The following is a 144,179-nucleotide window of genomic DNA, read 5'->3' on the forward strand; positions in this document are numbered from 1 at the left end:
AGCAATTTTACATAATAAATAATTGTTGAATGAATCCGTATATGGGTAATAATAGTGTCTTGGGGTACCGCTTAAAGTTTTTGACAATTAATTTCCATTGGTAGGGACACTTCATTACACATGTCATGTATTATGCTGTATTCGTAAGTAACATTTCAGTATTTGTAGGTAAGAATTAGACTTTTGGTGGATATCGCAATCAAAACTTCATTTTATAAAGCACTTTGAATGTATTATTTTTTTATGTGCGTTTATTGATACTTAAGACCCTATCATGTATTAATAATGTCGGTTCACAGCGGTTGAAAGAGGATTGAAGTAAGAAACAAAGGCACTAAAGTGACTTTAATTTGATTAATTGCACACAAATCGCTTTAAACCGTTATTGCAGACTTGTGAAGTCCATCTTGGAGTCAGTTACGTCTTGTGGCCTTTCGTTTGAGGGCAACTACAATTTGCTTTATACCAGGGTCCATCACTGTGTTGTCTAGATCATGAGACAATGAGAACAGTCGTTTTTTCCATGGTATTCGTAGGTAACCTTAGCGAAAACGTCAAAAGTTACCTTCGAATAAATGAATTTGGACACAAATTACTCAGAAACCAGAAGGTCGGTAAACATTTAAAATGAAGAACACATGACAGTTGACAAATCCAAGTATTTATCCCCTTCTAATCTTCTTTGAATCTGATTTTTCTTTCAAATGAGCAGACCGTCGTCTATTTCAGTACATATTTTTCAACAATTAAGCCGTATTCAGTTTTGCATGGTGGGCATGTATGTGAATTCGCAACTTTCATTGACATATGATTTGATAGCAAACATACAGTCCTTCGTTATGTACCAATATGGGCATTGGCGTGAATGGCGGTGTTTCACAATACTGTCATGATGTCAAATTGTATTCGTAGGTAACATTCGGTTACCGAAATTTACCTACGAATACTTGCCTTTATTGTTGACATCTCAGAGATAGTTAAACGCAGGCTATTGAAACTTGGTAGAAATAAAGAGTGTATTACCCTGCACCTATTGCTTAACTATTCTTTACTATTCTCTCACTTTGTGGAAATGACACAGCTTTTAACATGTATTCGGAGGTAATGCATATTTTTTACCAAATCTACCTTTGTGCCATTTAGAATTTCTGGCAGCTAAAAACAATAATAAAGATGTCCGAATGCAATGCATTTCAGTATTGGACATATCAAAGCTTGTATCAATTGCGCATTTATTAGTGATTTCCATTTTTTAAAGATATATCTAGTGCTACAAAAATTGTATTCGTAGGTAATGTAAAAAATACCACTCAAAAAATTATCATAAAAAATTCATAATTATGTACAAATATGTGAAAAATTGAACAGGCAATCTTTGAATACACACCTTTCAGGAAATCAATTTAGATTCAATCCAATGACTTCTTTTCATAACTGATTTAAATGTTTTTAAAAACACCTTAAGAAATATTTTTTTTAAATGGGTAAAAATAGCATGTTTTGGGGTCTCTGTGTCTAAATTTTTCAAAGAAGGGGGGCTTTTTATATATGGCGCGAAGCGTATGATCAAGGCGAATAAACACAATATAAAAACGAATGCCAATTGATTAATATTTTTAAGTTATGGCCCTGAACATGCCGTGTACACTTTTCGTTGGATTCGACCATATACCTCCTGAACTGCATGTGGCAAATAGCAAAACCAGTCATTTTTGTAATCCTTGCAGCCCAACGAGTAATTTGATATGAAAAAAGATGATCAAAATTCATGATTCAATATTTCCTTTCAACTGCTACTAATACGCGATGTACACCGTGAAATTCTTTATAAAAATTGAGGATTTGTTCCAAGTCTATACATTTTACAATGAACAATGAACTTTTTAGACTGCGACAAGTTTAAAACGTCTGCTGACAGAGTGGATAACAGAATCCTCTTATTTTGTGGCAAGGGCAGTGCTTTGATCAAGAATGTGATTGTGGTTTAGAATCGAATCATTAGCGCCAATCCGGCTTAAAATGTGTGTGTGTGTGTGGGGGTGTGTAGGGGGGGGGGGGAGGACAATTAAAAAATAGGACTCAATTGTCAAAAAGTGGCTGAAAAGAACAAAAAATGAGTAATTTTACCGAATGTGGGGGACACGTGTCACCCCTTGTGAGTTGACGCCCATGTTTAGTACTTCTTAAAGTCGATAAGTACACATTGTTTTAAGCTAAATCAATCCAATCAATTTTTACTTTTGTGCATAGACAGAATTTTACAAGGCCACGCCCACGTTATGGCATCATAGCGACATTATGTTGGGGATGTTATTACTTATTTTGGTATCACTGGATAGATCGTACTCATATAACATTAGAATATTTTATATATGACGTTTTATAATGGAAAATTAGAAGGGGTTACAACACCCTCTCCTAACTTCGTTGTCCGCGATACAAAATATGGCTCAGTAGAACTATTATAAGCAACGAAGTAGATAGTGGGTAAAGCCTAATCCCAGAGACGATTTTAAATTGTTTCTTGTAATCCTCAATTGATTCGCAGTATTTGCACTATAAATTCACCAAGTGATTTGCTTCATATTTCAAGTTGGGATGCTTGAGATTTCGACGTGGACATCACAGATGATAACAGGAGAAAAGGGGACAACAATATATATATAACATCAGGCAAAATGAAATGAAAAAGTCAAAGAATAATGATTTATTTAATTTCATGAACCAACCGAAGCAAATACAGTAGTGAACAAATAATTATAAGTATCTTTCTTTATTGTCTTCCATAGGATTTCAACTGGAAATGGCTGGATGAGTAGATATAATAACGACTGCATTGAGATACGCACAAATACTACAACCGACAACATATAGCATCTGAGGACATATGGAATCAAGAAAAAATACCAAATATGTACTGAAGGAAAGGCCTGATAATGATATAGAATGATAGCCAAAGAAAGGCAATTTAGATAATGCCAATTGGAGAGTTCAACACTTCTACTATAATATACCTTATTACTAAGTAAAGTGTTGGGAAGAATTGTGATTAATACTGTCAAGCTACGACCTGAACCCGATTTCGAGAGGGAAAAGGCACAACAGAACATATTTTCATTTTGATAAAATATCATTGAACAAAAGGCAATCATCATTGTACACTGTTAAAACATAGCTAATTAGGCGGGTGAACTGAACAGCCAGTTGCTTTAAATATTGTTTAAGAATTTTAAACAAGTTGCTTAACTATTTTTAAGCAACTGTCTGAGCCGTTGAGTTGAGCCGTTAATCAGCGCTGATTAAACTTTTAAAAGGCGTTTTAACAGTGTACGTAAATTTTATTGCCTTCCAAAAGGCATTTGATACGATTCACCGAGACAATTTGTTGGAGATAATGAGGCAATATGGAATACAAAGCAAACTCGATCAACATTGTATTATAAGTGATGTATAAAGACAGTATTAGTAATTGTGATGGTAGGTTACAGAAGTGTTTCAGGTAAAGACAAGAGTGGAACATGTATACTTTATGTCGTGATTTCTATTTTGTTTCTTGCAATGATTGAAGATGGTGGATTAATTTTGAGGACTTGTCCTCAAGTCATTCACAAATCGCCGCAGAGTACAATACTAAGGAAGGAAAGGTTTTATGTATTTCAACTTGTTTAAGTATTTATTGTGGGTTATTTTTGTTCCTTAATTTTCTTAAACTTAATAATAACACACTGGTAACAAAGGTTATGTATATTATAGGGGCAATGAATCCAGTTAACTACACTGGAATTTCAGTGACTCAAGACAAGCGGTACGGTATTTTAATATGATAAGAAAATAGGTACCGCTAGAATGTACCTCATGTCTTAACACATACAATGAACCACTTGTTTTGAATCGCTGAAATTTCAGTGAAGTAATTGGATTCCTTGCCCCTATAATATACATATTTTTTGTGACCAGTGTGTAGTTAATTTTTGAGAAAAATGCCAAATTAGTCACAGAATTTATCAGGGGTGTATTACCACCCTAAGTGATTAAAATTAATTAATTGCTCCATTTACCTACAGCTTAATAATTAATTTTAATTTTAAAACAACAGAAGAATAGGTGGTAAACATGGAATAAAGTCAGGGGTTGCGAACAAGATAGGCAAGATTGGAATCAAATCATGATGGCCTTAAGGGCTGGGGTATGAACGTTTGGACAGTATTTATTTTGGGACATTAGAGCACATCAGACATATCGAATTGCATTCTGAATACGAAGAATGTCATTCTGATATCAAATAATTTTGATTTTGGAAATTCGCAATTTAATACACATTTTATGGCAAATCATTAAAAATTGATATTTTTGATATTTAACAGTACTTGAAGTAAACTTTATAAATCTGATGATTTATACTTAAAGTGTATGTAGGTGGGATGAAAAGCCGACGATCAATTGAAAATTTTGACCTTTCGTATTGAAGATATGGATTTTTTTCCCAAAACACCAAAAAAAAATTAGGTGTTTTGGGAAAAATCCATATCTTCAATATGAAAGGTCAAAATTTTCAATTGACCGTCGGCTTTTTCCTTCCTGCTACATACACTTTAAGAATATATCATTAGATTTATATAATTTACTTCGAGGACTGTTATATATCAAAAATTTGAAAAATATCAAATTTTTATAATTTGTCATAAAATTTGTATCATATTGTAATTTTCAAAAATGAAAATTATTTGATATCAGAAAGACATGCTTCGTATTCAGAATGCAATTCGATAGGTCTGAGGTGCTCTCATGTCCCACAAAAATACTGTCGAAACGCAATAAACGCTCATTTTAGATCCCTTAAGTGCGCCAGGAGGCACAAAAAGGATATGTAAGGTAAGGAGGCTGGTTGTTTTGTCTTTTGGCGTTCAACATCTATAGTCAACGATATTGTTTATTCTGGACAATGTGAAGACACTCTGACGTGATTCTACGTGAAATGGGGTTTATAATGACATTTAGAAAAGATAATCTACTGGGATGCTGTACCACACAGGACAGAATAAAAAACATCTCGCGTTTATAGTATGTAACATTATATCGTTTGCCTGTTCTTGGCTGTGTGTTTATATACCAGTTGAAAAACACTAAAACCATGTGAATTGAATAATGTTAACTATTATTGTTTGTTGCTTCTTTAAGTTCTGGCTTCTTATCGGTAGCTTGTTTGGCACTTGCTGCGTCTTCGGTAGCTTCTTTGGCAGCAGTATTTGCATCTGATACGTCTAAAGCATTGGTTAACTCAGCTATATCTTCTTTGGCAGCAGTATTTGCATCTGATGCGTCTACAGCATTGGTTAACTTAGCTATAGCTTTGACAGCAGTATTTGCATCTGATGTGTCTACAGCATTGGCTAACTCAGCTAGGCCTTCTTTGGCAGCAGTATTTGCATCTGATGAGTCTACAGCATTGGTTAACCCAGCGATAGCTTCTTTGGCAGCAGTATTTCCATCTGGTGCGTCTTTACCTTTAGTCATCGCAGCAGTAGCTTCTTTTGCAGCGAGGTTTTTGGCACTTTGTTTACAATAATCCGATCCTAAATAGTCACTGTATGTTTCATTGTACTTACTCCATGCACGATTAAGACATAGAGCAATATCCCTATCGCATTCACACATGTCACCGGCACATGATCCTTTCTTGGTTTCTGAAACAAAACCCATAAAAACAATGAGAACGAGTAGCAGGAATATGTTTGGTTTAAAAAATTCATAATGGTTTCCACGAATGGCGTATATACGACAAGTCACAGCAGGCATTTATTTACCTACGCCAAGCCCTAACGTCATATTGGACCAAGGCAGTTACTGTGCGAGGACTTGAAACCCATACCTTCGGATAGCGAGTCCGATGCTACACAGACCGTCCCTGATAAACAGATCTCACGTCTGGTACTTATTGATGGGCGGTTGGGCGGTTAGGGTATTTAGCTTAACAACACACAACACACTCAATTTAATCAATACCCACCATACAAACAAGGGAATTAGAAGAATTAAAACCCTGTAGTCATGGTAGTGTAACCCTTCTTCCAACTACAGTGGAAATGTCAATTGAATCATAGATGAACACATCTAGACATAGCGTGACGACTTTTTGCGTGTACACTTCATGATGTACGCCAGTGTGTTCGACTGTGCGTGCATAACGCGGAAATTATAATACTCATACCATGCCAACGCACTCGTGATTGGATAATATTGTATCCAAGGTCGTGCGTTTGCGTTGTAGTTTGAAATACGCGAAATAATACGATCGCGGTCGGATCGAGTACAGCTGTTGAAAGCCGTGTTCATTCAATTGAAAATCCCAGTATAGTTGTACTTCTCGAGTTACAAAGTTTAAAAGACTTGTTTGCGTCTGATACGTCGCCATCTGTCAATCTCGGGCACGCGGTTTGATTGCAAGTGTTGTGATGATGAGTTGCTGAACGCGGCGGTAAATGGCGCCTTGGATATTTTTGCACCTTCAAATATACAAACCGTATCAAAGTTAGGTCTTCATTGTAGGAAACTTTCTTTCCTGAAGCTTGAAGGCACCATGTCAACAATGCCTAGAAAATGTCCTTTATACCTTGTAAAGGTAAATAATTTCTCGACATTTTCTGCGGTTCCTTTTCTCCGATGAGCGCCAGATAAATTGACCTTCCTTTTACTCGCTATTATCCCATCAATGGTCGTAGGGAGCTTGATTGGCCGTGATGTCAAACGCAAACTAGTCATTTCCATAAGGGGGCAGTAGACTAGACGGACTAGGAAATCAATGGTTTATGCAAAAGGTTTTAACTTTCGTTTAGATGCTAATACTTACTGCAGACAATCTGTACGTGATCTGTACCACACTCTTTTGACTCGTACCCATATAAAGAGAGATACGGTTGGAAAAATCCACAAACTCCATTTGTTTGATCTGTGTTGTAGCAATTGTCATGCTCCATACAGCATCTGCAGTGAAGACATTAGAAAATATAATTTAATGTTAATCTCTAGCAGCGGGACAATGATTAGCGGGTGTGTTGGGGTGTGTGTTTGCGTAATCGGGGAGGTTTTTATGAAACTTTAGACCGTCCCGGTTTAGCTGAAATTGACTCAACCCGAGTGCAAATCATTTTAATCTAAAACGTTGGTGGAATAGGACTGATTGTTTAAGGACACGGTAGCGTAGTGGTACGTACTTGTCTATTTCGTCCACAGGTTGCCCTTCTCCTCCTAACCCACAATAACATCCATAGGTCATGAGTTTATCGAACAAGCTTTTAAGTGACAACTCCTTTTTGCCGGTGGCTGTAGCACATTGGACCTGGAAGGCTAGTTTTAAAGCATTCCGTCGATCACGATTATGTAAACCATCTATGAAAGCGTGTGCTGACGGTATAAAATAAAGGAAAAGGTTAGTTTTCTACTATCATGACTATATACTACTAGTATAAGATACTAATCTTAAAGGTGCGAGTGATCAAGCCCCTTTGTGCTATTGACTGGTTAAAACAGACGAACGATTATACGAATACACATGTATATGACCAGTGATTTTGATTTTTTCACTTGTCTTTCTGCTACGATTCTGAAGGCACACCACGTTATGAGTATACTTATTCCAGGTATGTCACCAACGCACCCCCACACCGAACCCTACCACAATTACACACTCACTCCACACCCATATAGCCCTACTATCAATATAAATATTAAACATAAATTAATTACCTGGTATAAACAGCATCGACATTGAAGTTATCGTGATTAATAGGAGAACCCATAGACTACCAAATACCAGCATATTCATGATGTCCTCTTACACAATACTGTCCAGGTATTGAAAAGTAAGAGATATCAGCCGCTACATATTGCTGGACGTTGTTACCGCATGAACTCTCTTAATGTATCAACAGTATGTTGGTTTTTTCCATTTTATTACCAGTTTTGTGTTAAACAGAGAAATATGAACAATACACCGGATATAAAGATACCAGTTACCAATCATCTGACGTATTTCATATCATGATATTGATTGCTAGCAATGAAAACGATGAGCTATTAACAGATGTCGTTTTGTGATAAAAAAAAAATGATAATAATAATAATCATTAAACCAAACCACGATAGCTGCTCGGCATTTATATTCAATTAAGTTGCTGGTATACCAACAGGTTGACATACACCATGTGAAATTTCGGGATTTTCTTTCTCCGTTGGATAATAAGAATATAAGTAAAATTAAGAACTGAGATCCAATGATTGCTATCAGCTTCTAACTCGCTTAAAGGGAGCATTTTTTGATCCACAGCCTCACACCCCCCCCCCCCCCCCCCCACACACACACTTTTCTACCCGCATTGTGAGACTGTGAACGTGCTTCATGTGAGGGGACTACATAACGATTGACCATCTGACAAATTGTTTACGCGTATGTTGCCACCGTAAATTTAGTGACATTAGTGAAGTGGAAATGAAAGCTTTGTTAAGGCCCGGTGTTAAGGCACAGGTGACGTAATGTTATGGCCAAACCTATATCTGGGAACTCAAACTTATTCATTGCATTTCTACATGCATATTGAATTATACGGCCTAATACTGTTTGCTCGCCCTACAGTTTAAATATGGCAAATTTACCTTGAGACTCTGTTTTTCCCTCATAATCAATAATTTCTTCTTAGCTAGAATTTACGGTTTTGGTATACTTCGGGATGCCCACTCTTTATAACTATGCAATAAGCAAATCTTTTGACAATTCTAAACGTCTTCTTTCAACGAAAATATAATACTACATTGTTATGCCTCATTTCCGCAGTATAAAATGGTTTCCGCTTTGAGATAATGACACAAAGCTTTTTGGTGTAAATCAAAAAGGTTTATTTATTTAGTAATAAGTTTGTGATGTCAATTACGAAATAATGTTTGAAATATTTACGAATATGAACAGGAAAGCTCGTCCTTTGATTGATTTCAATCCATCTTCATTGCATAAGACAGGGCTTGGCGTAAGACTATCCCATATTATAGCAGCTCACGCTTGGGTAGTTCTGACTTTGGGCGGAAAGGCTGCATAGTGAACTAAAACTGCGCAATGTGTCCCAAACAATAAGTTTCTTATGCAAATCTGCACTGGTGGTGACATCAAACAAATTACAAAAATTATGGTTTCATAGTTGCGATAGTTTTGGACAAGCGACAGGGAATGGAGAGAGGTTTTCCCATATGAAAACTTGGCATTGCTAACAGTTGTAATCACTAAAAAATGAAGAGGTACTTTTAATTTTAAGGTAAATAAGGGTATTATGCTACAAAAACATCTTTGAAGTGATTCGTGTTGTTACGTTAGGGTATATATTGAAGCAACCCAGAAAACGCTTTGGGTGTGGACGAGAACTAAAAAAATAATTTCATGTGGCCTAAGCTAAACGAACAATGCACATACATGCATAGTCGACATACGGGAGCTATCGCAAGCTCTTTAGCTACATCTGTCTCCCACACATGTCAACGTTTTATTGTAATGACAATCATTCTATTGTCTCAGTGTGAATACCACTATTGTGTGAATATTATGTACATGTTAAGTTGCCTTAATTATTATGACGATTGAAATGAAATATTTAATTGTTATTGATCAGGTAATAATCTAACAGTCATCGCCAGTCAGACTGTTAAATTTGTGGGTGGGTGTGAAAGTGATTTACGTGCATCAGATTTTTTATGGTGACATAAATGGTTACGTGCCTCCAAATTATTACATAATATTCATATAAAAGTTATGTATTTTATCATTAAACATTAATTTTTGTTTTGATATTTATCTCCATTGGTTTGTACATGGAATGTTCTGGAAATTCTAGAAAATGCTAGTAAACAATCATACATGTAAACTACTAGAATGATCATGTTTGCACTGTACTGTGGTAGACCAGGGGTTTCCCTTGATGGGTAGACAGGATCTTGGACATTGCCGGATCTTGGGTCAAGAACTTAGACCATCAAAGGAATATCATCAGAAAGTCAGCCACACATCCCCAGTGATTTTATCATTTTGAAATAACTGCTGATTCATGTCAAAATTTTATTATTTTGTACTGAATTATGGTTGCATGAGTGACTGATGGATCAGAGGCATAAACGTGAAGAAAACTCATGTACTGTAAATCTCCAGATAAATCCGTGGTTCAAATTTCTAGATATTTTGCAACCAATTGTCATAACTAACCAAAACAAACTGTTTGTAACAACCTAAGAAAGAGCATATATGAAACAAAAATAGGGAAATAGTGACAGTATATATTTAATTATCACATTTTTACAATTTATACACATATGATCACACGGTACTTAATATGTCGTATACTAGTAGTAGATAATAGTTAATACACTGTAAACGTTATGGTATTATTACATACGCATTTGACGTGCCTTAATGTTAATCTCGAAGTTATTCCATAATTTCCTATTTAAAACTCGAGCACGGTTCTGTTGATGCTATAATCGAGAGAGGAGAGAGTCGCTATTTTTTAAGTTCTTTAAAATTGACTAACCCTAACCGAACCCTCAATTCATATGCCTATTTCGGAAGTCCTTTCACTCTTTTGAATTGCCTACAGTGATCACTCGACTCTAGTGAAGTAAAATTTCACTCTTTTGAGCATGTTGAGAGTAAATATAGTACTTCTTGTTCACTCTTTCCAGAGGGGTGACCGTGATTTTCACACTTTCTAGAATGACATTGACTCGATTTACACTCAATTTCAGTCCATAGAGTGATCAAACTGGCAATCGTTTTATAGATTTTTGGTCGTCGGGGACAGATCTCTGAAACGCCCTTAGTCATGCTAGTTAAGTGTTAATAATATCTATAGTTTATTGTCAATGCTTTTTATACCACGTGACCAAAAACCAACACCTCAAGTGTTATTTTTTCTATCGTTTATTGTTATTGCTATTTAATACTATAATTACAAAAAGAGCCTGTAGCTATTTAATATTATAGTTACAAAAAAAGGCTAGTGTTAACATTTTAAAACGCCAAGCTGTTTAAATGCTTTAAAAGTCTGTACCATTAATAGATTTTTTTGTCCTGTAAACGCCCAAAATGGTTTTAGATTGTGTCAACTGTTTGATCATACAGCTTTTTTGTTACGATTATGTTATGAATTGACTATTCCAGTTGAACTCCATACACCCACTGTGTAAGGCATGATCTTAATCTCCCACACAGGGATGTAGATTTCAAATGGAGTCACCCATTCAGGAAGATTTAAAGGTTGTGTCCTCCATAGGGAGTGATGGAGTTCAACTGGAATAGCGCAGTGGAAGACAACCATAGAAGCATGCTGCAAATTAAACCGATATGCGCGATATATCGACTTTGCTTTATATTCAGGGCTCTGGTATGAGCATTTGGACAGTATTTTTTGTGGGACATGAGATCACATCAGACATATCGAATTGCATTCTTAATACGAAGAATGTCTATTTTTTGAAATTCGCGATATAATACAAATTTTATGACAAATTATTAAAATTTCATATTGTTTTTAAATTTCAGTCCTCGAAGTAAACTTTATAAAGCTAATGATATGTACTTAATGTTAAAGTGTATGTAGCTGGGATGAAAAGCCGATGATCAATTGAAAAATTTGACCTTTCATATTGAAGATATTCATTTTATTTCCCAAAAGACCTAATTTTTGTTGGTATGTTTTGGGGGGAAATCCATATCCTCAATACGAAAGTCAAACTTTTTAAGTTGATCGTCGGCTTTTCATCCCAGCTACATACACTTTAAGTCATTAAATCCAAGTAAGGTAAATCATCCACAGTAAAGTGCTCGACCAAGACTGGAATATATTTATAAAGTTTACTTCGAGGACTGTTAAATATCAAACATATCGATTTTTAATCATTTGCCATAAAACGTGTATGATAGGGCCTATCACGAATTTCAACAAAACAAAATCAAAAGTATTTGGTAACATAAGGACATTCTTCGTATTCAGAATGCAATTCGATGTCTGATGTGCTCTCATGCCCCACAAAAAATACTGCCTAAACGCTCATACCAGTGCCCTTAAGCTGAAAATCTATAACAATCGGTTGACCAGTTGCGTGAGTTTATTCCTCGTCATAATTAGTATAAGCTATATTACCTTTTTAGTTCTCCTAAATTACCAGAATTGTTCACAAAATAAAACGCATAATGACAATACGCCTTTCTCGCTAAAAAAAAGTAAATTTACAACTAAATAATGATATTTACAACACACGCATTATGTCGTTAAAAGTGCTAAAAAATAATATAAAACTTTCAAATCAAAATAACAAATAGTAATACAGAGGTCAAAACCAAAAATGTTGTATTTTCCTTTCGCGCCTATCGACCCGCGTAAACTGTTTCTCGTGTGAAAAGAATCGGATCACGCAATGATCACTCGTCGAATGAGGTGCTGATGTTTCATGTCGAGATTTGTCCATTATCCAATCAGGTACGGAGGTCCGACGCAGCCCCCCCAATTTGGAAAAGTATAAAAAAGTCCAAAAATTTCAGAATTTGCGAAACCAGCGAGCAAAAAATATCATTTTTACGCTTTTTTTGTCCACTTTTCATAAAAAAAAGTCCACTTTTTCAAAATCAGCACCCCCTCCCCCAATGAAATCCTGCGTACGGGCTTGGGACCCAATATCGTATTAAGAACCTGCAGACTTTTTAGTGGATGCAGAATATTCGATGTAACAGATATTCAATGTAATATATGCCTATTATCGATTTTACATCATCAAACATTGGTTAGAACTATATATTCGTTAGAACTAGATGAAATGACGTAGGCCTATTATATCTTTACATCAAATATTCTATGTCGAATACTTGGAGTCTGTAGCGGCCTTAACGCAGTATGCATACACGTGTGCTACATAGCCAATAGTGTGAAAGAATTTGGCAACGGGTGTACATGCAATATCGATAAGCATTATTGATTTCGGGATTGTTTTAATGATCAATGATGTGTGTTTTTTCCCCAAAACCATAAGCATAATCAGGGAACAAATCCAAATTTGATGATGTCCTAATAAACGAAAGTGCTTTAAAATAGGAGGCTGACCCTCCCAGCCAACACACTGCGTTTTCACGACGTTCGCTGACCGGCGTTGTACTTCAAGTTCTATTAAAGATAACATCGCACAGTGACGTATTTACAACGTTATTTTAACGTACTTGGACATGATTTTAAAACATTCGGTAATGACGTGGTATTACGGGTATATGTTAACTTTCTATAATTCATACGACGTTGTTACAACGTTCAACCTGACCCGATTTGTTTTATTTGCAAAATAATACACCGATGCAATGAAAATTCAAATCAAATTAAAAAACAACATAAAAAAACGTCAGTAACTTCAAATCTAGTGGTGACACAGTTTATCCCTGTTGTAATTATGATACTTCTTGTTATAATGATGCTTGTTGGCGGACATACACTCTGCTACAGCTTGGTCACATTCACACACGGCTTCTGCACAAGTACCTGGTTTGGAAGCTGTGGAAGAGATTAAATAAAACTTTTTTTATTTGAATTGAAAATAATCGCACGTGTGGTTTCTTAACATACGATGTATTTTTAAGTAAATCGGCTATATAATATTTATTTATTTTTCAACTGAGGAGCCTCAGGGCGAAACAGACTATACGCATTTTCTTGTTTTCATGGGTTTTTTTTTGTGATCCTATATTTATTTTTCTGTATATATTCTGTCTTACTAACTAAGTTTAGTAACATGTGTGATTAGAATGTTATGTAATACGGCTATAAGCAGTCCATTTGCTAATAGAATAATCATTTTAGGACGAGCTATACAGTAAACACAATAAAAAAGGTACCCGTTTTTTAATATATAACCCCACAGACAAATTATGTGAGGTTAGATCTTTAAAAACAAGGTAATCATAATGAGCACATGGATGTTCTTTTTAACGTGATTTCTAATATATCACCTTGATGTTACTTGGATTTCCGTTAACATACATATTTTGCCATGTTGGCTCAATGCTGGGTCAGGCTCAAAAACGGGTACCTTATTTATTGTGCATACTGTATTACCGTACTATTATCTAATGGGCTATACGCTATTCCAGTCAAAATCCATAAACCCCCTATGGAAGACATGACTTAAAAAATCCCACACTGGGGATGTAGATTTCAAATTGATGCACCCAACAATCAAGTAACCCATTCATACTCGATCCCTGTATGGTAAATTATAGTTAGTGTCTTCCACAGGGGGAGAATGGATTTCAATTGGAATACCCCAATGTAAGATTATATTTTTACTTTTCTGGTAAAGTCTGATGATGATAAGTATTCAAAATATTCTTGGCGAGCCATCGTTATTTCGAAAACAATACTCGTATATTAATGACATACAGCACTAAGAACAAGTTGACGATATTATGCATACTCTCTCTTCCTCTCCCTCTCTCTCGCTTTCTATCTCATCAATTGCCCACCTAATATAGTTTCATACTGTCGCTTGCCGCTGAGCGGCGCGGCGCGGCGCACGCGCATTGCAGACAAATGGGCACAATCAAAGCTTGCCATTGGCTGGTACGTCATGTCAGCGGCAAGCGCATTGGAAGTAAATGACAGAGGCGTTAAGACAATTATCAAGAGGCAAGAAAGGACTTACAACTTACGCTACGGATCCTGTCGCTACGGATCCTGTACGAAGCTACATGTTGTAAGTTTTAAGCAAGTCTTTTAAGACTTAAAATTTAAAAAAATTTAGGTTTATACAGAGAAATTCTTTTACGGTCTGTCTCTGGATATATAGTTTCAAAATTTCGTGAAGAAAATGAATCCCGAGAAAATAATGCATTTCATGTTAATTTTTAAGAGGAAGTTGTGTGAGAAGAGGGTCAGTGTGATGATAATACAAGCTACTCAGCAAACACAAAAATAATTTTTAAGTGATACAACCGTGTTTTGCGTGTTTTGGTTTAGTCAGAGATCAAACATACGAGGGTTGGTCAATAATATCCCGCAACCATTATTTATCTCCGCTCATGCATGACTTAGATGACTGTTACTTACGATCAATAAAGTTTGCACCTTTGTCTTTCAAAACGCACAATAATTAGTTTCAGAGTACCTGTAATTACGTAATCTCATTTGCATAAAGTCATTGCTATATGTACACTGACAATTGTCAACATTGGCGGGAAATTTGAATGGACGTTGAGGAACGTGTAATAAAAAGAAGCAGAAGTAAGGACCAAAGCATTTTACAAGCCTTATTTTTGGTATGAGGTAATCTGAGTATATTCAATTGATCATTGTGAAAGAAGAAATGTATCCGTCAGCAGATGAGGAAAGGGACCGTCTTTGAACTTTACCAAAAATAGGCCTATAACAACAAGCAAAAATGGTGTGAAAATTGCGAAAAAGAGCCCACACGACAGAAGAAAGAATCCAAATTATCTCCAAAATAAAACAAAACCAAATATGGTTATTGGTATGGTATTAGAGATCATAGTCAGGACAATAGAACTTGTTGCAACAAAAATGGAAATATGCGCATGCGTTGATGGTATGCATGATTGAATGTATCAAAAATGTATGAAAAACGTAAAATTTCATCAAAAAACGCTAAAAATATGACTAATACAAGGTTTGCGGAACAGTAGCTTTGTGAGTGAATCGCTATACCAAGTCTTATGCTAAAATTAGACACACCTTTCGAAATTCAAATTTCTTATTCAATCCAGAGTCTCTCTATGGTGTGCTACTTTAATTACAAAAACAAGACCTTTTGAAAACAAGGGTTCATTAAGAAAGAAATGTTAATGATTTCACCACTGGGACCTCCCTTTTTAATAATCAGTAGATCCCCAATCAAACCAGGTACCATTGGTTAAATTTTGTCATCGATTAATCTTTCTATCTCTTATTATGTAAAGAACAATGGGTGATAAAGCCTACTCAAAATTGGAGATATTCAACACGATTTCTTTTCTTTAATAAAAATGGTATATGTCTAAAAAGAGTCCACCATCATGCCTATGTTATCGGTCTATAAAGCTGCAAAAACCGAGCCAGATTCCATACTTTTATTCTTAAGATATTTGGAATTATGTAACAATACTTCAATTTGGCGCGAGATTTTCTTGACTACTTTTCACCATAAATCAGGCAGTGCCCATACGCTAGTGTGTTTATGCTAATGTCATTACGTAATCAAGCATTCAGCATCGCTAATACATATTCGTTTTGAAAGACAAAAGTGCAAACTTGAATTTAGCGTAAGTAACAATCATCCAAGTCATGCATGAGCGGAGATAAACCTTAGTTGCGGGAACTTATTGACCAGCCCTCGTAGGTTTAGTAGGCCTAGTCAAAACCTTCACCAACATCATAAAAATGTCGGGTCGGATAATATAAGTCCATGGAAACGTTTGGATGAAAACTTACCTGAACAACATTTCTAAAATGTTAAATACGTGTAATGTGAAATATGTTTTGGAACATTTCTGCAAAATATTTTGTCGACATTTTACCCTACAACTTTGAGGGGGGTACCCCTAAGGTTTTTCATCCGTCATAAACAAAAATGCGCGTCTTTACGCCCAAACAACTTAAGATAATCATAGATCCATCCTTTGCGCTCATTTTAATGATAGGCCTACATACAATTTATACCCCAGCACCTTACCCGGGGGTAGGATCGACCATCAAAGAGACAAAGATGACCATTTGTAGAGGGGGTTGGTGACCCCACAATAGGTTATACTGTAAGGGGCTATCATTTTCTTCGGGAGGGGGTCCCCAAATTTACAAAAAGTAGGCGTCAATAAAATTGCGGCCCCCCTATTTCGGCAACAAAAATTTGGCGCATATCCGGTGTGCACCCGGCCAAGTAGACTTCTCCGTAGTCCACTTGCCCATTTTGCATACTCTGGCTATTACATTTAAGCATAAAACTCTTGATTTATATTGATTTGTGTGTAACTGGTAGATTTTCACATCTGTATCTGATCTTTTCAGTCACCGCACTCCCTCTGTTTGTTAGCTTCCCAAGTGGACTACTGACTTTGCCTTGTGGTTACGATTTTTAACACGGGACTCTATGGAGAGTTAGGCCAATTTCTGGCCTAACCAAATTGGCCATGATGTAATGCATCTTTAAATGGATCTGCCTTGTGATTGGTCGCCCATATCTCGCTATGGTTAAAATCTTCCGGGCCCGCGCCATTACCATTAACTACACCGTACACAACTATCTGTGGTATTTGCGGCGCTTTTGTGTTGACGCGAATGTTAATCTCTCATCAAACATCTAGCGCGTCTTGTACTGTACCATGCTTTACTTGTGGTTAATGGACTGATAAACAAGTATGCTTGACAGTGTGTTTTTAGAGAGCAAAGTCCCGGGGTAAAGTTCTGCTTAAAATTCAAAGTACATAGTCGGATTTTCGGGGTTCGCTATCAATAAACTGGTAGATTCCAAAATCAGAATTGTTCAGTATTAAAGTGAGCCATTATAATTATGCAAGATAATGTTGCATTCAATTACTTTTATTGTCACTAATCATCTGATAGTTTTAAGTCTTTATGACCATTTTACTAATGAACACTTTAATTTTAATAAACATCAGTATAATTTTGAGTTCAACGAAATGGGTTCATCATGATTAATAATAACATATTTTTAATAAAATTCGACTATGGCATAGTCTACCGGCCAAGTGATTGAAGTTCATACATTTAGCCATGGGTCCTGTGAGCCAACCCTACGCGTTTTATTATTATTATTATTATTATTATTATTATTATTATTATTATTATTATTATTATTATTATTGTTAGTGTTATTATTATTATTATTATTATTTTCATTACTACTACTATTATTATTTACCCCAAATCGCGATCTTTACATTCGAAAACAAAAACCCGTGTCTTTCTGGCAGTATTATGTACGTATTACAACGTGCTTGAAAATGCATATGCCCCCAATGAGATAGAAACCACTAGACTTTAAAGTGTTCTCGACACGTTTTCTGTCAGTAACATTAAAGATATGGGACCAACAAAATAAAGCAATACATTAGTAATATGGCACGTGTGGGGGATATATGCTTTCCCAGTCGGGTTGTGGCCAATAAACATAACAAATGCAGAAATATTTGTAATTCTAGATTTTGAAATAATAATTATGTACATTAGAAAATATTTTCGAATATTATTGTTTATAAAATCACAGGAATATTTATACTTTTGAACGAATTCTATATTTTAGAATAATGGTCAATTTAAATAGATATTCTCGAATTTTATTTTCAAATGTTGCTGCATCATTTCTAAACAAAAACAAAAGACGTTGGGCGTACATGCGCGTGAATTGGTTAAATTATGTAAAGGATTGGCGTGTCATGGCGTATAAAGGCAAAGATACATAGCCGGCTTCCTATCAATATTAAATGATGAATTACATCAATTATGCATTGCATCATGAGCCACATTTCATATAAGCATAGCAATTTAAGGTGGTAAATATGAGGACATTTATAGAAATCATGAAGTGTTCTGAGCATGTTTTCAATAGATTTGATTGAGTAGGGTAAAGTACACTGATTAACATGAATAATATGTTTTTTGTTTGGAGCAAATTGGACATACGGATTTCATAATGCCGTATATCAATTTATATTTTCTTTGTATATCTCATTGTTTTAATCAATAATTAATGTAGTTAATGAGCTAAAATGACTGAAAAAGGCCCATTAATATGTATTTTTGCCAATAATGGTGCTAAAATCCATGCATAAAATTGGTTTTCCTGTCTAACCGCCCTATAATTTGCATAGTTAATAAGCTAGTTTGCATAAATGCTAATATGTTTAAAATATGCACTTCCAAAATGCCTCAAATGCCACCTTAAACTACAACATGTACAAGACAATGAAGCAAATGTTTGCACATCTAAAAATTGATAAATATAAATTATATAAATAAGATATGCGATGTACAATTATGTGGATGTTGTTAGAATGATATCTAAGCAGTATCTGCAGTGCCTTTCATGAAATTAGATTTGTGTGTACCACTTCGGCGATTAAAGAAAATCATGTGCGGACCCTTCAAAGAGCACATGTGCTGCATGTTGAATATGCAGTGGTGATATTGGATTTACTTGGGAAAAAAGCCGAGGTAGTACAAAAGGGCCGGAAAATAGTGCGAAATTGGCAAAAAACGGCCCAAAATACAAACCTAAAGCCGCTTTCCTTTGAGCTTTCACTATGTCGTGTATGTGTGAATTGTATATGTCTATGTACCCAGCAAACACCAAAACATTTGGTAGAAAACGTTTAAATGTCGAGTTACAAAGTAAAACGTTTTACATGTAATAACATTTAAAAAACATTTTTGAATACTTGCTGCAAAACATTCTAACGTAAGATTATTATTTAAGTGTTGTCAAATCCGACATTTCAATGTCATAAAATATTTTAACCAAAACATGTTTAATATAACACTAAATATGTGTTTGCTGGTGATTGATTGTGCTTCTCTTTCGCTCTCCCTCCCCCCCTCTCCTCCCTCTCTCTCACACACACCACGCTCTCTCTCTCCCTCTCTCTCTCTACTCCCCTCTCCCTCTCTCCCTCTCTCTTGTCCCTCTTTCACCTCTCTCCCTCTCCCTCCCTCCCCCTCCCTTCCTCTCTCTCCATCTGTACTTACAACATGAAGCTTTGCCTGCATTACACTTTTTCTTGTAGTTGACAGTGTATACTTGATCGGCACTGCACAACCCTTCGCCAATAACATCATCATAGCATCTATCATGGTCCTTGCAGCATCTGCGTAAGACAAACGGTTCATTAACAACGTCAGTTCGGATTAGTGTATATATATTCCCCCGTAGCTTATTTAAGGCGCACTTATGCTTCTGTCACACTACACCGAATAGGTCTTCCGTACAAGAAACGGATGGTATTTTAGTAAATCCGTTGTTGTTCGTCAATGATCGTTTTATGTTCTTTTTATGTCCTGCTATCATCCGCCAAATGCGTTTCGTGTTAGGTGATGTTCGTTAAGTCCATCGGCATGCACAAAACTTGAAACGGAGTGTACCAAATACACATGTTCGGTATTTATCCGATGTGTGTTCGTATGGTGCTGAATATTGCCGGAGTTTGTTCGCTCTCCTTTCGTTCATGTTCGTTCTTTGTTCGTTGCACTCGGCCCGTGTTCGTTGCAAATACGTTCCTGTGAGGCCTTCACCACCGGATAGCATATTTATGCATTCAGTACTTTAGTGACTGGCAAGTAGAAAAAAGGGGGAAAGGAGAGAAAAAAGAAAAGAAAGTGAGAAAAATTGAAGAGAGAAGAGAAGAGAAAAAGTTAAATTGCACGTAATTTAGTAGGCCTATGCATGTAAGTAGTATTGAGCATGTTGAGGGAGGGGCACTTTCTGAAGGGTAGAGGACGCAATATCAAATTCCTACCAGTTTTAGTGATTGACAAGAAAGAAAAAAGAAGAGAAGAAAATGTTAAATTGTATGTTATTGAGTAGGCCCAGGATAGTATATAGTAAGCCTAAGTATAGGCCTGTGATTATTATAGGCAGTGCTTTAAATGTCGTTCCTTGGCCCAAAAGCCTGTGAAAATTACTGCCGGCCCGTCGATATGTAGGGCCCGTGACATTTTGTACTCCCATTTTGTCACCAAAATCAGTATTTAAGACGGACTTAGGTCTATTACTGACTTTAACATATCAATCCATGCATGCTTGAAGTCTTATATCTTAAAGTGTCAGTGGATCAGTGTAACATTTTAAATTTTGCAAATGTAGTTCGGGCCTTCTTTGTTTTTTGTTTAAGGCAATAATAGTGTAAAAATGATGCACCAAAACAAGTGTCCAAATTTTCCATTTTTAAAACTAAATTTTTACACAATAGGCCCAGGCCTAATAGGCCCTACAGTCCCCATGCAAATGGCTTCAATTGGACCTTCATTTTGAAAAATGGACAAGTCTTCCTTTTGCTTCTGCTATGGACATCCACGTGTTATTTTTAAAACAATTGTTTATATTATACAATAATTGTGAAAACTTTTCAATGGCTTTAATTAGGCTTTCGTTTCACCAATTTGCGGCTGTTTCAAACTAAAATAGTACCCAATAATAGTGCTAAAATTGATCTAAAAATGACAAATGGCTTCAATTGGGCCTTCATTGTCCAAAGGTTTCTCACCTCTATTGCCCCCGGACTCTGGTTGCCCTGATATATCAGATTTGTAGCCCTTTTGTACTTATTAGCCAATATTTGACCATTTTCGTCAAAGTTTTCCCCTTAAAAGTTGTCTTTCCCCACTTTGTTCACCCTCTGAAAAAGTGCTTGCTACGTCACTGCCTCTAAGGGGTCAAAAACCCTCTCAAACACCCTCTCCTCCCCCACTTTTCTGATAGTGTGGACGTCCCTGTTGGTGCCACATGCCACGGATTCGCCGGTTATTTGTCGGACGTTGAACGATTGAATATAAAACGCCTGCAGGATTATTAGCGGCCACAACGCATAGAGAGACGAACGGGAATCGGATCCCAAAATCCGTACATTTGTCGGACGTTGACCCCCAAATCCGGTCATTTGTCGGACGTTGAACGATCGAATATAAGACGCCTGCCGGGGCCGCCTGCAGGATTATTAGCGGCCACAACGCATAGAGAAACGAACGGGAATCGGACCCCCAAATCCGGTCATTTGTCGGACGTTGAACGATTGGATATAAGACGCCTGCAGGATTATTAGCGGCCACAACGCATAGAGAGACGAACGGGAATCGGACCCAAAATCCCACCGAATCTTCTGCCGGACTGGTGATTTTTCCACCGAATAAAATATTTTTGTATTCGGTGATGTACGTTAATCCAGTCCGTCGTAGTGTGACAGACCTATTAGTGATCCACAGCCTTATCCCCACTTTTCTCAAAAAAGTTGACATTTTTTTTATTCCACTGAAAACCTCTACATAAAATTAATGTTTATGTACAAAAAAATGTCTTGTAGATTAATCCGTTGAGCAACAATATTGTAATATTTGTACGTTCTGCACGAAATTATACGAAATTTTGAAGTACGTTCTGCACGAAATTGCACGCAATTACAACAGTGTAATCACTGGTTATACACATAATCACGTATAACTTGTTAAATACAAAATTGGAATCAACTGAAATTTTGAGAATAAGCTTTTTTCGTTTTTATATAGGCCTACTGAAAAATGTCATAAAAACAGGATGCTAGGATCAATCTGGTTTTCATAATGTAAGCTTTTGCACACCATTCCATCATAAAAAGGAAGTGATGTGCACTGAATGCAGACATTGATCTTAGCTATCAGAGGCAATTAGAAGCACTATCAGGCATGCATGTGAGACGGCAGAGACGCTTCAACACTTACAAAAATGGCGTTAGAACATGTAAAAAATGTCTAGTTTCTTAAGGGTCTCTGTAACGTAGCGTGATATCAACTTACCCATCAAGAGCATCTTTAGGTGTTCCTTTTCCACCAAGCCCACACCAGCATCCGTATCCATTGTATGTCGATAAGACTTCCATTATACTCTGCTTCGTTGTACAGCTAATCATCTCTCCTAGTCTCAACACTGATCGCTTATCTCTACCATGTCCAACATCTGCACTGCTGAGACCTGGAAGAAGTGAAGTTAAAAAAGATTCAAGGAGGAGGTTCAGATTTTATCATCCAACTTTTCCCCGGAACTTTTCCCATGAAACGATCTGATCTAATCAGACCAAATAAAGAATGTTGCGTTCTCTCGTTAATGTATAGAAGGGCGATATTCTTATAATTATGTGGATTGGTGTATCCCAAAGGAGTTGAAAATAAGATAATATAATGAGTATTACGATCAATACTTTGTATGGAAGACAAATCCAAATTGGAGGCACGTATGTCCTAATTTAGGCTATACTAAATGTACGAGCTTGTGCTGTTCACTTTAAAAAAAACCCAACATGTTTCTTCCTTCATGCTTGCTAAAAATATAGGTCAAAGCATATACAAAATGTATATCGCATCTCGGCACAATGACAAGATTCATTAAAATTCAAATATATATTCAAGAAACTTGGGTTGCTCTGAACTCGACAAATAGACCTTACAATATAGCATCCTTCATCAAACTGTTTCCCCGGTTTCAATGAAATTATTACCCAAATAGTACAGAGATAGAGAAAAATAGAGAAAAATAGAATTTCGAATTGTTTCGGCAATTATTTGTTTTCTGTAAATGTTACAAGACATGTCATTGAAGTGTTCCGCAAATTAAAGCATTTACATCAAATAAAATGATTCTCCAAAATAATGTAAATGTACACGATGAACATGATGCTGAGGCCAGCCAATACAGCCATGACAGCCTAGCCCAGAGCAATGGTGTGTTATTGTGGGATTCTATTAGATACCACATCATACCAGCCAGATTTTTGGTCGATTCTTAAATCCTCCAGCAGTGTATCACATGTATATCTATTTGAGTACTGCTCTGCATATTGTAGTGACTGATTCCCACATGCAATAGCAAGAATTTTCTACTAAAGACACACACTACATCAAATTCAAAGCCAATCGCAGTACTGAATTCAGTTGTTTTCAATACTTGGACAGGACATTTTGTCTTTAAAAAATATTTGCTCTTGTTTCATTATGTTTTGTTTTGTTTTTCTCGAATTTTAAAATATACACCTTATCATTCTTGACATTCCCGGCGAGAAGCTTAATTGGGATAGTCTACACGGGGAAACCGATCCGGATTATTTCGCATCGATGCGGTACTAAATATAGTCATTACATTTTGCTGCAGGGGTTAATTTTAATTTATGACATTCAAAATTTTACAGTTTCAAATATTGGAACACTCGCGCTTTTACGTTTAATATTTGCGTACAATTTGCGCCATATGTAAACGGTTTCAAATCCGGACTCAAATCAAAAGTATATTACTTTGTTGCGGATTTCTATGTTCTGAGCCCGGGGTTCTGAGTATCCGTGATGTACATTATATTGCCTCAATGTATGTTTTACTTTTGCGAAGATTGGTGCCGACAAGACTGCCTAGGAGCATGTATTGTATTTGTGGCCTTTGAGATATTTGTGTAAACACACAAATTGATAAATATGTAAATATATAAATAAAGATACGCAAAATGAAATTTGTATTACATGTTAGTGGAAAAAAACAGTTTCATATTACAAGATCGTACACTACACAACGTATATGGCTTTAACAATTGCGACATTAGTGTTATCTTTCCAGTATTTGCGGCGACTATCATGAAGATCCTTGTTAGTTCACGTTTTATTTTTTTTGACTTTATGAGATTATGCTTGTCTTGGATGTGCACAGTCATTGTATTTATAGGGGTGTCGGGGTGTGTGTATGTGTAGGGAAAACAGAAATTAATTAATTAAATTCATTAATATTGAATGAAGATGAGGCTGACCTTTGGTAGCAATCAGTACAAAATGTGCATGCACCTGAATCCTTGTGTAATGTTGATATTGTGAATTATTAATTATCTGTACTCTTTAATTAACAAGCGCCAAATTAATATACTCGAGCAGGATCACGAACATTGTATTAATCATGTTGATTGTATTTTTTTATATAGGAGACAGTCCGCATTGAAGTTAAAAATAAAAGTCACTAATCATAATAAATTCACTATATACCGTAAAACCCCGTCTACAAGGATATACCTAAGAAACGCCCTCAATAAAATTGGTTGCTTGTTGTATTTGGAGTTTGAGCAAATATATACTGGCACTGGGTGGCTATGCATTCCATCTAAGTATGTTGTAACACCAATCAATTGTATTGACATAATAACGACTGTTTCGTATATCAGGATCGTATAGCTCAATTGATAGAGCGTCAGACTTTGGAACTGAAGACATGCTGAAGAGAGCATGGTCCGGGCACCGGTTCCGTTTTTTCATTCTCGTTTAATTTTAACTTTTTGACATGTTCTTTTATCTTTCTTCAAATCTACCTTTCTACTTTTAATTTTAGGTGCGTTTTTTTTTAATAGTTTTTTTATAGTTTTTTTTAGTAATTTTGTGGTTTTATAGAAACTAGTAAAAGCATTTATTCTAAATAATAGCGAAACCCACGGTTAGACAGATGTGTTGTAACTACTTGTCTGTCCTCGTCTTTGCAATAAAAACCTATGTTGCACCTTTGTGCCATCCCAATTCTTGAGGTAGGGTGCGTTTTTGGCTTAAGCACGATTTTGTTTCTACTTGAAATGAAATCAAAATAAATATTGTTCTGTTGCCACAATTGCAGTTTTTTCAATAAAAAAAATAGATGAGGAATAATAATTATTCCATATTTGAATCTATTGTCCCATCAAGAATAGAGTGTCTTCAAAACTTCAATCAATTCATCTGACAAAGGAAACTATTCTGGTCATTCAATTTTGTTTCGCTTGCACCTGTTATATCACAGGCGTTGGTAGAGAACGCACACTTCTCTTGTCTTCACCGAAGTAGTGATGTAAACACTAACATGATTAATTACCATAGCTAGCAATGGACATACACTATTTTTTGTTCCACTTGAACCCATACTATAGGCTATTCGCTGTCGATGTGACGTAATTAATCGGATTAACTACCATAGCAATTGATGAATACAATTTCGAATATATAGCCCTGCACTTCATCGTTCACGTGGCACCTATGCATTAAACCATAGTTGTCAAAGAAATGCTAATCACTCGCCATGTAAGATTAGTATTTATGAAAAGAGTGGTATTCAATCTATGTTTGGTGACATACGCGGGTGATTAGTGCAATCTGCTTGATGGTAGTTATTGCGATTATTACGTCACTTCGACAGCGAATTGTAGTATAGACGAATCCAACAAGCCAAGTGATGGTCAGAATTTATTCGGCCATTATACGCTGGTGAAGTTGCGTAATTAATCGGATTAATTACCATAGCAATAGGTGAAAACAATTTTGAACATATCGCGCTGCGCTACAAGCAGGTTACACTCATCACCTGTACTGTGTATGTCTGCAATCATAGATTGAATACAATACTGGTCTTTTCAAAGATCTTACAGGTGCAGCATGATATGGTTCAATGAAGAGGTGCCGCCTGAACGTATCAGTGTATAACGCGGTATATTCAAAATTGTTTTCACCTATTGCTATGGTAGTTAATCCGATTATTACGTAACTTCGCCAGCGTATTGAATAAAACAGGAGGATGTGAGTTCATAAGGGCAATGTCGGGGATAGGTCACAATCGATGTGGAGAGATGAGAGGTCCGACCAACAGCCATAGCGATTCAACTAATTCCAGCGGACGGTCTGTGGCTAGTAAGGAATCGTCTTTGACCACATGCGCAGATCTGTCTCGTCAGGAAGATATTTAATATCCCGAATTTATAATAGGCCTATGCCTACCAGTTCCATCGTATAACCGATCTGCTAGAGAATATTTGTTACCATGTTTAATAAATTCGTATTTATCGTATAATAAAATGTAGCCAAATGTATATTATGTGTCACACGGTTTTCTGCCGAACCACTAGCAGGCTATGTTACCACATCTATGACAATGACAAAATGGGTCTTTACAGTACGACGGCAACTTCGTGACCACTTTTGTTCGATAGAAAATTTTTACGGGTTGGTGAACACGGGTTACGTAACTAAATGTTGAAAATTTGGCCGGCAAACATGTTTTAGCGAAATAGCTCCAGAAATGGGAGACAAGGGTCGTTTTTTGCTTAAATTGTGCACCATGATCACGGATAAGATACCAAACATTTGTGCAAAGAACAAAAACGAGTAAAAGTTGAATAATTTTGAAAATAAAGAAGCTTGAACATGTCCAAAGTGGCCGGGAAAATGAGAAAAATTGCATGTCACGATCACCAAAATGGTTATATCTACAACTATGAGCAAACGCCGGTCTTATGCTTTTCTGTAATGATAGATATTAACTAACTTGAGCTTGTATTCAATTTTCAGCGAAAATGATTGGTGGAACAATCGAGTCGTATAGGTTGGAAAGTTACTCTCAAAACGGTTCGTGTCTCAATCGTGCGTGTCCCGTTAGTGACAAGTGTCACTAGCAAAATAGCAGCCGGCCTTGTCATTATATCGAATAATAATCGTCAGAATCGTCCAGTTGACTCCTGTGATATTTCTTTATTCAAGTAAAATACTGAAATAACAAAAAAAATATTGAAGCCAATATAAAAGTAATATCACCTCATTTGACTGAACTTAAAAGCAGTTTTAAAAGTATTATTGTTGATCGAGTCCCTGAATGAGAAATAAGATTGCAAAAGATACGAGTATGTCCAAGCAGGTTGTGATGGTCTAGTGGTTGACGCCGTGGTTTGAAGTGCGAGAGGTTGAAGGTTCGAATCCTACAGCATTTCGATTTTTTTTCTCACTTGTTCAGTTAGGCCTATGGTGTAGGCCCGTCAGTATTTTGATCAATTAAAAATATTTCTATGCAACACGTTTGCAATGTTTTACATATTAAAAAATAAGATAGCGTCAGCCATAATTTACGAATTTCAAACCTGATATTTTGGAATAATATTTTTAATATTTTTACACCGTTCTTACACCATACCCAGACATACACATAATTGGGATCAGCGTTTCGTTGTCTAGAGTAACTTTAATTATCTTCAATAGAACACCACAAGCGGTCAAGATAAAAAAAAATGATTTCTTTCATTTTACCTCATTATTTCTGCTTCAAATGATCAGAAACCCCCCGGGAGAAACCCTTCCTGAAAGTTGTTTACTAATATCATAAATATTTTCAACAAAAAAGAAAACCCGCTATGGTAGGGTTCGAACTTCCAACCTCACGCACTTCAGGCACCGACTTAGCCACTAGACCATCACAACCTGCTAACTTATTCTCGTACCTTTTGCAATGTTATTTCTAATTCAGTGTCTCGTTCAACAATAATCGTTTATAAACTGTTTGTAAGTTCAGTCAAATGGCTTGAAATTACGTTTTATATTGACTTCGATATTTTGTATGACAGGGCAGTATTTTGTATGAATAAATAAATATCACTGTAGTCAACTGGACGATCCTGACAATTATTAATCGATTATATGGACAAGGCCGGCTGTTAATTTTGCTGCTGACACTGGTCACTTATGGTCACGCACGATTGCGAGGGGAAGCCATTTTGAAAGCAACTTTCCAACCTACGACTCGATTGTTCCACCAATCATTTTCGCTGAAAATTTAATACAAGCTCAAGTTAGCTAATATCTATCATTACAGAAAAGCATACGACCGGCGTTGGCGCATAGTTGCAGATATAACCATTTTGGTGATCGTGACATGCATATTTTCTCATTTTTTAGGCTACTTCGCGCACAATAAACATTCATTTTCTCCACAATAATTGGACTTTTACACGTTACTGTTTGCCTTATACTCATGTTTCATATCTTATCTATGGGCTCAATATGGAAATGAAGGAGAAAACCACTCGTGTATTCCATTTTTTGATGTTTTCTGAAAAAGTGTATTTGCCACCTGAAAGGTCACGCCGGTAAAAATTACCGGAAGTGAGCTAAGTTGCTGTCGTACTGTTTAGTTCCCTCCTCTCCTTATCCTGCCAATATTATATGAATCAAAGAAAAATAAAGAAAAAATAAAATTAAACAAGAAAAAAAGACAAAGAAAAGAAACAATAAAAGAAAAACAATAGAATAAATTAAACTAAATATGAAAAAAAAATGATCACGAAAGGAGTCTTTAGAAAATGCAAGAAAATATAAATGAAAAGTTTGAACAATATTTTGTTTATAAAGGTTTGTGTGACCGTGATGAGGCTCGAACTCACCATCTTCCGATCTAAAGAACCAAAGTCTTATGCCTTGCCAAGTGAGCTATGCTCGTGAGATGCGAAATAAAGATAAAATAATACATTGTATACCTGCTTGTGTCGGTAAATGATTTGCTCAAATTCCATAATGATATAATATTGTGGAGGGCGCTAGCGTGAAATATGCTATCATCACAGTCGCTTCTATTCCTTATAGACGGGTTTCTACGGTATGTCGTTAAGGGGGTACTACACCCCTCGATAAATGTGTGTCTATTTGTGCATTTTTCTCAAAAACTAATAACACACTGGTAACAAAAGTTATGTATATTATATAGGGGCAAGGAATCCAATTACTACACGGGAATTTCAGTGACCCAAGACAAGCGGTTTGTTATTTATGATAAGAAATAAGGTACCGCTGGGATGTACCTCATTTCCTATCATCAGAGTTGTAACGAGTCACATCATTTCATGGTCGAGTCGAGTCATTTCTTGCAATATCTCGAGTCGAGTCGAGTCAAATGACTCGAGTCACTGTACAATCTCTATGGGGAAAATTTGAAAATCCGAGTCGAGTCATTTCATTTTTGAAAAGTCGAGTCTCGAGTCATGACTCGTTACAAGTCTGCCTATCATACAGTGTGGGCCAAAAACAACTTTACCCGATTTCAGAGGGTGGTTGCTCGAATTGTAGAAGAGCTATTCTTAATATTGTTACATATTCTAAATGTATATATTTCTAAAAGTATGTGATGAAGAAATGAAAGCAAAAGAAGGTAAAGTAACAAAATGGTGCTAGTTTAAAGCCCGAGGGCCAAAAATCACTTTGTCCACACGTAATGCAATGGTATGTGTCCGATTGCTAAGAGTATGGCATACATATGTGTTAGGCATATGTAATTGGTAAACATGTTTGGCTGGTCTTTGAAAAGTGATGATTGTTTGACATGCATGAAAGAAATACAATCGATTTTAACCCCCATTTACTTGTCATGTACTCGAACTTCACCCCTGTCATTGACCAAAAATTAGCATAAAAATAACACAATTACAAAGGTTTTATCTGGCGCAATTTTTGAATTTTAAATAGGCCTTCGTGCATTTTGTGACTGTGTGGCTTATTTCTAAATAGGTTTGCAAGGTGTCAAGATAAGGCAATTCACAACTCAAGAGATGACTTTTATGGCAGAGGTATACTTAATTAAGAACAGAAAGCTTTTTGGTAGTGCAGCATCAATTTCGGATTTGTTTCCCGAACCTAAGATCCCACCGAAACCTACCATAACTCTACATACGAACAACTTTCACAACCTCGGAAGTGTGATGAATAGATGCAAAGCACGGAGCGGACGTCCAAGAACTGGTCGTTCAGCTGCAAATATTGCAGCGGTTCAAAAGGAACTTACCCGGGGGAACTTACAGCTAACCCCAGAGTCAGTTGTCGACGCAACAATTTGCCGAACATACCACGAACGCAATAACTTCAATAACTTCAAACTTTCTTGTAGATAACATTTCGTAATGACAAACAAATCAGGTCTGAGGTTACAATTGCTTTGCGCATATTTGAAGAGAATTGTGTTTATCTTTGCAGCGTGAACGCTGCATATCATGACGAAATATCATAGCTTGACATTTAAATTGTTCATGTTTGATTTATTTGATTGTGTTATATAAAATTGCTGAACAAATTTGTGCGTATACTGAGTGGTTCTCATTTTTTATTGAACTAACCATTGCGACGCGACAGCTAGTAGGCCTTCGCGTGGACAAAGTTAATTTTGACTCTTTGATTTAAAACTAGTGTCACGTTTTTAATTTAATACATTTTTGGTTAGTTTTTTCACCAAATACTCTAAAGAAGATGTTCTTTACGAATATGTAAAAAACATTAGCAGCAGACTTTTTAATTTTGAGATATGAACCTTTTAAATTGGGTAAAGTTGTTTTTGGCCCACACTGTATATACTGAACTGCTTTGTCTTGAGTCACTGAAATTTCAGTGTAGTAACTGGATTCCTTTTTTGAGAAAAATGCAAAAATAGTCACAAATTTACCACAGGGGTGTAGTGCCCCCTTAATTCAAATTATATCCATTTCGAGCGCAATGTAAATGTATGCGAGGTTTATACTGAAAATACAATTAATAGTAATTTCTCTTTAAATGATGCAAGTGCCTCTATATACGCATCATGCTTTATAGCATCAACAGCTTACAAATGGACTAATCGTCAGACGAATTATCATGATATTAGATTAATTGCCACGATATTTAAGGGCTGGGGTATGAACGTTTGGACAGTATTTATTGTGGAACATTAGAGCACATCAGACATATCGAATTGCATTCTGAATACGAAGAATGTCCTTCTGATATCAAATAATTTTGATATTTTGAAATTCGCAATGTAATACACATTTTATGGGAAATCATTAAAAATTGATATTTTTGATATTTAACAGTACTTGAAGTAAACTTTATAAATCTGATGATGTATACTTAAAGTGTATGTAGGTGGGATGAAAAGCCGACGATCAATTGAAAATTTTGACCTTTCGTATTGAAGATATGGATTTTTTTCCCAAAACACCAAAAACAAATAGGTCTTTTTGGGGGAAAATCCATATCTTCAATATAAAAGGTCAAAATTTTCAATTGGTCGTCGGCTTTTCCTCCCAGCTACATACACTTTAAGAATATATCATTAGATTTATAAAATTTATTTCGAGGACTGTTATATATCAAAAATTTGAAAAATATCAAATTTTAATAATTTGTCATAAAATTTGTATTATATCGTGAATTTCAAAAATGAAAATTATTTGATATCAGAAAGACATGCTTCGTATTCAGAATGCAATTCGATACGTCTTAGGTGCTCTCATGTCCCACAAAAAATACTATCGAAACGCCATAAACGCTCATTCTAGATCCCTTAAGTGGTCAATTTTTGTCAAAGTTTAAAATCGCAATCGGCAGCTGATCGCTGGACAGCCTCCCATCAGCAATCACAAAAATGTGCATAAAATGTTTATAAACATGTAAAAAAACACGTTAGGGTTTATTAAAAACGTTTTCATAACATTCAAATGTCGGGCTATACCGGTATATAATATATAGGTCATGAAAACATTTTTTAATTTTAATTTTTTTAATGATCTATACGAAAAAAAAACCCACTTCAACAGGTTCAATAACATTTCAAATATGTTGTAAAATGTTCTTGAAAAATATTTTGGCAAACATTTCTTAAACTCTTAAATAACATTATGTAGAATGTTTTGCAGTTTCAAACATGTTTCCAGAACGTTATTACAACGTTTAATACCCTTATAACCCGACAATAAAACGTTTTCTGTAAAAGGGTTTGTGTTTGCTGGGATTGGGCTATTCCAGAAAATAGGTACACACCCCCTATAGAGGAGTAACTTTTCAATCGAAGAAATGTCCGGATTTCTAAGTCTGCTTTCTGAAAATGACTGGATTTCCAGTAGCCAATGTTACTAGAAAAAGCTTGGAAATCCAATCAAATGAAGGACAAATCACGGAAATCTCTCAAATTGCGGATTTCTGATTTTGAACTATTTTTCTGCCGGATTTATTTGCCTTTGAGCACTTTAAAAGTCTGGATTCCAACAGTCACGACTGGACAAAAAGTCCGGATATCCGAACTCCTCTATAGGGGTGTGCATCTATTTTCTGGAATAGCCCATTGTGGTTGTATGTAATTGTTTATGGTTGCTGTTTATGATTTTCCAAATGAGTAAATCGCTGAATATGAATTGAGATTTTGTGTTGATTGTTGACTACAATGTATATAGTATCTTGCTGCGTTTATGAAGCACACCAATGTAAATTTCAATACCACCAACGTGATATTTGAGTTTAGTAGTAAGAACAAAGGTATAATGTGATCCAAAAGATATTTATAAAAGATATTTATTTATAAAAGATATTTATACAAAGTTAAATATATTTTGTGTTATTCCTCCACTGGATGTGACACATTTGATCTTGTTTTTACTTAAATACTTAACTATAGTGTGACACAGATACTATCCTCTTGGTCCATCCTTTGGGTTCATATCTGCTGGTCAGATGGAACTGATTTTCGTCGTTTTTAGATTTGTGTTTTAGTTATTTTGATTCTTTTAACTTGCTTAATAACATAAATTATTAATAACACTATTGGTATGCTCATTTTATGAGTATAATTTTATGTTTAATATTTGGGATTTATTGGCATCATTTTTTAAACTATTGATTTGCAATTTTAGCATGTCACTTTTCAAAAATCAACATGTCATATCTAAGACAAAATGTGACATTTACATGTACATGAAATTGTAATATAGGTCTAATTATAATATATATTTGAATGGGGTTTCAACTTTGTCAATAAAGCTGTTTCTTCATTTTGTTTCAACTTTGTCAATAAAGCTGTTTCTTCATTTTTCATTGTAAAAATATCTATGAAAATATCTAATGACAATTGTAATATACAATATTTATAAACAATTTTAACTTTTGTACAATGTATACTGGAATGACTTAAATGGACCTTTAACAAAACTATTTAGCACGATTAGTCTATAAACATTAATGTACTATCCCTAATAGCTATCAGGCAGTGGGTAATACTTGTATAGCGTGTTATTTTACTATGTAAATAAGTCAATTCGATTTTGTTGCTAGCACTTATAAGCAAAAGCAATATATATCCTATACACATGACTTACCAATTACTGTTGCTATGAAGATGGCCAATGGCAGGAAAATAGAATTTAGATGTTTCATGATGAAAATGATATTATAACGTGCAGTTCTATACATTCAATATAGCAGTCCTCACTCAGTACGGCCTCTCACATATCAATCATTAGAGGGTTTAGTCAAATAATCCGTGTGAAGCGGTATACTAAAGCATCCCTGTCTTCGGTTTTTATAAATTCCAATTACGCAATGATGAAGCTTCAATGATGATACCTATTTTTGGAAAACAGGTTGTTATTTACAAAATTCTGCCCAAGTAGAATTTGGTGTGTATATATAAATATGTTATGAATACACGAGTTAAGACATGAACATAATAAGTGTTGATACGATAAGACGAGATGGATGAGAATTAAGCAGTAGCCGTGGCACTGTCTTGATCGTCCTCTCTATAACACCACAGTATTGCCAAATTATGCTCCCAAAACTGAGAGGTTTAACGATCAAAACGCGCCTAAAACGTATCTGTATAAATGAACGCTTTCATATGAACGTTTTGCATTAAACAAAAACACAGCTCTTAAATTTTTAACTTTTAAAATCTAAGCAACATATTTAATGTTTTTAAAAAAAATGATAAATCATCTTTTCTTTTCAAACAAAATAATAAAATTAGGGAATATAATTCGCAGTGAAGCCTCAGAGATTGGGTATTTTTTCACAATATCCCCAAAATCTGAAACTTAAATCTTAAATCTCAGGTCTAAACATTTTCCAAAACTGGGCAAATTTATACCATAATTTTGAAATTTGATATATTTAAGGATTGGTCACATCACCTCTGCACAGTATTTTTTGTGGTACCTGAGAGCACAGTAGACATATCGAATTGCATTCTGAATACGAAAAATATCCTTCTGATGACAAATAATTTTGATCATTCGTGATATAATATACGAATTTTATGGCAAATTATTGAAAATTGATATTTAACAGTCCTTGAAGTAAAATGAACGGTTTCAAATGAACCGTTCATTCTGTATAAATGAACGGTTTCAAATGAACGTTTTGCATTAAACAAAAACACAGCTCTCAAATTTTTAACTTTTAAAATCTAAGCAACATATTTAATGTTTTTAAAAAAATGATAAATCATCTATTCTTTTCAAACAAAATAATAAAATTAGGGAATAAATTCGCAGTGAAGCCTCAGAGATTGTGTATTTTTTCACAATATCCCCAAAATCTGAAACTTAAATCTTAAATCTCAGGTCTAAACATTTTCCAAAACTGGGCAAATTTATACCATAATTTTGAAATTTGATATATTTAAGGATTGGTCACATCATCTCTGCACAGTATTTTTTGTGGTACCTGAGAGCACAGTAGACATATCGAATTGCATTCTGAATACGAAAAATATCCTTCTGATGACAAATAATTTTGATCATTCGTGATATAATACGAATTTTATGGCAAATTATTGAAAATTGATATTTTTAAATAGTCCTTGAAGTAAAATTTATAAATCTACCGCCTACGATTACTTAACGTATAGGCCTATATGTAGCTGGGACCGGGAGGAAACGATCATTTCGTATTAAAGATAGGCCTAAGCCCCCTAAAAATTTAGGTCTTTGCGGGGAAAATAGGTACAAGCAGGTCAAAACTTTCAAATGATCGTCGACTTTTCCTCCCAGCTACATACACTTTTTAGATATCAGTAGATTTATAAATTTTACTTCGAGGACTGTTATTATGAATCTTACTATAAATAGGGGAATGTTGTATGTATCTATCTATCTATCTATCTATCTATCTATGTATGTATCGTGTATAAAGGCTCCGTCAGTTTCGATCTAAATGTCGCCAAATTCATACGGGAGATCGAGGAATATACCGAAACGGTTATGCGAAAATTTGGTTGAAAACGGTCAAGAACTGGCTGCAAAAACAGTGAAAATATGGGTAAAAACGGTGTTTTTGTTATGAAAATCGGTTATCAGCATACGCGTCACTGCAGCTGGCAGGCAGCGCGTCGACGCTGCGTGCGTAATGCGCACTACGCCAATGCGCGCGTAAACGGCGATGCAGATCCACGGGACTTGCGAGCCAGAGACCAGTGGACGGACTTGATAAAAGAAGGAAAAATAAAGGATAAAAAGGTACATGGACGGGTCCAGGGATTATGATAACGGGTAAACACGTCCGCAGACACGCTATAAGAGGACGTAATAAAAATACGAGAAAAAGATGTATCGTTTTTAAACAACATGAAGCGGTACTATAAAGAAAAATGAGATTAAAATGAGGACAAAAAAGGTACGAGTAATAGGCCAACGGGTTAAAGTAACTAAATGAAATGGGAACGAAACAAAGAAGGAAGGGAACTAATCAGGAAATGTAAGAAAAAAATAAGCTAAAATAATAAGAACAGAATTAAATAAAAAACATGAAAACGGGAAATAAAAAAAAAAAAGCTAAAAGGGAAATGTATAAGAAAGAACAGATTTAGAAAATAATGGGAACGGGGTTAAATAAATAAATAATATGGAAACGGGAAATCACAAGCTAAGCAGAAGAAACTAATAAAGAAAATGTAAGAAGAGACAGATTTAGATAAATAAAATGTACCTTTTCAATGATTCTACCTGTTCTGTAATTCTTCCTGTTATAGTGAACGCTCCCGTTTACTCATCTAGCGGGGACCCGCGCTTCGCGCGGGTATCCCGCTAGTAATAAAATAAAAACAATAACAATTTTAATAGTTTTCGAAATTGGCCATCCACAAAACCTACAAGTCGCGACCCCCGTGAGCATCATCATCATGTTATTGTTAATATAAGATAAAAGAAAAAAATTAAAGTTCATTTGGAATATGTTGGTACTTTTGCACTGAGCCATCTTCATTGGGCTGCAGCAAAGGGATATAATTGCAGCCCAAGTAAGCGCTTTAATGCAAGCTTGGCAACACCGATTTTACCTCCGCTATGTCATGTACCTGTCCGCCTCCTCCTCACTGCCTCTTCAACAATCAATACCATACATCGTTGCACATGTATTGAGATATTTTGGCAAAGCGTGAATATAATGTTGTGTAGGAGGTAGGGGTATGATGTCCTTTATTCTTATAAATAGAAAACCACAGTAAACACTTCGCGGAGAACTCAGCCAGCAAGGTTGTACTTATGCAAATGAAATGAATCGATGTTTGGAGCGTAACCCCTAGCAATGCAATGAAGCTTTTGTTACAACCAATATATTGCGTATAATTCGAATTGATATTACTATTATATTATAATTTATATTATTTATTTGTATTATAGTAATTTTGACATGTGTTTCAATATGTCTCAGTGTGTCCGGACTGTCTGTCGTGATGTCAGTCAGTCCCCGGTGTCTGTCACTCTATTGTTCTACATGTATCTCTCAGTCTATCATGCTATTTTTGCGTCTTCATCATGTTTATATGATAATATACCTACATCCTCTCGTGTGCTACAGGAGATAGCAAGCAAAGCAAAAAACATACAAAATAATAGTGTTAAAAAAAAAAGAGTTTTTTTTGTGAGGTTTCAGTACGCAAAATCCCGGGGCCGGTAAAACGGCTATAATTTGCCGCGCGCCTGGAAAAAAGTCGGCAAAATTAGGCTGAATGTAAAGGTAAGGAAAATGTTAAAATGCAGTGGCGTGCGCAAAGCTTAGGGGGCAGGGGGCACCCCCACTTTTGTTGGTCATTCGGGGGGAAATGCGGGGGAAATCAGTCATTCCGCTCGTTTATAATCAGCATAATGAATTATTCAGCATGATCAGACAGGCGGGGGAGCTGAACAACCTGGCCCCCACTTTCAATGTGCTGCGCACGCCACTGTTAAAATGAAGAAGCTGGCGAAAATTTAAAACATTAGAAACAAATCAAAAAAGCAAAAAAACAAAAAAAAAAAAAAAGGCAATGATGATTCAGTACGCAAAAAATTACTTTTTGTCTCATATAAACCCGCCGTGATTGTTATCTTCGGTAGAAAGAAAAACATAGAGGTATTAATTATTTTCTTTGAAGGCCCTAAATGCTATCTACAGAAGATAGCAAGCAAAGCAAAGAACATGCAAAATAATAATGTTCAAAAGAAAAAAAGCATTGCCTAACACTCGTTCTATAATAGATGATGATGATTCAGTACGCAAAATGTGAGGATTCAGTACGCAAAATCCCAGGCCGGTAAGTTGAACGGCTGTAATTTGCCGCGCGCCTGGAAAAAAAGTCGGCATTCGACCGAATGCAAAGCTATAAAGAAAATAATGTTAAAATGAAGAAGCTGGCGAAAATTTAAAACGGCACTCATATAGCAGAGATTATTGGGAACATGAAGGAAAGAAAATAAGAAACAAATCAAAAAAGCAAAACAAAACAAAAAATAATGATGATTCAGTCCGCAAAAAATTACTTTTTGTCTAATATAAACCAGCCGTGATTGCTATCTTCGGTAGACAGTCAAAATGATAATTATGAAAAAATCATTAAACATAAAGAAAAAATAGAGGTAAGAATTGTTTTCTTTGAAGGCCCTAAATGCGAGGATATTAGAAAATGTTATTTAATGAAGAAACTGGAAAATTTAAAACGGCACTTATATAGCAGAGATTATTGGGAACACGAAGGAAATAAAATGATTGCTAATTTGCTATCTTCGGTAGACAGTCAAAATGATAATCATTAAAAAAATCATTAAACATAAAGACAAAAATAGAGGTATGAATTATTTTCGTTGAAGGCCATTTCACTTCAATAATGATAGCTAATGATGTGATATACATATAGTGTATAGGCCTACTTATCATTTGGGTGTATCTAAAAAAAATTCAAATCTTAAATTTAAGGGCTCATTTTGACAATGCCGTGATTTTAATTAATTTAATTGCATTTCCAATCTTTTTCCAGCAACATTGGCAATTGGAATTTCAGTCGTTTTCAGAAAGCAAACTTCGAAATCCAGAAATTTCTTTTTTAACTGTTTATTGAAAACTTGCTCCTCTAAATGAGGTGGGCACAAATTTTCTGGAATAACCCATTTATACGATAGTCTGGTCAGTATAAAAAGCGCAGAGTGATTTTTAATTTATTTTCTAAAATAAAAGAACGGCTTTAAGTTGTGATAGTATTGATATGAGATACAAAACTATATAAACTAGACTTTGTTCTTCTATTGTCTCTACCCCGGGCTCTATACCCTTAGGGTATACGACGTGTTGTTGGGCGAAGCAGCCCAAAAAAGATCGATTTTCATTATTTAAATCAATATTATTGAAATATAACACTTTGATGTTTTCGAAAGTTCCTTCTATAAAACATATACTTTGAAAACGTGCTTGACTTATTGTTGTTAATGAGTTATGTACGTTTTACAAAAGTGTTGTTGTTTCAGCCCTCTTTACAACATAACTCAAGAACCATAGGACCTACAAAAGTAGGCCTATACGGTATCTGTGATATTTGAATTATTCTACACGCTCGTTAAAAATTTCAGTGAAGATCATCGGGTAAGTAAAGCGGTTATAATAATCATCTATAGTTCCAATATTTTTTCTTTGGATTGTAATACTTTTAGTTACATTAGAATATTATGGTACCACAAACTGTAGCTTTCATTAGGACAAGGCTGAATCGACTGAAGATAACACTTTGGTTTTTAGAAATTGTTCTACACAGCAAAACATATCTTAAATAACTCAGGTTGTTTAGTGTATCAAGTTTAACAACATAACAAAACTTCTGACCACTTAAAGGCCCATCCAGAAAAAGTAGGCCCTTTATAAAAAATTTAAATTGTTCATAAATTACTTAAAAGTGAAGGATAAGTCATTAAAATTGTCATTGAAATACGGTACCAACTTGACAAAAAAAAGGAGCAGAAGAGGACAGCAGTATTAAGTTCAAGCCTCATTCAATGTAGCTAATTTCTGTACTTTAGTAGAGAAATATACATTTTCATCATTATCATAGTCATCATCATCATCATCATCATCATCATCATCATGATCATCATCATCATCATCACCTATTTATTTATTTATTTATTTATTTATTTATTTATTTATTTATTTATTTATTTATTTATTTATTTATTTATTTATTTATTTATTTAATAATCTATTAATTAATTAATTTGATTATTATCTTTTATTATTTTATTGTTATTAATTATCATTATTATTAGGGTAGGTGCAGGTAATATGGGACAGCAGGTAATATGGGACACCTGTTTTCATTTTAACAAAACGTAGCTTAGAGAAGGTAAACACTTTAAGTTGATTTGTTAAGTATTTAGAGACATAAATTGTGCTTCTAGAAATGCAGTTTTGGAGTCTGTGTATCAAACTCTTGGAAATCAATGCCAAAAAGAGTGAAATTGCCCAAAAAATTATGTCGTTTTTTTGGCCTGATATAAAATCAATGACGTCACATTTTATGATTGTGTATCCAAAAACTCTGGTACTGAGGGGCATTTGTCATTTTTATGATCTTTAGGTGATGGGTTAAGCTTATCAGCAGGTAAAATTCCACTGACAAGTGGCACTTTCCTTTTATAAATGATTATTTTCTCTGATTTTCAACTGAATGGGTGCAGGTAATATGGGACACATATAGGAAATTGTGTGCATTGTCAATGCGAAAAGCAAAACTATTTAGAAAATTGAATTTTCTTGTAAAAATTTGCATTTAACATTCAAAATCATGTAACAAAAATGTTTTTAGAACAAAAGAGTGATTTTCTGAACTTTTTGATTTTCACCATAGAGATAACACAGTGTCCCATATTACCTGCACATGCAGGTAATATGGGACACTTGACGATGACGTCATTTTGACGTCATAGCGTCCAAACAAACATAAAAACAAGGTAACATTGCCTGTTTTATTAATCTTAAAGGACAGGTTGTTCATCATAACAATCTCTTGTGGGCATATCTTCTTTAGTTTTTATGCAAATAAGCTAAACGTCCTTAATGGTCCCATATTACCTGCAGGTACCCTATTATTAGTGTTATTATTATCATTATTAATGATTTTAGGCGATCAAACAAATGCGGTAATAGTAATACAATTGCAAAATGAAACGAGCGCGGCCTTCGGAACAAATTTATTATTATTATTATTAATTTTGCCAGCCCTAATTATTTTATTTGCCCCTTGTTTTATGCTCTTCTCCGGGTGCTTTTCTTTTCCTTTCGATATGAAAAAAGTTAAAACCCTTGAAAAAATCTTTCTGCGTGAGTCTCCAAAACCTGGAAAGACAACGTTGGTATCATTTATGTGATGTCAGCCCAATGGAAATTTGCGCTTGGACACTGTGTTTATGTCAGCCGTGAATCCCGTGATAAGTGATTGATTACCCAGAATGCACAGCGTAAATTCCAGTTCCTTGCCGACGAGACGCTGATTTTAATGTTTTTCGGTGAAGTTACACGAAGAAAAACAACGTTTTTATGCACTATCTGCATCCTGCTTTTTCATATTTAGGACGCTAAATGTAACTTAGATTGAAATCATGTAAGTATGCGGATTCTAACTTTGTGACAGAGCGTCTTAACCATAATTTCATGCTGATAAATCATCATTCATCAAACATGTCAAATGCTTCCGAATTCGACATGTTCGACAGATTTGTTCATAATTTTTTTTACAAGCGGTTGAAGACAGATTTGCGTCCTATTGTTATTGCATTGGATTATAGAAGATTACCTCACGACCACAACACTTCCTATCAAGCCTCTAAACAGGGTTGCCAAAAGATTTCAGCCCGAATCGCGGGTCAAATAATCGAAAAGTCGCCCAATTTTTTCTCTTTACCATTGGTTTCTATGGGACATGAAACTGGAATGGACGCGAAACAGGACACCTCGCCCACGCATAACCGCCTACACGGCATCTCGCCTCGTGCCATCTAGCCCCTATGCAATGCAATGCATTGCAATGCCAATGGCGGTTGTGGATGTATCATGACGATCGAGCTGGCCCCTACCGTCCCGTCCCGGTGTAGATTATGTTCGGTTTTTAACACACCGTGCTGATGTGATTATAACAATATTTTTTTAATATTTTAATATGTGTATGCATTTTTTCAACATGCATTTTTAATAATTTGATAACTTCGTGTTAAAGTGTGTTATACTTGAATTTTTATGAAGATAATTATAACGAAAAATATGGCAGTCTTAATTTTTTTAATACCATTGATTGTTAAAACTTTCAGCCTACTTTTAATAACTTGATAACGTGATAAAGTGTTTCAAATAAATTTTGGCCATTTTCAGCGAGCAGGGCCTGTGCTGTGCGTTTCGCCCCTTTTTACACCGCGGGTATTTGCTGCCGACGATTGCTTGACAAGTCCCCTGCGTGACTGCCAGCCAAACCACGGAATGGCCCGGGAATGGAATATACTGGATACGTTGCGTGCTGCGGTGACAGTGCCATTTTTACCCATGTCATACCCGGCGATTTCGCGGAAGTCTTTACTTGCCAGCGTGTTGGAGGACGGGTAGTGTGCGCAACAAAAAATTTGTAATTGCGGGCCGTGTTAAAACATGTTTTGTGCTTGTAAGTCCGTACCATGCACACGAAGACGAAGGAAAGCCATTGAATTATGATACAAAATCATAAGGGTAATGAAAGTTGATTCCAAGTTTCCCATCATCGTCATCACTTTTTTACATTATATTAGCTTATATTTTCACGAATAATAATTATAATATAATTTAATATGTCCGAAATTTAGCCCTTATAAATGTATTTTTTATGTTAAATACTAATATGTATTTTACTTTTACAGATATGTTTTCATGAACAAAAGAATCAATTAGGCCCTATTATATGTGTTATTTTATTTTACAAATTATTACTACATATTATATTACTTCATATAAGTTCATACTTTTTAGTGTTAAATTAATTATGGCCAGTATGGCCTAATAATTTATATAATATAGCCAAAAAAGCGCTTACGAGTTTTGTGTATTTTTATTTAATTAACCGAATCATTCATTTTACCGGCTCAAACTCACTTAAAATAAAGTTAGAGATGTTCAAAACTTTTAAAACTTGCAGTCCTATAAAAGATATTAAATCAGAGAAGATCTTCTTTGACATAGCCTAATGAAACAATTAAGGGAAAAATAAATTTTTCATAGACAAATTCGCACAACTAGCAACACAAACGCCAGCAGCATGCAGTATTGAGATATTTTGTGGGAGGCTGTGCAGTGACTTATGCCCCATTTTGCACAGCGTGTTAACGGCCGATATTCATTAGCTACCACTTACACGAAAAGCGCCGGTGTGATTATGTTCAATCAATGGTACCATGATCCAAGCACGCAAAAAATGCCAGAATACACCGATGTACCTTCCTTGACAAGGCCGGGCCCCGCGCGCGGCGGCATGGCATACACACAGCATACACACTGATGTACGAGCGATTGCTTGACAAGTCCCGGTCAAGTATGCTCTCAGTTTGATTAAGACCCGAGAATTATCACGGGCCATGTTTTGTGCTTATGACGTAGGCCTATCGGAGGCATGCTGAAGAAGAAGAAAAAGTTGCAAATGTTTGCAAAACTGGTTAATACTAAATACGATTTCGGTAAAATTTTAATTTGGGGTTATTCTTTGTCAAATATTATTAGTATAACGTGCTCCCTTATAGGCCTACACATCCAAAGACCCATCATTTTCTTATTGTTTTCACGCAAAAGACTTGCTCCCAAGGAATATTTCCTCCCAAGATCATCAAGTTTTAGAATATGGCCCAGAAAGAACTCTTTTCTTTTTTCTTTTTTTTTTTTTGGGGGGGGGGGGTCTTCTCTCGAAAGGCCTCATTTGTTAGCAACTGCCCTCGAAAGACCTCTTTTTGGATCCTACTCCTATTTATTGCACAATTTTCCCCGAAATACCTTATGAGCGAAAATGGAAAATGTTACTTTTAACGCGCATAAAAACTGAATCTGGAATCTGTGTTTTATTTTCTTTCTCCTATAATTCTATAATGACTATTATTTTGTTTTTTTGTTCTCTCTACGTCCACTCCCGCATACACACCCCACCTAACACTCCCGCTAACACTCCATACACACCCCTTCATGAACACAACTCGAAGAATCAAGCGCGGAAATTGAAAATGTTACTTTGCCCGCATAAATCCGAATTTGAAATTGTTGTTTTTGTTTGACGGTTGTGTTTGTTAGAAATCAGTAAAGAAATATGATGTGCATATGTATAATATACAAGAAGGTATACACATGATAAATGAAAGAAAGATAATAATTATAATAATAGAAACAAGGAAGGAATTATTTTAGACAAGTGTTAATTGTGTGTATGCCCAGCCTGATCATGCAAACGACATCCGAGTAATCCGAGCTTCCAAATCTGGGTGTTTGATAAGCCTAGATAGGGAAGACCCATTCAAGAGCAGTGCGCACATGAACAGGCAAAATTGGGCAAAATAATGATTTATATGAAGTTTAAAATGAAATCATGTATGGTATTTGATAGACCTAGAAGACGCGGTGCGGCGTGTTAATAGGATCTAGGAAAAATAACGAGTTATATGAAGTTTAAAACGAATCATACCTGTATATAAAGCCAAACAACCTACATCTTCCAAATCTGGGGAAAATAACGAGTTACGTGAAGTTTCAAATTAAATCACAGCTCAGTATATCAATAAACACATTTATTGCACAAAATGTTTCCATTTGTTTGAAATTTTTTCCCAGGGTAGCTCCGATGTCTTACAAACATAATGAATTTGATTCCAATGTATACTCAGTGGACATGTTAAAACATTACAATGCCAAAAAATCAGCATGATCAGGGTTGAAACGATTGAAGGCCTACACTATATGGTTTTATCTCTTGGCCCCGGCTCTTGACAGTTCAGTTTCGGCACACTAAATTAATACTAGGAGAAACTTAAGAAATAAGGGGAATGATTCGATTTTGAGCTTCTTGTCACCAAGAAATTTAAGAAAGAAGGACTCCGGGAAGGCCCGAATAGACTTTGATCATTGGTCATCAAAAGGCCCTTCCATCATGAGGCGACTATCTATATATACATGTTGCGTAGAGAAACGTAACACTTGCAGCTGTAAATGCGTAGGTCTTTTAGTTTTAGCTTTAGTCTTTCACATATCATTTCAATACACCCATTATAATCATTTTTTTTTTTTTTTTTCCAATTATGCTTGTTTTGTACTCCGTCGGTAATCAAATGGTTCAAACTATAAACGAATACCGTATTAGATTGTTAAACCCGGTTTCCTCCTTCAGGCATAAGGCCAAAGTCTTTCTTTCCTTATGTCCTTAATTTTTCTTTATTCAATCCTGTTCTTTCTTGAGGCCCTAGGCCTAATTCTTTTTTCCCCTTTGATACGTTATTGTATTGTCAATGGTCATGTCATATACATAAATAATTCAAACTTTCTGATTTTGGTTTGAGCTGAGACTAAAATACCTAAACCCTTACTTGCATTTGAATCAAATAAATATATTATATAGGATACAGTATGCTAAATACTTGAAGCCAAAGCAATTAAGTATAACGAGTCAGATCATGCTGACGGTGTTTATGCTACATCATATGCGCAGCGCAGGTGCTCCTTTGTTAAAAGGGAAATCCCTGATGAGGAACGGTCAAAGAGTAGTTCCCGCCAGTCAAGAAAGATAAACTGTGAAAGTCCACTAACCGCCCCACCCGAAAAGGAACTTTCACCAGTTCGTCTTCATGGTCTTTCTTACGCCATGTGAGATACTAGTAGTGATCATATATTCTGAGCTAAGCATAGTTTGGTAACTATAAAGAAAAAAGGTCCTACTCGTCCGACTGTCAAAAAGCTGAGACGGTTAAATAATAGCATTGCATGAGTACGACATAGAGTAGGCCTACTAGCTTAAACATATAAATCATCATTATCAGTTTATAAAGCAAAGTTTCAAATTATACGACATGCATGAATAAAGTACACATGACATAGGCCTCGTATCTTCCAAATCTAGGTTTATCAAACTCCCAGATTTGGAAGTTATATGAAGTGGTCCTTTTTATTATTATTCATTTTGCATTTATATTAAACAGGACAAAACACAAATAACTTGAGAAAAAAAGATAGAAAGAATAAAAAACAACATACACAACACAAATACAAAAGCATCTCTAACATTATAATATATGACTAGTACAATATTATGCATATTTTTAAATTTGTTTTATACTTTGTTTGTCCGTTGTCACATGATAAAGACAATAATTAATATGTTATATTTATATATCATTACTTTGTTGTTACATTATTTTCTTACACAAAACATTCCCATTTCATACTGAAGTGGTCCTTCAATAATGTGTGATTTGCATAAAAAATAGCTTCCTATTTAAATGCTAGTTTTCACTGATAGCTCTTATATATTAGCTCGTACTGATCGCATTATCCCCTTTTAATTTCGAGCCAAACAAATGAGGTAAATTTAAAACGAAGAAAATTGCTATTTCATTCCAGCGCCTACAATATGTGTATTAGCTCGCCGATCATATTATTATCGGGCGGGAGCTATAAAGGAAAATTATGGACCCAAATCATACCGATCAGATAGGGCCTACCGCGAGGCAGACACATATGCCAACAACAACCCACCAGGAACCACGGAAATCCATCCAAAAGTGGCAATATAATAAGAAGAAGTTAAGAACACATGCAGTAAAACATAAAATCAGACCAAATAAAAGAGGCGAATAAAAGTAAAACAAAATTGTGACTAAAAATTTTTTTTTTAAAGTAGAACCACATAACAAAACAATAACATAACACATAACAAAAAGTAGAAAAACAAACATAAAAATAGAACAAAAAGGCCTAAATCCAAAAGAAAGCAAGACCAAAGAAAAGCATACATAAAAAAAAAAAAAAAAAAAGAAAGAAAGACAGAAAACCATAAAACAAAAATAGGACAAAAAAGCCCAACCCCCAAACATGTCAGAAAACAATACCAAATAAACAAAATCAAAAGGAAACAGTACAAAATACAGACAGACATAATATTAATTGATACAGACAAAATAAAACAAACAAAAAAGCATAATATACAAAAAACAATACGATCGTACCAAATTAGTATGTAGTAGGCTACAAAACATTACAAAATAAAGAAAAGGATAACCAAACCAAAACGAGCCAAAATATAACTAGAAACGTAACAAAAAACAAGCAAAAAGCCATAGACCTATCCCAAACAAAGAAATTATTCACCAAACAAAGAAAAGCATAAACAATACACTAATTAAAGGAAAAAACTAAATTGAAAATATATAACCCAAAACCAACTCAGACAAAGCTCTAATAAATCCAAACGAAGAAAAACAAATAAACATTAAACAACATAACAAATTATAGCAAGAACCAAGAACAACAACAAAGCCAAACACTAAAAAAACATTACGAAATATGAAAGAAGAATATTACAAATTACCCAATAAAGAAAACATGCAAAAGTCCAAAAGACTATCAAAAAAAGCGGTACCGTAGGGAAACGTGGCCTATTAAATTTTGATGCACTATACTTTCCTTATTTCGAAAACGCAATACTGAGCTACTATTCTAATTGCCGATATAGCTCATTCATTCCTAATTTAGCTCATTCATTCATGAATGAATGAATGAATGAGCTAAATTAGGTGAGGGGGAAATACAACTATTATACTTCTCAACTTCAAATCACCACAGCACCATCATCAAATATAAAATCATCACCTATCGACACCGGGCTATTCTCAAGACTACAACAGGACGTGGTCACTATATTCTCGTCCATTCAATGGGGGCGATTTAATGAATACATCATTGATAGTACGATCTGAATACACACACATCCTGTGCGCATCGATCGTATACATCCACAGTGCCATTGCGTTGCATTGCCGCAATAGCTAATTAGGGGGCGAGATGGCACGTAGGCGAAATGGCGTGTAGGCGAAGTGCATTGTGGGCGAAGTGTCCTGTATTCCATGAAACTATCGGAAGTCGCGGAAGTCAATGTTGAAAAGTCGCCCAATTTTTTTCTTAACCATTGGTTTCTATGGGACAGGAAATTGTCAAAAGTCGCGGGAAAAATCTTCAAAAGTCGCCCAATTGGGCTACCAAATCGCGGGTTTGGTAACCCTGCCTCTAAAGTAGTAAAGAGCTTATTGCAGGCATGAGAATTTTCAGTTTAAAAACTGAATTCAGTTTTTTATTGTCAAAATTTCCGCAACTTTATTTAATTTCAGCCTGTTTTTGGTACTTTTTGCCCAATTTCACGCGCATTTTCAGTTTTTTCAGTTTTTTTTAGGAAAGTGCAGTCTCATGCCTGTTATTGATGTGCAATCAGTGTTCGATTTAACACCTGCATACCTGCACCAGTGCATGTAACATTCCCTCTGTGCATGCAGCTTTTCACTACCTGCCTGCACACGTGCATGTACGATTTTAGCGCTAGCGATATGACAAGGCCAATATAAAAAAGTAAACAAGCAGTCAGTCCGATTGGGAAAAACCCAATCTATTTTTAGCGCAACATCTTCTGACTTCATTAGAAGGGCTGGCACAAATCGCACAATTGACAATTCCCGATACCCTTATCACGTGAGAACTGTCACTTTTTTCATTGACTTCCTAGTCTTCTACACAGCCAGTTTGCATCGGTCTGATACTGGCGTCCATCCTAACGAACATTCGCGATAGCCACATACAGTCTGGTCCAAGACTATGACTTCCCTTAGAGGGCTAGCGTAATGTGACATCATATGCCACCAATTCCCGATACTCTCGCACATGTAGAAGAGTGTCATTTTCATTTCATTGAAAAAAAAAAAGAACCGAATTTAAACCGTGGGAAATATTTGTCTACGTACGGAAAATAATCATAATAATGTCCAGCAAAAAAGGAAATAGCTCAAAAAACACTTGCATCATTCTGGAAATCGTGCACCTCGTCGGCGACTAGTTGCTAGTTCTAGAACAGATGAAGCCACAGCATCCAGTGTTTTGGCTGAGAAATCGGAGAGTGAAGGGGCGAGTGATCGGCATAAAAATGACACTGACAGGGGAGCCGGAAATATTATTACAAGCTTAACTGACAATGATCGTGATTCAATGTGATTTTATGTTTGCTTTAATTTTGGTGCATGCACACTTTTTGCTGTGCATGTAGAAATTTTGGGCTACATGCACCAGTGCAGGTAGGAAAAAAATTGTAAATCGGACACTGTGTGCAATAGATAGGGACAGGCACATCTGAGCGAGGGCGCTATTTATTTCACTTGATAATAAAGCCCTATGTAAATCTGTGCCATTTTGTGCCACTGAAAACACCATTTTTGGAGAAAATGATGAATAAAACCAAAATTAATCTGTTTCAGATGCTCTAGTTTGCATTGACAACAGATTCAATGCTTTAGTGGAAACAGAATGCAACATTGACTTCACTTCTGAATATTTTTTTCTGTGAGATATGCCTTGGTGAAAATCACCGTTTTGGTCAAAAAAGGGGTCAAAAAGGGGCATTTTTGGGAAAAAATTCTATTTTGACCCAAAATTCATCTTCTGACAAAATCAGTTCGGGGGCACTGCTAATTCAAAGACGTCTCTGATATCAAAGACTCTTCAGTGCCGAGACACCTGACAGTATCATAATTCAGAGACGTCTCATAAATCACATACTCCCTTGTCTCAAAACCCAGCCGCATAAGCGATATAGTAAATGTTGGTGAACGTGAACCGGTATGGCGGGAATAATTTTCTAAGAGTAGGCCTAATCAGGGTTGTAGCTAGCCCAAGTTGAGTGCCTGCTAATTTTACTATCCAATTCATGAATTAAAGCGCAGGCTCGGGGTACACTCTTTATAGTAAACGTAAAAAATCGGAAATGACAAAAAAAATTTGTTGTTCTTTTTCATAACTTGAGCTTAAATGTTGCAGAATAACTTTTCTTCCTCGACGACATTTGGCAAACTTTCAATTCTCCGTACACATCAAAACTCAACATGTGGTGATGAATGCACCAAACTTCTACATAGAGAACTTCAACATTACATGTATATGGGGGTAGTAAATTAATTGTTCAGGCCCCGACTCATGGAAACAATTTCAACCAATACCAAGAAGAAGCTAGAAGCATTTTTATTCACTATTTCATTAAAACATTTTTATTTCCTAAAATTATTATCATCGTTATTATTTACATGGCGTTTCTAGATTCCGAGACCGCCGGGGGCCGAACTGAACAAAATTTCAAAATGTTGAACATCGGCGCGGCAGCTGAGGGGCGAAATAGACAATTTTTTTCAATGCGAAGGCCCAATGAAGCCATTTGGTGCAACATGTTTATTGGTTATTTTCGGAACATATAGTACTTTTTACAGATTTCCAACTGACCCGCAAATTTTAGTTTTAAATGAATACGTGTGCTCAATAACTCCTACAATTCAGCCTATAAGTGTACCGTAGCCTTTTTGTTTTAACGCAAGGGGTGCTTGAGGGGGTTATGCTATAATAGGCTTATAGGCATATAGACCTGACTTCTGGGCCGCAAATGTTATGGGTATGAACCTACTCAATTAGGCCTATATCACATGGATACTTGCAAGTTAGCCTTTTCTTTTTGATGGAGAAGGGTACCTGAGGGGGATGTGCTCCCTCCGAAGTTGGGGAAATTTCAAAAAATTAATGAAAGGCACAATAAAGTCATTTTGTGTCAAAGTTTACACTTATTTATTGGTATTATTTTCGGCATAATAGATTTCAACGGACCCGAGTTGTGAGGGGGGATATTATCCTCAAACTAAAGACATTTTTCATTAGGCCCCTATTATTTATTTTTCCGACCATCATGATTAAGCATAACCTATAGGCCATATCATCATGTCATGATAATGCATAATATGTATTTTAGAACGGATTTCCAGTGGATGTGATTTCCGTGTCACAAATTTCAAGCATGAACATAATTATGATGCGCAATGACTCAAAACGTACTCTTCTTCTTTACTTCCTTGTTTTCTTTCCACTTTTCTGCCTTTCTTTTGCCTAAAAATGCTTGGACATTGAAATGAGGCTAGGTGGCTGTGGCAAAACAAAATTTTCATCCCAGTTTTGCTAATATTTTGTGCTGATTTTTGTAACATTTTCGTCCCGGTAATGGTATTATTTTATATTTGTTTTCAGTTTTCGGGATATTTCTTTCAATTTTTGGGAAATTAGACCGAAAAAGTAGGCCTTTTCCTTTCCCCTCCCTTTTCCACCCCTTCGAGTTTTTAGGGGGCACTGTCTATATACCTTACTGCCCCACTGGCTTTGCCCAGGCCCGCATCTGAAGGGGTAGGGCGTCTTGGTGTGGCAAAAGAAAACAAATATAGGTTTTTTATGCTTTTTAGTCAAATAAGTCCAAAGTTTTGGGTAGAAGGTCCACTTTTTACAAAATCGCACCACCCCTGGAAAAAAGTCCACCTTTTAAAATCAGCACCCCTAAAAGAAATATTGCGTACGGGCCTGGCTATGCCACTTCTCTGTCACTCCCATCCCCTTTCCTCCCTCTCCCTTCTCTCTCTCTCTCTCTCTGCCTCCCTCTTTTTTTAAGACCCCGGGGCTGAAAGGCCCCAAAGCCCCACCCCCTGGGCACGCGCCTGGTTTACCGTAATTTGTTGATCTATTTTGAGCCACCTGATCATAACATAACCCCACCCCTATTAATAAAATACAAGTGTCCATATTTATCCGAATTCATCCCCATGCACGTGTGCAAGAAGAGTCAGGCCACGAGGTTAGGCCTGAACGCTCCATAGGGGCCTACCATTTTTCCCCCAAGTCATTTTTTGAACATATTTTTGAAAAGGTGCCGCCAGCGTGCACGCCACAATGCGTGCCAAATATCGCTCCCTCCCCTCGTTGACTGGCAAAAATTCCTTGTCCCCACATTGTTTTCCTTGCCAAAATATTCACCCCTTCCCCGTGGCCCATTCCATGTCAACTCCAGGGATGTGCACCGCAGCACCTCTTCAATTTTTTTCTTTTTCTGTGTGGTGGTAGATATTGATGAGAAAGTAAAATCCTGAAAATTTGAGCTTCATGCTCCACTTCGCTTTCCTGTGGCATCAATTTGAAATTTAGGGTGTCAGCGTAAAAATGTGTCGCAACGCCGAAAGACGACGCTTGGAGGTCCATAAATGTATAAAGGAACCCTTTAAAACTTTGAAAAGTATGTATCCTGGGGTACTTTTTGGTGTAGAATTCAAATCTGCTATCAGAAAACTTGTAACTCCTTTACTGTAAAAGATATAGGGCCCTCAAAATGCAACTTCGTCCAACCAGGACCAACTTTGGGGGGGTCAGAACTCCAAAAGTAAAAATAATTTTAGCGTCAATTTTTTTGCCAGTCAGAGCCCTTTGGTAGGACATTACTCTTATCCAATATTGAGCATATTAGAATACATTTAGCTGAGATATTACCCATGGAAAACCACTATTTTTACATTTTGACCCCCCTGAAAACCAATGTCAGACAATTTGCCCCACCATCAACTTCAGGTATGTTGAAGATATGTTCTTGGACAACAATTCTGAGAGATATTGGCTTGGGGTCTTGATGGCTTCAACACATCAGTTAGGTTTGCCTACTCCATAGAGTTGTACACATTTTTGATTTTGCATGTATAATGATCTAGCCGTCAGCGTGACGTCATATGCCGCCATCGGTTGGTTGGTTGGCACTATTGTGCATCTTGTGGGTACACGCTGCGATGCCGATGGTCATTCGATCTGCATGCGTGAACAACAAAATCGCTGCATCAACACGTGAAAACAGCTGCGTGGCAAGCTGTGCCCTGCGCGTATGCATGAACACGCAGATCATTTGTACCCACAAATTTTTAATTAATAATTTGCTTTTCAATGTTTTGCTGCCTTTGATAAAATAAATGAAAACGGTAAGAAGAAGTAGAAGAATAAATTCAAATAAAAAACAAACATATACATATAAACAATTTTATTAATAGCCGTGACCCTGGCCTTGTCAGGTCAAGTCTTCGGCCGCAAAGCTATGCACTGTATATCCTGGACTTTCCGGGTATCGATTATAACGGTGTTGCTGTGAATGCTAGAACCATTAACAATCGATTGACTTGATGTATCTATAAATCCAATGCAATAACAATAGGACGCAAAGCTGTCTTCAACCGCTTGTATTTTTTTGCAGTAAATATGGACATCTTACTATAAATAGGCTAATGTTGTGGGTATGAAGATTGAAAGGCTCCGTCAGTTTCGATCCCGATGTCGCCAAATTCATACGGGAGATTGAGGAATATACGGGGAATGCATTGCACTTTATTTGGTTGAAAACGGTCAGGAATTGGCCTCAAAATTAGTAAAAAAGTGAGTTTTTCGGGTAAATTATAGCGGCTGGTTGTTTACGGGTTATGCCAACCAACGTGTCCACATATCTAGCAGTAAGCGTGTCGATAGCGCGTCAAGGCGTACACAACACGCCGCACTTGACTCGCATGCACAGGTGCGCATAGCCAACTTGCGTACTGGGTTATAGTTTATGTATACGGGATGGGATATCGGCGGGGAAAATGGGATTAGGCCTACGAAGACTATAAATATACGGTCAGGAAGGAAGGAAGCAAAAAAAAAAGAAAGAAAGAAAGAGCAAAAAAAAAAAAAAAAGGAATGGAACAAAAGTGGCCCATGTAGAAGAAATTTAAAAGAAGGAAAGAAGCTAAAAAGGAAATATTGGCCTAAGGAGAGATAAATAAAATTTACCTTTTCATTTATTCTACCTGTTCAGTAATTCCTCCTGTTTTAGTGAACGCTCCCATTTACTCACCTAGCGGGGACCCGTGCAAAGCGTGGGTGTCCCGCTAGTATAATCAAATTAAGTAATTCTTGGCCAAACTAGCGTTCACAGTGTTCCAGTTTGGCCAAGAATTACTTAATTTGATTATAGTTTGTTTGTTTGTTTTATTTCTTTAACCTGTGACACTCAATCAGTTGATAACAAAATTAATCATCTGTTCTTCCTTGAGGCCCAGGAAGTGTTGTTATTTCAATTTCCATTGAAATTGCTTAGCTTAATTTAAAATTAAGTCATTCATAAGTACGCTAACTAATTCTTGTAGAAATTCGAAATAACTTTCATCCAAATTTCAACATTAAGTACCGTACTCTGGTACATATCATTAGATCTATAAAGTTGACTTCATATTCAGAATGCAATTTTCATCATGTCTGATGTGCTCTCATGTCCCTGAAAAAATACTGACTGTGCAAACGTTAATATCCGAGCCCTTAATTTAATTTTTCATATTTACTGACCAGTATAAAAAATATGAATATTGACCAACAGGAACAGACCACCTTCAAATGCTGGACGTCGTCCAACCACAGGTGCGAGACCAGGCTCTACCATGCGCCAACCACCCCCTGGGACTGCTATGAGAATGCCACCTGGGACTGGGGTAAGATATCATATGGCTACTTACTTTTACTGTTTCAAAGCTAGCACAGAATCTTCAAAACTTAACCGCCGCTTGACCGGCAGTTGATGGCCTTTCAACCGTGAACATTACATTGTTTAGAACAATAGAAACCAGTTACAACTGGACAGAGCTGGGTGGAACCAGCGGGCAACTGGCAGTTGAGTTATGTTTTGAAGTCGCCCATAAGCAACTTGCCTAAAACATGCCAAAATGTCTGCAAATTCTGATAAATTTCACTGGAAATTTCAAAACAGGTGAAAAATTAACATCACAACTAAGTTGAAAGATCTACATCTTTAAATTAATATAAAATAGTACATGGAAACTTGGAAAGTACTATATTTTTAAATTAACTGACAAGGGGCTGAATCACATCCCTGGGGAGGGTCACATCAATCATAATTAGGTAAAAATATTGTTTGATTTACCAATCCTAATTTGGACAATTTGGAAAAAAGAAATTGTTTTAAATGTACAAAAGAATACCGACCCTAATGCGAGAGAGAGAGAGAGAAGGGAATAGAGAGGTTGAGAAAAAATAAGGAGGGAGGAAAACAGGAGGAGAGGGAAAGGGATAATAGGCTATTCCATTTAAAATCTACATTCCCCCTGTGGAAGATTTTGAAAATATCTTTCACAGGGGGAGTATGAATTTTAAATGGAATTAGCACATTAGGCAGCTCCATTTGAATTTCATAAAGCCTCTGAGAAAGATTCAACCGGAATCTTCCACAGAGGGGAGTGAGTTTCATATAGAGCTGCTAATGTGGTCATTCCATTTGAAATTCATACTCGCCCCTGGAAGATATTTCCAAAATCTTCCACAGGGGTAGTGTGAATTTTAAATTGAATAGCCCACTAGGACCCTACATTATCATACAATTTGCAGGATGTCCACTATCAATTGATAATTTTACATGATCATTAATGTCTTTGAATCAATACAATTTCAGGACACTACTCAGCGTAGAGTGACCTTTGAACTGCCTCCAGCATCCAATCCCAATATGTCAGCTGCAACTGGTGCTTCTAGTGGGGCACCACTGGTGGGAAACACATTTTTAATCAATATCTCAAAATTTATTTTTAATAATTGCTTTTCTACATGTACTTGAAAATTCTTCTTCAGCATTTTGAATATATATAATTGCACTTACATTATTCAAGCTTGGGCACGTAACAATCTGATTTCTGAGATAGCACTGCATGCATGTATTCTTGGTGTTTTATTCAAATCTTTTTTCTTTTCAGATCTTATATGGTATATACCAGTGTCACTACCATTCCCTCTAAAAACCAGAAATATGGTCAAAATTTCAGTTCAATCAAGTTTTAAAATTGACAGATTCAAGCCTTGAAATAAGCAGACTAGAACCAGGAGCAATTTGTTTTTGAACATTGCTCCTGGTTCACTGGGATTTTACAAGAACCAGGAGCAATTTCTGAAGAAACAGGAGCAATTTTCAAATATTAAATCCTTTTCTGCATACAATACAGTATACCAGCACTACTGGATCAAGTGCAAAACTGGAACCAGGATCAATTTTAAAAAGACCAGGAGCATTTGGTGGCTTTACAAGAGCAAATTTGAAATTTGCTCCCAGCGCCCGCTTATTTCAAGGCTTGGACAGATTCACGATATATATTCATGTGTGCGGCTATTGTAATTGATGGTGTTTACAAACCTGAATACTCTTCAGCTTTTTAGCGGATTTGTTGCTCAAATCTTTATTTTCAGCCAAATTTAAGCTATTTTGCCCAATTTCACTGATTACAATATTTTTTTGAGCATTTTAAGCTTTTTTTACTTAAAACGTTGGTTTCAGGTCTGTATTTACAGTGTTTGTAGAAATTCCTATTGTTTGTCGAGCAAAGTGAATTATTGTAATTACAAGCTCCCCTTTGTGGAAAATATTGGGCTATTCCAATTCAAATCCATGTATGTAACCCCTATGGAATACATCTTAATAATCTCCCACACAGTGTGTAGATTTCAAATCGGGAGTCGCACATTCAGGTAACCCCATTTGAAATTTACACCCCATGTGTGGAAGATTAAGGTCATGTCCGCCATAGGGGGTGTATGGATTTCAACTGGAATATCCCATTTCACTGCCACATTTTTGATATTCTATCTATTATTGCCCATTGAATGCAAACTACAGTTTCACATTATTCCCAGAAAGGTCACTGACTCTTTTAAACATCACCAATGTAAGGTACATAATCTTATCATCTTTTACTTTATCTGTACCTCTCCGAAATGAGATATATATGACGTATAACAAATTTCCTGTATTTTCCAGGCTCCAGGAACAGCAAGGCCAGGTACCAGAGGGGGAGTGGCTGGAGGACAAGGAGGTAACTATAGGATCTACAACTATAAGCTCCACTAACACTTTTTGAAATAAATCAAAAAATTTATGTGTAGCCTTATTTGTTTTACACACGTGGACCAATTTATAGTATCACACATTGCGTTCAGTCACAATGATTTATTATGAGTCATCTCTCAAATAATACAGTTGGCCAGGCCTAACTGATGTGTTTGTTAAAGAAAACCTGACTGCTATGGACTCAGGTGCAACTTAAATGAAGTTGACAGGCATGGTGTGTACAAATGTTGAGGCCCCTCCAAGAAATCCAGGGGTCATTGCATATTTTTAAGGGCTTGTAACCCAATGGTCTGTCTTATTTCGTGCCATGATATACAATCCATTTATAACCGTAAAATAATGAACATATATATGATGGTTGGGGTATCCACTGTCGCCCCTGGGGATTGTGTTTCAAAAACTGCTAATAAGTTTATATTAATCCAGTACCTCCAATGTCCTCCATCATATTTTGCTCAATTTTCACAAATGATGGGTCAAATTTTAGAAGATATCTTCTGGAACTAAAAATAGATAATGTATTGAACAAAATTTGTTGTTATCTGACCTCTTGATAATCTATTTAATAGTTTTGGATGCCAGACTCAATGTTGCAGACAGACCCACTACTCAACAAGGCCTTGGAGGGATGAAAACAGGAAAGAAAGGTAAGGTAATGTGTGTAACAAAAATCATATACCGTATTCATTTCATTAACCCCCCAGGGCGCTTAAAGTCATTTTAGGTGGGCATTTATTTTTTACATTGTTTACATAATAACATGCATAAAAAATGGCTCGAAATATTGTCAGTTAGTATCAGGGGACGCTTATTAAATTGATGACATGATAGTTACAAATGTGAATTTATTTGAATTAAACATTCAAAATACAGTGAATTTCAGATCAAAATCCGCATAATCCTAAATTGGAAAGTATAGAAGACTTGTTATTTTATTCAGACATTTGATGGAAAATAGTTACATAAAGCTGCAGTGAACAGTTATCACTCAAAGATTCTGTAGTAGGCCTTTCTTAGGGGAGTGGTGTAGGTGGAATTAGGTTGAATAGTAAAATCTGTGTTGAAAAAAGATTTAACTTTGATATTTTTTACAGCTTAATTTAAGCACTTATGTTGTAATACACATGCTAACTTGAGAGTATACATTTATTTTTGTAGGTCCTCAGAGAGTTGTGATGGACAAGTCATACTTCCTTGGTCTTCTCAGAACTAAGATGAATGAATTGACTGCAGAAAATAACACATTGCAGAGAAATATAGACACAGCTAATGAGGAGAATAACAGCTATTTGTCCTATGAGAAAAGGTGAGCAACAGGAATATAATTTTGTTACGTACTCAGGGTGTAGCAAGCAGCCCTCGAATTAACCCATGGCACCGACGGCATATTGCCGTGGGTGCCCACCCCCATTGCCGCAATGCCCTCAAAATATGTCCTTTACTGACGGCAGTCACTTGCCGTGCCCCTAAATGAAGTTGCCGTGGGTGCCCTAGCCGGCCAGCCCTATCCCTTCATTATAAAATCATTAACAAGTACTGGTTAAATCCCCGCAAAATTGTGGAAAATTAAATCGAAAATCTTGAACACGATCGCTATTTTGAGCATCGTAACCCAGCTATCAATCACAGTATACACAATAGTTTGTTGTGAATTGATATTCATTTCCCGTACGTAAGCTTACATATTCAGCCAATCACATCGGCTTTTATACATTATCTGGTTGCTAGAAATCTGACATTCTGATTTCATTTTCTCGATTGGTCAGAGAAATACCTCCAACGTACTATCGACCAATCAGAAACGCTGTTAGTAACTAAGACTCCTCGACCTCGTGTTGTGAACAAAATCTGAGCGCTGGGCAAATCAATTGTTCTCTCGATTATCAAACATTGACTTCCCATTGCAAACCGATGGCGATACTCTTCCGGTCTCGTCTTATCTTGTACATGTGAGCCCATCTCTAGATATGTTTTGCACGAAATAGTTTTTATCCCGGCGAATTTTATCAATATTATTACCAAAGTTACAGCTGTTTCATCGCTGTTTCGAGTCAGTTTTTTTAAGCAATCAGGTTAGTTTTAGTGTAAAGTTGAGAGTCGAATTTTACTTTGGTGTCGAATTCAGCTGACGGTAATGCATCTATTCGCTTTTGAAAAATTGCCTTGGTGCCCTTCTCAAATTTTCAACAGTTGCCTTGATGCCCTTTTGAAATATTACAAATTGCCGTGCTGCCTTGCCTTTTCAGTGAAAATCCACGGCAATTATCAACTTGCCCTAAAAAAGTTGCCGTGCCCCTTCAGATCCTTAATTCGAGGGCTGGTAGCAAGAGCCTTTGGGTTTCACTATGCTGGTTGGTGCCAGTGATCGGTAGTAACCACACTCAGGCTGACCAACCTGCTCTCAAGGGAATATCTGACCTTCCACCACAAATGAGCCCAGAAGTCTGCACTCGGTAAAGTTAAAGATTTTTAAAGATCATACCTGAAGCTTCAAAATGACACTTCAACCAACTTTGTATGATATCTTGAAATAAAGTTATGTTTCTTCAAAATTTGCCTTACAACAGAGCGCAACACTGAGAAAACTGCACTTAAAGTTATCAAAATTCTTTTATTTCTGTTGAAACCAGCTCCATATAAAATGTTAGTTTTTATTAATTTTAGTTTTTATATAGCTGTGTAACTTTGCAGCTGTATTTAAAATAGAGAAGTATGAAATATTTCAAATCTTTGAAAATCTATTTTTAGCAAAATATGAAATTTTTGGATATTTTGAACTGTTGCTCAAAATCACATTTGACAACTTCTGGGCGCATTTGTGATGATGGCCACATATGAGGACTTATCAACCAGCACTGAAATACAGAAATTGGACTTTTTGTCCTTCCAAATAATTACACTATTTTCCCTCCCATGAGTGACACACAAATACAAAAGAGTTTTGACTCAAAACTAAGTATCATCAAATAGATTACAAAGACCAAGACAGATTAAAACACCTTCCTGCACATAATACTCAAACAGCATTTCAAAAGGACTGGCCATACTTGTATGCAAAGTGAATTGAGAGGCTGCTTGTGTACTGTGTCAGTAGAAATCCAAGGCGCTAACTCATGTATGTTCACTCCAGTATTGGGACTTGTTTTGATTAACCATAATATAATGGTGGGGTTTTTACCTCCTTTTTCAGAGCTGAGGCATTGGCAGCCGAAATCAAGGAATGTCAGGGCCAGCTGGGGGATTACAATACGGTAAATATATTAAAGTTATGTGATATCTTTTTAAGTGGAGTTGGGGTTTTAAATCTCCTAGGTGAATTTGTGAAGATGATTTTGAAGGAGACTGGTTGGTTTAGTGGTTAATTAACTTGATTCCACAACACAAAATAAAGCCTATGACAGTCCAAGTATGCCAAGGGATGTGATTGCGCAAGAATCTGACCCCATTATATATGCACAAAAAGGCTGGGTGCTCCATACCTGAGGGGTCGGGGGCTCAAAACAGGACTAAAAGGAATGGATGACAAGTTAATTAAAACAACAACAACAAATCTACAAATTAAGATAGTTCTGCCTTGTTAACTTGTAACTCACTGGACACAAGCAATGAGCTTCGTACATGGGGGACTGTATGAGTGACATTGTGATAATGTAACATTAACTTGGTTTCTCTTGTACTTTTACTTTTCTTCAGTTGGTAGATAAACTCAACACAGATACAGAAATGGATGAAGTATTAGATGACCACCAACAGGTAAGAAAGAAACTTAATTTATTATTGTACAAATTACAGCTGCCTTATGTGAATGGTATGCTATTGACCTACAATATCAACGTCACATTGGCCTACCTAAAGGACTTTGGAATAATTTTAAATTTGGCTTTGGGTAATATTATGACCAATGGCATGTTTTGAGATTAGGGACAAGAAATTTGCTTGACATGAGGGGCGTTTGATGCACCCTAATGTGTATGAGTGCAATTGTCAGAATATTTTCATGAGGTCAAACATGGAATAACATATAACATTGAAGTAGATCATTGTCATTGAGCTTTCTTAAAGTTGAGTCTGAGCTTATAGGTTAGCCTTAGGCCTAAATTATGACTACATTCTTCCGATTATCCAGTGCACAAAGAGTCAATATTCTCTTGAAAAGTTCAGGCAATCCCAAGTACTGCATATACCTTTTGCCTCTCATATCAGTTCGGGGGCACTAATAATTAACGGACGTCTCTGATATCAAATACTATTGAAGCGTCATGTCACACAACAGTATCATATTTCAGAGACGTCTTATAAATCACATACTCCCTAGTTTCAAAACCCAGTCGCAAACGATATTAGTAATTTTGGTGAACGTGCCAGCGCAGTGGGAATAATTTTGTGAGTAGGCCTTATCAGGGTTGTAGCTAGGCCAAGTTGAGTGCCTGCTAATTTTACTATCCAATTCATGAATTAGAGTGCAGGCTCGGGTACTCTTGGGAATTTTTTACTTCAACACATTTGATTTTGGCCATTGCAATCTAAGTGTGTTCTGGAACCATTTGTCAGAACTTGCACAGATAGATATAATTTTTGCACAGGTAGATATTTGCTAAACATAGGAAAGCTTATTCTAATACATTCAGCTTCTTTCCAATGTGCTGCATCGAGTGCCCAGCTATCAACAAAGCTCGACGTATGTGAAATCACTGACACTGACCCGTCTTTGAAATCAGAGTGCCCCCGAACTGATATTGATGCCTAATTTGTCACATGTTCAGACCAGCTATGTTTACTTTAAGAACAGGTAGGCAATGGTACTTCTTGATGCAGTCAGCCAGACACTGGTCATATAATGCATCATAGACATGGCAAAGTTCCATATGAGCCTGTGCATAGTTTACTGAGTCACCTTGTAAAAGAGGTTGAGACGTGTAATAGAATGAAATGTATGGAGCAAAAATACATGTTGAATGGAACAAAACTGAATGGTGTGTGACTTATGTTTAGTTCCACCATAAGATTCACAACACAATTTCTTTTGTAGTCTACCTCTGAAGAATTAAAGCTATAGTAACACCAGCAGAAAATTAAGTATGTTTTGTATTGACATCAAATGTTCATACATACGTTATGGCGCATGTGATTAGTGGAGAGCCTAGACTGGCCCCAGTCTCAGTTCAGTTCCATCTCTGGATAATGTAACAATAAATATTTACATAATGCCCTATTCCTGTAACCCCCCCCCCCCTTAGTTTTCTCAATGCCAAAAACCCAGTCCTCTTCATCCACAAATCGACGCCACTGATCAGGCGGTGATGGAAGCGATATTGCCAATTTTGAGGTCGCCATTGGATTAACACATAATCATGAAATCTTCGCAAACAATTCTAAATTTGTTATGTGGTGTCAAAGCAAAATTATCTTACTCTAAAACCGTCCGGGTTCTACAAAGTACCCCACTGCAAGTATGTTAATTTTCCATTTGTAATTGCTAACCGTGTATTTCGAATGGGGCTGTCAGCCCTGTATCTTCGCCAGCCTCGTACGTCACATGTTGCGCTTCCTACGCAGCCTGCCACTGATTACACACACAGTCAGTGCAGCAATATAGAAACATACTCGTATTATTAGTCATGTTAGTGAACGCGAAAGTACATTGAGCGCTGAATCCTCGACTGGTCCAATCTGTTTCAGATCTCACTTCCAAATATTCGTTCAACAAAGCCCGGTGATTCTGATGTCAATTACGAAAGCCCGCCCCAGTTTCAATTCAAATATGGTAGCACAAAGCTATGCCGCGGGATGTGACGCAAGATCGGATGGGACACTTGTCAACAACTGAGAGGTATTGAGCTCAAGTGGCACACGTCTGATAGACCCATGGTACGCGCAATAATAAAAGGCAACCACTCGACTCGGACTTAGGCCTATTGTCCATATTGGGTATATTATCGTGTGCGGTTTGCAAATGTTTGCACATTATTTAGCTAGGGAAGCCTTTTCAAATATCCCCGCGCTGCAAAGCTGCGTTGATTGGACGGATACAATATCGTTGTTTTAGTCGCTTACACAAACGTTAATGTGGTGAAAACATGGACGTGGTATATAGAAAGATTGCGTGACTCCAAATCCGTAAAAGTGAACTCCCAGCATTTTGTGGGAACTGGAAGTGAAATTGCTTACAGACTGGGAGGGTCCATGTATTGGGTTGATTTTTAATGCTATGTAATCTACATTACCAGTCGTTCTCCATGGACCCGAGGGAGGGTCTATGGAGAGCCTGGCATAAACAGTAAACAATGAAAGTAGTGCATATAGAGCCTGCTACTTAAAACTATGAAATGATGTTTGTAAAGTTATTATTGTTGGTAATAATTTCTTACTTTTTTGTTCACTTTTACAGCTCAAGATCCAGAACGACAGAGAGGCAAAAAGTATTGATGATATTTTCACTGAAAGACAAGAGTAAGTGTGTAAATCTTGTTCTGCAGCTTTTTTCTCTATCCAATAGACCTTTTCAAACCAATTCAATCCGATGAAACCCAAAGCATGAAGTTATTCCGATCGCACACGCTTAAAAGTACCTCTTCAGCATCATGTACAGTGCGAAGTTGTAATTAGTAACAGGCATCATAACCATGATGAATTTTCGCACAGTCAATTATGGATGAGAGAGTACTTTTGCCAGCGATACTCAATGTGCAATCAAGCGTGTGGGGGTATGTCTTGTGTATTGTGAAAAACCAAGAAGCTGAGATGTTAGCTCAATGTGCTATGAAAATATATTAATCGATGACCCCATGTTAACATTGGCTAAAAAGCTGTATTTTTGCGCAAAAGGGCACTGTAATTCCTGACATTTTGTGTCTGCCAATTTGACCCCCTAGGTTACTAAATAAATATCGCTGTTTTCGGAACTTTCCGATCTTGATTTGAAATAGTCTATATTGATAAATTACCAACAGACGATTCACAAAAAAAGCACAGTGATTTATATTGCGCTACACACATGCACATCGACTAAACGTAGATCCACAAGCCTTAGCACACTTTACAGAAAAAGTCAAAAGTCTCAGGATCACCTGATAACGAGGGCCAATCGGTCCATTAAGTGCAACAGACGAAACTGCTACACACATGCCGTGTATTTTTGCGGTCTTTTGCATAAACGCAAGGATACATAATGCTCTATCATGCATATGCAAAGACACACAATGTTAGACGTGCATGATTGAACGATCAGCCCTCATGATTATGCAAGAATTCACAGCATACAAAGCACAGGGACTTTGACTGTTTTTGATTCGTCTGTGTTAGTCTTAAAACAATGGCACATAAATACATTCTCCATACAAAGCAGATGATGGTTGCCTGTCATTTTTATACTCAATGGCAAGATGAGCATCTTTCTCTCGTGTTATGGTACTAAACTGCAGGATTGACATGATTATGATGTTGAGTTGTTGAAAAAATCGTTTTTTACAGGAAAGTTTCTTGTTTATATTTGTTTGTTAATTTCTAACTTCTTTTAAACATTTGATTAAATTGAGGAAAGAAATAGTCATCTTTGCTTTTTTCAGGATCAATCATCGTATTGTGTGTTTTGTTTCAATATTTCTTTAAATGTATGTAAATTTTCTGTTACTCTTATTTGCTACTAGAATTGAGCAACAAATCCAACAGGTTGAGGTTGAGATCCAGCAGTGTCGACGTATGGCTGATACACTAGTAGAGGATATGGTAAGTAGTAAACATACTAGTGTGTTCATGAGTGTTATAAACACTATTGGTACTTGATACTGAATTCAACAACAATGCAGTAGAATTCAAATTGGAAAGTTTGCCTTGAGTTTAAAAACTGTAACATGACCTGATTCCAAGTAGAATAGTGATTAACCAGGGATGCAATCAGGGCAGTTTAATCAGTTACAGGGGTATTTTGTGATTTAGCATCCTCTTTCTAAGGTACAGTTCAGTAGATATCCACAAAAAAAAAACAATTTCCAAAATTTCAGTTGATGCGGACATTGAATTTACAAATTATGCACTATTACATGTGTTGCAGCACCCCACGGCATGTCACACATGATTTCCAGGTTATTAACCCGGTAGGGAAGTTTCGATTTTTTTTCTTATTTTATCCATTTGTAACCAAAAATTGTTTATTTTCATGTGAAAATGCACTGTGAAATATATATTGTGCCCTTTTTGTAGAATGGTACTGCATGGGTTCAATTAAGAGCTAAAAATTATATGCACCTCAAAAAAAAAATTGCATTAAATGTGTGGGCATTGTTGCTGTCCCATGTCTGTTTTGATTTTGATATTAGCTGTTGCTGTATTAAAATGACATAGGCCACCATCATCTCCTTTGTATGCCATGAGGAAGCTTGAGAAATGGATGCCACATCCAGCAGAATAATGCCATGCTTTGTGTGAATTACCTATGCAAACTGATGTCCCCCACCCATCAGTTACAGGGGTATTTTGTGATTTAGCATCCTCTTTCTAAGGTACAGTTCAGTAGATATCCACAAAAAAACCCAATTTCCAAAATTTCAGTTGATGCGGACATTGAATTTACAAATGATGCACTATTACATGTGTTGCAGCACCCCACATGCCATACTATGTTGTAATTTTGGGCTGTCAACAACCCGAAAGTACAAATTTGTTGATATCTTTGTAAAACAATCGAATCTACAAGAAAACTTACATGATGTTGTCCTGTGACTTGTCCAAGAGTATAAAAATCTCAACTCGTTTGGAGTAAGTCAGGGGAGATGAGGGTGTGGATCATGAAGTACCTTTTTTAAAATTCTCACTGTCCGTCTTTTCACTTGTTTCACAGAATCCTCAAACAAAGCAGAAATATGTGACATTAAAACAGACCAACGAAACCCTGCTACAGCAACTTGAAGTACGTCAACAGGAGCTGGATGCATTAGAGACAAAGAAATATAATCTGGAAGAGGTGGGTATATATAATAAGTAGCGTATTGTTGTTTTAATTCTTTTTATTCTGGTTGACAACCGTGGATAACCTAAGAAAGTGGACGGTTACAGGTATCAGAACCAGGTATTGTCCACTTTCTCTTTACGACAGTACTGATACTTTTAACATGCACACAGATGATTCTTCTGCACATGGGACTAACAGCTTTACATGACTTCTGAACAAGAAGACACTGCGCATACACTACCTATATCGGCATGTGCTAAGTAGTGTATGGGGTGAGAAGAATTTCTACAATATTCTGTATTGCTTCACAATCAGAGAAATAAAAGCTGATCAAGAAGCTGAATATACTTGCAGGATGCTCGACCTTATAGGAATATATTGGGAGAGGAAGAGAACTTGCAGATCGTATTCTCCCGGCTGATAGTGCAGTACCTGAGACCACTTGGGCATCTCACACTGTACTGGTAGTCCAGGCAAACTAATTGATTGTTTAGGCAAAGATCAAACAGATTGCAACAGAATGGGTGACATTTCCAGAAGGAGAAAAATAACAAAAAAAACCTTTTAAAAAGAATTTGTGCCACTGACCCATTTCTAGTCGGAGACCAAATTCGCTGGGGAAAAATGCTTCCAAAACTGTAAAAATGTGCCCTTTTGGTGCCAATTACCGTATTGTTTGTAGGAAATACCCAATCATACTATGAAATCATTCGATGTCCAAATATGGTGATTGGATTAAACACATTGCATATGGTCATTTTCACGGTAAAGGGTGTAACTTTGGATTTTTAACATTTTAATCCGTAGTGTTCTAATAAAGCCACAGAATTCCATAATTTTTGGCCACATAAGTCATCTAGTTAGCAGCTACCTTGGGTAGCATAATCAGCTTTGGGAGTTACTGCGTTCAGTTTTAGCAGGCTTAAATGTACTTAATATTGCCATTTTGAAAAACTATAAAAACAGTAACATTTTTGTAAAACCCTGTGTTTTCTTCAGTTAGTTCATGGATAATTTTTCTTATCCTGAAAGTACAGTCATATGTTCAGTAAACACTACCACATTAGATTTAATTGTGAACGGCCCTGTATTTTTGAGAACCGGACTTCGATATTTATCGCTTCGAGGCTTCATTTTCCGTTAACAATTGTTAACAAACTTTGTGGGTGTAGCTTTGGTTCATAATTCTTGGTTATTTCTTCACTTCTTCTTGATTCATAACAGTTGTTATCTTAACTTGAAATGGGTAACAAAAATTAGCCGATTTGCAAGCTTTTAAAATTTTTATATAATCATGACTTCAAAGAGCCGCTCTCCCGTTAAATTTTTGAAGCCTCCCAAACAAACTGTTCAGCAAGCTTGTGCAAATATAAATAAAAGAGCTCATCCAATCTATTTATTAAAATGTAGCAAACTAGATCCTCAAGTCACATGTTTTTAAATCGTGGAGATATATATCACCGTTTGAAAATGGGACCCAATACAAACTTTCCGTTAACAATTGAAGCCTCCGAAACAAATGAAGCCTCCGAAACAACAGTAAACTTAATTATCATCTATGCATATCTAAATTGGTGTGTTTCATTATATCTGCATTGTAATTATTACTTGATATGTGCAGAATGTCATAAATTAAAAAAAAATTGACATTATGGTTAATGTTTGAAAAATATACTGATACCTTAAAAAGCCTGTTTCGGAGGCTTCACATGCAAAAAACACCATACTTAACAAATGGGTGAAAAATTAATGTGTGATAAATCTACAATATCTGCCGTGATAGAATCATTGATTCAATACACACAAGAAAATAACAGCTTAGATGATCCCAACACTGTTGTTTTCAAAAAACTACTTCTGCAATGTTTAACAATTGAATATATGAATACAAAAGCCACCTAAGTCCATACTTTGGCCAAATTGAGTTAAGCATGGGAAATTGTTGCTATACATAGGCCTGTTATATGCATGAAAGAACAACTCAAATTCATCCTCTGTGTCTATTGGGCATGTGAAAAATAGCATGTATGAAAGAATCACCCAATTCCATGATTTGAGTCTTGTAACACATTGATTGAAATCCAGTATGTATAAAAGTCCACTTGTAACACATTCATTGCTGGAGAATGACTTTTGAACAAAAAATGGGTTTAATAAAGGAAAGTGTGTGGTTTATATTACATGGCAGAATGCTTATCAACATTATACATACCTGTGTGCTTTATTTTGTGTTATCTTACTAGTGGTAATCTCATTCTAACATTGTTGTCTTTGTATATGATTCAAAAAACCACCTAAGTCCAAAATTTAAAATGAACCCCACGAAGTCCCTGAAATGCTAATCGTCATACCTAATACAGGTTAATCCACTCATTTGCACGTAAAACTTACCATATTGACCAGGTAAATCTAACTGAAGGAATTAAAATGATACACAGGTTTTTCTTTCAAAATAACTTCGCATGGACTTAGGTGGCTTTTGTATTCATGTATTCAGTTGTTAACATGAAGCCTCTGAAACAAAAAAAATGACTTGCTGTGATAATTTAATTTTGTCACAACTGAAATTCAATACTTAGAAGCAAAGCATGAAAATTGGTAATTGTGATATTTTTTACCTATTTTTTATGTCAACTTGTAATAGTTAGCTAAATATTTTACTTTTATGATCACCTGTGTTGTTAACTGAAGCCTCCGAAACACAAATCGCTTGAATTGCCAATTCTAAAAAATAACTCCAATTTCTGTGAAACTTGGCTGGGAGGTTCCTTTCATCAAGTAGTATTTGTACATGAAGTTAGACATTCAAATTATTTTAGGAACCCAATTAAAACTTAAAAATATGTTTAAGGTTTGGAAATTTCCATTGTAAATGACACTTGATGTTAAAAATTTCAAAACTGCAATTACAAACATAGCAAAACATGGTATAAAATTTAACTTATATCTGTTGACTTACTTTGGAATGGAATTTCACATGTATTCCAGCTTTCATGTCAAAATTTTCTGAGGTTATGTAAAATACATTTTTTCTTAGATTTTAACCAAAATGTTATGCAAATGTCCAATTTTTTATTAGAAATCAAAAGGTTTAAGCCTTGAAACATTATTTTACTTGAAATTAAGTTGCTTCTATGCATGATTTCAGTAAACAGAAATATATTTAAGTGGTTTGAAATTTTGACCCTAAAAATCAAAAGTTACACCCTTTACCGTGAAAATGACCATATATTAATGAGGTTATGAATGTATTATATGTGTGATATGGAAATAGAATAAATGAATAATTGAATGAGTATGGAAGGAAGGAACAAAATAATGTTTGGGTGGGTGGGACCATCAGGGTCATCATAAAAGTTTTCAGGTGGGATCATCAGCAGTGTCATTAGCAATGACTGTAGTGTCTTCAACCAAAGTTAGCAGTGTCATCATTTAAAAGCCAACATGGTCATCAGGAAAGTCCAGACAGGTTATCAGTAGAGATCCATAAATCAGCAGTGTCATCAGAAAATGACTGGTGTAATCAGCGAAGTCCAGCAGGTATTACATTTGGTATATATGATGAGCTATGTCATAATTAATACCAGCAAACTTGGTGTATGTTCCCCTCTGCATATACTGAATGGCACTACATTTCCTCTGCATTTTATGGTCACTGACAAAATACACGCATGATTGCACAAATGAAACCATGTCTACAAGCATATAGAGTGCTTTTGAAAGTTAAATTAATCTAGGCGCCATCCATCGACAAAATTAAACATTATGGAGTTTGAGCATATAAATTACTGATACAAGCTTATACAAACAAGTACTATTGTAAAACCAATCTATTGTATTGGCATATTTATGGATATTTCATATTAATTTAGCTTTCATCAACAACACTCTGTATGCTTGTAGACGAGGTTTTACGGTATATTACTAGTTTAAATCGGTTGGGGTTCGATAAGTATGAAGTATGGTTTTAATTTTTGTGCGCAGCAATGATAATGTTATTTAGGTGTAAGGTTAGGCAAATAGCTCAGTGGTTACGGCATGTCAGACATGATTTCCAGGTTCAAAACCCGGTAGGGAAGTTTCGATTTTTTTTCTTATTTTATCCATTTGTAACCAAAATTGTTTATTTTCATGTGAAAATGCACTGTGAAATATATATTGTGCCCTTTTTGTTGAATGGTACTGCATGGGTTCGATTAAGAGCTAAAAATTATATGCACCTCAAAAAAAATATTGCATTCAATGTGTGGGCATTGTTGCTGTCACATATTAGCTGTTGCTGTATTAAAATGACATAGGCCACCATCATCTGCTTTGTATGCCATGAGGGAGCTTGGGAAATGGCTGCCACATCCAGCAGAATAATGCCATGCTTTGGGTGAATTACCTATGCAAACTGATGTCCCCCACCCATTGCATACAAGAAGTAGGCAATCAAAATTTGTAAAGGAAGCCCTCACTTTGTTGGAAAGATGGCAATGATATACTGTTATGCTGTGATCCCCCAGAGGGCTACTCAATGAAGAGTACTATTTCTGTGTGACTAGTTTGTCAAATTATCAGGGATGTAGCCTACATTTCTGGATGGAAATGGGACCTTTTTCTAAAGAGGAGCTTCCATGCTGAATGTCACACACAAGCATTTGGCAACCTGTCAATTAAGATTAAGCGTGTGTAAAATAATAATTATTTAAGGTTTGCCAGTTGGAAATGAAATTGATTTATTGATTGATTAATTGATTGATTGATTGATTGATTGATTGATTGAGGCTTTCATTGAGGTGAAAGCACTTTAACAAGTATGTACATGGGATAAAATGAGTATACAAATTTACATTTTAGGAAGACAGCATTTTAAACAAAATAACAAAAAATTGTCCCTTCAAAGTAAAAATGTGAAAAACAACCAGTGCATGTAATGGTTATTCCTGTTGAATTACACACCCCTATGGAAGACATTACTCAATCTTCCACACAGGGAGTATGAATTTCAAATGGGGGTACCTGAGTGGGTGATTCCATCTGAAGTTTACACCCCATATGTGGGAGATTAAGGTCATGTCTTCCACAGTGGGTGTATGGATTTCAACTGGAATAGACCTGCAAGAGACTCAGCCAATCACTCCCACCCACCGGTGCAACTAAAACTGTCCAATTTACCATCCTTTAATTCGATATCCAAAGAAATACTCATTCCAATCATTGGAACATTTCCCTGTGAGTGATAGCAGTTTATGTTTCTCAGTGCATGTCACTTCCATTATTATAAAGTGGGTCGTCTCTGTGATTGAGGCCAACATTTGAAGTTGTCGTTGAGAGGGATTGTTTTTTTCGTAGATGAGGCCGTAGATCTTGTTTCCTCTGTGGAGAGGTAGGATTATATGGCAAGGTAAAGTGTGTTGATTAGTCAGTGCATGCTTGGGAGTAAAGAGTAAAGACAATAGCTGCCATCTGCTAAAGTTGTTGTTAAGACATTTTGTCTGTGGATCATGTTTCCTCTGTGGAGAAGTAGAATTAAGAATAAAATGCATGCTTACTATTCCGTAAAAACTTGAGAGTTAGCATATGTGCTTACTATTGAGCGCTTTTAAAACATGCAAAAATAAAGAGCCCCGTACACAAAAGTGTAGAGGGTTTAGAGCAAATCATTGATACACATAGTTATATATGAACAAGTAAACCTGCAAATGTGTGTCTCAACCCCATTAGCTCAGTTGGTAAATCATCAGACATTGGTACAATTTCCTGTTTTAAAAAGCGCTCGATAGTAAGCACATATGCTATTTAACTATCAAGTTTTTACGGTATAGGTATGTATGTAATGCACTGGTTCTTGATAGGGGCTATACAAATTATTTCTTGTAACCCCTTGGGCTCTACTGCTTTTTGGCCCCACACATATGTGGGGCTTATGTTATCGCCAAGATGGTTGCCTAGTTGTTTGTTTGCCTTCCTGGAGTTCTTGAGAAAGGGCTATACAAATTATTTCTTGTAACCCCGTGGGCACTTCTGCTTTTTGCCCCCCCATATGTTGGGCTTATGTTATCGCCCAGATGGTTGCCTGGTTGTTTGTTTGCCTGCCTGGAGTTCTTGAGAAAGGGCTTTTCAAATTATTTCTTGGAACCCCTTGGGCACTACTGCTTTTTGCCCCCACCCCCCTTCCCCATATGTTGGGCTTATGTTATCGCACAGATGGTTGCCTGGTTGTTTGTTTGTCTGCCTGGAGTTTTTGAGAAAGGGCTATATAAATTATTTCTTGTAACCCCTTGGGCACTACTGCTTTTTGCCCCCACCCCTTCCCCATATGTTGGGCTTATGTTATCGCACAGATGGTTGCCTGGTTGTTTGTTTGTCTGCCTGGAGTTTTTGAGAAAGGGCTATATAAATTATTTCTTGTAACCCCTTGGGCACCTACTGCTTTTTGGCCCCCCCCAAGACACATATATGTGGGCATATGGTATCTCCCAGATGGTTGCCTGGTTGTTTGTTTGCCTGCATGGAGTTTGTGAGAGGGACTATAGAAATGATTTCTTGTAACCCCTTGAGCAGTAATGTTTTTTTTATTTACTATACCTATGATTGGTTTATTGCATGATATACTCACACTAGTAACCAATATAAATAGAACTTTACATCTCTTAGCACTTTCAACCTCAATCCACGTACTGACTATTCTTAGGCCAAAAAAAGAAGAAATTTACATTGACATTACAAAGTCAGGGTTGGTTGGTCTGTATTATTTTATTTATAATTAAATTCAGATGAACCATCCAAAAGGAAAGTGCTCAACCCGTTAGGGGAGCACTTTCTATTTTATTTATATGTTTTTTGTTTGTACATCTTACCACAATATCTTTCTGACAAAACCTTGTTGCCTCACCAACTTGCATGAAGATGAGTTTACTCTAAATTCTGTTCATGCATTCACCCCTTCAATTATGTTTGAAACATTAGCGATCTATACAAATGTTCAAAGTTTTACTACATACATGTAGTAAAGCATAAGGTTTGAAGGCTCAGGTGGGAGTTTGATGAATGCAATAAAAGTGAGGGGATGCTGAAAAGAAGAAAGCCAATAAGCATAATAGAGGAGGGTCTCAAAAATGCTCATCTGTTAGTACTAAGTTATTTGACTGCTATATTATGTATACATGCAGACCATGGCCTTTGAATATTCTGGGTATTAAAACTCATACTCCACTTCTAGAGGTCGATTTTGAAGATAGTGATCTTTGAATGGAGTTGAACTCTGCAATAAGATTTGGTGTTATTTTTTGGTACATAGAGTGTGTCGTTTGTTAAAGAAATAGGAAAGTCAATAAATATAATAGAAGACACAAAATTATCAAAGAAACTACATATTATACAAATATATATAGGTGAGTATGCATTATACATCATTTTGTAGGGCTCAGGGGGAGTTAAAGAACTACATTAAAACGTACCAAAAATAGTGCTAGAGATTTTGTAACAGAGGAAATGTAAATATTGGAGTTTATGTCAGATTTCGCAGGTGAAGAATATTTTGTTTTAGTTTCAAGAAATGTGTCCTGGTTTCAAGGGTGAGAAATCTTAGAACATTTGACACACATTGATTCAAACATGAGAGATGAATATTGAACTCACTGCTGTAATGATTCTTCCTGGGTGTTCACCTATGTTTGCTTCATTAGTATTCATCTAGTATTCAATCCCATAATGCATTGTAATCTACTGAAGGCATTGATGATTTGTGTGCTATAGGCTTCAACATAAAAAGCCAAAGGTTTAAGATATTTTCACAAAATTTCAAGACGTATCTCTATAGAACCACTGAACCAGTACTGGGCCTGTTTGTGCTCATTTTAATTGCAACCTACTGAAGTCATTGATATTATGCATGCTTATCATATGCTTCAACATAAAAAGCCAAAGGTTTAAGATATTTTCACAAAATTGCAAAAGGTATCTCTAGAATCACTGAACCACTACTGGGCTTGTTTGTACTCATTTTAATGTATTTTTCTTGCAAATTCCAAATATGGTTATGATAATGTTCAATTCTGAAATGTTTCAACTTTTCAAGAAAATTTGGAACTTGCTTGCTATTCAAAAAATAAGGTTCACTCTAGTTTGATCAGCTGATAATCGGAAGGACTTATAATATCGCGGATTAAAATCAATATATATTTTTTAGAATTGTCTTTTGACATGACATTTCACAGAATCATCACAAATAGGCCTAATTAATAAGTCCTATTCTTTGTCTACTTTCTACAAGATATGGGCCAAGATATGGGCCAAAAATAACTATATCACATTTAACATGGGTCTGCTTGTCGCCATAGGGGTAAAATACTAACAATTCCCACTGATTTACTGAGCTGATCAAATTATAGTCAAAAATAAGAGAAGGAAACAGGTATACACCATGACCCTTTGTGATATATCGCCACCACATCTGTGGGACTTCATGCGATTATGCTGCCAGTGCTGTGCTGTGAAGCGGGGATGTCCCATTGCACAATAATTATGCATTGCATGCTGGGAAGACAGTGAATCAATCTCTGATATTCATTGCATAGATTGCCATGTGAAAGTTCTATAACCCATGTTTAACTGAGCCATATAACACACCTAACCTGTATTTCTGCTATGGGTTTTTAAGCTTTATATTAACATTTACATGGAACTTTTGAACAAAATCAAAGCATATTTATAACACATTTGTAAAATTTTAAACACATTTTTGTGTTTGCTGGCATGGGGAGATACATGCAGAAATAATGTGTTGGCTATGATCTAAAAAAATATACACAGACGGCAAAATAATAAAGGTACCAGTTATTTTTACCCCGTATATAAGACAGAAAATCACAACTAGCAGCCCATAGCTTCATCTTTTATTGGTTTTAAATTGGTCAAGAAATAAAGACAAAATCCCAAGGAAGATGCAAATTCAAAAGTTCTATCTGTACATGGTTTTAGCATGAAGAGGTTTGCTACCATCTACCCCTACCCTTCATTAGATGAAGGTTTACCCAATACTACTGAAAGCAGCTATCATGGTGCATAATCATGTCGTTACAGTCTTGATGCCTGCTTCTAAAGTTGTAATGTTAAACCTTTCTGGCTGTAGACAATCTAAGTTAAATTGAATTTGCCTTGTAAATGATAACTTACCATATCATATAGTCAGATTATCCCTTTTACAGTTACAAAAATAACTTTCCAATCAGACAATTGAGATATTGGCAAAAATAGAGAGGAAAAATAGAAGAAAATGGACATAATAAAAAGTTCATAACTTTGCAACCAAGCATGCCACTGAGCAGGGTAGTAATGGTAATAACTTTTTCAAATTGTCTAATTTTGGTTAAACAATATAATTTTTTTTCACACTAACACTGGGCTCACTGAATGGGACTTTAGTGGATCAGATTGTGTCACTAGATGTGTGCTGGAGAGGGTGGTGGGGGATGGTAGCGAAAAGGAGGGTAGGGGATGTACATGTACAGCTGTAGAGGCCTACACTGTAAAAAAAAATCTTGTAAATTTTACAGTAAAAGTGTGTGCAGCCAATCTGCCAACAAAACCCTGTAAAATTTACAGTATCCTGTAAAAATGAACACACTCAAAATGCTGTAAAATAGGTATATTTGGCGAGTTATTTTAGAGCTTGAGAATGTGTTTAGGATAAAAAATGCTGACTGACTTCAAAAGTCCACCCTTCCCATAGAACAGTTTTTTACATCGCCTAACTGTAAAATTTACAGTTTCCTGTCAAGAAATACAGTTGAAACCTGTAAAATTCATCTTTTTTACAGGATACTGTAAATTTGACAGGTTTTGGTTGGCAGATTGGCTGCACACACTTTTACTGTAAAATTTAGTCACGTGATATTTAGTACTTAATCGTATAAGTGACCATTCTTACAGTGTAGTGATGATATTGATATTGCTTAAACGTTGAATTATAACTCCAATTTTAATTTCAGTTTTGATAGGCCTAGATAATTTAAACTAAAAAATACAGTATTTGCCTGTTTTTATCAATTACAGCCAAATACTGTAAATAATTAGCCTTTTTTACAGTATTTTACTGTAAATTTCACTGTTATTTTTTACAGTGTAGCATTTTCAGATTATTAGGTGTATCAATCAAACATGAGAATTTTCCCTTTTTGACAGGAATTCCTAGATTTGTTTGGCCAAATTTCCACCGTTTTATTTCTTTTTATTTCTTTTTTTAAGCATTTCTGCTATATTTTGTGCAAATTTCCTTTGTTTTTCAGAATTTTTGTTTCATTGAAATGTATTCTTATGCCTATATAATAAAAATTCCTCTTTGAGGAATTTATACCATATAGGGCCTAGGTAGTCTTCTATGAAAATATGTTTATATTTTGTAATTATTGATATAATTATTGTGCAACAATATTGTCTCTGTTTGTTTGGTATATCAATGATTGCATTTTACGACCAAATCAATATACTATTGATGATTTGAATTACATGCTTGTGCAAATTTGATGCTTTTTTTATAATTCAACTTATGAAATCTGCAGGGCATGGCAGGCTGGCATTGATTTTGCACTATATAGCTGGATTCATAGGTCGCTTGTATCAAATTATGTTATTACTATTAACTATATTTTTGGTTACAAATTTACAATTATGTTATTTTTAAAATAGGTGTCATATGTTCTTTTTCTGACTTACTTTTGCTTAATGAACAATTTGATCTGTCAGAATTGAAGCACTTTTCAGTTCTTTACCCACTATGCCCATCATAATTCTCGAGTATAGGCAAATTTCTAGTCATACATACCTCTTGCACATTTCTCATTGTCTTACCCTATTCATTTTAATGAATTTTTATTTTGTTTTATATTAATATTTGCCATGGTTTATTTTTCATTTGAATCATAATCAAATTAGTTAGGAGTTTTAAGGGACCATCTAAATTGGTTCAATCCTTGGATCAACCAGCAATATTGCATTGATTAGAGGTTGATGACTAAATATGATTTTGTTCTGGTGCAAATGACAAAGATCAGTGCACTGCCCTGAATTTTTTTCACCAGAACAATGCACAACCCTGGAGATGGAGTGCATTGTGATGTTATTAAGATATTAACCCTAACACCCAAAAATCTTACAAAATCTTACGATGAAAAAATCTGCGCATGCATGAATCCCAGGGTCTGCGATGACGCAATCACCCTAAGGGTTATATGCGCACTAAATTGCTGGCCGGGCAGCAATAACCCGTGTAGCTACCGGTCCGTGATCGTGTGCTTGGCATGCGAGGGGTCAAAGGCTCGAATCCCGGGGGTGCCAAGTCAAAAATTCTTCTTCTCCTTGACTTTTTCGGATCTTTGACTTCCGATCCCAAAAAGCAGGGTCCAGTGTTAGGGTTAATATAAAAATCCATCTTTGGCATCCCAGAATTGCTCACAAGTAATTACCCACAGACTAAATGTTTGCATAGATACCGAAAGTTATTGGATATTTCACAATGCTAGGGATTGATCAAGCAAGAACCAATTTAGCTTGAGTTGAAATAATTTTGACTTTTTGAAGGAGGGTCAAATGTGGAGATATTGTTTTTTTTTCTACTTTTTTTTCTCTTTCTTTTAAAGCTATAATTTCAATGGAAAAATTCATCATAGAAATCACTTTGGAGAACTAAAAATGCAGCATTTGTTTTTTTAAATGAAAATGCTTGCTCAATCATTCATAGGAGTAATACTGCCCCTCTCAATTGGGATGATGTGTAATCCTTTTTAACTTCATTCAAAGAATCTGGGAAAAGAAACTTCATTGCTCTTTTTAATAACTTTAACATTCCCAAGTGAACAATTTAATGAGTTACAAATGAAGAATGCATTAGACCTAACAAAAATATTTTTTTGTTTCCTGTAACATGCTGAAAAAAAAGAGAGTTGATAGGTAGCGAAAAAATTATTTTGAGGAAAAATTTTGTATCCTTTCTACAGTCAGAATTAATAGGTAAGTTTTCACGGGAAAATTTTCTGGACATGTGACACCCATGGGCGCAGACATATTAGCATTATGGAATGTGACCCCGAGCACAGTGGGTGGTCTACCAATGTATTTGAATAGGAAGAATTCCTCCTTTGATGCAAAATAAGTTACTTGTCGTATGTTAATAATATTATGGTAAGAGTTTTTGTATATAAATATTTTTTTCCGTTGTTAGATATTTTTGAAATTACGTTTTTCTTAACTTAACTTAACTAACATAATTTATAATGCGCCTTTTCCTGTGGCTACAAAGCGCAACAAGCATATTAAAAAGAACAGCAAACATGATCAAATACAGAAAACAACATTATGGAAAAAGATATGTCTTGAGCATAGTTTTGAATGATTCAAGAGTAGCGGCATTTCTGATATGAACCGGTAAGGTGTTCCACAAACATGAAGAAATTAAAATTGCATAATATTCAATTAATTTGCAATGCACAAATTTCTATCAAAATTGCGGCCAAGAATACTATTCCAATTCAAAATTACTAAGACTTGAATAGCGAGGTCACCGTGGGGGGTCAGGGATCAGGCTCGAGGTTACACCCCATTGATACGCATAACCTCATTAATATACGCAGCAAGTGCGATCCAATCACAGATGATAAATTTTAAATACGCGGACGCAAATGCAGGTCATTGAAAAAGTATAATGACCACGTCTGTTGACTGTTAGCGTTAGGTAATGGAAATTTTTTTTTTTCCTTTCAAAAGTTGATAAAAGTTGGTACGGTTGGCACGTTTTTGCACGGTCGGTCCGGTTACAGGTAACAAAGCATTAGTTTTGTTAGGCCTTATAGGTAGCAGGTGAGCAGACATGTGACAATCCAACCAATATGGCTCTCATAGTTTGAACATGAAACTATAAAATCCTTATCCTCCCTTTTTAAATTCATTGCTTTTTCTAGGAACTTTCCCACTCCCAAGTGAAGCAGGAAGCAGTAAGGCTGTATGAACAGCTTCATGAGTTAGAAGAGAAGAAAGCCTCATTAGTTGCTGAAGAACAGGCCAGAGGGTCCCCTGCAGAGGAGAGGGAAAGACTGCTGAAACAAGTCAAAGATGATAACCAAGAGATCGCAGGAATGGAGAAGAAGTAAGTAATGATCAAAGCTTTGTCTAAACTGGATTGACTCGAGTATAGTCCCAAATGCATTGGATTTGTAGTGCACGATTTGAGGTTACTTTTCCGAACCCAGGCTACTTTTTGTATTACAATGCATACAGCCTGTAGTATGGCCCTCTATAACAATACACGCAATGTACAGAATAAAGCGTAGTATCAACACGTTCGTCAATAGCCTCAGATTGAGCATGTTATGTGGATTTGTATCCATTTTGAAATCATTAATATACTATGACATGAACACAAATTGTAACTAAATTGCATATTGGTTCAAGCATGAATGATCCTGGCAATTAGCAATTTGAAAAATTGGGTTGGAATTGAACTATTTTTGCAATAGCATTGTCCATTTAAAAGTTAGCAGATTTACCAAGAACCCAGTGTCTAGCAAAATGGTTGTGAAGTTTTTTCATTTCATTAATTTTTTTGGTATGTTACTTTTTTTTGGTCATAATCTGTCACAATTACTGGACCAAAATGACGAAAAAACCAAGACCGAAAAAATAATCCACAATTTTATTTTAGTTTCATCGGGCCTTTCAAATGAGCCATGATTTTGATATTAAGATTCATTTCATCTCGATTTTAGTGGTAAGATCGATCGTAAGGCTTTGTGAAAAGGGCCCCTGAGGTAATAAATTTGGTTGGAAAGTCAATCACTATATTTGTGACCATCCACCACGAAGTGGTAGTAAAGTCGGCTCTAGATCATTTTCTGTTTATTGCAGATTTTGAAAGAATTCACTTTCAGCTTTAAAATGACACCTCAACCAGCTTCATCTGACATCTGGAAGTGAAGTTATGGTTCATCAAAGGTCAAATTCCTACTATATTTTACATAGAAATCCATATACTGTTTTTGATTGTATCTCAAAATGGAAAATGCCGACTTTACGACCAGTTTGTGGTGGATGGGCACATTTGTTCCAGTTCCAGTGATACCTCAATGAAAAAAAGAATGTCACTCACCATTGCTCACTTGGCTCAATGTGAAGAGTTTTTTTTTTAAACCCAGCGATTTATAGTGCGCTACACACAGGCATAATCCCACAAGCCTCTGCACCTTTACAGGAAATCCCAGACTGCTGTGGCCCAAGACATCATATTACTTGCATCTAAGAAGCACACACCTTATTCAAATCACAATAAACCATCACAACCAGGATCATTCACTAAGTTCTCATGCGGGTAACCAAGGCAATTAAGCAGTTAGTTTCTAGCCCAAAGGAATTTTAGTTTAACTCAGTTATTCCACAAGAACAAACATGAGCTGCGATGGGGCTCGCTCTCGACCCGCTACACATCAGTGTACCAGAGTCTAATGCCTTACCAATTGAGCCAATTTGTTTGCTTAATATTAGGCTATTCCTGCTAAAATCCACATGTACCCCCTACGGTTGACATGACCCTAATCGCCCACACAGGGGTCTAGTTTTCAAATGGAGTCACCATTCAAGTAACCCCATTTGAAGGGGGTGTAGTTTTCAAATGGAGTCATCCATTGCAGGTAAACTCCATTTGAAATTCACACTCCCTGTGTGGGATATTCATGTCGTGTCTTCCATGGGGGTGTATGGATTTCAACTGGAATAGCCCATTTAGCTGACTCCTGTTTGTTTAATCACATCACAGATTTGTGTCCCTCTATGAATTATGAGTTGGCAACAAGGATGGTGCCAAGTCGTGACCCGCATTTGAATGTAAATATGTGGATTTGTCCATTTCATGGATTTGGGGCAAGCAAACACTTGGTGTTGCAAAACAATAATATTAATATATTTTGAGCAGTTTGAAATCATAAGTCTTTGCATACTGTCAATCTGATTTGCTTTTAAGTTCGTGTGCATACAAGTATGTGTTGAAGTGTGTTATCATTGCTTTCATGAATGTTTATGGAATAAGAGTATAAAGACAAAACTGTCATGAATTTCATGTTACATTTTTGCATTCAGTTACAAAATCATGAATTTCATGTTGCGATGTTTCACGCTGATACAAAATTTACATATGAAGCATGACCCTATAATATGTTCACCTTTTCCCTATTTAAGATATTCGTTACAATTTGTGTGATTTCACTTTTGTATGTTTTAATTGGTTCAATAAGGAATGCTAATAATAGTACATCTTCATTCAAAAAGATGCTCAAGTGTTATCGTTTACTTAACCAATTAAAACAACTGATTGGCAATAACAAAGTCCTCATATTTACACAGCCGTGACGTTAGTCACGGCTGTGTCTTTTTTCTTACAGGTTCTTTCTTTCTTACAAGCCGACGCAGCGCCGGCTTGTACTGTCTTCTTGGCGTTCTTTTTCTTTCTTTGTTTCTTCTGTCGACCACATTCGTACGTATAACTCAGCCTCGGATTGACGTATTTTAACTAAACGTTGTCAGAAGGACCGTTGGCATTGCCCGCACATGTCATATGACTTTGACTTGCATCTGACCTTTGACCTAGCTACAATGGTCAAAAACGTGATTTTTTTTGATTTTTCTTAGCAAAACGTGACATTTTGCGTGATTTGCCACGTTTCGCCCTAGCTCTGCTATGCTTTGACCGATTTTGATCATACTTGGTCACAAACACCACTGATCATGTTCCCACATGTTACATGACATTGAACTCCATTTGACCTTTGACCTGCTCACAATGGCTAAAATGCTTCTTCCACAAATAACATGTGATGGTGACATGCTTAGGTCATGTGACTTGACTTTGGTCGGTGTCGATAGGGTGTTATTTCCGGTCTGAAAGCTAAAAATATTCAAAAAATCACTGTCTTTACAAATTACATAGCAGAGAGTCGCCATTAGCACACATGCATTGCTACTAGCCAGGGTCTTTAGGATGTCTACAGTTTTGGGGTCAAAGGTCATTAAGGGGTTACTTCCGGTCAAAAACCAAAATTATCAAAAATGTTCAAAAAAAATTTATCTCAAAATGTAAACAGACCAGAGTAATATAACCATCATACATGAATTAGTATTACCTTATGTATGCATGGTATTTTTATTTTGGGGGTCAAAGGTCATTAAGGGGTCACTTCCTGTTTTTAGCTAAATAACTTTATGAATTTTTATCTCGACAACTAAACATAGTAGAATTTTTAAATTAAAATTGGAACAATGCATTTTGTCGGTGTACGTAAGGTTTTTTTTCCATTGAAGTCAAAGGTCAATAAGGGGGTCAAAAGGTCAATCAAAAATTTTAAAAAAATCAAAATCCATGTATAAGTTCCGATTAAGCGGAAATTCACCAGGAATATTTCTTATGACATCCTAAGCACAATGCAAGAGCAGTTGACCCCATCCGTGACCCAAGGGTCAAGTTATAGGGGTCAAAGGTCAAATTTCGAAATTGGCCCAATCGAGCTCAAATTCAACAGGAATTATTCTTACGACATTCTAAACATGTTAAAAATATTTATGACCCCAAAGGTCAAAGTTTAGGGGTCAAAGGTCAAATTTCTAAATTGCTCAAACTTGACCTATTAACAGGTCGGCTTGTGTGTCATGTCTCGCATGACTTTCTATATAGCTCTTGTTTCTTTCTTCTTTACACAGCCGTGACGTTAGTCACGGCTGTAAGAAACTGTAAGAAAAAAGACACAGCCATGACTAACGTCACGGCTGTGTCTTTTTTCTTACAGTTTCTTCTTTTTTTCTTTTTCTTCTTTCTTCTTTCTTCTTTCTTCTTTCTGTCAACCATTACATTTGCTCTAGCACTCACATGCTTACATCGATTTTGACCTAACTTGGTCACAATGATCATTGACCGTGCCCTACATGTCACATGAAACTTGTGGGGTCAAAGGTCAAGCAGGGGTCATAGGGGTCAAAAACCTGATTTCGACTCAAAATGCATCTTCTCCTACAAATTACGTAGAACAGTGACGCCACTTGCACACATGCATTGTAATTATCCAGTGTCTATAAGGTGTACACAGATTTGGGGTCAAAGGTCATTAAGGGGTCACTTCCGGTATAAAACGGAATACCTTCAAAAATTTTTATTATCTAAGGAAAACATAGGATAATAACGGTATGTTCACATATGAGTGACAGTTATCCAATGTATATGTGGTATTTTTTTATTTGGGGTCAAAGGTCATTAAGGGGTCACTTCCGGTATAAAAACGAAATACCTTTAAAATGCATCTTCTCCCACAAATTACGTAGGACAGTGACACCACTTGCACATATGCATTGTTATTACCCAGTGTCTATGGGGTGTACACAGATTTGGGGTCAAAGGTCATTAAGGGGTCACTTCCGGTATAAAACGAAATACCTTCTAAACATTTTTATTAGCTAAGTAAAACATTGGACAGTAACGGTATGTTCACACATAATCTACAGTCACCCAATGTATATGTGGTATTTTTATTTGGGGTCAAAGGTCATTAAGGGGTCATTTCCGCTAAAAAAGGAAATACCTTAAAATGCATCTTCTCCCACAAATTACGTAGGACAGTGATGCCACTCACACACATGCATTGTTATTACCCAGTGTCAATATGGTGTACACAGATTTGGGGTCAAAGGTCATTAAGGGGTCACTTCGGTATAAATCGAAATATTTTCAAAAATGTTATTAGCTAAGAAAAACATAGGAGAGTGATGGCATGTTCACACATGAATTGTGTTTTCCCAATGTATATATGGTATTTTTTTATTTAGGGTCATAGGTCATTAAGGGGTCATTTCCGGTTTGACACAAAAAACTTTCAAAATGCCCCTTCTGCCACAAATAACATGGCAAAGTGATGCCACGTACACACATACATTGATATTAACCAATGTCTATGGGGTTTTCTTATATTTTGTGGTCAAAGGTCATTAAGGGGTAACAACACGGCTGTGTTCGTGGTCTTAGACCACAGCTAAGTCTAGTTCTTCTTTCTTCTTTCTTCTGTCAACCATTACATTTGCTCTAGCACTCACATGCTTACATCGATTTTGACCTAACTTGGTCACAATGATCATTCACCGTGCCCCTACATGTCACATGAAACTTGTGGGGTCAAAGGTCATGTAGGGGTCACAGGGGTCAAAAACGTGATTTCAACTAAAAATGCATCTTCTCCCACAACTTACGGTGGAGAGTGACCCCACTTGCACACATGCATTGTTATTACCCAGTGTCTATGTGGTGTACACAGATTTGGGGTCAAAGGTCATTAAGGGGTCACTTCGGTATAAAACGAAAAACCTTCAAAAATTTTTATTAGCTAAGTAAAACATAGCACAGTAACGGTATGTTCACATATGATCTGCAGTCACCCAATGTATATGTGGTATTTTTTTTATTTTGGGTCAAAGCTCATTAAGGGGTCACTTCCGGTATAAACAGAAATACCTTTAAAATGCATCTTCTTCCACAAATTATGTGGGACAGAGACGCCACTTGCACACATGCATTGTTATTACCCAGTGTCTATGGGGTGTACACAGATTTGGGGTCAAAGGTCATTAAGGGGTCACTTCCGGTAAAAAACGAAATATTTAAAAAAAAAAATTTATAAGCTAAGTAAAACATGGGACAGTAACGGTATGTTCACACGTGATCTGCAGTCACCCAATGTATATGTGGTATTTTTTTATTTGGGGTCAAATCTCATTAAGGGGTCACTTCCGGTATAAAACGAAATACCTTTAAAATGCATCTTCTTCCACAGATTATGTAGAACAGTGACGCCACTTGCACACATGAATTGATAATTACCCAGTGTCTATGTGGTGTACACAGATTTGGGGTCAAAGGTCATTAAGGGGTCACTTCCGTATAAAACGAAATACCTTCAAAAATTTCTATTAGCTAAACAAAACATAGGACAGTAACGGTATGTTCACACATGAATTGTGGTTACCACAGTTTATATGTGGTATTTTTTTATTTTGGGTCAAAGGTCATTAAGGGGTCACTTCCGGTATAAAACGAAATAACCTTTAAAATGCATCTTCTCCCACAAATTACGTAGGACAGTGACGTCACTTGCACACATGCATTGTCATTACCCAGTGTCTACAGGGTGTACACAGATTTGGGGTCAAAGGTCATTAAGGGGTCACTTCCGGTATAAAACGAAAAAAATTTGTATTTCCCAAGAAAAACATAGGACAGTAACGGTATGTTCACACATGAATAGTGGTTACCCAATTCATATGTGGTATTTTTTTATTTGGGGTCAAAGGTCATTAAGGGGTCACTTCCGGTCTGAGACGAAAAACCTTCAAAATGCACCTTCTGCCACAAGTAACATAGCAAAGTGGTGCCACGTGCACCCATGCATTGACATTAGCCAATGTCTATGGGCATTTTCATATATTTTGGGGTCAAAGGTCAATAGGGGTCACAACACGGCTGTGTTCGTGGTCTTAGACCACAGGTAAGTCTAGTTGCATTTTCTGATACAAAAGTGGTAGCATTTAAAAGATTAGATCACAAAAAGTTTGTCAGTTCTTAAAGTTTTAGACCATTAGTTCTTTTGTCAAAAAGTTAATATTATTATTTAGCCCTCCGACTGAGCCGCTTTTTGTAACACAAAGTACAAAGGAAGTTGTTGCAGCCCTCCTGATATTTGATTTCAAACACCATATACTGTTACATGTGATGTGATCAAGCAAAATGAGTCGGATGTCGGTAATTTTGATTTCGAGATATAGCCAATATAAATAGTATTCAACTGAGCAATGCTAAAATGTGACATGGGCAAGGGAAATGAGTCGGATGTCGCTAATATTGATTTTGAGATATTGACAAAGAAAGTGTGAAATTTTTGTTTATATTCAGAAAGCTCTAAATGTCCTCTTTTTAGAAAACTCATTTTCAACCAAGGTCGACATGTGACTCATTCCCCTTGATCTCTGAGAATGGCTGATATAATAAATTGTATATAATAAACTGATTTTGATTTTGATCCTCATCAGATTCATTTTATCCCATCACATATTTGGTTTCAATTATGTGACATGATCAAGGGGAATGAGTCACATGTCGACCCTTTAGAAAACCGTTTTTGTCATTGCACTTTCCGTTGTAAAGTTACATCTTGTCAAAGATTGACTTTCATCAAAAATGTTCAGCCAAGCAGCAAAGTCTCATGATAGAGCAGTTTTTTTATATGGAACTGCTATAAAAATTCCTCTAAAATTCCATGTGTGATTCTCTCATCACAAAGATATTTTTTATATTTGGGTCAAGTAAGTATAGGCAATATATTTATATAGGTTTCCTTGACCTACATCACAAAGATATATTTTATATTTGGGTCAAGTAAGTATAGGCAATATATTTATATAGGTTTCCTTGATCTACATCACAAAGATATATTATATATTTGGGTCAAGTAAGTATTGGCAATATATTTATATAGGTTTCCTTGACCTACATCACAAAGATATATTTTATATTTGGGTCAAGTAAGTATAGGCAATATATTTATATAGGTTTCCTTGATCTACATCACAAAGATATATTTTATATTTGGGTCAAGTAAGTATAGGCAATATATTTATAGGTTTCCTTGATCTACATCACAAAGATATATTATATATTTGGGTCAAGTAAGTATAGGCAATATATTTATATAGGTTTCCTTGATCTACATCACAAAGATATATTTTATATTTGGGTCAAGTAAGTATAGGCAATATATTTATATAGGTTTCCTTGACCTACATCACAAAGATATATTATATATTTGGGTCAAGTAAGTATAGGCAATATATTTATATAGGTTTCCTTGACCTACATTTAATTTTAATTTTCTGTGCAAAATAAGTATTGTGTTTGAGCCAATTTGGTCTACTAGCAAATGTGTTTAGGTTTGTCTTTTGTACCGAGTTAATGATCTCAATCTCTTTATACGTAGGATAAAGGAGTTGAAGGAGCAGATCGTTAGTATGCAAGATGAGATCCATAGCTTGGACATAGATATAGATGAACACCAGGGAGAGAAGAATCAGAAATATAAAGAGCTGAAGAAACGTGAAGAGACCATGAATGGTGAGTAGCTGCTGTGGTGTTTGATTTATGTTAATGACTGCGCATCAGTTATTTTTAGGGTATTGTGAAATATCTAAACATTTTTTTGTAACCAAGGAATATCCGAGGTGCCACTTTAAATTGTCCCCAGGTCACATGGTTTAGGAATGTTTTCTGTATTCTTAAACTATGTGACATGGGGATGATTTGAAGTGACGTTGCTACCTATTATGTAAAAAGAGACACATGTAACAGCCAATAAGTGCATACTTTTGATATTTATCACGATCAGGGGTCTTACAGCATTCTGTTTTGTAAAATTAAGGGTCTTTCGGATCTGCATGGTCCAAAAACAGGGGACTTTCAGGGGGAGCATACCTGTATGGTCATTTGTGTTTTAAGTCAAGACAAACAAATGGAATGCCGGGGAAAAACAATCTGAAGGGGTTGTCAAATTATTAAAAGGGACTGTCTTACATACATGCTATTTCTTCAGTTCAGACACAATCAATTAGACCAAGGGTTTTCAGTTATATTTGCCTGTGGGCCACAACAGGCTAAAATCATTTGAAAGATTTGTGTTTAAGGTCCAAACACACCTTGTTTTGCTATGTTTACTGTACATTTCATGGCTGTTCATGGGCCAACCACAATTGGTCAGATGGCCGGATGTGGCCTGCGGGCTGTCTATTGAGAACCCCTGAGTTAAACCATTGTGATGTTATAAGGGAGAAAGTTCTGTGCAGAGTAGTCCTAGTTTAATTATGTTATTCATTTCATATTTTCAGAGTTCCTTGACACTTTTGAAGAGAGCAAAATACAAGAAACGGTAAGACTATTTTATCAGTTTTTATTTTTACGGATTGTATACTACATTCCAAACATACATTACAACAAGTTTATGTTATACATATCATTGTGAAGCTTATTCTGAGGAGAATTTGCCTGTCCAATATCATTACAGCCCATTTGTTGTGGATAGTCACAAATCATCAAGTTACCACCACAATTTGCTCCCCCTCCAGGATCATAATAAAGGTGCATATTGATATATTTGTTATTTGAACTACAACAAAAGCATATATCTAATGCATTTGTTAGCATATCTAATGCATTTGTTCTGTTAAAAAACTGTTTGCATTGATATTTGAAAATTAACAGGCAATCACACAGAATTTATCACTACAAATTGATTAATTTGTCTAATGACCATAGGCAGTGCCAACATAAGACTGACCACTGAGCAGTGAGCAATGATGAGTGATCCACTACCACAAAGTATACACAAAAGAATAGGAATTTTAATGACAAAATCCATGCAAATCACTTCAAAATTGGTGTGTGAAATTATTATAGTTTGAGTGAATGAAACTCTTTCATAATGTTTGCAAAATTAAATTTAAAACCACCTCTGGTCACATACCTTAACCTCTTCATTATGTATGTGTGTTACAGGTTGACTGTTTGAGCTAGATTTGATGTGAGTTCATTCTTTGATCAATCAATGCTATGTTTTATACATATTGACATTGCTGTGTAGCAAAATTTACTGCGGTTTGCTTGATATACCAGAAATATTGTATTAAAGCGTAATATTTTTACAGCATTAAATTTTTGAGATTTGAAAATAACCATCATTTTTGTGGCATATAATTTTATTAAGGGATCGTATAGCAACTTTTGCACAGTATTTTTTTGTGGGACATTAGTGCTCTTTTGATATCAAATAATTTTGATTTTTCTTTTTTTAATTTGCGATATAATTTGATATTTAACAGTCCTCGAAAGTAAACTTAATTAATCTAATGATATGTACTTAAAGTGTATGTAGCTGGGAGGAAAAGCCAACAATCATTTGACAATTTTGACCTCTTGTATTGAAGGTAAACATTTTTTTCCGGAAAAGACCTGAAAATTTTAGGTCTTTTGGGGAAAAAAAATGTGTATCTTCAATACGAAAGATCAAAAATTTTAAATATATAAATTTTTAATTATTTGCCATAAAATTTGTATTATACCGCGAATTTCAAAAAATCAAAATAATTTGATGTCATCATGACATCCCTCATAATTATTCAGAATGCAATTCAATATGTCTGATGTGCTCTCATGTCCCACAGAGAAATACTATGCAAACATATTGATATCCGATTCCTTAAAGGTTCATAGGAAACAGAAACATTTGTGAGCATGAAAATGTTGTGAATCTGTGTCATTCATAAATATCCCCAAAATTTTCATGCATGCAAGCATTGGGCTATTCCAGTTGAAATCCATACACTCCCTGTAGAAGACATGTCCTTAATCTTCCACACATGGAGTTACCTAAATGGATGACTCATTTGAAATTTACACTCCCTGTTTGGGAGATTAAGGGCATGTCTTCCACAGGGGGTGTATGGATTTCAACTAGAATATTTCATGTTTTACAGTAATGTTTGCATGTTTAGTAACATACCATATAGCTTTTGAAAAACATAACAGAAAAAATATTTTTATATATGAAATCAACAATTATGTTTGGTGGCAGGTACATAAACAGTGCAATGACTTTGTTTGTTTTCAATATGGGATGGTATTTTTTTCGGCATGTGACTGATAAATCATTTTTTATGCTTTTTTCTATAGGAAAGAAAAGCAGCGTTGGAGGAAAATATATGTGAGCTACTTGCTCATATGAGTAGGGTAAGTATTAATGTAAACATTAGGCAATTTTTTTTTGTGGTCCCTCCCAAGCCTAAAATCTGGTGGGTCAGCTGGCCGGATTTTTTTATTTCTTACCAACTCAACCATTTGATACCCACTATTTCACAGTAATATGAGTGAAGCGTGGAAAATGCATATTGGCTGTGTTTCACCCAATATTGAATATTTTATTGAAGTAAATAATATTAACATTCATGAAAAAGTATGTTGTTGGGAGTCATTCTGCCAGGGTTCTAGCCAACCCAAGTTGAGTGCCGGCTAATTTTACTATTTACTGTCCAATTAGAGTGCTGGTTTGGAGCACTATCTTTTAAGTGAACGTGAGGGATCTGGAAATAGGCTTGGGGTATGATGAATAAATCATTTGGTAAAAAAAATTATAATCTTTTTTTGAAGATTATTAAAAAAAGAGGCATATATTTACAGGGACTTGACCCGGGCTGTGGAGGGCAACACATCAACTTTTTTTTGGTCCTTATAGTGTCCATTTAGTGATTTACCAGACCAGACTCTATCAAATTTAAAAAAAAAAGAGATATTGGTATTTTTGGCATTTGGTTGCTTATACACATTATGGCAAACATGAGAGCATGTACACCATACATGATATGATTGATCAGGAAGCAAGTTTACCAGACTGACACGTTTTGAAACCATCATAAGCATACAAATGTGTGAGCAATTGACACAAATCCAAAAAAACATAATTATTAAATACATTAATTATTGAAATATTTTAAATAATAACATTATGACAATAATAATTAGTAATAATTACAGCAATTTCCCTGATATGTTAGAGGTCAAAGTGTCCCAAAACTGCTCTCAAAAACTGGAAGTTACACTGGTGATTGGGCTTATTGTTTTTATGAAAAAACATGAGCTTTCGTGATCAAATTGCTTATTGTTCAATTCATAAAGCCAGAAGCCAGAATATCCGTTCATAAGATCTAATCTTGGACTAATGCATTTTATTGGATTTGTATAGCCACAATTTGTGACCATAATCCATCAGACAACAGTAGCCAACACGGCAGCTTTGGTCAATTTCGAGGCGATTCAGATGGACCGGCTCTGTAATTTAACTGTGGTGTTGGTCACACAAAGATATTCACAAATAGTCCCTTAGTTCACTTCCGGACCTGAGTGGATTTAGAATGACAAAAATATTGTTTCATAACATGCCAGACATTTAGAATTATTGTCATTAATTCTTAGTAATGGCGACATCAAAAGTCAGCATATCTTTGTCACATTAGGGCAGGATCCATTATTTGGAATATACATGTATCCAGACATTACCCACTTTAAAAGTTTGCTATTCAGTATTAACATATTTTATGTGGAACAAACTCTGTTTTATTTTGTTTCAATTCACGCACCACCAGGCCTCTTAAAATAGACATTTTTATGGGGGCTATTTTATCAACTTCCTTCAGAAAAATCTCCCCTGTACTGCACATATGTTGCAAATTTGGCAGGGGCTATTTTTAAAAATATGGCAGTAAAATCCCATATCGCCCACTGTATTCTTGGAAGTTAAAGCCCTGTGTAAAACCTTTCTGCTCCTAGGAGAGTTTTTTTGTTACGTGTTAAGATGTTGCACCATGTTTCAAATTCAAAATCATCACATTTGTTTCCCAATGCAATCAGTTGTGCGAATTGAGTTGTTTAAATTTTAAAACTATCTTTTAATATTATAGCATTGCTCGTAACCATCACGATATGAAACATGTTGCTTTTGTTCCATTTTCAACAGACTCTATCGAGACAGAAGCATATGCCCACGCCAAAGGAATTAGCTCATATGCAAGAGGACCTGAGCTTCAAACAAAACGAGATGCACAAATCGGAAGCTACAGCTAGTAATCTAGCAGGAGGTAAAACATGCAATGGGATATTCCATTTCAAATCCACACTCCCCTCTGTGGAAGATTTTGGAAATACCTTCCCCAGGGGCAGGGGTAGCATTAAGGCCCGAAAGTCGGGGGTTGTTTTCCTGTGTTTTTCACTCCCGAGCTTGCAGAAAATCCAAATACATGGGGCGAAAATTAAATCTTGGGGGTGAAAAATATTTTGCAGTGTAGTCAGGGGTAGGAGTAAGGTCCAAAAGTAGAAGGTCAGAGTTCACCCCCGAGCTTGCACATTTCCCAATATAGAGGGTGAAAAATTAATATTTTTTAAATTTAAGGGGTCATTCACCCCCGATCTGGGGTTAACGCTACCCCTGCCCAGGGGGAGTATGTTTTTCAAATGTAATTGGTCAGGTTTAATCATTTTGCAACCCACATTCCCCCTCTATTATAGATTTACTTAAATTGCCCACAACTGGAGTGAGTATTTCAAATGGAAGTTACCCTACTCTCTATTCTACTTGAAACTCAAACTCCCTCAGTGGAAGACTTTGGCTAAATCTTCCACTGGGGTAGTGTGGAATTTAAATGGAATAGCCCAATAATAGGAATCCAAGAGCTGATTTCATGAAAAGTTTTGCATCATATCTTAAGGGAAGGGGTATGAACGTTTGGGCAGTATTTATTGTGGGATGTTAGAGCACATCAGACATATCGAATTGCATTCTGAATACTGAAGAATGTCCTTCTGATATCAAATAATTTTGATTTTTTGAAATTAGCAATGTAATACACATTTTATGGCAAATCATTAAAATTGATATTTTTGATATTTAACAGTACTCAAAGTAAACTTCACAAATCTGATGATTTATATTTGAAGTGTATGTAGGTGGAATGAAAAGCCGACGATCAATTGAAAATTTTGACCTTTCGTATTGAAGATATGGATTTATTTTCCCAAAATACCCCCCAAAAATATGTCTTTTTGGGAAAAAATCCATATCTTCAATATGAAAGGTCAAAATTTTCAATTGATCGCTAACTTTTCCTCCCACTACATACACTTTAAAATATATCATTAAATTTATAAAAATTTACTTCGAGGACTGTTATATCTCATAAATGTGAAAAATGGCAAATTTTATTAATTTGTCATAAAATTTGTATTATATGGTAAATTTCATAAAATGAAAATTATTTGAAATCAGAAAGACATTCTTCGTATTCAGAATGCAATTCGATATGTCTGATATGCTCTCATGTCCCACAAAAAATACTGTCGAAACGCTCATTCCAGTTCCCTTAAGGTCGGTCATAACCCTGGAATTCAGGAAACTTTTGGGCCCTGTAACTGCCAAATTGGTGGTCTAGAGTATATAAAAGTATACATATTTAGAATGGTAAAGACTTGATAAATCCATCTGTGAGATCAGATTTGGGCACAAATTCTAAATTTTGGAGAAAATCCCCCCCCCCCCTCAATTTTTTTGACCCAAATGTTTTTGGGCAACGTAACAAAAAAAAAATTCTTGAGTAAAAAAAAAATTACAGAAATCTGTCACTGCCAAACCACACTTTCCCTTCATTTGCCTTTTTTATGCTTGCAACATCTACCATTGTAGTAACTTACCCCTGCAATTGATATGTTGGAAACTGCATTTTTGCATCATCAAGAGAGACTAATCTCAATTAGTTAAAATCACCTCAGCAAACAAATTCAGCATGATAATTTATGCAACTTTATTTCGCCAACTTACACCAATTTGAATGACAAAATTTAAAAAATGACAAAATTTAAAAAATGACAAAATTTAAAAAATGACAAAATTTACATAGACTTTTCCCTCAAAACACACAAACTATGAACACAGCAGAGTAAGCATTAGTCAGTCATGCTGCAATGAGCATGTTACTAAAGTTGGCAGGAATCACCCTGAAATCTTAGCCTTCAAATGGGTGTAACTTGGGGGAATCATGCCAAATGAGATATCAAAATATGCAAAAGTATCCAAATATGCAAAGTTCTTCATATCTATGGACCACTTTATTTTGTAATTTAGTTATAGTGTCTTTAAGAAATCACTTCAGTTTTTAGTGTAACGATATTTATTTTTTATACGCAGTATACATCAAAAAGGTTATCTCACCCTGTACATACCCTAAAGGGAAATCAAGTTATACCGGTGTCTATATCCATTTAAGTGATGGTCAGCACATCACCATCTGTAGCCTGAAGACAATTGACCATTATAACTCTCTATTTGTCTGTTCAGATGGCAGATGCAGTCGCATACAGACCAATTAGTTTGGACAAATTCTCCCTCAGATATTTTCATTTGGTTCTCAGTAACTTGTTTGTCTTGTTGTGTAACATTTAAAGGTAGATGGTCTGATTGTAATATGTGGTGTTTTATACCTTGCATTGAAGCCCATCACCAAATTCTCCTTCAGATATTTTCATTTGGTTCTCAGTAACTTGTTTGTCTTTCATGAAAGTTCATCTGTGTTGGTATAAATCATGATTTTGATTTACACTTTTGATCCAAACACAAGGAATTAATTCCTACCTCGGAATTTTCAGATGGTACTCCATCTTTCATCAGCGAGTGAGTGACTGTATCAGGTCGTGATTTTCTTGACCTTTGACCTGATAACAGACTCAACAAAGACGGGGGCCGGTTCAAGCTTTCAGGAGTCTACGAGTCTGTTATCAGGTCAAAGGTCAAGAAAATCACAACCTGATACAGTCACTCACTCGCTGATGAAAGATGGAGTACCATCTAAAATTCCGAGGTAGGAATTAATTCCTTGTGTTTGGATCAAAAGTGTAAATCAAAATCAACTTGTTTGTCTTGTTGTGTAACATTTAAAGGTAGATGGTTCCGTTGTAATATGTGATGTTTTCTACCTCACATTGAGGCCCATCACCCAAACATTTCATAGGGTACACTCCGTCAGTCCGAAACACTGTCAGTCTGAACTACCGTCAGTCAGAATTTTTAGGGTTAGGGGTCCTAACCCTAACGCTAACCCTAAACCTAACCCTAACACCTAAAAATTTGGACTGACGGTGGTTCGGATTGACGGGGAGACCCCAGTTGCAAGTTTTGAGTTGCTCTAACAGTTTAAATTATAGATGAAATATATGCATCACAGACTTATTTCACTTAACACTTTAATGAACTTAGTCTTGTACTTAAAAGTATATATGTGACCATCCACCACAAACAAAGTGTAAAGTCACCAGTGATTATTCAGAGAATTGAAACAATGGGCTATTCCATTAATAATCCACACTCCCCCTGTGGAAGATTTTGGAAATATCTTCAGCAGTGGGAGTATGAATTTCAAATAGAATAATAAAGTAAATAATAAACACAATAACAGCTGCATTTGAAACTCCCTCTCCCTCTGTGGAAGATTCAGGTTGAATCTTTCTCAGAGGGTGTATGGAATGCAAATGGAGCTCCTAATGTGTTCATATCATTTGAAATTCATACTCCCTCTGTGGAAGATATTTCCAAAATCTTCCACATGGGTAGTGTGGATTTTAAATGGAATAGCCCAATAAGCAGAACAGAAATTAACAGAAGTCAAAGGAATTTTGAGAGTAAAATTGATTTTTGAGCACTTATTTCCTAGATATGACAAGTGATATATTATTTTAAAGCTTGTTTTATTCAGATTTCAACTGTTTAATAATCAAAGATATTCAAAATTACAACTTTACACCAAGCTTGTTGCCGATGGTCACATATGCATCTTAGTTCAACCAAGTGCATTTTTGGAAATCTGACTCATATTTGACCTTAAAATGTGCTCATAAATCAATAAGGTATTCCCTCTTGGTCTGGGAGCATCACTCTGGTTCCATTTACCTTTCACAACTTTGTATAACACCTGCTATTTGCATTCAGCCATAACATAAAACGTAATTTCCTTCTACACATTGATCTTGTATACCCAAAAGCACAGCCCAATCCAATAAATTGATGTTTTTGCACCTGTGAATAAAAGTGACCTCAAATAAGATTGTTGTCAATACCCAGAGGGCACTGCTCAGATGTGTGTCAATATGTCATTGTACAGAGGACAAATGGACTGTGTACTTGGATCAAGGCTATAGCAGCCCCAAAGTAACACCAAATTGGATCATAGATAATACCCAAAGGGTACCTTTCAGATGTGTGTCAATATGTCATTGTATAGAGGACATGTGGACTGGATCAAGGCTATAACACTAAAGTAACCCCAAATTGGATGATTGATTATACCCATAGGGTACTGCAGATGCATGTCAATATATCATTGCACAGAGGACATTCATAACTGTGTACTTGGATCAAGGCTATCAGCAGCTAGGCACTGAAGCAATGTGAGAACGAATCTGCATTCTTAGTCAGTGGCTGTGATTTAGCTTGTAAAAGCTGTATTTCGCTGGTTTCTGCATGCCGTCTATCACGCCATACACAGTGTCTTCGACCCTATATCTTCATGGCAGGAATCGCCATGGTAGGTTAAATCCACAGCCACGATTAGCCATTTGGTTCAAACCTTTAAAGCTCTTTTAAACTAATAATTAGTCGAGGGACATAACTAAGGCTACTCACAATAGCCGGGTAATCGATCTTGGTTGTGCGTGATTAAGCTTGTATACCCATTGAGGTCAATGGTCATCGACTTTTATACTGCCTACAGTGAGTGCAGCTGTACTACACGCTGCACGCTGTAGTCCATAACAGGACCAACGCAATATAAAATGGTCAAATTTTGAGTTCAAAGCGCACGGCCAATTTTCAAAGCGCATTCTAGCGACTATCATATCTGTTCAACACGTATTTCCAAGTTTATGAGACCAAATCTGGTTTCTTGAGAAAAAATCATGACGGGAGATATTCATCATTTTCTAACCCGGTATCAGAAGATTTTCGTCTGATATCAAAATCGTGCATAGCAATTAATTCACGTGTATCGATCCCGTGTATTCATTTTAGTGTCCCTTCTGCACCAAATAATTATTAGCCAGGCGGTGTCGGTGTGCCATAGACGGCAGCAGCTGTGTCATCACCGAAACAGAAATATGGAGTAAAAACCAATAAAATACAAAAGAAAATAGACATCAAGAAACTTCATAACTTTAGAACCAAGTATGCTAGACATTTGGTGTTTTCAGTAAATGATAGCCTGTTGCATGTATAATGCAATAATTACAGTAACTCAGTTTTCAAAAATGCCTCCTTTGGCCCCCATGGACCAGATCGTGTCACATTTGGAATCTGCATGAAAACTGCATTAAAATAAGTACAAACAAGCCTCAGTGGTTTTAAGATAGCTCTTCATATTTTGAAGAAAAAAAATGTCTCAAACCTTGGACTTTTTAAGTTGAAGCCTGTGTGGCAAGCACACAGAGTATTAAAATATAAAATAATACTATAATAATATTTTGTACCTTGTAGAGTGCCCTACTATTTTATATTCAGTATTTATTGGCTATGATTACTAGTCGATTAGCCTTGGTCTTGATTTAGGAAGTTCTTTATTAATGCATAATAGTGTCACATATGCATGTAGCATGCCTCAGTATTTTATATTTGGTAATTATTGGCTACAATTAGCCTTGGCTATTACAATTGGTCTTATCTGGGGTGTTGCTCTCTATTGCTGGGTATTTTAGCAAGAAAGAAAGAACAGTTTACCAACCCAACAAATAAACACAAATCCCGACCGGCACACAACCCAACTTGATAAAAAAAAGCAAGGGAATGTGCCGGTATTTTAGCGCCACTTATACATGAATAATGCCCTGTAACTATTGGCTACAATTAGCCTATGCTATGATTAGACTTGGTCTTGATTTGGGAAGTTCTGTATTGATCCGTATTTAGCATCACATGTGCATGCATGTAGAGTGCCTAGCTCAGTATTTCATATTTTATATTCAGTGACTCTTGGCTATGATTAGCCTTTTTACAAAACAGGTGGGCCTACCTTATATTGTATTGTACAGTGAGAGACACTGGCGCTATATAGTATCAAATGGACTTGATGCCGAGTCACATTTATTAATTTGACATAAAATGATAGTGGGAATATACTATGAAAGAATTGAATTTTTAATCATTTATTTTACACATTTTTGTCTGGCCTGAACCTGTTCAGAGAGACTGTTATATGCAATCACTATTTCTGTCTGTCTGTCTGTATCTGTTTGGTGCTAAATTTGATTCAAGTAAAAATAGACGCCTTTACAAAAGGATAGTGAAATCAACTTGATAGTAATGGTCATTGGGCTATTCCATTGGAAATCCACACTCCCCCTGTGGAAGATCTTCCACAGAGGGTGTATGAATGTCAAATGGATTGAACACATTGCAGCTCCATTTGAATTTCATACACCCTCTGAGAAAGATTCAACCTGAATCTTCAACTGATGGAGGGTGAGTTTTGAATGGAGTTGCTATAATGTGTTCATTCCATTTGAAATTCATACTCCCTCTGTGGTAGATATTTCCAAAATCAGAAACCCCCATTTGAAATTCATACTCCCTCTGTGGTAGATATTTCCAAAATCAGAAAACCCCATTTGAAATTCATACTCCCTCTGTGGTAGATATTTCTAAAATCAGAAAACCCCATTTGAAATTCATACTCCCTCTGTAGTAGATATTTCCAAAATCAGAAAACCACCATTGAAATGGAACATATAATTCCAAAGATATGAACAGTTGAAGTGTTTCCTAATCAATATCCAACAAAAGAATTTGACTTTCATACACCCACAATATACTATGAAAGAATTTAATTTTTAAACATTTTATTTCACACATTTTTTCTCGCCTTAACTTGTTCAGAGAGACTATTACGAGGGGGTATCCAAAAGTTTTTGACATCACCCAGAATGAAAAGAGCTATATTGATGAAATTTTGTCAGTGTAATCACTGGTCCTTATGTACATTATGATCCAAAAATGGTCTCCTAAGTATGTTTACTTTCTTCACAGGTAGCGCTAGATGAGCAGTAGGCGCATAACCTGCAAGATGGTGAAAATTGAGGCACGCAGCGTAATTAAGTTCCTGCATTTGGAAGGTTAGGCCTACAATGCTCAGAAAATCTATGATGAAATGAAAGCTATCTATGGTGATGATTGCCCATCATATGGCACTGTTGCTTTTTGAAAAAGGAATTTCCAAACTGGCCACATGTCCCTCACAGATGAGCCAAGAAGTGGGCGTCAATCATTTACGGATGATGCGGCCACAGTGAAGAAACTCAAGAAAGTGGAGGATCTTATCATGAAAAGGTTATGCGCCTACTGCCCATCATAACGCCACCTGTAAAAAATTAAACATACTTATGAGACCATTTTTGGACCATAATGTACATAAGGACCGGTGATTACACTGACAAAATTTCATCAATATAGCTCTTTTCCTTCTGGGTGATGTCAAAAACTTTTGGATACCCCTCGTATATATGCAATCACTATTTCTGATTGAATTTCATACACCCGCTGTGGAAGATATTTCCAAAATCTTATGTGAACAGCTAAGTTTGAGAGAAAAAACGTTTCCTTTTTTTTAGCCGTAACCTGGTTGGATCAGATGGTGACACATATATATTATATTATTATCGGGAGGAACAAATCCACATAAACCAGTTGATATTTAGTTTCCATCATTAATTGTACTTCACCCAGAAAAAATAATGATCGTGTTTGCTTTTTTGAAGCACTGCAAAAAGAAACAGTTGCTTTTACATTGCACCTTTTTGCTGCCATTGAGAAGACATTAATCTCGACTACATCCCTTGGATATTTGTTTTTCATCGACGGCTCTCCGGGAAAAAGATATAAATCCTTACCAGTACTGTTTGCCTGTCTTCTTTTGCAGAGAGTACTCGTCTACAAATGGATCTTCAGAAGGTAGAACAACTCGAGAGTAAAATCAACAGTGAACTGGAGAAACTTAAGGAGCACATAGCCCAAATGGAGAAAGAGCTAGAAATATACAACAACCTGAATAAACTAAAAGAAATGGCAGAGGACAAGAAAAGAGTAGGTTTTATGTATTAGTTGCATTTTGTGTTAGTGTTACACTCTATGTGTGTATGTGAGTGGCTGAAAAATAAAACGGGCCTCTTACAGGTAAGAAGTTGGTCCATTTTTCTGCCTAGAATATTTCACACTTTAAAGTTTCCTTGCAAAATTTAAGTATGTGATATTTATTCTCTGTTTGTTATTATATCAAGGTGTACCTCATATTTTATCTTCAAAGTATGAGATTTTTTTTTTTACCAATAGATAATTTGATCAAGAACCATAGCATTAGTATTTATTACAGTTTTTGTCACATATCACAATTGATTCAAAACTAGTGTGGAATAGGCATGATTTTACAATGTAGGAGGATTAATTTTTGTTTCTCGCAACATGGTTTAGAAGAATTTGCAGCCCTATATCATTGTGGTTCAACTATATATGTGTGAAGAACAATTACTGGCTGTACCCCCAATTCCAATAAAATACAGTTTTTTGGATTAACATAACCTGTTTTCCCAAATAAAACACAGGTAAACCCTAATCCTTAAGTTAGAACTAATGGCAAAGTAAACATCAATATTATTTGGCCAATCTGTGGAAATAATGGCCAAAAACATGTGTTTTTAGGGTGCTTTTCTTTTACCATAACAATCAACCTCAAAGACTTGTACTTGTAGCAAACCAATTAGAGGTTAATAACTGCATCGGTTATTTGGAGGCATTGTGAAAAATCTAAACATTTTGCCTTTGGAACCGAGGAATATCCCGAGGGCGAGGATATTCCGAGGTCCAAAGCAAAATGTTTAGATTTTTCACAATGCCCGACATATAACCGATGCAAAGTTATTAACCTCATTCATAACCGTCACTTTGATCTTTTAACTTTACAAAATAACAAAATTTTCCTCAAAAGTTTGTAAAATAAACAATTTTTACATCTTCCCTTTCCCAAAATCGATCATGCTAAAACAAAAACGACCAATAACAAAAGTGCGTATCAGAATCTGTGCAAATATGGTAGCGCGCAATCCAAATCCGGCAGCCAGCTCGCGCGCAATTCGTTGGACGCACGATACGGCGCACGGAGAAGTCAATTGTGTGCGACATTGGAACAATTACGCATTTTGCGGTCAATTGTGAGATATTAATGACCTCGATTTGCGTTCGCGTTTTCACAAATAATAAAATTTGATTGGATCGCACGCATCGCGTTTATTAATGAGGTTATGAATAGCCAATATACTCTTTGAATTTTGTTTGTGACTGTAATTGTAAGAAAACATCCAAAATTGTATGTTTTTAACCCAATTTACCCTCAAATTATTGCCATTTAGTTTATATGTTTTATTTGGCAAAACAGGATAATATTTTTTGATCCAAAAAAATGTAGTGCTCCATTTTCCTGGAAGCAGGAGTAGATATCGTCCATCAAACAGAGAGCATTTCTTTTCAACTGGCAGGCTCGTTGCAGCTATAATATTACCAGATAAACATAGATGACATGGCTCATCACTATTGAGTGTGAAACTTGTCCCCACCAGTTTGAAACAGTAGCTGATTTTCACACATGATGGGCCATTACAGTTGAAATCCATACACCCCCTATGATAGACATGTTAATCTTCCATGCAGGGAGTGTGGATTTCAAATATGGGGTTACCTGAATGAATGACTCCATTTGAAATCTACACTCCCTGTGTGTGAGATTACTGTCATGTCCTCCATAGTGGGTGTATGGATTTCAACTGGAATAGCCCAATTTGCTTACTGAGGCAATCGATGGTTGGGTGTCAGGGAAGATATGTTACACTTCCCACAATGCATTTCTTCCATTTCAAATTTCTGTATTAATGAACAGAGCGCATCTTGATCTTACAAAATATGTTGATTTCTTGACTATTGACCCATGCTTAGCCAGTCTATTCTCAACATGAAAATAAAGGGAACCTACAAAGTAATAGGACTGTCATTTGATGTAATGAGGTGATGTGTCATGTTGCAAAGGATTCTGGGAAGAGTAAGATATCTTATCTGGTTAGATGCATAATAAGCCAAATCGGCATTAGAAGTTTGCAATGCATTGTGGGACAGTTTTTGCATTTTTAGGACACTTTGTCCTTTGACCTATTGCGAAAATTCAGAAAAATTGGTTTTTGTGCATACAAATTATAATTTTAAAAATTTTTAGTAGAATAAAAACAAATCCAAAAAATATATTTAGTATATAAATTAATTATTTAAATATTTTGAATGATAACATTATGACAATAATAAATAAATAAATAATAATTAGAGCAATTTCCCCAATATGTCAGAGGTCAAAGTGTCCCAAAAGTGCTCTCAAAAACCAGAAGTCGCAATGGCGATTGGGCTTATTGTCTTTGAAGATAGTGGTCTTGAGAAGCAAAGAGAAACATAGAAAATTAAACCAATGAATAGAAAGAATGAGAAAGAAAGAGAGAAAATGAAGAGGCTGGTAAAGAAACGGAAAAAGAAAAAGAAAAAAAAATGGAAAGAAAAGTAAGGAAAGAAACATTGGAGGTTTACTTTTCATGTGGTTTTTTGATGCCACGGGAAAACGAAATGGAGTATGAAGCTCAAATTTTCGGGATTGTACTTTCTCATCAATATCTACCACCACACAGAAAAAGAAAAAAATTGAAGAGGTGCTGCGGTGCACATCCCTGGAGTTGACATGGAATGGGTCATGTGGTTTTTTCAACAAAAGATTTAAATAAAAACATTTTTAAATTGATTGTAATGTGAATCAATCATGCAGTGAGTCAGTCAGTGTTTCTGAGTTTGAGATCAATTTTGTTGATGCACGTGTCAATACCAATGGGTTATTCCAGTTGAAATCCACATTACCCCTGTGGAAGATTTTGGAAATATGTTCCACAGGGGGGACTATGTTTTTCAAATGAAATTGGTCAGGGAAAAACAGTGGCATGATCGACAGCAATTATATAAATAAACATAATTTTTCACCAGGTTCTGTAATTGGTCAGGGTTAATCATTTTGAAACTCATACTCCCCCTGTATTATGGCTTTACTTTTGTCTTCCAAATGGAAGTTCTCCAATTGTTTATTCTATTCAAAACTAATACTCCCTCTGTGGAAGACTTTAGCCAAATCACCCACAGGGGTAGTGTGGATTTCAACTGGAATAGCCCAATTTAACAATATCAAGCACAGATATCATGGTTGCAAAACACACAGACCTAGATATGCATGCCATAAAGCCAGCCAGCCAGCCAGATTATTTTTTGACATTATGCTATATGTCATTCTACTTGTTAACCAATCCTAAAATTAATTATTAAAATTTCTAGAGGTACAACTACATCCAGTTTCATTGCAAAGCTAGCAAGCAAAGAGCATAGGGGTAATCCACACGAGACATGTAATCCACATCAATGCAGTACTGCTGAAATCCATGTCAAAGTTAACTTGCATATAGCACACATTTGGACTGTCTGCATCTAGTACAAATATCCCCAACAATAGAGTGTTGTCGTATTTGAAAACAAGCTATTGGTTAAATGTATATCATACAAGAAGTAACAAATGCATGACTGCCGAAATCTATAATTTATCAAAGTGAAATTTCATAACATATGCTTTGGGACTGTCTTTATATATATCTAAGTGCAAATTTCACCCAGTAACAATCACATTTGGGTAATTGCATGTCATGCAATGAATGTGTGACATCCAAAATCCATATCAGAGTGAACTTTCATATTGTATAACACACTTTAGGACTGTCTATAGCTAGTGTAAATATCACCCAGTAACACCATGAGTGTGGCCTTATTTTAAAACAAGTGTATTTGGTAAAATGCATCTCATGCAAGGCATAACAAATATGCATGCCTGAATCGTTGCATCAACATGCATTTTAGAGTGTTGCTTCTGCACTGTGCAATGCGGTATCTGCTTACATATCCTATTGTCTGTAAAAAATGCCCTGGGGCATGCAATGTTTCCAAATCGGAGCATTTATTAGTAGCAAATTTTCAGTGAAAAAGTTAAACTAGACTTAGCTGTGGTCTAAGACCACGAACACAGCCGTGTTTTGACGCCTTAATGACCTTTGACCTCAAAATATATAAAATGCCCATAGACATTGGCTAATGTCAATGTATGGGTGCAAGTGGCACCACTTTGCTATGTTATTTGTGGCAGAAAGGGGCATTTTGAAGGTTTTTCGTCTCAGACCGGAAGTGACCCCTTAATGACCTTTGACCCCAAATGAAAAAATACCACATGTACAATAGGTAAACACAATTCACGTGTGAATATACCATCACCCTCCAATGTTTTTCTTAGCAAATAAAAATTTTTGAAGGTTTTTCGTTTTATACCGAAGTGACCCTTAATGACCTTTGATTCCAAATTTGTGAGGACCCCATAGACACTGGGTAATAACAATGCATGTGTGCAAGTGGCGTCACTGTCATACGTAATTTGTGGAAGAAGAAGCATTTTAAAGGAATTTGGTTTTATACCGGAAGTAGCCCCTTAATGACCTTTGACCCTAAATGAAAAAATACCACAAATGCACAGAGTAACTACAATTTATTTGTGAACATACCGTTACTGTCCTATGTTTTTCTTAGCAAATAAAAATTTTTGAAGGTTTTTCGTTTTATACGAAGTGACCCCTTAATGACCTTTGACCCCAAATCTGTGAGGACCCCATAGACACTGGCTAATAACAATGCATGTGTGCAAGTGGTGTCACTCTCCTAAGTAATCTGTGAGAGAAGAAGCATTTTGAGTTGAAATCACGTTTTTGACCCCTATGACCCCTGTTTGACCTTTGACCCCACGAGTTTCATGTGACATGTAGGGGCATGGTCAATGATGGTTGTGACCAAGTTAGGTCAAAATCGGTGCAAGCATGTAAGTGCTAGAGCAAATGTAGTGGTCGGCAGAAAGAAGAAGAAGAAGAAAGAAAGAAGAAAGAACCTGTAAGAGAAAAAGACACAGCCGTGACTAACGTCCACGGCTGTGTAAAAATGAGTATGGTCCAGTTCCAGTGTCACTGGAATTGGAACAGATAATAATACTGTTGAGGTATATTAATTTAGAAGATGCCCTCCCTTGTGTAAATTGCCTCATTTTGGCTATTCCATTTAAATTCCATACACTCCCTATATGGAAAACATGACCTAAATCTCCCACACAGGGGGTGTGAATTTCAAATGGGGTTACCTGAATAGATTACTCCCATTTGAAATCTACACTCCCTATGTGGAAGATTAACGTCATGTCTTCCATAGGGGGTGTATGTATTTCAACTGGAATAGTCCATTGTGTTAGATAAGTGTTGATAATTGTAAGCACTCTGATGGTAATTCTTAACGACTGGTACGTGGGCTGCATATTTTTGTTCTCTCAGACTTTAGATGAAAAGGCCAAATAACAAAATACAGTCATGGGAAAAGTTTGTAATATATTGAAATTCTTTCATCACATACTTTTCTTAGGGATTTTACTGTGATGGGTTGCATTAAGATGTATGAGAGTATATGGGTCTTTTGGTGACAGATCATAAAAATCTTTTTTATATTTTGGTAACAGGTGCAAAAATGTGGGTCTTTTAGTGAATTTTAGATATTAGCGACTTGGATTGGGGATATCTTGGATGTATGACATAGACAATGTCAGTGTTTTGGGGTTCAATGCTGTGTATAGCTTGTAATTTATTTGAAATTACAATTTATTACGGTTTGTTAGTTTCTTTTCTCCTTTTTCTTTACACAGCCGTGACGTTAGTCACGGCTGTGTCTTTTTTCTTACAGGTTCTTTCTTCTTCTTCTTCTTTCTGCCGACCACTACATTTGCTCTAGCACTTACATGCTTACACCGATTTTGACCTAACTTGGTCCCAACCATCATTGACCATGCCCCTACATGTCATATGAAACTCGTAGGGTCAAAGGTCACGCAGGGGTCAAAAACGTAATTTCAACTCAAAATGCTTCTTCTCTCACAGATTACGTAGGACAGTGACGCCACTTGCACACTTGCATTGTTATTACCCAGTGTCTATGTGGTCCTACAGAGATTTGGGGTCAAAGGTCATTAAGGGGTCACTTCCGGTATAAAACGAAAAACCTTCAAAAAATTTTATTTGCTAAGAAAAACATAGGACAGTAACGGTATGTTCACACATAAATTGTTGTTACCCTGTGTATATGTGGTATTTATTTAGGGTCAAAGGTCATTAAGGGGCCACTTCCGGTATAAAACGAAATACCTTTAAAATGCTTCTTCTCCCACAAATTACGTAGGAAAGTGACGCCACTTGCACACATGCATTGTTATTACCTAGTGTCTATGGGGTCCTCACAGATTTGGGGTCAAAGGTCACTATGGGGTCGCTTCCGGTATAAAACGAAATACATTCAAAAAATTTATTCGCTAAGAAAAACGTAGGACAGTAACGGTATGTTCACACATGAATTGGGGTTACCCAATTCATATGTGGTATTTTTGTACTTGGGGTCAAATGTCATTAAGGGGTCACTTCCGGTCTGAGAAGAAAAACCTTCAAAATGCCCCTTCTGCCACAAATAACAGCAAAGTGGTGCCACATGCACCCATGCATTGACATTAGCCAATGTCTATGGGCGTTTCATAAATTTTGGGGTCAAAGGTCATTAAGGGGTCACAACACGGCTGTGTTCGTGGGTTAGACCACAGCTAAGTCTAGTTAATATTTAATCTTGAATTGTATCCTGATATTTGGAAATAGAATTTTTATTTTGATTTAATTTTCTTCTCTTTTTGTCATTAGAAACTTCACGAGGAAAAAGTGACCTTGGCAAAACGTCGTGACACATTCAAGAAAGGTAAGGATTGTATCAGTCTGTTAGTTTTGTTGGCAGAATATTGCCAAGTTTTCGAATATTTATTGCTTATTGATTTATTATTGATTAATTTATTCTTTTTTTAAATTAATTTATTTATTATAAGTTTATTTATTTATTTTATTTCAATTTCATTGATTGATTAATATTAATGTAATTATTTCTCTAATTATTTTTTTTATTCACTTATGAATGAATTGATTTATTACTTGTTGCTAAAATATATGAGTTATTCTCTTTCACTAATTTATTAATAAACATTATTCATTTACATTAATTTTGTACGCAGCCATGCAAGAGCTCTCCATGCAGTACGAAGCCATCAAAGCACAACTGAATGAGAATGAGACGCATGCACAACTTGGCAACTTGGAACGGAAATGGCAACACCATGAGCAGAACAACTTTGTCATGAAAGAGTGTATCCTTGCTATTATTGTTAGTGGGATTTCAAAAGTGTTTTTAAAGGAGTATTTTGTGATCCACAGTCTCATTCCCCCATTTACTCCCAAAAGTTTTTCTATCATCAGAAATCTAAGACTACAGTGGACTTCCATTTGAAAACCATCCCCCCCCCCCCCGGACAAATTTGGAATTCCAACAAATTCAACAGTTTAAGTTATTCCAGGTCCAACTATTTTATCCATAAAAAGTGGAAAAGGTGTGGAAGATTTTGAAATTCCAAACAAAATTGTCTAATTGGGCTATTCCATTTAAAATCCACAATCCTGTCGAAGATTTTCCTTCCTTAGTGTAAGATTCAGGTTGAATCTGTCACTTTCCCCTGTAAAAGATATTGCCAAAATCTTTCACAGGGGTAGTGTCACTAGTGTGGATTTAAAATGGAATAGTCCATTTTAGGCAAAATTTTGCAAAATCCAACTGGATTCTAGAAATGTCAAAAATTTTCAGCTGGAATATCACATAATACAAGGAACAATTTCCAGCTGGATTGACCATATAGTGCAACTGAAATTGAGATTGCACTGATGTCTTCCACAAGGGGTTGTGGATTTTGAATGGAATAGCTCATTAGAATGTTTGTGTACATAACATTTCTTACAGAGTGGGTTGTTTGACAAAGACATGACAACACAATGACCTATGCGGGAGGGAGGGGGGTACTCAAGTTTGGTTTGGGTAGGGGTGTTCCCCCGGGGTGTGCCGCTGAGCATTTGAAAGGGGACCCATACATACCAATTTTTCAACAAATTTGGACCTATCGATACACCAAAATTACAAATTTCCCTCCAATTTTTGGGGGAAATATCAAAAATGTTGAGGGAAAATCAGGCTATTTTGCAAAAACCCAACCATATACCAAAATTAGCCTCGAAAAGAGGTCATTGATATACCAAAAGGCTGGAAATGCTACCCATGTTTGTGGCACGTCCCCATATGGTTATTTGTACTGGGTACCCCCCTGGGGCCTATGGATATTGTAATACATGCAATTATGCGTAACTTGTATATTCAGTGTCTAAATCAACAGATATTTTTGGAAATAAAGCTTTCTTCATGGGTTATCTATTGAATCATATCAAACCATACCCTATAAAAATTCCTTTAAAAAGGAAATGGGCGTACCAAAGAAAGTGCGTATGATGTAGGGTATTGTAAATGTTTGACATAAGTATTGGCATTAATAGTATAGGAATGACTGAACTAGGATAGCAAGCAAGCACATGTAGTGTTTTACGATTTGAAAAGGTTAAGTGTGATTAAAACGCATTTTTTGTATATTACAAACACACCCCTGTTTGTATTTTCTGGTTGCTCTACGAAAAGGTATAAAAATCAAAACCACTAATCCTTCCAATTAGCTCCTGCTGATTTCCCATTATAGAACTATCAAAAAGTGTGCCAACATTTTATTTATTTATTTATTTATTTATTACACTTTATCACTGGCACAGAATTACAAGAAATATATAATATTGCACATAAGTTACATTAAAAATTACACAATATTATGAAAGGAACAATTGTTTTAAAACGTCCAGTGAATGGCTGGAGCGAACAGGTGCCAGGCACCTCTAAGACCGCCCCCACCAAAACCAAAAAGAAGGGAAGGGAAAAATAAATTAGAGGGGGAAATGCAGGTAAGTTACATTTGCCTGCAATTTGGACAATTACAAAAAGAGGTCCAAGTGCAAACAGAAGTTGCATCAAAGGTGCGAGCAAATTTGGACTGGTAAAACTCCAAAACTTGGTGCTTAAATGAAGCAACAGAATTTGTAGATCTGATAATACTAGGGAGCTGGTTCCAAATGGGCACCATACGCTGAAAAAAGCCCATCTTGTGGCACTCAGTTTTAGAAAGCTGATTTACCAGCAACAAAGGATCAGAGGAAAATCTGGTGGTGGGACGGTCTTTGTTAATACCATTAAAAACTACATAATCATCTAGATTGATGTCATATAATCCCAGATTGCACTTGAAAAATATATTGAGATCAACATATTCTCTTCTAAAACTTAATGGGAGAAGAGTTAGCTCTGTTAACCTTTCTTTGTACTCAGCATGCTGGATAATCTAAAATGAATTTAGTTGCCCTTCTCTGGACCCCTCAACTTTCTGGATGTTGCGCTTTGAGGTACCACTCCAGAGGGACTGCAATATTCCAAATCACTACGAACCAAGGCTGAGTACAAAGTCCTGGATACATTACGAGGGGCATTGAAGCCAATGGTGCGTTTAATCATACCAAGTTTTTTGTTACACTTTTTAACAACCCTGTTAATGTGATCATCCCAAGTGAAAGACGAGGAAATATCAAGACCAAGATCTTTAATGGAACTAACACGGTCTAGAATGGCACCATTCATTTTATAATCATGACGAATTGCATTCCTACGTCTGGTGATTGATATGATCTGGCATTTAGAGGGATGAAAATGGAGATCCCAAGTTTTGCTCCAATTAAATAATGCATCAATATCACTTTGGAGCATGTGACAATCAGAGACATCAGAGATGTTTTTATAACATTTAGAGTCATCTGCAAACAAAGCTAAAGAAGAATTCTGGGCAACACTGGGCATGTCATTTATGTACAAAAAGAAAAAAGCATAGGCCCCAATATTGAACCTTGGGTACCCTGAAACAACTGGAAGCCAGTCGAATTTACCCCATCAATAACAACCCTCTGCCTCCTCCCTGTTAAATAAGCGCTTGAAACCAATTGAGGAGGTCAGAATGAAAGCCAAAAAGATTGCAATTTGTGAAGCAACAAGCTATGACAACCACTGTCAAAAGCTTTCGAGAAATCAAGATCGATCATATCAACTTGCCCAGCGTTGTCCAGAGTAGAACTGACTTCATGAAAAAGCGGATAAAAGCTGTGTCACAGTGGAGCGACCTTTGATAAACCATGTTGCAGATGGTATAATTGGTCTTTAATTGCGGGGAACACAAGAACAAAAATAGCTCTCTCCATCACTTTACCACATATACACAATAGTGACACAGGTCTATAATTTTCAGCACGTTGCCTGTCAGACTTTTTAAAAACAGGAACAACATTGGCTTTTAACCAGGTCTCAGGCATAATACCAGAACTCAAAGATAAGTCAAAAATGTGGCACAAAGGAAAAACAATTTCATGAGCGCATTCTTTCAAGACCCTGGGAGATATCCCATCAGGACCAATAGCTTTGGAAACATTTAAATTGCACAAGATCTTGAGGACATCACATTCGTTGATCTGAATATTACCCAGTGAAGGATGTTGAAACCCATGTATCTTTGGCAACTGTGTGTTGGAAGTTGGCTGAGTAAAAACAGAATAAAAATAGTTGTTAAAAGAGAAGCTTTTTCTCTAGCTGTTGTAGCTGTGATGTTATCCCAGCTGATAACTTTTGGAAGAGATTTGGATTTTGTTTTTGATCTAAAAAATGACCAGAATCTCTTGGTGTTATCAACAACACTTTCACCAAGACTATCAATATACTCATTAAACTTGGCAGAGAGCAAATTTTTCAAACGATTACTTAACTTCCGAAAATTGGCCCAGTGGCTAGAGAGATTTGATTTTTTAGCACGCCTCCACGCAGTTTCCTTTTTGTTTTGGAGATGCCTAACTTCTGGCCAATCCACGCTGGGGCGAAGAGTCTTTGATCTTAATTTTTGGTATGTAATCGTCTAAAACCTTGGTGAATATTTCTGAAAATAAATTCCATGATGAATTAACATCTATTGCACAATATACTTGACTAAAATCAGTGTTTTGCAGCTCACAACGTATATCATTAAAATTAGCTGCTTTAAAATTGTATACAAATCGAGGTCTTTGTTTGAGACGCTCAACCCTTGTACTCACAAGTGTTTCATAATAACATTATTACATAACAATTTTCTATCTTTTGGATTGTCTGCTGTGCCCTAAACTGAGAATGCTAAATATAATGCAATACTCATTTAAAACAAGTAACCTTGAGGAGCTGTATGCATACTCACAAATAGTTGGTAAAAAACATGGGGCAGCTAAAAATAACATGTCAACCAGCAACCTTGGTTTGTTCCCAAGCACATAGATAGTGTATCAGTCTGAAATTTATGCAAATACTGCTGTTACTTTCTTTCCTCTATGTGTACCATTACACTATTGTGTATCTATCTATTACACTATATTAAGGAATTGTTTGGAAAGGGGGCATTCACCTCTTGCATTTTAACATACCTACACACAGGAAATGTTATGATATTATCTAATGTACATTACTGTTTGTAAGCAAATTGATGTCCCCAGAGAAGGTATATTTTTATAACATTCGGCCAAAGCCAGGCAAAGCCCAATAGTGCTCAAATGCTTCTAAATTAAAGGGATGCCGACCGACTATGAACGGGACAGGGATATGGGAAAAGATCCGGTTTTAGAAGCAGGAGGAAAATCGGAGCACCCAGAGAAAAACATGTGAGGACGAGCATGGATTGGCAACCGATGTCATATACATGGCAATGTGGGGAATGGAATTGAACCCTAGCCTCAATGGTGAGAAGCAAGTGAGAAGACCACTACACTAACCCATCCCCTTACACTTCCCATAATGCATTTCTTCCATTTCAATTTTCTTTACTGATTTTCTATCTAGTGCAACATGGGTCGATAGTGAAGGAAAAAAGAAATTGATGGGGGTCTTTGGAACAGAAAAAGAGCTTGAAAGGGGGGGTCATGATGGTGGCACTTAACACAAAGTGGAAGATATATGGAGTGCCCCCTCTTCCTCCCTGGTGAGGTCAACAGATATGTGACGTCAAAGATCATGTAGATCATTTGATATGAGGTCACTTTACAAATATCTTCATTCATCACAAACTTTTCTCTGCCTGTGTTTCCCCGTTTGGTCTGGCCTAAGATAATGCATCTCGTAATAAACTTGCACAATATTACTACTTAACAGTAACTTAAATTATATATATATGTTGTGTAAATTCCTTAACCTTTAACCTTTATCAGTCATAGCAACCAAGAGTATGGAGAGTGACTATCGCCCCCTAGTGGCCACAGTGAAGTCGCAACTGGACGAATACAACAAGCTCATCCAAGATGCCTTGGCCAAGGGTATCCAACGTTGACGATAAGGAGGATGACAGTGAGGCGAAATGGATTATTTATTTATTAGAAATTTGCAATAGAATAATTTTTGTTTCCAAATACAAAGGCCAGTATACCGTTTGACTGGGTTTTTTTCATGGTTTTTCCTCTTCGACAGATGTCACATTTTTGGTTCCATGTTGCAATTTTTGGTTTTCCACTCAAATTATAAACTTCGTTCCTGTCAACGTTTGTCACTGCAGATTTTTTGTTGCTTTTTGCTGTAGCAGCAAATTCTGTGGAAAAATTGCCGCAACGGAAAATGCTGCAGAAATGGGGCTATATTCTGTTTGAAATCCATACACCCCTATGGAAGATATGACCTTAATCTCCCACACAGGTGTTGTAGATTTCAAATGGAGTCAATCATTCAGGTAACCCCATCTAAAATTCACACTCCCTGTGTGGGAGATTAAGGTCATGTCTTTCATGGGGGGGGGGGGGTGTATGGATTCCAACTGGAATAGCCCAATGTGCCGCTGTGTCTGTTGCAAAGGAAAAGTGCCCTTTAGATATTTCAGCCTGTAGTGTGTGTGAATGCTGAATCCGTCATTTGTGATGAATAGAAGTAAGACGGCAAAATAAAAAACTGGCGTTAGGCCAAAAAAATAACAAGTTTGTTTCCTGTAGCGTGCGCATTACGTTTTTGACGGCTTATTTTGGGCATTCAAATTTTTTTTTTCACTTACAAAGAAAAAAAAAACAAAACCGGAAAAATCACACAAAATAATGTGAAACACTACTGGAGTAAACATTTACACATCACATGACAAACGAGCGTACTGAAAAACTACTGGAGAAAACATCACACATTTGTTTAAAATAGCTTTTTTGAATTTGCAGGGTGAAAGGGGATCATAAATAATCTTGAATATGAAGAAATGTTTTTTTGTGTTTGTCGGAGAGACCCACTGTAAATTCCCATTCCAATTTGCAGCAAAAAGGTGTTTTTTTTCATTTGAAGATATGGATTAAAAGTAAATAAAAAACCACATTTCGCATTTGACTTTTTTGACCTGCTACAGGAAACAAAAATGGGTTTTTTTGGCCTTACCTGAATGGGTGACACCATTTGAAATATACACCCATGTGGGGGAGATTAAGATGATGTCTTCGGTAGGGGTGTATGGATTTCAACTGGAATAGCCCTTTTGTGATGCAATAGAAGTGAGACAGATGTCAGCGCTTTAATTGAAACTTTTCTGTATTGTTACAGAACATAATTACAAAATGTAATTGCAACAATTAGCTTAAAGTGCAATCAAAGTTGAATGTTTTGTTTCTGTGGTGAAACAGCATTATTTCATAATAGCAGATTATTTATAAGCCTGGTTGGTCGTTCTGACAGGGTAAAAAGTCGGTTATTTTTAGAAATTTGTACTGGTTTGAAACAAGGGTGGTCCAGATATTGCTGAATTAAACAATAATTGTCATTCTTTTCAACCATTTACTGTAGAGTGGGGAACATTTGCAAGATTTTTACTGTGGGTTTTTCCAATTTTTTGTTGTACTGTTAATTGGAGAAGTGGATTAGCATAATCTTTTAGGAACACTCTGTACTGAAAATTTTAATATTTTTGAATCATTCCTGCCTCCTACTCCTTAAAACTGTTTGAAATTGCATGGAGTGAGCTATGTTTAAGGGGCATACCATTATATCATTTTTGTCATGGCACTCAAGAATCTACAAAGGTGGGAGTGACAAAGTTTTAAAAATTTGTGAGATTATTTTACTACCTTTGCGTGTCAATGTGTGAGAGTTGACATCTGTGCGTGAAATGTTACTACCAGCGTGAGAGCATGAGAAACTGCCGCAAAGCGTGACACTCGCGTTGAATACATGAATGAGTGTTGTCAGCCTTGCCCTCTGCCAAAAACAAGCCAGATTTTCATTGGAAAGAAGTCTAGTTCCCGCCATGCAGACCCGGTGGGGTCACTCAACTTGCAATACTGACCGCATGATCGTTACCAAAATCAAGGAAAAAGGGGTCATTTTTAGGGCATGTCCGCGGACAAAATTGTCCGTGAAATTGGAAAAATAGGGGTGTTTTATTGCACAAATGTCTGCGAAATTGAAAAAGGGGTTCTTATTATTTTCTCCTGATCCCGTGGCCAGACTTAAAAATCACAGGAATAAATTTGGTTTCCTACTTTGTACTCATCCCGTGATCAATATTGTTCTCGGTTCTGATTTATATGCAAGGGGTACTACTTGAATTCTGTGATGCCCTTGTTAATTACTGAAAAAAAACATTCATAGGCCTAAAATCCCTTCCTTGAAATGTTGAAATAGGGTCAAAATTGCAAATGTGTCCTCAGAATCTAAAAAATAGGGGTGTTTCAGAGTACCATTTTGTCCTTGTTTTGGAGTAAAAAAGGGGGTAAAATTTCATGATTTGTCCTTGAAATCGACTGCAAAAGGGGGTAATTTGTACTTGTGGTAACGGTCCTATGTGTCCCCCCTGCCAGGGAGTGACCCCACCGGGCATGCAGACAGTGAGAAAATTCCCATTTTAAAGTCAAGTGAGAGACATTGCACAGAAACAATAACATGTCAGATGTAACAAGAACTTTGGCACAAAAAGTAATCGCTGCTTGTGTTTTGTGACAACAAACCTGTTGAAGATTCTGGGCAAATCCATGTGGTACATTTTAAAAACATTTAATGTTATTTTTGTGTAAGTGTGTGTTTGACTGTTAAAAGTGTTGATATATGTATGTGTCAAGAAAGTGAAGCAAATGAAAGTATTAATACTTAAGTACTAAATTGAAGTATTAATGGCCTTAGGTCGTATTTCAGTACACGGGGAATATAAGTTTCATGTTTGCCTTGAGTATGATTGGTAGATGATTATTTGAATTAGGCTTATCCATTTGAAATCAACAATCCAGATCCATCTGATACCATCTGGTCCATGGAGGCCAAAGGCGGCAAATTGGAAATAGAGATAAAGGCAAAAATATGGTGTAAAAAAACAACAAGATACATAAGAAAATAGCTGTCACAAACTTCGTAACTTTAGAACTAAGTATGCTAGACCTTTCAGATATGATAGCCTAATGTTTGTATAAGGTAGTAGTTATAGTAACTCAAGTTTCAAAACTGTCTCCATCAGTAGCGTAGCCAGCGGGGGCAGGGGCAGATTCCCCCTGACAAAAAATGAAGGAAAAAAGTGCCCCTCTGACCAAAGTGCAAAGGAAAAGAAAAAGGGCAAGCAGCCCCTTTTCCATCAAAATTCACCCCGATCATGGGCCAAAATAGTGTAAAAAACAAAATTTTTGCACGCTGTTCACGCACATTGTCACAATAAAGCAGTTTTCGTCTCGATCATGGGCAAAAATAGTGTCAAATTCAAAATCGTCCCAATAAAGCCTTTTTTGGAAGCTCCAAGACATGTACAGTTTCTCTAAAAAATTTAATGTTGCAACTGCAATTTTTTTTTCAGCTGTGCCCTGAAATTTTTTTGCCCCCCCCGACCAAGAAAGCTGGCTACGCCCCTGGCCTCCTTTGACCTCCATGGACCAGATCATGTCACATATTTTCGTCCTCATCAACACTGATCAAGTGGAAAAGGTGTGGAAGATTTTCGCATTGATGGCCCAATTGCTTTTAGTGGGTTTGCCGCTGGACAAGTTTGGAACTGTCAAGCTTTTGTCAGGAGGAGCTCTGACTTCTGCAGGACAAAGTACCGAAGAATGAGACATGTAGGGTGCCCCTTGGCTATGGATGGCTTTAAAAAGGGCTGTTCACTGAGGACTGCCCGGTGTCATTAGAGAAAAAGCAGACCTCATGTACCTGCTAATTTTAAGTTTTGGTGACTCTAAATAGAGCTGTTCACTAAAGAATGCCCCTTGTCAAAAGAGGAACGTAAAGAAATGGTGGCTCTGAAAAGAGCCGTTCACTGAAAACTGCCCCTTGTCAACAGGGGAAAGTAAATAGTAAATTATGTCAACAGAGAAAACTAAATAAGTGGTGGCTCTAAAAATTTCTTAATTTGATCAGTTTTCAACTGAAATTAAACATAAAATTAGCAAACATTTCCAGCTTGATTGAACAGGTGTGTGGATTTAAGATGGAATAGCCCATTGCTGGCTAGTTCTGAAGTACCTAGGGTAAAGGATTACAGCTGATAGGTGAAAAATTGGTATATTGATGGGTCCTCTACTATGAAATTCTCACAGCCAGGGAAAAAATAATTGAAGGCAATTGCCTTAGGTGCCCCATGCCTTTGCCTTGTTGCCCCTCAAAATGTGTAACTTGGATGTATTCTTTATCACATGATTGCCTTGGTGCCCTAGCATGCCTTAGCAGAATTGCTTGGCTGCCCTCGCAAATGCCAAAATGAACTTTTTGCCTGCTCACGGTACACTGCACCTACCAAAACCAAACTTGAGTCCCCGCCCCCGGGATATTACACATAATACACTTATCCATAATTTCTTATGTGGTCAATATACCTGGTCCCATTATGTCTGGATAAGATATGTTGGACTATTCTTGAAAGGTATTCCGTAATATTTGCAGATAAGTGTCTTTATCATCAATATTCTATAGATCCATACACATTCCCACCTGTTTAACCTGACATACATAGGGCTGTTCCAGTTAAAATCCATACATCCCTATGGAAGACATGCTCTTAATCTCCCAAACAGGGAGGGTGAATTTCAAATGGGGCTCCCTGAATGGCAACTCCATTTAAAATCAACACCCCCTGTGTGGGAAATTAAGGTTATTTACTTTTAAGTGGGTGTATGGATTTCAACTGGAATAGCCCATATCCTGATTTATAGAGGACCACGTAGCAGACCATGTCTTATCAAAAATGAATGTGTTTTAAATGGAATGACAAAGTACATTGTGATAGCAATATACATGATTTATGTGGCTACAAGCTACTCTCTAACCCGAGTTCCGGTTTTAGGGAACATTTTGATAGTAGGCCTAGTTTGGTGTGGCTTGAAAAGCTGACTCCAAAATCTAAGTGAGACATTCCCTATCATACCCCAAAGCACAGGTCATGATTACTAGTATAAGAAAATAAAGTATGTAAATATTATTTGTGAATAAATTTGTATATGTTGTGTACAATAAAACAACAGAAATAACTGAACATAATTGAGTATCATTAATTTTGGCTCATTTTAGCATTGAAAATGCCTTTTTAGCCGGGCTTTTTAGATGCCGGTGATATGGGACGTTGTATTTTAATTTTGGTCCATTTTGGCCCAAGTTAGCATTCAAATTGTAATTTTCGTTGGCGGTGATATTGGATGTCGTATTTTATTTTTGGTAAATTTTAACATTAAAATTACACTTTTCGTTGCCGATGGTGATATTGGACGTCGACACACTATATTTCAATTTGGCCCACTTTTATTGCAATTTTTATTGCCGACAGTGATATTGGACGTTGTATTTATTTAGCCCATTTTAGCATTTAAATTGCAATTTTCGTTGCGGGTGGTATTGGATGTTCCCGTTCCCCTACTGGGTGGGTCTGTAGTAGCGACAAATATCAAACAGCTTTGCACTGCAAAAAGATTGGTTACATCGCCCTCAGCAGTCAAAATACACATCCATGTGAACCTGGTCGGTGTATAGTTGTGTACTATTCGGCTGTATGCTGTTATCACATTGAATTAATTGAAATTAATATGGTGCATATAACTTAAGGTTTTAACTGTTTGGTTGAGAACCATTTTGCTGTTGAGAAAAATATCACGAAAGAAAAATATCCTGAAGACTGCCCCTTGTCAACAGGGGAAAGTAAATAAGCGGTGGCTCTGAAAAGAGCCGTTCACCAAAGAATGACCCTTGTCAACAAAGAAAAGTAAATAAGTGGTGGCTCTGAAAAGAGCCGTTCACTAAAGACTGCCCCTTGTAAACAGAGAAAAGCAAATAGTAAATGTCAACAGATAAAACTAAATAAGTGGTGGCTTAATTTCCAGCTTGATTGAACAGGTGTGTGGATTTAAGATGGAATAGCCCATTGCTGGCTAGTTCTGAAGTACCTAGGGTAAAGGATTACAGCTGATAGGTGAAAAATTGGTATATTGATGGGTCCTCTACTATGAAATTCTCACAGCCAGGGAAAAAAAATAATTGAAGGCAATTGCCTTAGGTGCCCCATGCCTTTGCCTTGTTGCCCCTCAAAATGTGTAACTTGGATGTATTCTTTATCACATGATTGCCTTGGTGCCCTAGCATGCCTTAGCAGAATTGCTTGGCTGCCCTCGCAAATGCCAAAATGAACTTTTTGCCTGATCACGGTACACTGCACCTACCAAAACCAAACTTGAGTCCCCGCCCCCGGGATATTACACATAATACACTTATCCATAATTTCTTATGTGGTCAATATACCTGGTCCCATTATGTCTGGATAAGATATGTTGGACTATTCTTGAAAGGTATTCCGTAATATTTGCAGATAAGTGTCTTTATCATCAATATTCTATAGATCCATACACATTCCCACCTGTTTAACCTGACATACATAGGGCTGTTTCAGTTAAAATCCATACACCCCCTATAGAAGACATGCCCTTAATCTCCCAAACAGGGAGGGTGAATTTCAAATGGGACTACCTAAATGGCAACTTCATTTTAAATCAACATCCCCTGTGTGGGAAATTAAGGTTATTTACTTTTAAGAGGGTGTATGGATTTCAACTGGAATAGCCCATATCCTGATTTATAGAGGACCACGTAGCAGACCATGTCTTATCAAAAATGAATGTGTTTTAAATGGAATGACAAAGTACATTGTGATAGCAATATACATGATTTATGTGGCTACAAGCTACTCTCTAACCCGAGTTCCGGTTTTAGGGAACATTTTGATAGTAGGCCTAGTTTGGTGTGGCTTGAAAAGCTGACTCCAAAATCTAAGTGAGACATTCCCTATCATACCCCAAAGCACAGGTCATGATTACTAGTATAAGAAAATAAAGTATGTAAATATTATTTGTGAATAAATTTGTATATGTTGTGTACAATAAAACAACAGAAATAACTGAACATAATTGAGTATCATTAATTTTGGCTCATTTTAGCATTGAAAATGCCTTTTTAGCCGGGCTTTTTAGATGCCGGTGATATGGGACGTTGTATTTTAATTTTGGTCCATTTTGGCCCAAGTTAGCATTCAAATTGTAATTTTCGTTGGCGGTGATATTGGATGTCGTATTTTATTTTTGGTAAATTTTAACATTAAAATTACACTTTTCGTTGCCGATGGTGATATTGGACGTCGACACACTATATTTCAATTTTGCCCCACTTTTATTGCAATTTTTATTGCCGACAGTGATATTGGACGTTGTATTTATTTAGCCCATTTTAGCATTTAAATTGCAATTTTCGTTGCGGGTGGTATTGGATGTTCCCGTTCCCCTACTAGGTGGGTCTGTAGTAGCGACAAATATCAAACAGCTTTGCACTGCAAAAAGATTGGTTACATCGCCCTCAGCAGTCAAAATACACATCCATGTGAACCTGGTCGGTGTATAGTTGTGTACTATTCGGCTGTATGCTGTTATCACATTGAATTAATTGAAATTAATATGGTGCATATAACTTAAGGTTTTAACTATTTGGTTGAGAACCATTTTGCTGTTGAGAAAAATATCACGAAAGAAAAATATCCTAGGTCTTGACATGTTTTCACAATTTCTGCAGCGATAACACATTTCTTAGTTGTTTTTATTAATTTTGATCGTGCAAGATAACTTGGAATAGTTACTCGAGACACTTGTTTCAGGGCCCTTTAATTAAGAAACAAACAACATTGGGGTTATTTTGACAATTTACCCTATTTTAATAGATTTAGATTCAAATTTTAAAATTCTTTTGTCAGAAAACCTGTTGGCGACATATAGCATCCAATAGCTGCATCTTTTTGCTGGAATTTAATACCTCATTCATTTAAATCGGTGAAGAAATAAACAGGCATGAGAATTTTCAGTTTAAAAACTGAATTCAGTTTTTTTTATAGTTAAAATTTCCGCAACTTTATTTAATTTCAGCCCGTTTTTGGTACTTTTTGCCCAATTTCACGCACATTTTCAGTTTTTTCAGTTATTTTTAGGAAGGTGCAGTCTCATGCCTGAATAAATATACTATGATCCGAAACCAATAGATGCAAAATCAAAAGTTGCAGTTTGCCCCCATCGCATGCTCTATTGATTCGTACACAAAACGTTCTCAAACAGAACTAGCGCCGTGATTTCCTTTGACATTATAAAATACAACTTTGATTTCTTTCCTTACTTGGGTTTTAGATCACCGCTTCTTTAAATCTCAACCGATTTTAACGCTGAGCTCTTAAACCAGAGCTAAAGGGTCGAGTATTAGCTGCTGGGTTGAATTTTGATATAGGCAGTTGTCTTGTTTAGGATATACAGGGGTGAATATAACTGGTACCTTATTCTTTTGCTGCATAGTGGCATTCACTACTGCCTTTTCCGTTCTTCAAACGAAAGTCGCTTATGAAGACTCCGTTACATAGGAACAATATTATTAATTTTTTGTACTAATATGTCAGGATATTTTTATTTCAACGGTTGTGTAATAGATCATGATATTGACATATCACGACGTTTGCCCAGTATATTTTGTGGGACCTGAGAGCACATCAGACATACCAAATTGCATTCTGAATACAAATCATTGTGATTTTTTTGAAATTCGCGACATAATACAAATTTGATGGCAAATTGTTGATATTTTTGACATTTAACATTCCTCGAAGTAAACTTGATAAATAAATGATATGTACTTCGAGTGTACGAGGGGGTATCCAAAAGTTTTTGACATCACCCAGAAGCGAAGAAGCTATATCGATGAAATTTTGTCAGTGTAATGACTGGTCTTTATGTACATTATGGTCCAAAAATGGTCTCATAAGTATGTTTACTTTCTTTACAGGTGGCGCTAGATGGGCAGTAGGCGCATAACCTGTAAAATGCTGAAAATTGAGGCACGCAGCCTGATTAAGTTCCTGCATTTGATGGATTAGGCCTACAATGCTCAGAAAATCTATGATGAAATGAAAGCTATCTACGGTGATGATTGCCCATCATATGGCATTGTTGCTTTTTGAAAAAGGAATTTCCAAACTGGCCACATGCCCCTCACAGATGAGCCAAGAAGTGGACGTCCATCACTTTCGGATGATGCGGCCACAGTAAAAAAATTCAAGAAATTGGAGGATCTTGTCATGAAAAGGTTATGCGCCTACTGCCCGTTTAGCGGCACCTGTAAAGAAAGTAAACATACTTATGAGACCATTTTTGGACCATAATGTACATAAGGACCAGTAATTACACTGACAAAATTTCATCGACATAGCTCCTTCGCTTCTATGTGATGTCAAAAACTTTTGGATACCCCCTCGTATGTAGTTGGGAGGAAAAGCCGACAATCATTTGAAAATGTTGACCATTGAAGTTATGCATTTCCCCCCTAAAATGTTAGGTCTTTTTTTTTGGGTGGGGGGATGTATAATATCTTCAATACGAAAGGTCAAAATTTTCAAATGGCCGGCTTTTCCTCCCAGCTACATACACTTTAAGTATATCATTAGATTCATTTACTTCGAGGACTGTTAAATGTCAAGAATATAAATTTTTAATAATTTGCCATAAAATTTGTATTAAATAGCGAATTTAAAAAAAAAATCAAAATTATTTGATATCAGAAGGACAATCCTGGTATTTTTGGTATGTCTGATGTGCTGTCATATCCCACAAAAATACTGTGCTTACGAAACAATATTTAATGCATATGGTTTTTTTCACCCTATATCTTTAACAAAGACAGAATGTCATAGCTACATCTTTTAGCTGGAGTTTAAGACCTCATTCGTTGAAATCGGTGAAGAAATAAATATACGATGATCCAAACCCCAAGGAAGATGCAAAATCAAAAGTTGCAGTTTGCCACCGTTGCATGCTCTATTGATTTGTACACAAAACGTTCTCAAACAGAACTAGCGCCGTGCTTTCCTTTGATTAGAACATTGAAATTCAACTTTGATTTCTATCCTTACTTCAGGGCTGTTTTAGAAGAAAAAAGTCACTGCACACGTAAATCTAAAAGCTCAGCTAGCGGAGACAAGCTTGAGGGAAGGGGTTGTTGGCAGAGGGTTGCCCCCCCCCGAGTTCTGTAAACTTTTACAAATCACGCATTTTACTGACTCGTTTTTGACGGTAAGTGTTGAGAGCTGAGAGCACATCAATCAGACATACCAAATTGCATTCTGAATACGAGGAGTAGCCTTAACTGATATAAAGTAATTTTGAATTTTTGAAATTTGCGATATAATACAAATTTTATGATATTTTTGACATTTAACAGTCCTCGAAGTCATCATCATCATCATCATCAGCCGTATTCAGCCCACTGCAGGGCGAAAGCCTCCCCAAGTTGGCACCAAAGTTTCCTGTCATTTTCCAAACATAGTGACCCCAAGACAGTTCCTTTTGGTTTTAATAATTAAAGAACATTCTAGGCTACTATTATACATGCATGCCATACAGGCTGCGCACTTGCTTTTTTATTGCTGTCCCGGTGGCATATCAGCGGTGAGCGGCGATGAAAATGTTCCTAATGGTCATTATTTTTGGCCTTTTTTACTGGGACAATTGCGCACGAAGCACGTAAAACCTTTCCATTTTACACTATTCTAGCACAATCAAAGGTGATATGTTGTGGTAATTACACCATTTATTTTTGCCCCCAAATTTAAGGTGTTTAACGGTCTACATGGTCTAAACAAGAAGATGCACAGGGCAATTCTGGACAATTTCTGTCCGATGGAGCTGCCCCACGCCTGTTGCGGATTTTCTCGTCCAGAGGCTTTCCCCCACGAGTGACCGAAAAATTGGGAGGAAAGAGCGTTACCAGAGGCGTTGTGAGGCAATATTTGCTTGACTTCCCCTGCCAAATGAATGTTTGACTGATCACCACAAACTATACAATATAGGACATAGGATTTCCCGACTAGATCAGTCTTACTTTGTGGGGGAACTTCTTTAATTTCTTAGTCATATTTCGGGCTGAAACTAGTATAGAAATATTTTAAGCACGGATATTTAATTCTCACTGCACGGATTTCTATTCTCACTGCACGAACGTGCCAGGAAGCATGTTAAAATAGCCCCTGCCTTACTTGGATTTTAGATCACCGTTTCTTTAATTCTCAACCGATTTACACACTGAGCTGTTCACTGAGCTGTTAAATTATAGCTAAAGAAGCATTAGCTGCTGGTTTTAACCCGGTTTTTTTTTTTTAATTTGGATACAGGGCCGGGTGATGTTTTTAGACAAATAAAATTCCAAAATATGGTACGTTTTCTGCATTTGCTTGTCACGCGGTAGGCCTATGTTGAAGTTGCGATTATATGTTCAAATAAGTTCCGAGCGGTCTAAGGCGCTAGGCTCATAGAGTATCTAAAGCGGTGCGCCGTGAGTTCGAACCCCACCTCTGCCAAACTTAATTCTACTTTTTTTTTAATTTCATAAAAAAATTGGGGAAAATTGACTGGGAGAATTTATGTATGGCGTGGAGTGGTGTGTTCTCTTGCTGTCTGTATAGTGACATTCACTACTTAATTGGAACAATATTATTTTGTATTCTATACGGACTAATGATGTCACCATATTTTTATTTCAAACATTGGGAAATAGTTCATGTATTGACATGCTTTTCTAACCTCATTTATTTGATATCTGAGACTAGTAAACCAACATTTACATGTTGGGTTACTCGTCTCAGTTTGGTATGCATTGTTGGTTTCGTCTCGTCTTATTAACATGATTAAGAAAACAATGTTTAATGCATTATGCTTTTTTACTCACTCTATTTATTTCCTACACATTCCATGGACAGCTTTAATATACGGGAAAATAAAGTGCAGAACATAATAACCTTTTCGGAGATTGCGCCCAATTTTCATTTTGAGAACTTTTTTTTAATTAGCTGATTCGGATTGTGCTGATCATCATCATTATCATTATCTAAATCTAAATGATGATCCAAATTTGAAAATCACTTTACGTTTATTACGTTAATGAAAATCTTTCACGGCCCAACATTTAGAACATCAACATTGCAACATGTTTCTGGTTTTGTAGTGACATACAGCCTGTCTCAAAAAAATTGCAAGTGAAAAGCGCCCTCTTTGGCAATTAGAAAATACCGTTGTGACATAATGCTTACATCAACGTCACGGGCGCAGTCTTAGCTCTCAAATGCCGTTTGTTCTGTTCAATTTGCTTGTTCCAATTTCGAGATATGTTTATTTAACAACGAAAGGGTAAAATCACAATTGTGCCACTTTTACTAGGGAAGAAACTAACGCTACCATGCAACTGTAATCACTTAACCCTAGCTAACTGGAGTTGATATGAAGAAATGAGAACAACTAAAAGAAGTGGCTAGCTGACCTGCCTGATACGGCTGAGGATACTGATGATGTGCTTCACTTTCAGATTATCTACTCCTCTGAATGTACTTGGACCACACCCACGAGGATCCTAATTCTGCAGCCTCTTACGCTGCCTTGCTTCCTGACTTTGATCTCGCTTCTGTTGAAGCTTAGATCTCGCAACCACTTTTTGGCAGAGTGTGCAACAAAACCACGGCGGACTGGACAGCACCAACAATCTCCTTGTGCTTAAGTCTTAACTCTGCCTCCTAAACTGCCAAGTTCGCTGTCCACTTCCTCCCTGACCTAACATCTGGCTGGATGTTCTTGACTACTGGGTCCTTTGAGTCTCTCAGGGTTCTGAATGATCTTGCCTTGGCCACCTTGACCTCTTCAACAAGAGAAAGCACTGAAAAAGTCAACTTAGTCCGGCTGCTATGGATTGCAATGTTTGTTAAGCTGCGTGGAGCTCCAAGCCACTTCTTGACAAAGTTGTTGATCTTCCGTTCCATTGCCTCTACATGGGTTATTGCTACCTCGTAGACTGTGAGTGGTCACATGATCCGTGGCATGAGGCCATATTGCAAGCACCAGTTTCAACTTTCCATGGAAGTCGCGCTTATCAAGATCTTCATTAACTTGCTGTGCTGTTTCTTTGACTCTTCTTGTGTCCTTCAATTCACCTGTGTACCAGCGGCCAAGGCTTTGCACTGGTTGTTCCTGAATTGTTGGGATCTCCTCTCCACAAAGGGTGAAATCGAAGTCACTAAGTTTTCCACGTCTGAGTACAGGGCTCCTTAGACTACCCCGTAGTCCACTTGCCCATTGTGCATACTCTTGATATTGTATTTAAGCTTAAAACTCTGATTAAATTAATGTGTGCACAATTGATAGATTTTCACATCTGATCAGTCACCCTACTCCCTCTGTTTGTTAGCTTCCCAAGTGGACTACTGACATTGCCTTGCGGTTAAGATTTTTAACACGGGACTCTATGGAGAGTTAGGCCAATTTCTGGCCTAACTAAAATTGGCCATGATGTAATGCATCTTTAAATGGATCTGCCTTGTGATTGGACGCCCATACCTCGCTATGGTTTAAATCGTCTGGGCCCGCGCCATTACCATTAACTACAACTGTCTGTGGTATTTGCGGCGCTTTTGTGTTGACGCGAAAGTTAATCTCTCATCAAACATCTAGCGCGTACTTGTGGTCAATGGACTGATAAACAAGTATGCTTGACAGTGTGTTTTTAGAGAGCAAAGTCCAGGGGGTAAAGTTCTGCTTACAATTCAAAGTTCATAGTCGAAATTTCGGGGTTCGCTATCAATAAACTGGTAGATTCCAAAATCAGAATTGTTCAGTATTAAAGTGAGCCGTTATAATTATGCAAGATAATGTTGCATTCAATTACTTTTATTGTCACTAATCGTCTGATATTTTTAACTCTTTATGACCATTTTACTATTGAATACTTTAATTTTAATAAACATCAGTATAATTTTGAGTTCAACGAAATGGGTTAATCATGACTAATAATAACATATTTTTAATAAAATTCGACTATGGCATAGTCTAAGGGCTCCTCGAGTTCCTGGTCTTGAACCTCATCCTTCCCCACTCCATAAGCTGCTCAAGCTTACCTAGGATTGCTTCAACTGCCTCTGGATTATAATCAGGTCATCCATGAATGATCGTATTGGTGGTAGTTCATCTGCACCAATTCTACACCAAGTCCTGACCTGAATATCTTTCAAGCATGCTCCGGATACAGACTGACCGCAGGCCGTTACGTTCCTCCTCTGCACCAGTATTATTCGAACCCAGAACTTACCACCGAACATTTGCAGACCGTGCTTTTACATGCTACGCACCTCGTCAATAGAACCGGCTACCGAAACATATCAGAAATGCAAACTCTCTTCTCATTTTCAAAAGTCTCTTGAAATGCCATTTGTTTAACGTTGCCTATGGACTGTAATTTTATTTGGTTTAAGTGTTTATCAGCGCCTTAGTACAGTTGTTTGGTTTTAGGCGCTATATAAATTTCAGTTGTATTGTATTGTATGTATAGATATTGAATAAAATTGAATCCCATCACGTCTATTCAAAGCTACACCCTTTTTTTAAATACTGGTTACCAGCGACTTAAAATGTATGTAGTATAGCACAAACTGGATTGGAGTGGAGAAATTGCACCAATTGGTATTCCAACTTCCAATGACAACCTTCCCGGGCAACCTTCACAAACGTATTCCAACTTACAACCTCTCCAATAAAAGTGTCTGCATTTAATTTGCACTGGCGATCTGTACATCTATTATACTTCATACATTTGAAGCCACGTGTAATCAGTATTCGAAAATAGGGTGAAGCTTTGAATTGATGTTCATGGGATTCAATTTTATTCAATAAATATTCAGTTTATATGCCGACCCTCATATCGTTCTACGATTCCATGATAATAGCACACGACTGGTCCGAGAAGGCATTGAGACAAACAGCATGCGTATGTAATTGTTAAAGAAAAACAATCTCTATTGTTAATTATTTATGTACAATCTCGTCTCAATACGTTATATTTTTTCCATAGCTAAATGGGCATAATATTATACACCGGTCCTTTGATACATTAACCTCCAGTGACTGTATGCCTCAGGGCGTTACCACTATTAGTAGTTACTTAAGATAATATAATGCATGTGTCAACGACCATTCGATTGCCTGAAGTGAACGTCCTTTTTGAAGTTGAAATGTGATAGACTGTAGACAGGAAATATATTTTGAATATGATACATTTTGTAATTATTTACGATGGTCTTTTAATTATAATCAATATCGTACTTTGTCGAGACTAACACTTTGCGATGTGATATTAACCTGGGGGCTACGAACATGTTGCGAAGCCCGTTTGCAGGTATTATAATACAATACTATATAGCTATAACAAAAAACTTGCATGGTCGAAAGTATATAAGACGATCAAAAACTTACAGTTGCATAGTCGAGATTATGTTAAACTTTTAATCCATTTGAGTCGATATCCTAGCACAAACGATACAACAAAATGTCCATAGTTGTCTTGAAAGCTAAAAAACGAGGTCGAAGATACACGAATGTACTAACATTGAAGAAATTCGATTTACTTAAGGGCTCAGATAGCAATATTTGCACAATATTTTTGTTGGACCTGAGAGCACATCAGACATATTGAATTGTGTCTAAATACGAAAAATGTGCAAACGTTGCTATATCCGATCCCTTAAATAGAGTTTCTTCAGAGATAAGTAAGGACGAAAAAAATCAATGCTTGTCTGGATATTACACATTCTTTGACAATACACAATAATCAAGAAACTCATCGCGACGTCACACACGTAAGATCATACAGTTTATTACAACTAAGATAAAAGGGGTTTTTGCAATGTTGTCATCTGGATATAACAATGAATGCTATCTACGGTAGATAGCAATGTTGTTAGCTGGATATAACAATGAATGCTATCTACGGTAGATAACAATGTTGTCATCTGGATATAACAATGAATGCTATCTACGGTAGATAGCTATGTTGTCATCTGGATATAACAATGAATGCTATCTACGGTAGATAGTAATGTTGTTATCTGGATATAACAATGAGTGCTATCTACGGTAGATAGCAATGTTGTCATCTGGATATAACAATGAATGCTATCTACGGTAGATAGCAATGTTGTTATCTGGATATAACAATGAATGCTATCTACGGTAGATAGCAATGTTGTTATCTGGATATAACAATGAATGCTATCTACGGTAGATAGCAATGTTGTCATCTGGATATAACAACGAATGCTATCTACGGTAGATAGCAATGTTGTCATCTGGATATAACAATGAATGTTATCTGCGGTAGATAGCAATGTTGTCATCTGGATATAACAACGAATGCTATCTACGGTAGATAGCAATGTTGTTATCTGGATGTAACAATGAATGCTATCTACGGTAGATAGCAATGTTGTCATCTGGATATAACAATGAATGCTATCTACGGTAGATAGCAATGTTGTCATCTGGATATAACAATGAATGTTATCTAACATAATATTAGTAAACTGTGTATAGAGATTGGTAAACTGTATGAACAGATTAGTAGCCTAAGTTGTGCCCAAAGATTAATAAAACTGTGTGAACAGATTAGTAAACTGCGTATAGAGATTAGAAAACTGTGCAAACAAATTATTAGCCTCAGTTGTGCCCACAGATTAGTAAACTGTGTGAACAAATTAGTAAACTGTGCGAACAGATTAGTAAACTGTGCCCACAGATTAGTCAACTGTGCGAATAGATTAGTAAACTGTGGGAACAGATTAGTAAACCGTGCCCACAGATAAGTCAACTGTGCGAACAGATTCGTAAACTGTGCGAACAGATTCAGTAAACTGTGCGAATAGATTAGTAAACTGTGCGAACAGATCAGTAAACTGTGCGAACAGATTTAGTAAACTGTGCGAACAGATTAGTAAATTGGGCCCACAGCAATTCTGCAAACAGATACAATATGAGCACGGATAAGTAAACTGTGCGCACAGATACACTATGAGCACGGATAAGTAAACTGTGCGCACAGATTAGTAAACTGTGCGCACATATTAGTAAACTGTGCGTACGGATTAGTAAACTGTGCGTACATATTAGTCAACTGTGTGTACGGTCTCCTCACTTCCTGTGCTTTACGGGCTCGAATTTAGCACCCGTCTGTTGGCAAAAGCGGTTTAAACGGCGTATGGGAGCTGTAAGACCACAAGTGCTTGCCCATGCGTCCAGTTCTAAGACGGCCCTCGAATTATTTATGATGGTGCATATTTCATCAGAGCTACCTTTGAGCAATTTTTCATCACATTATTTTCAGTCGGAAATTAGATTTAACTCTTGATAATTTCTTGACCCCTTAAAAAAATTCCTGACCCCTTATTGTTTGATCATTGCCATTACATTCGCATTCTTTAGTATTGCATATTTAGAAGTAAAAGCATTTCGGTTAAAGGAATAACAATCTGCCATTTTTATATAACAATTCCTTAAATGTGCAAGGCCAGGATTGAAGGGATCTCGCGCAATTTGATGACTTACGATCTCTCAGAATCCGTGCTTTTTTCCAATTTTTTTTATCTATGTAAATTATATTTTTACTGAATTGTTTCAAACAACCCATTTAATACCATTGCATAATTCGACTGCTCAGTGCCAGAAGTGGATAAGTGCAATCGCTGCTCAAATGAACATTTGACAGTATATTGTACTCATCAGCACATGGCAGCTATTGCACTTACCCACTTCTGGCACTGAGCAGTCGAATTACTGATACTAATCCTAGCAGTATAGACAATGTGTATTGACAGTGTCAAACTGATTAGTTACAGAACACGTATTTCCTTTCTGTTATTTTTAATTTCCATTGCCCTTTTCTTCACGTCTCATGTCTTCATCCCGAGTCTATTTGTCATCTTCTAAAATAACCTCCTCATTTGCATAGTGACTTAACTTTGGTATATTATAGAATCCCTGTCCTATTGAAGTCCATTTTATCGGTTATTTTCCGAGAATTCCTACGGGCAAAATCTTCAACGATTCCATCAGAGAATATCAACGAGATACTCACCTAAAACGAATGCTGTTAAGACATTTGTGTTATTCTTGGTGTCGTGTAGGCTCTTGAATATTCAATGACGTACTACTACTCCCCATTCCATATAAATATAGCACTATTTTTTTGGAATTAAAAAAATATTATCAAGTTCTGCAAAATAAAACATAGCTTAATCATAATCATTAATTTAGTCCTAACTTGAGATAAAAGAAAAAGTTCACTATGTTAATAATTTCTTGAAAAAAGAGCCAAAAGCATGCATTTTTGTCAAGTTTTCGGACAATAGAGTCACAAAAATCGAAGACTTGGAACAAGTCTAAGTATTCAAAATCATGAGTAGATGCCGCAATTGTTTTAAAATAATTGGTTATAAAAATGAAACATTTCTTTGCCAAAAACTAGAAAGCCTAAACTGAAATTAGTCTTAGTACAAGTATTTCGGCTTGATTGTCATAGCATATATGAGAAACAACCTAAAAACGCATGTTTTTGGCCCTTATTTCCAAAAATTGTCCAAATATTAAAATTTTACTGTTATTGCCAGTTAGGACTAACTAAAGGATTAGGATTTAGCTATGTTTCATTTGGCAAAACAGGATAATATTTTTTTTTATCCCAAAAAATTAGTTCTGTATTTTTCTGGAATAGGGAGTAGAGCTTGCATGGCTGTAGTGTAAAGAGGGTCAGTCCTGTTTGGTCGCACAGTCTATTGCTTAAATAAACGCTTCTACTTTTGACCTGATTGCAGCTTTATATTACATCCAGCTATTACATGAACATGAGGACATGTTCTTTACAGTGCAAATCAAGACAGTATAAATACTTTGAAAAATCGTCACCTGAAGGCATTTATGGATCACAGATAAGAATATTGTGTTTTGCATTTTTTTTACTAAATTGTTTTATCTGAAGCCGCTTTACTGGGTATATGGTTTTGGTTAAAACTTGGTATCGATTTCGTTTCAGTTATGGCGCAATTTTGTTGCTAAAGGAGACATGATTAGGAGATAGTCGATGATAAATCTGGTCTAATTTGGACTTCAAGCTATAATTAAACTGGTATTGACCTGTGTACTCACGAAAATAAAATAAACGATGATACAAATTATGTTAAAGTAACACAGATTCTGTTAAAGTAAGAAAGTTTTGAAGTGCAAATATTTCGTATTATCGGAAACGTTTATAGGTTAATGAATGCGTCTTACTTGTTGAGAGTGCAATTGTACAAAATAATGCACGCGTACTGAGATGTTGATGCGTCTAATGCACGAGCCCCGAAGAGGGAGTGCATTAGACGCATCAACATCTCAGTACAAGTGTATTATTTTGTACAATTTCTCGAGCAACAAGTAATAGGTCTGTCACACTACGACGGACTGGATCAACGTACATCACCGAATACAAATATATTTTATTCGGTGGAAAAATCCGGCAGAAGATTCGGTGGGATTTTGGGTCCGATTCCCGTTCGTCTCTCTATGCGTTGTGGCCGCTAATAATCCTGCAGGCGTCTTATATCCGATCGTTCAACGTCCGACAAATGACCGGATTTGGGGTCCGATTCCCGTTCGTTTCTCTATGCGTTGTGGCCGCTAATAATCCTGCAGGCGTCTTATATTCGATCGTTCAACGTCCGACAAATGACCGGATTTGGGGGTCAACGTCCGACAAATGTCCGGAGTTGGGGTCCGATTCCCGTTCGTCTCTCTATGCGTTGTGGCCGCTAATAATCCTGCAGGCGTTTTATATTCAATCGTTCAACGTCCGACAAATGACCGGCGAATCCGTCGCATGTGGCACCAACAGGGACGTCCACTCTATCAGAAAAGTGGGGGAGGAGAGGGTGTTTGAGAGGGTTTTTGACCCCTTAGAGGCAGTGCAAGTGACGTAGCAAGCACTTTTTCAGAGGGTGAACAATGGGAAAGACAACTTTTAAGGGGTAAATTTGGACGAAAATGGTCAAATATTGGCTAATAAGTACAAAAGGGCTACAAATCTGATATATCAGGGCAACCAGCGTCCGGGGGCAATAGAGGTGAGAAACCTTTGGACATTGAAGGCCCAATTGAAGCCATTTGTCATTTTTTGGATCAATTTTAGCACTATTATTGGGTACTATTTTAGTTTGAAACAGCCGCAATGTGGTGAAACGAAAGCCTAATTGAAGCCATTGAAAAGTTTTCACCATTATTGTATAATATAAACAATTGTTTTACAAATAACACGTGCATGTCCATAGCAGAAGCAAAAAGGAAGACTTGTCCATTTTTGAAAATGAAGGTCCAATTGAAGTCATTTGCATGGGGACTGTAGGGCCTATTTACATTATTAGGCCTAGGCCTATTGTGTATAAATTTAGTTTTAAAAATGGAAAATTTGGAAAATTGTTTTTGGTGCATCATTTTTACACTACTATTGCCTTAAACAAAAAACAAAGAAGGCCCGATTTGAATTTGCACAATTTAAAATGTTACACTGATCCACTGACACTTAGATATAAGACTTCAGACTCGTAATTTCAGGTAAAGCATGCATGGATTGATATGTTAAAGTCAGGAATAGACCTATAAGTCAGTCTTAAATACTGACTTTGGTGACAAAATATCACGGGCCCTGCATATGGACTGGCCGTCAGTAATTTTCACAGGCTTTTTGGCCAAGGAACCACATTTAAGCACTGTCTATAACAATCACAGGCCTATACTTAGGCTTACTAGTACTACTATCCTGGGCCTACTCAATAACGTATACAATTTAACCTTTTCCATGTTTTCTCTTCTTTTTCTTTTTTTGTCAATCGCTAAAACTGGTAGGAATTTGATATTGCGTCCTCTACCCTTCAGAAAGTGCCCCTCCCTCAATACTACTTACATGCATTAGGCCTACTACTAAATTACGTGCAATTTAACTTTTTCTCTTCTCTTCTCTTTTCAATTTTTCTCACTTTCTTTTCTTTTTTCTCTCCTTTCCCCCTTTTTCTACTTGTCAGTCACTAAAGTACTGGGGGAAATATGATATTGCGTCACACACCCTTCAGAAAGTCCCCCCCCCCCCCATGATCGATGCACATGTTCGCCATAGGCCTACATCCGGCACAAGCGCCTGCGAAACCTTGCAAACCCCTGCGGTATATAAACGAAAGAATAACGAACAAACCCAGGGTATTATACAGAACAGTACGAACACACATCGGACAACTTCCGAACATGTGTATTCGGCACACTCCGTTCAAGTTTTGTGCATGCACAAAACTTGAAACGTATTGTCGACGGACTAAACAAACATCACCTAACACGAAACGCATTTGGCGGATAATAACAGGACATATGAAGAACATAAAACGAACATTGACGAACACTAACGGATTTGCTAAAATACCATCCGTTTCTTATACGGAAGACCGATCCGGTGTAGTGTGACACTAAGACGGTCTGGGTCAACGTACATCACCGAATGCAAAAATATGCTATCCGGTGGTGAAGCCCTCACAGGAACGTATTTGCAACGAACACGGGCCGAGTGCAACGAACAAAGAACGAACATGAACGAAAGGAGAGCGAACAAACTCCGGCAATATGTAGCACCATACGAACACACATCGGATAAATACCGAACATGTGTATTCGGTACACTCCGTTTCAAGTTTTGTGCATGCACAAACTTGCCGACGGACTTAACGAACATCACATAACACGAAACGCATTTGGCGGATGAAAGCAGGACATAAAAAGAACATGAAACGATCATTGACGAACAACAACGGATTTACTAAAATGCCATCCGTTTCTTGTACGGAAGACCTATTCGGTGTAGTGTGAAAGACCTATAATGCGCATTTATTAACCTATTTCATACACGAGAAAAAAAGCCGTGATTTTTGCTAATTTTATAACAAAATTGTCACTAAAAATGTTGGAAAATACGAGCAAATATAAATGCATCAACCCGCCAGGAAAATGAATCAATCATACGCGATACGAACGCGAGAGAAAGCACTGCGCGTAGTACGCGGACTGCGCGCCCGTGCAATTATACAATATTAATGCACTAAGCGTATTTTTCTAACGGCTTTTCTGATTGGCTATGTGGTTCTAAGAGTGTATGAATTATTAATAAGGAATGTCTCTTTAAGTGAACACAACCACGCATTAATTAAACTGTGACCTATATACAAATTTATTTATAGAACACACCCACGTTACGGTATAGCTACATACATTTCCGTTCCCACTCACACCTAACCCAAATATGTGATAATCATTTTTCTTGACGTTACGAAAATCCGTAGATTGACACACTTGTCTAACACTGTAGCTTATAGGCACCACCCTTAAGGCCATAGACCCTAGTCCGACGAGTAGGACCTTTTTTTCTAAGTTACCAGACTATACTCATTTCACACTATGATCACTATCTCACATGGTGCAAGAAAGACGAATCGCGAAAGTCCAGTGACCGCGCCGCCCCAGGCGCGGTTAGTGTATTTTTGTGGTTAATCTTTCTTGAGCGATCAGAGTTAGAGTATAGTTGGTAACTAAGAAAAAAACAGGTCCTACTCGTCGGACTAATAGACCCTTTCTAGGTTACTAGCGTTGACTTTCCTACGCAAGGGTGTCCCTTGCTGACTACTTGTACCTGATAGGAGAAATGGAAAAATACATAATGTCTCTGCGTATAGCAACCGTGCATATACATTCAGGGCTGATACACTTGATCCGTTGGATTTAACCAAATTTAACGATCTGATTCGTGGAACCTTGTTTCCAGCAACATAAAAAGATTAGGACAGATTGTACCTAATTGTGATTTACTTAATGTGATTAAAAAGAAACGACCATTCGCCATCTTGATTAACCTGTCATGTAGCACCTTTTTAAAATTAGCGTGGAATGGTGTTAGGGTTATTAATGCATAACAAGATTTAAAATAAAATGTGTGTGTCATGGATGCATTGAGCAATGCACACACCTATACTGGATACTTCATAAAACTTACAGAATATTTCTATTTTCGGAACCTTAATAAATCAACATCAAATTCCCAAGAATGTTCCTAACGTAAACGAGTATCGTATTGTGTTACTAATTTATTATGTGTCAAAAAGTACCAAATGTCAAAGCATCTCTATAGACGATGCACCACAATAATACCACCCTTTCAATAAAACAAGCAGTATTAGATTATATACCAGGTATCATGTTTATCTATAAATTATATTTTTACCTAAATTGTTTCAAACATCCCATTTACTAGTGCATAATTGGACTGCACAGTGCTAGAAGTGAGTAAGTACAATAGCTACTCCGTAAACATTTTTCAATTTACATACATTTAATGAACATATTGTACACAAGGCAGCTATTGCACTGAATTGCTGATGGTAATCCTGCTAATACATGTAATATAGACAATGCGTATAGTGTCAAACTGATTAGTTACAGAACACGTATTTCCTTTCTGTTATTTTTAATTTCCATTGCCCTTTTCGTCACCACGTCTCAGGTCTTCATCCCGAGTCTATTTCATCACCTTCTAAAATAACTTCCTCATTTGCATAGTGACTTCACTTTGGTATGTATTATAGAATCCCTGTCCTAATGAAGTCCATTTATCGGTTATTTTCGGAGAATTCCCACGAGCAGGATCTTCAACGATTCCATCAGAGAATATCAACGAGATACTTACCTAAAACTAATGCTGTTAAAGATTGTGTTATTCTTGGTGTCGTATAGGCTCTTGAATTTTCAATGACGTACTAGTGCTAGAACTTGCACGGCCGTAGTGAAAAGAGTGTCAGTCCTGTTTGGTCGCACAGTCTATTGCTTAAATAAACACTTCTATATACTTTTGACCCGATTTCAGTTTCATATTACATCCAGCTATTACATGAACATGAGGACATGGTATTTACAGTGCAAATCAAAATAGTATAAATACTATAAAGAATCATCACCTGAAAGCATTTATGGATTACAGAATGATATATAATATATTGTGTTGTATTGTGAGTATTGTGTTTTGTATTTTTTTTACTAAATTGTTTTTCTAAAGCCGCTTTGCTGGGTATATGGTTTCGGTTTAAACTTTGGTATCGATTTCTTTTCAATTATGCACAATTTTGTTGCTTTAAGAGAGACATGATTAGGGGATAGTCGATGATAAATCTGGTCTAATTTGGACTTCAAGCTACAATTAAACTGGTATTGACCTGTGTACTCACGAAGTTAAGGGATCCAAAATGAGCGTTTATTGCGTTTCGACAGTTTTTTGTGGGACATGAGAGCACCTCAGACCTATCGAATTGCATTCTGAATACGAAGCATGTCTTTCTGATATCAAATAATTTTCATTTTTAAAAATCACAATATAATACAAATTTTTGATAAATTATAAAAATTTGATATTTTTCAAATTTTTGATATATAACAGTCCTCTAAGTAAATTATATAAATCTAATGATATATTCTTAAAGTGTATGTAGCAGGGAGGAAAAGCCGACGGTCAATTGAAAATTTGGACCTTTCATATTGAAGATATGGATTTTTTTCCCAAAAAGACCTAATTTTTTCGGTGTTTTGGGAAAAAAAATCCATATCTTCAATACGAAAGGTCAAAATTTTCAATTGATCGTCGGCTTTTCATCCCACCTACATACACTTTAAGTATAACTCATCAGATTTTAAAGTTTACTTCAAGTACTGTTAAATATCAAAAATATCAATTTTTAATGATTTGCCATAAAATCTGTATTAAATTGCGAATTTCAAAAATCAAAATTATTTGATATCAGAATGACATTCTTCGTATTCAGAATGCAATTGATATGTCTGATGTGCTCTAATGTCCCAAAATAAATACTGTCCAAACGTTCATACCCCAGCCCTTAAAGAAACTTATAAATGATGATACAAATTATGTTAAAGTAACACAAATTCTGTTAAAGTAAGAAAGTTTCGAAGTGCAAATATTTCGTACTATCGGAAACGTTTATTAATAAGGAATGCCTCTTTAAGTGAAGACAACTCCCCAATCCAACCACACATCGCCCAAACACCTACAATTTTTATTTATAGAACACACCCACGTTACGTTATAGCTACATACATTTCCGTTCCCAACCCAAATACACTTTCCATTTTAGGTTACCAGCGTTGATTTTCCATTGCTGACTACTTATACCCGATTGTAGAAATGGAATAATGCATAATACCTCTGTGAATAGCAACCGTATACAATTCAGGGCTGATACACTTGCTTCATCCGTTGGATTTCCAAACTGTCATATTTTATGTGCAAACCAAATTTAACGATTTGATTTGTGGAACCCTCTTTCCAGCTACATAAAAAGAAGACGAAAATTGTAACGTGTTATATCGAAAGCAGACACTTTTGGGGAGGATCATAAAATGGAGAAATAGCCAAAAATCTGCCCCGGGTGATTTTTTTTTCACAATTTGGTTTTTTTTTTGTACATTTGTGATGCTAATAATGTTTAAGATTATTTCTGATAGTTTCAAACCGAAATATAACTGGCATCTTGTATTTTTTTCAGACATTTTTTCAATGTCATTCCTACTCTCAACATTGTCAATAATATTTTCAAATTCCGATATCTCATTTTCCAATTTTATAATACCATAAGTTACGAACTCAATATCTTCACTTAGGTCAATAAGGTATGTCCGATTTCATTGGGGAAAACGGCGTTGTGGAGCAAAATATCTCTATATTTAAGATATGTAAAAACCTCACAATTGATAACCTGCCCAAAAATGTCTGTTTTTGATATGACACGTCACAATTGTACCTAATTGTGATTTACATACTTGTATACTTACTTACATACTTCGCCTACTTGGTTCCCTTGTCATGTAGTACATTTCTAAAATTAGCGTGGAATGGTGTTAGGGTTAATGCATATAAACATTAAAATAAAACTTATGTTATAGTTACATTGAGCAATGCTTCGTATCGTGTTACTAATTTATTATGTGTACAAAAGTACCAAATGTCAAAGTATATCTATAGACGATGCGCCACAACAATGCTACCCTTCCAATTAAACAAGCAGTATTAGCGAATGAATTATATAACTTTTTACCTAACTTGTTTCAAACAACCAATTTACTAGTGTATATTTGGACTGCTCATTGCCAGAAGTGGGTAAGTACAATAGCTGCTCCGTGAACATTTTGCAATTTACACACATTATATTAATGTACATATTGTACACAAGGCAGCTATTGCACTTACCCACTTCTGGCACTGAGCAGTCGAATTACTAATCCTAGCAATATAGACGCTGTGTATTGACAGTGTCAAACTGATTAGTTACAGAACACGTATTTCCTTTCTGTTATTTTTAATTTTCATTGCCCTTTTCGTCACCACGTCTCATGTCTTCATCCCGAGTCTATTTCATCACCTTCTAAAATAACTTCCTCATTTGTATAGTGACTTATCTTGGGTATATTATAAAATACCTGTCCTATTGAAGTCCATTTTATCGGTTATTTTCCGAGAATTCCCACGGGCAGGATCTACTGACTCTTAAGTCTTCAACGATTCCATCAGGGAATATCAACGAGATACTTACCTAAAACTAATGCTGTTAGGACATTTGTGTTATTCTTGGTGTCGTATAGGCTCTTGAATTTTCAATGACGTACTAGTACTTGAGCTTGCACGGCCGTAGTGAAAAGAGGGCCAGTCCTGTTTGGTCGCACAGTCTATTGCTTAAATAAGCACTTCTATCTTGACCTGATTGTAGTCTCACATTACATCCAGCTATTACGTGAACATGGGAACATGTCCTTTACAGTACAAACTTAAAAAAGCAAGAATAAGATTTTAAAATTTAAATATTACATCAAGAACCACTAACCGACAGTAGGCATGCTGTACTCTTCTGAACGTATTTTTCATTTAAGATATCCAAGAAATAAATTTAAAAAACAAAATGTTTTAAAAAAAAATTAGCCTATACAAAATGGTTAAGTAGTGTACGGGAAAATAAAGACAGTATAAATACTTAGAAAAATCGTCACCTGAAGGCTTTCATGGATTACCGATATTTGTAAGAGTTGTGTTTTGTATTTTTTTTACTAAATTGTTTTTCTGAAGCCGCTTTGCTGGGTATGTGATTTCGGTTGAAACCTTGGTATCGATTTCTGTTCAGTTATGACGCAATTTTGTTGCTAAAGGAGACATGATTAGGGAATGGTCGATGATAAATCTGGTTTAATATGGACTTCAAGGTACAATTAAAAATATGATATTAAAAAACCTTTAATGATATGTTAAAGTTATGTTAAAGAAACACAGATTCTGTTAAAGTTAGAAATTTTCGAAGTGCAAATATTCCGTATTATCGGAAACTTTTATTGAAAACGGGTCCCTCTTTAAGTGAACACAACTATCAAATCCAACTACACATCTCCAAAACACCTACATACAATTTTATTTGTAGAACACACCCACGTTACGTTACATACATTTCCGTTCCCACTCTCACCCAACCCAAATATGTAACTTTTCTTGACGTTCCAAATATCCATAGATTAACACATTTTTTTTCAAACATTGTAGCTTAATAGGTATCATCCTCAAGGCCAAAGATTCTTTTTAGGTTACCAGTGTTGATTTTCCTACACAAGGATGTCTCTTGCTGGCTACTTGTACCCGATAAGAGAAATGGAATAATGCATAATGTGTATAGCAACCGTACATGTACATTCAGGGCTGTTAGCGATTTTATTCGAAGTGGAACTCTCTTTCCAGGAATATAAAGAAAGAAGAAAAAATTGTGATTTACACAATGTAGGTAAAATACTGTAATTAGCGTAGAATGGTGTTAGGGTTATTTAACTTGTTACAATTACGTTGAGCATTATGCACATACTTGTACTGGATAAATAAAACAACGTTTAGACCATTACGATATTCTTTAGTGCAGTGTCGTATATATTTACAGAATATCGTAAAAAGTCGACAGTTAGCATATGTGCTTACTGTCGAACGCTTTTAAAACAAACATGCAAACATGAAGAGTCCCATCCACAAAAGTGTAAAGGGTTTTGAGCAAATCATCGAGACACATAGTAACAAGTTAACCTGCAAATGTGTGTCTCAACCCCATTAGCGCAGTTGGTAAAGCGCCGGACTTTGCTACAATTTCATATTTTCAAAAGCGCTCGATAGTAAGCACATATGATAACTATCGGGTTTTTACGGTTAGTTCAACATCAAATTCACAAGAATTTTCCTAACGTAAACGAGCATCGTATTGTGTTACTAATTTCGTATGTGTAAAAAGTACCAAATGTCAAAGCATCTCTATAGACAATGCACCACAACAATGCCACCATTTCAATTAAAAAAGCAGTGTTTGTGAATAAGTTATATACCAGGTATGGCCATTTTCGGGTGACATGTGTTTGGTGTCTGTTCCCAAGGTGTCTGTTCCCAAAGTAAAAAAAAAAACAAGTAAAAAAAATCTACAAATCTTCATAGCTCTTCCATTAGGAGACAGAAATGCTTTACTGTCTTTGAAGCAATTTCGTCAGCAGAGTGCTATACTATCGTAAGTGCAGTTTGAACAGTTTTACAGGAGGAGCATATTTGTGTTTTGCGTAGCCGTTTGTTTCCAATTAGCCATAAAATGACATGGGAATGTAAAGCAATTTAATTTTGATAATATAAACTATAATAAATGGTGTTAAAGTTAATAAATAGATGTCGTAAGTGCCACATACGATAGTGTTGCACTCAAATAGAAATTAGTGTAGAGTGCAACACTGTCGTATGTGCCACATACGATAGTGTTGCACTCAAATAGAAATGAGTGTAGAGTGCAACACTATCGTATGTGCCACATACGATAGTGTAGCATTGAGTGCTAAATTAGGATATTCGTAATGTCGGCTCAAATTTCCAGTATCTGTCATTTTATTTTACTTTTACAACTGTTAATTTATTTCGGCACATACTATTTACAATAGAAAGCCACCTTTTGCCTTAATGTTATCTCTCAAGATTTATTACTGAATCTAAGAATAAAAACACTGGATTTGTCGTCTCTATTACCAGTCATGGGAGCTATGAACTTAGCCAGCTTGGTGACAACGCCTGCAGCCGAAAGCGTCACAATCAGTGATGTGTTAGAGACTGTTGTGCACTTACGATGGTGTAGCATTCCGTGATTTTGTTGTTTAGATCCAAGAAAGTAGCAGCAGATGGAAAAACAAAATTAGCGTGTAAGGCTATCGTAAGTGGCACATACAATAGTGTTGCACGCATTAATAATATTGCAAATGCACTTACGATATTTTATTTTATTAATTACAAAATAATTAAGCAATTTTGAAACTTAAAACCTGGTTTAAAATATGTGTTTTTATATGGCCTTCCATAATTCGTCAACATTTCAAATTGGCCAAAAATGTCACTTACGATAGTGTAGCACTCTGCCGACGATTTGATCGCAAAGTAAAAAGCGGTATTTGCTTCATCTTAACAATGTAGATATTGGGTGTTTACCTGGCAGAGTAGAGTAGATGGATTACTTTCTATGAAAATACTGACGTGTTTATCTACAGACACGTAACTTGTTAAAACTATAAAAAGCGTCGTTTCTTCGTCTGTATGTCTGTCGTTGTCTTATAAATAATAAAATTAAATACATTTAGGATTCTGTCTGACCTTTCCATGTCTGTCTATCTTGATTTTAGTTTAGTTATTTTAGTAATTAAAATTATAATTACGCATCATTTTAAAGTGAAGAGGTAAAAGGACGTACATGAATCTGTTATTTTCCTTGTCTGTGTGTTAAGATGTGATGTTGGGGTGTGTGTCAGAGTGTGATGCTTGTTTCGGTCCCTGTCTCTTTAGCGCCGTAAGCTTATAAAACAACATTTATTTTCATTTTAGACGTTTTTATAGTCTATATTTTCTTCATTTCAGCTTAATTTAGCAGTTGTCATGGTTGTGTGCAAATTCCTATTACTATTAGTAGGGTTGACCAATGAACCATCAACTTGATTAGAACGCTCCCATAGACATGCAGGGAGCTCAACTGTGCACTGCTTGCACAGACATTTCTAAATTGATCTCATTCTTTTATTTTTCAATATTTTTCTGTAAAAATTTGAGAAGTGACTGCCAAGTATATTTTGTAACTATCTTGCAAATTACAGCAACACAACTGATTTCATTTTCCTGTAAGTGCGAGTCAAAATTGGTCCATCGCCACAGTGCGTTTAATTGCCAGTGGCTGAGTTCAGCACTGCTCAAGAATGGCACAAAATATTCATGTCAATAATTTCAGGTAAAAAACGTGGCCTACTGAGCTGTAATTTGGCAGAGTTGTCAGTAATACCTCTATCATACCCTCTGTAAAAAGGAAAAAAAAATGAACAAGTAGATCTCGAGTTACAAATTAAATCACCAACTTCCCTTTGGAATTTTCATACTCCTTTCGAATCATGCTAAGAAGACACCTTTCTGAACATAAATGTGAAGTTTCGTGCTCATTCGATGTATTTTTCACCTGATTTCAACCCTAAACGTTTTCTTATATTTAGGCCTATACCATCTACAACTTGCTGCTGGCTATACCTTGTTTAGAACTTTCAAAAGAAGTACCTGAATGTGCAACCATAACTGTTTCAAAATAGCCCACGAAAGTCATGCAAGTGACTCCGAGGTCATGCATTGAATTGGTTTGAATGAAGAATACTACCGGAACCAGCACCTTTTGTTAGAAGTCACACATGAGCATGATGAGTGAAGTGGATAACCTCTATTGTTGTGAATGAGTCAATGACCTTCAATGACACTTAAGATTTTGTTTGCATACACCTGCTAATTGGTCATATTAAACCCAATAACATTGAAATTTTTGGTTGTGAAAAAAAAGTTCACCTGTACTTAGTGCAATTTTGATTTTGTGCCATATCGGCTATCGTGGATGATTTTTGGCAAATATTCTCTAAATGCATGATTTCAATGCCTCGGTTTGAAAAAATAATTTATGCCATTGACTAGTAAAGTGCCATTTCATAAGAAACCCTTTGATACTTTCACAATATGCTTGTTTCATGTTTGCATATATGTTAAAATAAAGAAATATATAAAGGTAAATATATGCTTATGCCAATTTTGCTCCCAATTGCTATTTTTGGACCTTGTCATTTTATTTCGTTCCAATGACCGGTCAGAATGGGAAACTTTGAAAATTCATAATTCGAAAAGTTTTTGACCGATTTTGACCATTTAACCACCAAAATACTTCTGTTGATGAGTTCTATCCAGAAAACAATCTTTTGTAGCAATAGGGGCAACATAAAATTTGGATGGTTATCCCTACAGTATTAGATACGTTGTAATAAAACATGATTTTAAACATTTGTATATTACTTTTCTCTGAGGGCTTGCAGCAAAATTGATATTTTATTTTCCTTGGTATGGGTTTGTGGCTATTAGTCAGGTAATGATGATGATATGATGATGATGACGACGACGACGACGACGACGATGATGATGATAATGATGACGATGACGATGATGATGATGATGATGATGATGATGATGATGATGATGATGATGAACAAATCAAATCAAATCAAAGATGATAATGATGACGATGACGATGATGATGATGATGATGATGATGATGATGATGATGATGATGATGATGATGATGATGATGATTAATACACAAACGAAAAAGAGGAACAAACATGTCTAGCATGTAATTCTATTTTTAAACATGGAAAAATTTGACCTCTTATCTACTCGCTAACTGAGATTATGCATATCTTATCTCTTCAATAAACATTTTAAAAGTCGATTTGGCCTTGGCACGGGCCCTTGCTGAAAATATGTCACATGTTGTTCGGATTCAGAGGATGATTTAAGGAAGCCCCATCATGCACTGTAAAAGTGTTATCACTAGAGTTTCAACTGCCACTTTACTTTTCAAATCCCATTGAACTCTGTACAAAACATGTTGTTTTAGAATTGCCCATTGTGTCATTATTACTTGGTCGATTTCAGATCTAAAGTGATGTATGCATGAAGGATAATTCACACCTTCTGTAGATAACATAAAATGTGAAATCGACCAACCTTTTGAAGGTGTTTTTATTGTAAATATATCTGTCAAAATTCAAATTTCACCATGCACGTGTGTATGCAGTGGGCGGGCAGGGGTGTCATGTTCACTCACACAGCTGTGCTAACCGCAAGACTTGCTGGGAAGTGCTTTTAAATCATCCTCTGGTTCGGATTATAAAGACACAGTTTGTTGACCCTATAATGTTTGTGCA

At 36.3% G+C, this 144,179-nt stretch overlaps 2 protein-coding genes across 2 annotated transcripts; one reads left to right on the forward strand and one right to left on the reverse strand.

The window, feature by feature from the left end:
* Positions 1-5,133: 5,133 nt before the first annotated feature.
* On the reverse strand, positions 5,134-34,123 carry LOC140138197 (uncharacterized). The gene is made up of 7 exons (XM_072160118.1): positions 33,677-34,123; positions 22,560-22,734; positions 19,764-19,882; positions 13,434-13,565; positions 7,212-7,401; positions 6,848-6,981; positions 5,134-5,684 (listed from the first exon to the last, which is right to left on the reverse strand). The coding sequence occupies exons 1-7, from the start codon at positions 33,768-33,770 to the stop codon at positions 5,149-5,151; spliced, it is 1,380 nt and encodes a 459-aa protein (XP_072016219.1). The 5' UTR covers positions 33,771-34,123; the 3' UTR covers positions 5,134-5,148.
* Positions 34,124-41,056: 6,933 nt separating this feature from the next.
* Positions 41,057-115,230, forward strand: LOC140145882 (intraflagellar transport protein 74 homolog). Its single transcript, XM_072167581.1, has 19 exons — positions 41,057-41,199; positions 54,082-54,193; positions 56,521-56,575; positions 57,180-57,257; positions 57,769-57,916; positions 59,801-59,861; positions 60,304-60,363; positions 62,999-63,060; positions 64,257-64,335; positions 65,447-65,569; positions 78,499-78,683; positions 86,590-86,723; positions 87,491-87,531; positions 89,331-89,387; positions 91,168-91,288; positions 99,155-99,318; positions 106,113-106,167; positions 106,475-106,606; positions 111,645-115,230. Coding segments are annotated over exons 1-19 (1,788 nt in total). The 5' UTR covers positions 41,057-41,197; the 3' UTR covers positions 111,764-115,230.
* Positions 115,231-144,179: the final 28,949 nt, after the last annotated feature.

Source organism: Amphiura filiformis, chromosome 2, assembly GCF_039555335.1.
Source record: "Amphiura filiformis chromosome 2, Afil_fr2py, whole genome shotgun sequence".
Classification (NCBI taxonomy): domain Eukaryota; kingdom Metazoa; phylum Echinodermata; class Ophiuroidea; order Amphilepidida; family Amphiuridae; genus Amphiura; species Amphiura filiformis.

Bases quoted from the DNA above. Each gene is read 5' to 3' on its own strand.
- LOC140145882 (XM_072167581.1), top strand. The intron at 89,388-91,167 runs GTAAGTATTAAT...CATTTTCAACAG, and splicing joins TACTTGCTCATATGAGTAGG to ACTCTATCGAGACAGAAGCA. The intron at 106,607-111,644 runs GTATCCTTGCTA...AACCTTTATCAG, and splicing joins CAACTTTGTCATGAAAGAGT to TCATAGCAACCAAGAGTATG.
- LOC140138197 (XM_072160118.1), bottom strand. From the start codon at position 33,770: ATGTATAGAACTGCACGTTATAATATCATTTTCATCATGAAACATCTA. The intron at 19,883-22,559 runs GTAAGTTGATAT...TGTCTTACGCAG, and splicing joins CCTAAAGATGCTCTTGATGG to ATGCTGCAAGGACCATGATA. The intron at 6,982-7,211 runs GTACGTACCACT...TCTTCACTGCAG, and splicing joins CCTGTGGACGAAATAGACAA to ATGCTGTATGGAGCATGACA.